The following is a 121,896-nucleotide window of genomic DNA, read 5'->3' on the forward strand; positions in this document are numbered from 1 at the left end:
AAGAGAACTGATTTCCAAATACAAAATGTCTTTCTTGAGAATTACTTACACTGAACCTGCAGAAAATGATGCTTCTGCCCCTACAATGCCTCTGGTGTAGGAATCTTCAGGCAGCTAATTGTAAAGCTAAAGACAAAGAACACATTCAAGCATAGAAACACCTATTAATTCTATATTAATATCTTTACAATCTGAATTAAACAACTCTTTACAATAACTTCTGTTTCTTTATGAAAATGATAAATGCAGATGTGAAACAAATAATAGTAACAGCATTTAAAAAGAAAGGTTTAATATTAAAAAGAGAGAAAGCCTCAAAGAACTAACATTTCAGAAGTTAGTGGATTTATTGCCCCAAAGACAAACAAGCAGCTTTACTTATCCAAGAACAGATTTGACAGAGATTCACATCCCGAATCAGCTTTAATTACTTTTACTTACCTGACAGAAGAGTTTAGCAGGCCAAATCTATGTTCTCAATATAATACTCACAGCTGCTCCAGATATAACAAAGCATTTTTCCTTTAGTTACAAAAAACCCACACAGATTATAAATGTTTCAGGTATTTTATCTAAATTGGAGGTCACTGCAAAAAGATGTTAAGATAATAAATCTACCGTATAAACATATTCTCCTGGCACTCAGCAGGGGCCCGCTTGGGATCATTTATCTCCAGTTCATTATCTTGTCTGCATTATTCCGCAGCCTAGTTTCTGCTCAATGGGCCTCAAACAATTTTTAACAACTGAAGTATTCTTTAGTTTTGTCTCACTCTCTTACTTTACAATAAAAGTTGAAAGTTGCTCAAATAGCTATGGAAAATTAATGTAATCAATGCCATAGTTCAGTTTTCCTTATTCTTATGGAATAGTAAGTATTCAGTTTGGAATTAGCTAACAAATATGGCAAGTTTCCACATAAGAAGCACTATGAATAACAGGTGTTATTTCAAAAGATATGTGATACGACTTCTAGGTATGTACATACATAGATCTAGGTATGTACATACTCCCAAAGCAATGCTTCCTGTTTACTTCCATGGAAAACACAGCAGACACAAAGAGCACAATAACACTAGTTGGTAGAGCAAATTTTCAGCTACAAAACACTGTTCATTAACAAAGTCACTACCATTAGCTGACTGATTGCAGATATCACAGAATCACAGAATCACAGAATTGTAGGGGTTGGAAGGGACCTCCAGAGATCATCGTGTCCAACCCCCCTGCCAAAGCAGGTTCCCTACAGCAGGTTCCCTACAGCAGATATATGCTGATTGAAACTCTTCATTCCATTATATGACACGTGCATTTCTATCCGAACATCGCTTGTCTTTCATGTTGCTGTCACCACTGCTGAAATGCACCACCCACGGCGTCACTGTACTCACATCCACTCTTTGGTCTCCATAAACATTCAGCAAGCATTGCTAAATGTCAATAGGTGTTATCTTTTCCTCATGGAGGAATTCAATTCCATTCCTTTGCTCCACATGCACTTCTAAGTCAGACTCCATTTTGTCAGGGCCTCTCTGCTGCCATCTCTCTAATGGCAACAAAATGTAAAGGAATATTGGCTGGAAGGGTCAACCTCTACTGTGTTATCGCCAACATAATAAAATAGGAGGCATTACTTTTAGAACAGCCATCTTCAATATCTTTGTGAAATTATTATTGTCTTAAAATCACAGAATTGCAGGATTTGGAAGTGATCTCAAGAGATCATCAAGTCCAATCCCTCCTGGTAAAGCAGGTACTCTACAATAGATCTCAAATGTAGGCATCCAGGTGGGTCTTGAATATCTCCACAGAAGACTTTGCAATCTCTCTATGCCAAAAAAAAAAAAAAGTCATTTATTTTACATAAAAAAGAGAACAAAAGATCAACATTTTATTGAAATAGAAATCTGAACAGGAGTAAATTTTTATTTGCATTTATTCATAACTCACTGGTATGTAAGTATTCATAATCAACAGAGGTTTGTATTAGATCATGACTTCCTGAAATATGACCAAGATGCATTTCAATCAAAGGGCATCAAAGGAATGTGTAATATTAATTTTCTCATTTCTGCAATTCCAAGCCATTGTCAATTGTGTGTTTCCATTGTCAGTATCATCTTTAATTTATGGAAAAGAAATAGGAAAGGAAAAAGAAAAAGAAAAATTCACTAACCCATGTTTCTTTTTAATTTACATATCTGTCACAGATACTTGGGCAAGATTTGTGTCAGATGATCGTGCCTTTCCACGCTTGTCGTGTCTGGCTGTTCTATTGCCAGAATGAGCTGTTATTTGGTTCTTGGTGAAATGCCATGAGAGGTACATTCCAATAGTTGAAACTACGTAAATTGTATCAGCCAAATAGCCATACTGAAATGTACATCACATTGAAGACTGCAATTCAAAGTAAAATCAAGATTCATTTTCTTTTTCCCCTCGCATGTGTACTGCATAGTAAAACAACTTGGAAAAATGAGGGAGCATTAAGTGTATTTACACCCATGTTAGATTTTATACAGGCTTATCATTTCAAACTAGTCTACAAGGTTTAACAGCTGCAGAAGAACACTTATGTCTTAAGTCATGCCACTTAATGCATGTCAGTAGCAATTTTTGCAAATTTGTTTAATCAGAATTTGTTTTTGAATACAAAACAAAACAAAGTTCTTACTCAAGAAACTGATCTTAGGAACTGCCAAGCACGCAAGGAAACAGAGAAAATGTCTGAAAACTGGGGGTGCTCAAAACAAAAGAGATTAGCCAAGAAATAGGTGCTTGCCTGATGAATTTTCCACTAGCATAACACGTCTCATGATGTAAATCAGTAGTTTGACTATCCTACAAAAATAATAGTTGACTCCCCCACATCTATTTCCAGTTTAAAAATACAAGATTTTGAACAAAACGATAAACTCAAATGTATTTTGTTTTGAAATACACAAGTTTATATGAGTCTCACATCTACCTGAGATTAATTACTGCGGTTAATAGGCTGTGCACTGGTAGTTTATTCACTCTGGATGAAGAAAGCCACAGTGAAGCTAGAGATGGCTTAACAGACTTATAAAGCAGAACTCTACTTGCTCTCTTGAACCCTGCTTGAGTATTCAGGATGTAGCTGAAGCAGGGTGTTCTTGAGTGAAGACATGCATTTGGGTATGCTAAGCCTAATTCTTTGCTGGATCGCTATGGAGCATTATTGAGATGTGGGCAGTTGAAATTTATTTAAAATGAAGAAGTACGTTACTAAAGAGATGGCAAAACTAAGCCCAGGTTTTAAAGCAGCTTTGGGCTGCAAACCTGAGATTTCCTCAAGCCAACGAAAAAGCACGTGAGTATTTATATATATACTCTAAACTCTACCTCCCTCCAGTGATAGATTCAGTATTGAGAAAATCTGGAAGTGTTTTAATACTAGCAGAAGTGACTTTCAGAATTCATAGTGCTTTGATGGAATATATAAAGATGTAAATCTTTTACAATATTTTATAGCAGCTCTCCTAGAGACAAAAAAACATTGTCAAAGTAACTGACATGCTTATCTGATAATAATAATTTCAAAAAATTCAAAAATATAGCTTTCTCAGGCTGTTAAAATTCTTAAAATAGTTTACTGGTTGTGTGGTTTGCTGCTTATATGTTTATATTATAATTATGTCCCTACTAGTTAAGCAGTTTAGCAAGAAATTTTGATTTTACAGCAGTCAATCAATGTCAAGAGTATCTACTTTCCTCTGCTTACAATGAAGCTGGAGTGAGATTAAGAAAAATATGCAAGAGACTACCAACAATAATGATAGACAAGATATACTAGGAAATAGAAGAAAAAGATAATGAAGCATTAGTAGAAATGAAAATTCACCACTCATATATTGAAGAAATGAATCCAAATGTTCTCATGCTTCAATGATTTGCATTTATTACATTATTTTTTTCTCATACAAGTAATATTTCTTCAAAATCAATTCAATTACTGCAAAGAGTCACTCATCCTCAGGATCAAATGCTACGACTCTTAAGTGTAGTTGTGCCAGCAATTGAATAATAAATGTTCTTCTGTCAATGGACAGTAAAGAGGGAGACCTTGTCAGCTGTAAATAGACAAATGTAATCACACAGTGTATTATCAGCTTTATGAACAGAGGGATCTTGACACTGCTTGACATTCATTCCCAATTACCAAGCTCAGGTTTCTCCTGTCGATTGAACAGCAGCACTACAAAGTATCTCAAATAAATGAGTGCATGTTGTATACCTATTATGGTACACAAATGCTTCACTTTTCAAAGAGGTTGAGTTAGACAATGAAGTACTAAATGCTAAATTTATATTTATCAGCATCCACAAACGATTGGAAATGGATGTCTTCTGTAGCAGATCTGAAAGTGAAATTAACAGTGTCAATTGCCCTGTTACCCTTTCTTCACTTATCATTTCTGGTAGACTTGGAAAATGAGGTACAATGTGTTTAAAAGTTCAAGAACAATATTTTCTCTAATCTGTGTATTTATTTGAGGTAATGACTTTGTTTTAAAATTAATACTACTATCTGTTCCTATTAATAGGAATCTAATAAGTTTCTTGTGGATTTCACCAAAGAAGCAGTCAGTTAAACAATTCAGATAGTTTAGCAGAAAAATTATGTAATTGCTTCTTGTCTAAATTCTGATTTCCACCTAACATGCTTCTGATTCAGAATGATGAATAGAATCTAGGTTCAAACTGAAAAAAGGTTTGAGATTTCCTAAATTAAATGTAATTTTAGAAAAACAATTCTATTCACTTTTCAGTAATATTCAGTGATCATTAGAAATCTAGGCAAAGCCATTAATTTTCTTTGCTGACCAATTTTATGATATTTAAGACATCTCAAAACTGCATTTTTGAAGTATTAATTCTGTATTTTATCTTGTCTCCTGTCTGTCTTGTCTAACATCTTACGAACTTTACTCCGATCAGTGCATCATTGCTCCTGCACCTCCACTTGCCTGTTAATTGCTCAAAGCTTAAACTGGGTTGCCATCTAGTTTGCGGAATTAGAAGCAGTGTGGTGCAATGAGGACAATCAGACCTCAGTGTTAGGTGTTCCCACTACGGTACTTCCATGGCAGTACCATACTTACTGGGAACTATCTTGCAATCAACATACAAGGTATCCCCTGTCCTCGTTAATACTTTCAATTACTGATAAAGTCTATTCAGAAATATAACCTAACTTCCAAATATGCTGCGGAAATCTTCAGAAATAGAAATGAGACAAGTAAAAAATAACAAACAAACAAACAAAACCTATAAGCATACCTAATTGTTAAATCCATGGTTTTGTATTATCAGGGAACATATTAGCCAAATCATTGCATTATTTATTTGGCATATGCACACTGACAACCCCTCAGAGCATTAGCCTTTTCAAATGGATTAATCTGTTTGAAATGGATTAGCCTCCTTACTTCCCCGTGTAATAACGGTACCGATGCAAATGTAAATCACTCTTTTCTGTTACACACCACATTCAAAGCGAACTCTTGCATTACAAAGGATATTGATTTACTCTGAAGGTGTGAAGTGGTTTGTAGTGACACAAAATTCTAGACAACACTTACTGCCATCTTCTGGTTTCATAAAAACTGACAAATGCGTTTTAAAAAAACCTTTTCTTCAAGCCAAAATATTCCTTTGGGACAGATACAAAATGAGCTACTACACTTCTTTAAAAATCTACTATTCAATGTTACAGAAGTATTTATGTTGCTATGTTTTGAGTATATTTTGAGTTTTGACAAAATGAAGTAAATAATTGGAACAAAAATGCAATATATTTGTCTCCTTACAATACATGTAGTTTTGTTTTATAGACAATAAGACTTGCTGAAGGTTTTCAGTGAAAGCTACAAGAAACCTATATTACAATGTAGTACAGTGTCTGTATGATACATAGATGAATTTGAATTGATGTATTGTGTGCTGAATTGTTATGCTGTGTAGAAATTTTATGCTTGCATAAGAACAAAGAACCCCCCTCCTCCCCCACAAAATTAGAAGTTTAAGGAAGTTTTGGACTTAAGTCCTGTTGATATGGGGAACACAATTTCTTTCTGAAAACTAAAAATCAAACTTAATGCAGTATTAGAAGTCAGAGGTGGAATCAGAGGAATTCTAAAACCAACTTCTGAGACACAAATCATCAGAAATTCAGTAAAGGTATGAAATTGGAGACAAGCTCCTAATTTCTGAGGTTTAAAACATCAAAAGACATATAAACTAATTCTGGAAGTGAGCAAGGACCAACATATCTAAAAAAACAGGTCAATTACAGATACACGATCATACTAATCCTTCAATAATCCCAAATGCATGCATGATGCCATACCACAGTTTATAAGAACGTAATTTCTTTAGCACAGTGGCAGAGGCAGATTTGCCCTGCTCAGTTTGTATCATTTTCACTAAATCATTTTTCCTGGTTTTGGTTGAGACAGATTAAGTTCTTTTCACTGTACTTCTATGTTGTTATGTTTTGGATTTTGGATGAAAATAAGGCTGACAGCACATCAATATTTTAGCTGTTACAGAGCTGTACTTATGTAATGTCATGGACTTGTCTGCTTTTTGTGCTGCCTTGTCAGCAAGGAGGCTAGGGTGCATAATGAGCTGAGAGGGGCTGGAACCAGGACAGCTGATTCAAATGTCCCAAAGGGATAACATATATCATAGGACATCATGGTAAGCAGTGAAAGTGGGGGATGTTGGCTAAAGGAAATGCTGCTTCTGGGGGACTGGCTTGGCATGAGTCTGCATCAGGGCTATGAGCAATTGCATTGTCCTTCTGTGACCTCCCCTTCCCTCCCCTCTCTACTTCTTAATTTTGTTTCAACTATCTCTAAAATATTACCTATAGAACTGATTTCATTATATAAAAAATATGATATTCAAGAGTATTTCATTACAACAACTGCTTTGAACTAAATGAAATTTTAACTGAAGGCTAAAATTTCCTTTTACCTTTAATAGACGGTAAAAGCAGAAACAAGTGAAAACCCTCAAAATGTTTTTGCATTTCTTTAGAATTCCTCTCCTTCAGAGATACAGTCTATGATGTAGCAAAGAAGCAAATAACAATTTTTAGAAAGTATCATATTTTAAAGAGACTGCACTTCATCACTATTCTGAGAGTCCTTAAATTATTTTACAGTAAGTATGTATGCTTTACATTTCAGCACACTTTGTGAACATGATGTTTAGTATATTTCAGCTTTCTTCTTATCACGGTGCTTTATCGTAGTAAAAATATACAACTAAATGATAGATACTTTCAGGATATCTGGAGGCATGCACAGGCCAAAACAGAGTTTTCCTTCAGAAAGTGTGTATTGGCAGGATAGTGTCCTGCCTTTGGAAACAGACTTCAGTAAAGAAACAAGTGCTAATAAAATTGAAGTTTCATTATTTTCATTATTTTCACTTGAACTGCAAATCTGATTTGAAACCTGTCTTTCTCTAAAATCTGTTTATTCATGTTCTGATTAGTAACAACTTGAAAATGAGTCAGCAGTGTATTTGGACAATCAAAAGGGCCAATCATATCCTGGGATGCATCAGGCCTAGAGTCTGAATGACATGGTGATGTGCCAGGGGAGTGTCAAGTGGGTCTTAGGTTCTTCAGCAGTGGGCAGTGGGTATGAAAAAGACTCTGCAGGGCAGTGTTCATAGCTTCAAACTAACAGAGTTCAAGGAGTGCTTGGACCATACTCTCAGACGTAGCATCTGATTTTTGATTGGTTCTGTGTGGAGCTAGGAGTTGAGCTTTATGATCCATGATGGCCCTCTTCCTATTTGGGTATATTCTATGAATCTGTGATACCATGACAATGATAAAAGTAACCATTCCATTAGAATACGCAATCTAGTTGTTTTAAAATGAATTGAACTCTAGTGTCACATGGTTTTTAACTACAGGTATCTGTCACTTCCTTGAACAGGAGTTCAACTGATTATATGACCTTTTACTATACAGAAGATCATATAGGGAGCTACTGTACTCTAAATTGCCATTTGAGCCATGGAGTCCAAGTATCTTCATTTACAACCGAAGAGTGAGTAACAATACAGAATGATCATGGAATGAGAATGGCAATGGAAGCTCTTGTCCTTCTCTGAATAGGACTGGGTCCAAACCCCAGCACAGCAGTGGTAGTCACTATCCACATCTGAACAATATTTTAAAGAATTGCTTTCCAGAACTTCTCCATGGAACCTCTCCAAAGATTACCATATCAATGGCTTTTTACAAGGGAGAAATACGTTGCATTAACTGTTTGGATTTCCGTAACTTATTATCAGTCTACGTTGGCTTCCTTACACTGTGGACAGAGACAAACATGGTAAGAATGTCTTATAGTTTGTCAACAAGGTCGATTTTTCCTTCTATAGTACCTGTGGACACTAGCAATATGAGGAGATCACACTGACTTGCTTTGCCTACTTTAAGAAAGAACTGATACGCATGCTATTAGAGGATTGCTGCACTGCCAAAGATGCCCTCCAAAGATCCATTCTGCCTGAAATAAAATTGCCTTTGTGTTGTAAGAATTTATATTTACCCTTTGAATTTCATTTAAAATACTCAAAATATCTTCAAATCATTAAAGTTAATTGTAATTATTTGTTTAATATACACTAGTGAAAGTGCATGCTCCCATAAATCCAAACCTAGAAAAATCTGCAAACATCCACCAGATGGTGCTATCACAGACATTTGACAAGGAAGGCAGCTGACCTGTTACTCTGCGTGTCGTTTGCTAGCTAAATCATTCATCCATTCCGATTTCTGCTGACCTTTGAGGTGTCAAGTTCAGAATTCAGAGGATTCATTATGGTTAAGGCTTCTTAATTGTTCCTGAGATTGTCACAATCTTTTTTTATCACACTCTTTATGAGAAGAAGTCATATTTTCCTTCTGGCTAACTGACACAAATGAAAGGCATCCATACAGGGACCTTCAGATCTGTCACCACACACTTCATTTCTCTCATCTCTCTTCCAACTTTCTCCCACACCAAAAACTTATGCAGACATGCATTTAGCAGACTAAACAGTCTTACAGGCTGAATCTGACTACTACCCCTACCCACCACTGCAGTGTGTCATACAGGTGCAGTAGCACAACTATTTTTTTTCAGCAAGATTCAATAGCACAACTGAAATGTGAATGCAACACAGAAAGTGCAGGCTTCATTGTAGACTATCCTTAGAGTTCAGTTAAAACACAGATATATTCAGTAATTACATAACAAGTATAAAGAGAAGCAAAATGCCACACATTGTAAACATGCATCATACTGGGTGTCCGCCTCTGCAACAGAGCAGGAATGCACACAGTTGCTAAATAAGTGGAGTTGTGCTTCACTTGCAGAAACTTGAAGTAAAGAAAGATATGAGGATGGCTAATAAGCTCTATGAAATGATTCCTGGAAATTAAGAAGAGTATCTAGCTATGTAGCTATGTATCTATCTCTAGTAGAGAACAGGCCTGGGTTATATAAAATAGCAGTTAGAATAAACTCCAGGCAGTTCAGCCAATAGGATCCATATCATATAACTAATTTTCATAGAATTGTAGAATCACAGAGTCTGTTGGGTTGGGTGGGACTCTGAAGGTCAACTAGTTCAATTACCCTGCAATGAACATGGATCTCCCTGCAGCTAGATCAGGCTGCTCAGAACCCTGCCCATCCTGCCCTGGAGTGCCTCATCATCCTTTCTGTAAAAGAAATTTCTCTTTATATCCAAACTAAACCTCCACTCTTTTAGTTCGAAATAATTTCCCCTTGTATTCCCACAACTGATCCTGCAAAATAGTCTGTCACCTTCTTTCTCATGGCCCATCTTTCGATATGAAAGGCTGCTATTGAGTTTCCTTGGAACCTTCTCTTCTACAGATTGAATAGCTCCAGCTCTCTCAGCCTGTCATCACAGGACAGGTGTTCCATCCCCTGTATTTTTTGTCCCTCCTTTGGACACAATCCAATAGTTTCATGTCTCTTCTGTGCTGAGGATTCCACATCTGGATGCAGTACTCCAGGGTGAGGTCTCTCCAGCTCAGAGCAGAGGGACAGGATCACCTCCCTTGACCTGCTGGACATGCTTCTTTCAATGCAGCTCAGGATATCGTTGGCTTTCTGGGTTGCAAAAGCACATTGCTGGCTCATGTCCAGCCTGCTATCACCAAGTCCTTTTGCTATGATTTTCCACATGTATTCATCAGACAGATATCTGTCATAACATGGAGGTCTGCCGGGGAGACCTCCAGTTTCTGTTCTGCAAGTTTCTGGTTCCTGGAGAATGTGATTCTCATAAAGTTTCAATACTTCTGGTGTGGTTTCCAGTTCCAGGATATAAAACAGCTCTCAGCCAAAAGAACTGTCTTTTTTCAGCCAGTCAGCCATGAATGCTGAGCAGTTTGGAGATTTTCATTCTCCTTGTTTGTTCATTTGATTTATTACTCCTAATTACTCTGCATTATCTCACACTCATTTACCATTTTAGCAAATTAGTTGTCTCTTTATCTCAATTGAACTGATGTTACTTTCTCCGCTGGTCTCTCTTTCCCCACAGTGGGGACAGCCAGAAGGAGTAGAAGGACCGCTGTCATGATGAAACAGTTTCAAAACTACAATACCTTTTCAACAGGCCTATGATCAATCCTTTTTTCCGCTCAGTTTGAACTGATAGTTGGGGTTGCCACAACCCAGGTGCAAGACTTTATGCCTGGATTTGTTGAAGCTCGTGAAGTTCTCCTGGGCCCACTACTTGAGTCTGTCTAGGACTCTCTACATGGCATCCCATACATCAGGCATATTGACTGCATTACACAGCTTGGTGTCTGTCTCGCTCCAATTAATAGGAGGGAGAGGAGGTTCTTTTATTATCTATATACCCAGCGTGAGATTAAGAAACAACGGTTCAAATGTTGGTCCGACCAGTTTATTACAAATCTTAATCAGGGAAATGGGGAAGGGGAGGGCGGACACTATTATGAATTAGGGTAATGGGGGAAGGGAAGGAGGGCGATAGAAAAGATAGAAAAGAAGAAGCAAGAGGTCTTTATAGGCAGCAAGAGGAAGATAGTCACCACCATGGATCCAGCGAGGTTCGTAGTTCAGTCTTTGATCTTCAGTAGCGGTGGGTCGTCAGGCAGAGTTGTCCTGTTGCCAATGACGACGAGGCACGACGACAACGACCATGGCAATGATGGCCCCTTTTCAATGGTTTCAAAGTGGTTGAATCAGCGGTCTTTGCAGTGACAGCTCAAAATCCAAAGTGGTTGAGTCAGCTCTCCTTTGAATGGCAGCTTCTGGCTCTGGGATCTCAGCAGAAAACTCCTTTGTTCTTATCTTCCTGGCCTTGCCAGCAGATAAGAGGGAGCAGGGAGGTGCCAACTTGTATCTTGCCTTCGCAGGATACAATGGCATTGTCCCTCAGTCTTCCATAGCAAACAGGAGTTATTTGGTAACAGGCTAGATCTTCTGCCAGTAAACAATCCTGAGCACTATCTTCCGAAGGCAAACAGTTCCAAAGATGTACAATTGTCCACACAGCGATGTTGATTGCCACACAACATCCATCACTTGCCTCCTCAACAAAATACCTAAGGAAGCAAACTTTGAGCCAAAAAAAGCAAAGAAGGATTCTCACAGTGTCATCTGCAAACTTGCTGAGGACGCACTCAGTCCCACTGGCAGTGTGATCATAGAGAGCACCAGTCCCAGTACTGACCTCTGAGGGACACCATTCACACTAATCTCCACCAGGATCCATTGACCATCTTCTCTGGCTAAGATCTTGCAACCAGTTTCTCACTCATCAAATCCATATATTTTCAATTTGGAGAGAAGGATGTTGTGGTGAACCATTTCCAAGGCCTTACTGAAGAGCGATGACATTAGTGGCTCTTCCTTTGTTCACTGTTGCTGTTACACTGTCACAGAAGGCCATTAAGTTGGTCAGGCAGAACTTGCCCTTGATGAAGCCATGCAGGTTGTCTCATATCATCTACCTATCTTCCATGTTCCTCAGCATAGTTTCCAGAAGGATCTGTTCCATTGTCTTCCCTGGCACAGTTGTGAGGCTGACAAGTTGGTATATCCCTGCGTCATCATTTCCACAACAGTTTTATTAGTGCTGATTTATTTTGTGTAAATTCATCACATCAAATGAATATAACCTATATTTCCAGTATTCAAAATTACCATACTGGTGTACTGATGACATTCCTGCTGGAATCAGTGGTAACATTCTCTATACTTCACTGCCAGGAGCATGAAAATGACACTAATGCTGTTCTCTGAAAATAGATAGCAAAAACAAATGCAAAACTTATCTGTTCAGGAGTGTGCCTCAGCATGTATGGGGTGGTCCATGAAGTGCCACTTTTAAGGTCAGTTTCTAAAGTTTGCCATTCTTTCTGTTGTTATTATTGTTGCTCTTTCTTCTTAATTGGAACTCTTCCTAGAGCAGATCTTTTCCTGCGTTTTATACACAGAAAAAGTAAAAGCCAGCAATGAGCTTCAAAATTCTCCAAGTTATAGTAGAAATACAGCATAGGTACGTTTGAAGTAGGTCTAACAACTCAAAGGATAAAAAGCTTAAATGTTTCAGATCACTTACAGCAAAGTCATGGTCATAGTACATGCTCATACTTTGTATTCCATGCATTCTTTTCCTTTCTTCTGACATCTCACTTTTTTTTTTTTTTTTTTTTTTTTTTTTTTTTTTTTTTTCCCTAACAAACTTTATCTCTAATCATGCATTTCCACAGAACTCTTATAAATGGTTGACAATTTTTCTGATCAGCCCCAGCAATAAAATTCTAGAAAAGTAATAGGGAAAGAATTAAAGGTAGAAAAATTTCCCCTCAACCAGTTAAAAACAAAGAAAGAATTATTTATCTGGCAGTCTTTGGGGTCAATGGTCTTCCATGATATACATTTTAAGTTGGAAATCTCATAAGTCTACTTGCTGGAAAGAACTGTTGCTATTATTAAAAGGCTTGAAATGCAATGAAAATGCAATCCATAGGTTTGGAACATTTTTTTGTTTGTTTGCTTTTTATTTTAAAAGATATGTGATTACAAGACTTCTCCATATCAGCTTACTGCCTTCTCAGATCTTTTCCTCTAAACTTGCTGTCGATCCAGGCACACTTGTAGTTCCTGAATTTACAAGAAATTCTATACAGATTCCTTAAATAAGAAAAATCTCTCTTTTTATCACCTCTGAAACCTGGTTATACGTCTGCTCTGAGAAGCACAGATATATTTTGAGTTAATTTACTTTTAGCTAGTAAGGTGCGCATTACAGTGAAACAAAAATACTTAAAGATCAAGTTCAAGCCACTTAAAGACAATAAAAAAATTATTGTTGAAAACTAAGATTAATTTTTTTCAACATAGTAGGCATTAGGAATCATATAAATGAAAGACATTTGAACGATATGCTGATTTTAAAAACAACATTGGATCCCATAGTGCAGAAACATAAGCAAGGGCTCATCAATTAGCTAAGGATATATCACAATTCTGAATCTAAGCTATATTTAGAGTTTATGTACTTTTCATCAATCCAAGTGACATCCTATGCACTTACCAAAAAGCCTGTAACTGTAGGAAATATATCTGGGCTTAATTCTAACATTTCTGAAATAAAACAAATCTTGGCCAGCTAGAAACAACAGTGATGTACTTTGCTTCTCAGTCTCAAAGGCAAGATGGTACTCTCTTACTGAAATTAAACATTCCCATCAATAGTAATTTATTGAATCAGTCCACTGGCTTTAACTGAAAACTGTGCTTTTTTTGTGATGCCTTGTATTGCCTGACAAGAACTTTCATGAGTCTAGAGCAAGACAAGAAAGCAAAACAAAATATGTTCAATGTGACATTATAAATTCTTCCTGCCAACAGTGCTACATTACAATTTCCAGCTGGTAAGACAAATTTGTACTATTTTGTAAATGCAAATATAGTATTTTCAATTCTATTTTTTCTTCCAAGTCATGTTGCTTTTCAGTGCTATGAGTGATTTAGTGATTTTTAAATGAAATGCAAACATTTGAAATCTGCTGTAAACTGCATTTATTTATATCAAAAGAGTAGTGGTGATTTTAAATATAGTACTTCATCAGTTCTTTTAATCAATTAGAAGATCTGTCAGTAAGCCAAATATATTAGAAAAATGTCTCTTGCCTATTGCTTTTTAGACTTCAATTTCACTTAGTGCATTTCCTGCTGACTATATGGTGTTTGTGCTGTCTGCTTCAAACACATATAGTAAAAATAAAAACAGTACTTATAACAGTATTTGTCACTGTTTTTCACACATTTCTAAACAGGTTTCTATCAACACTGATAATATTTCAGAAAATTATGCAGAATATTAAAATCAGTTAAGTCAGCACTACAATAAGCCCATCTAGTGACAACAAAAGAATTTCAACAGAATTAGAAATTCATAGGACAGGAGTTCTAAATTCCCAAGAGATGTCTTGAGTTCAGAAAAGGTTCACAGAATCTTTAATCTTCCTAAACTATCAAGACTAGTCAATATTTTAAGAATCTGGCCAGTATCTCTAACATCTATGGGAATGTCCTACATGAATTAAGATATCTTTGAAGAACGTTAAAAAGTCTTGCCTGCTGGTTATGAAACAAAAAGCATAATTATTATTAATAAGAAGAAAAGTAAAATATAGCAACAATAATTTAAAATTGCAATTAAATTATTACACTACCGAAATAAAACCAGGAAACCATCATCTTAAAGGTAAAAAGATGTATTCAATCACATGGATTAAGTACACAGCAAAACCCTCAGCATGGTATTTCTGAATTCCTGAGACATTTGCAAAGGAATCATTATTCCACACAGATTTGGCCTTAACAACACAAAAAGAAGAAATTTCAAAGTAAATGCATAAGAAGTCTTTTATAAACAATGATGTGCAGACATTTTCACTAAGTTCACATGAAACAGGTAAGAACTATGATACATTCTCACAAGAAAGTACTGCCCATTATGAAAAGAACATGTCACACTGTTCTGTTTGCAATGAACTGAGCTTCAAATTCAGCACTGATTAAATTTATTAGTCACAGTAACTCCTCAGTGATGTCCTAGATAACTTGGAAAAACAAATGTGTATCATCTCCAGAAAAATGCTGATCTACCATCAGCAGCTGTGAGCGTCTGATAAAATTTTGCTGTTTTCGGCTCCAGATTTCATCCAGTGTAAGAATACTCGAAAAGGAGAATGCTGTGCAGTTTGACAAGAAGCATTTTCCTGCTAGCTACTGCATTTAAAGCAGAAGACATTAATTTTATGCCTGTGTTCCCATTTCCCTGAAGTCCCAGGGAAATTCCAAAAGCAGTGAATTGCAGTTACTAAAAATAGGAAAAACTCTTATTTTTAATGAGCTTTTCTTTTTAATGACATCTAAAGATCTAAAGGTTTTGATACTTAAGGATCCTAATAAAGGAATTACAATGAAAACTGACACAATCTTTGGCAAAAACCTGTGCCTCTCTTGGAGTTAACTGATTGTTACAGTTTTAAGTGATCTATCCACTACAGATTTTTCCTCACAGCAAAATCACAGGACAAGGTTTGCAAATTAATTATTTTAGGGTAATGCTATTGGTTTGCGAGATTAAGGATGAGTAAGGAACATAAAAAGGACTTCAGACTTAACTATTTGAAAATGACATCTGAAATAGAAATAATTACATCCATGAATTATTACTTCAAGTACTATTTACCTTAGTCAGATTTAAGACTGTATTTTACGTTGTATGCAGTGCACCTCCAGATTATGTTGTGAAATACAGCAAGCATCAGCTAGAGAGGGCAGTTCTCATCTAACAGGGAGAGAGATGCAGTCCGCATTAGGGATCTGCTGAATTAAACCTGAAGATCAGAGTCACTCCCATTAAAATAATGTGCTCAGTAGCCTACAGGACTTTGAAGGTTTCTGTTTTTCCAAAGCACCAGAACATATTTATTTGATGATGGCAGGAAGAATGTATTTATTCTCTAGTTTGTTCACAGAACTGCAAGAACTAGGTTCAAAATTAAGCTAAAATGTGTTACTGCCAATCAGCCCTCAGAGATTTTATAGCATGCAGTGATCAGAAGGGAAATCCAGGAGTGGTTTTAACTCTGAGTTTCAAAAAACTTAAGCAATTTGCACACTTTCCTCAGTAATGTGGAGTTATAACATAAGATTACTACACTTCTCAGTATTTACTACATTGCTGCTTGCACAATTGAAATAGGTTAGGATATATATACATTTCACTTTGTCCTGAGGGAAATGGTTGTGCAACAGTCTGTTGTTGCACCATGATTCAGCTGATTCTGAAGAGATTAAAATCATAGAGCTCTGAGAGACTTAGAAAAAAGACTTCCCTGCAGTGAGTGGTTTCACTGCAGTTATGAGCGCGTTCTAAAATAATTCATTAATTTTGACATCCCTGTACAATTAATGGAATTCTGGTTTGGTAGATAAAGTGAGGTTCACAGCCCTTCCTGTTTTACTCACTGCTCTTCTTGCTTCTTTGAACCTAAGCCATTTTCAAAGTGCTGGCTGCAATGTGGAAGAGACAGTATTAAACATTTTGTATTCATGAAGATGAAAATAAATGGAATGATGTCAGAATGCCCAGTTACATGACTTCATTTGGTTCTGGAAGATAGATGTTTTTGATGACGACAAAAATAATCAGAAATATCTTTCACGTCTTTTCTGTTGGTAGATTTACTTGTGTGAACTTCAGGATGGGATTAAGAAGGCTGTCAGTAGTTGTTCTGTAGTGAAGCCAGCACTATATCCTGCAAGTGACTTGTCATCCTGGCAGGCCTGTGGGATGTTGAGTCATTTCTGTAGAACTTGAGTGGCATTAAAGCAGCACTCAAAAGAAAGCTATAGTCCTGTGATCCCCAGTCTGCACAAAGAAAGCTGCAGCTTCCAAGCACAACTTGAATCAGAAACCTGGCTGCTAAAACTCATCCAGTTTTGCTGTGGAAGAGTTACCATGGTATCAGCAACTTTAATTATAAATTTGGGGGAAAAAAAAAGAAAAGAGAAAAAAAGAAAAAAGATTGTTAATGGATTCCTATGGGGTCTCCAGGAACATAGATAACACTAGATCAAGTGGAACAATTGCTGTCCACTTGTTTGTGACTGTGTCATATATACAGACAGGGCTCTCAGATTTCATGGAAATCCCATGGAGAAATTTTGGTTAATTTGATCGGACAGGTACTTACTGGGTACTACTCTGTTTGATGTACTTCTTTCCCAAATCTTCAGCTACTGCCCAGCTGGGGTTGAAATCATGCACCTGTTGGTACTGTGAACTGTAGCTCATGAAGAAGGATGAGAGGAAAATAGATTGAATCTCCTTGCCTTGGCAAAGGTGCAATTGTTTCTGATTCTGGATTTAGTTAAAATAACTAGGTTAAATGATATTCTTATGCATGGTTTTCCACATTAGACTTACCCCTTCATCAACAGCAAGCAGTTTTTTCAGCAAAGCTTCAATGCTAGCTGCCTGCTGTCAAGATTCACAAATGTCTTGTACAGTAGAGTGCACAGAATACAAAAAAGAAAATGCTGCAGTAAAAAATGAAAATTTTACCTTGAGGTCCCTTCCAACTCAACCATGCTCTCACTCTGTGAGTCATGTTGGAATTCATATTGGAGTGCCTTGTAGAGATGTACTTCTCTCATGAACAGTGGATTGCAGTGGAGGGATAAGAATTATTTATTTATTTATTTATTTATTTTTAACACAGAATTTGGTGAGGCACAGGCTCTGGATGTCCCATCCCTGGAGGCATTCAAGGCCAGGTTGGATAGCATCCCAAGCATCCATGGCTGGTGGTTGGCAACGCTGCCCATTGCAGAGGGTTAGAACTAGGTGATCTGTAAGGTCCTCTCCAATCTAAACTGCTACATGATTCCATGAGTATGAATGCCATTCAACCTAGGACACCTCTGTTTTTCTAACTTAAGAATGCCCTCAGCAGAACATTTGAATAAGAAGGTGCTTTACCTATAATCTGTGTAGTTTCAGACTGATGAAGGGAAGATAATTTGGAAAACTGACTGCCGAAAGAATAGGATATGTGAAGATACGTGCCACCAAAGCCCAGCTTTGGAAGAGTAAACTGATAGGAGGAAAATGTAGATGATTTCAACAGTCAGCTCTCTCACAGCTGAACATGAAAACATACATGTAGATTAGTCACAAAGTAAGGAGTTCCTATGTTCATATTTTTCTCAAAAGACCTCTTACGATATTTATGTCTTTGTGTAAGATATCTACAGAAAGACTGTTGTACTGTGTTCTTACATGCATGTATTAGTGCACAGACAGTTACATTTGATGCACCCACCTTGCTCACCACATTATAGTTTTACTATTGAAATGTTTATTTTTGCTATTGTTGCTTCTCAAGAGAAGAAAGTGCTAAACCTAAGAATAGGAAATGCAGAGATTGCAATTTCTTCAAACAATACATAATGCACTTTGAAGGAATCTAAGCGCCAGTATGATAGCATAACTTTTTTTTTTTTTTTTTAAAGTTGCCTGTTTACTTCTTTCAGCCTCTCTCCCACTCCTTGTGTTGATAAACAAAGAACAGCAACAATACCCATGATAAAAATGTGCTTCCTTAAATGAAGCTGCTGCTTCATAAATAATTCTGCATGTTGGAGGGTTGACATATTACAAAGGCGGCAGGCTGAGGCTAAGTACCTAAACACATGCTACAGTAAAAGCAAGGGTCAAGAAACATGATACGTAGTATTCATGTATTAATATATAAAGGAATTAAAGTGTATCATTTCTGTCAGTCTTTTAGTATTTTAGATAAAGCATTTCAGCGAGACTATTGTCTCGCTCCAATTTATAAGAGGGAGATGAGGTTCTTTTAATATCTGTATACCCGGCGTGAGATTAAGAAACAGTGGCTCATATGTTGTTCCATCCAGTTTATTACCAAACCTAATCAGGGAGACGGGGAAGGGAAGGAGGGTGATAGAAAAGATGGGAAAGAAGCAAGAGTTGCAGTTAGCGAGGATAGTCACCAGCAGGATCCAGCAGCGTCCTGTTGCACGGCGTTTGAAGGTCCCAGGCAGACGCAGGAGGGGATAGCAAGCAGGTAGACGAGGAAGTAGAGGAGCCAATCCTTGAAGCAGCAGCAGTGCTCAGGCAGCAGGCACAGGAGAGTTTGACAACATGCAGGAGTTACCTCATGAGGAATCTGATCGTCAGGAACCCCTCTTCTTCTTCATGAGGAATCTGTTGCCAGAAACCTCAGTTCTTCTTCATGGGGAATCTGCTGCCAGAAACCTTCCTCATGGTTTTCAGTTCCTCTTTTGTCCTCCTTGTTCTCCTGCCTAAGTGACAAGGATGGGCCTCGAGCAAGAGTCACTGAGTACCCCCTGAGATGGCCATCATCCTGAAATAGGTGCACAAAGGAGCACTTCACAGCTATTTAGCTGCAGCTCATCTCGCTCTCGTTGCCCCTGGCCTTGTCCATCTGCATCCCCTCAGACAAAGGATCTCACAACCTTTGCCCAGGACTTGCCTGAACTTGTTCATCTGTGTCCTTCACACAAAGGATTTCACAATCCTTGCTCGGGACTTGAACAAGTCCATCTGTGTCCCCAGCGAGCTTTGAGACACAGGTGTTAACAGAATAATATCTTACAGAATAATATCTTACAACTATCAGTAGGGAACATATTTTCTTTCAAAGTAGCTATCTGAACACAGACAATATATAATACATAATATCTTCTTTATGTAATATAAAGTGGAAGTGCCCAAATATAGTGCAAGTATACTCTAAAACAGTTGTTTGATAATTGATCTTTAAGGAATAACAGTCTGCAACTAAATCGAGATACTAATTCATCCTAAGTTCTACTTAAATTTTTAGGCCTTGTTTAAAAGCTGCACATAATCTGAATTCCCATCAAGTTCCTATTCACTCTCTCTGAACTTATGATATTTATGGCCTCTGCCTACTGTTTTGGCATGACTCCTTGCTTTATTGCTTATGGATCAATCTTCTGTAAGTCTTTCTTTCTACAAATCTACCTACAGTTTTCATTAAATTAAAAAGTCTACCATATTCATTTTGTGGGTTTTTCTTCTCAAATTTTAAATATTTATCACCTCTTTCTTATCACAAAGGCTTTGTAGGCATAGAGAGAAATGAATCTTTAACTTAATGCTAATTTTTTGTACTGTGTAGAGGAGATCACAAAAAGGCTGGGGCTTGGAAGGGACTTTTCAGGTCACCTAGTTAAAATGAAGCAAAACATTCATCTTCAACTGAGCAATTCTATGATTCTCTGATTCTAACATGACAGAACTTCTGAAATATATTTTTATATATGTTGTATATATATCAAAATAAGCTTTTGAAAGTGTATAGTTATATTTAATTCACTTTTGGTAAGAGAAGAGAAAGAACAATGCTCTCTTTTCGCCCTGCGAGTGATGTGATAACTAGAAACCAGCAACTGCTGCCTAAAGATTTCAGCAAGAAAATAGCCCACACCGAACAAATGTGCCGCAGCTGACATCATTTCAGCACATTTTATCTTTCAAAAATATTTATAAGCATGTTTCATTGTTGCTTACATCGTTGCATTTCACTTTAATGAATAACTGACAAGTGTCATTAATGACAGGAGACAGAGAGACAAATGTTCCTGAATTTTCTTCTTTCCCCATGGTATTTGCAGTGAGCTGACCTTGGCTGCTTGTGAGATGCTCACCCTGCTACTCTTTCATCTCAACCAGATCATCTCAACTAGACAGATGGATAAGATGAGATGGAAGAGCTTCTGGGTTGAGTTAAAGACAGGGATATCACCCCTCAATTAGCCTCATATGCAAAACAGATTCAACTTGGAGAATCTTAATGAAATTTATTGCCAACTAAAAAATAAAGTAGGACATTGAGAAGCTAAGCTAAGACCTTTCCCCAGTCCTGCCTTCTTTCCAGCCTCAGTTGTCCGCCCTGCGCTTTTCTGCCTCCTCCATTGCCCTACCTAAGCACTGGAAGGCAGATGGGAACTGAAAGCCGTAGTCAGATCATATGTCATCTCTGCCACCCCTTCCTTGCACTCTTCCTCCACTCAAGCTCGTGGCTCTTTTATAAAATGGTCCAGCATGAGTCCTGTCCATATCATGATGGACTGCTCCAACAGGGATCCTGCAGCTCCACTGCAGGTTCTCCTGCAGGGCTCTGCATGGACTGTGTTTTCTTTTCGCTTCAGCCACTGCTGCCCTGCGGACTCCTTCACAACTGCATGTGGAGACGTGCTCTGTGCAGTGACTGCAGGCTACAGGGGAGAGTTTCTCCTCCACAGGCCTCTCCTGGGTTGCAGGAAGCTCTGCTTCAGGCCTACAGCTCCTTCTTCTGCAGTGACCTTGAAGGCTGGAGGGCTGCCCTCTCACATTTGCATACTTACCTTTCCCTTTTCTAAATGTATAACAGAGGCATCGCCAGTGCTGCCAATGGGCTCTACCTTGGCCAGCAGGAGGACAGCCTGCTGCCTGGGGCTAGCTTTGCCTCACTCAGGAGCCCCTGGTCCTTTTTCAGAGTCCCCATGCTGCCAAAACCCGATTAACCCAATATAACACACATAAAAACTCCAGGGTTTATCTTACTTGTAGATCTAGTTTTAAGCCTAATGATTGCAATTCCAGGATAAAGCCAGAAAATAATTATGTCCTCCCATTCAATAAATGCACAGAGGCAGCTTGGCACACCAGAACCTTTGCCGAGGGTGCCTGTGACCCAGTTCCCAAGCTCCATTCAGCAGATCCCAGCCCAGCAGGCTGCAGACGGCCAGCTTCTGGAGATGCATCTGAAATTCAACCAGGTTTAGTCACGCTGCTAATAATAGCCCAGCCACCGCAAAGGGTGAAGAGAAGCAGTAGCTTCAACCCCTGCCCAGCCTGAAGAAAAATGGAGTTCTTTAAAGAAATACATACATACTCGAGCGTTAAAAACCGCGACTACTACAACGTTTAAGCTCCGAGGACAAGGTACTCCATCCCTTAAAGTAGACCCCACGCCGGATGGCCGACGTGATAACTTCCCACTTCCGCCTGAAATCTCATCAACACTCTGAGAACTGAACGCTCCCCACAATCCCACCCCGAGCCCTGAAAGAAGCCCGCCGCCCCCGCCGCCCCCGCCCTCATCCCGCCCACGCCCAACCGCCTTACGCTACGCCTGCGCGCCCACGAGAGACCCTCAGCGCGCCTGCGCGCGGCTCGAGAGCGCGGAGGTGTCCAGGAAAGCGGACAGCAGGTGGGCGTGGCGAGAGGGACGCGCCTCTCGGGCGGCAGGGCGGGGAGCCGCAGTAAGGGGGGCGGGGGCAGGGCGGGGCCGCGACTGGGCCGCGCCGGGGCGGAGGCCGGAGGAGCGGCGGGGTCTCAGGATGGTGTTTGAATCGCTGGTGGTGGACGTCCTGAACCGCTTCCTCGGAGACTACGTGGTGAACCTAGACAGCTCCCAGCTGAAGTTGGGCATCTGGGGAGGTACGAGCCGCCGCACTCGGGAGAGAGTCGGGCGGCGTGCCCCGCTCGGGCCGTGCGGAGTCGCGCCGCGCCACACTCCGCCGTCCCCACGACCTGCTCGGGCATTAGCGCGCGGAACGATCGCCGAGGAGCCGGGGCGGTTCGGCAGGGACGCGGTTTGGCGGGGAGGCGCCGCGCGGGCGGCAGGGAGAGGCGCCCGCCGGGGAGCGGCCCCGGCTGTACGCGCCCGCGCCGCGGCCTCGTCTCTGCCCTGCCTGCGGGGAAGCCTCCCCGGCGGAAACTCGCCGCACGCTGGTTCCATCGATCTGCTCCCGTCCGGGAGTAAGAAACTAAAAGTAAACGGGGTCGGTTTCGGTAGCGTTTTCATATCGGCAGTGCGCTGGTGGAGGTGCCGGCGCAGGCAGCACTTCGCGATAGCTGCCGTGGTGCGGGAGTCCGGGGCAGCGGCCGCGCTCCATTGCTTGCGCCGAGGCGTCGGAACAGCGGCGTGTCCCGGGCGGTGCTCCGCCTGCAGTTTGCTGTGACAAGGCAGCGGTGGCAGCCTCTATGTGTTGTGAAAAATAAGCGTGAAAGAAGAAGACGCCCGCGCATAACAGGTGCGTGTGCAGGCACTCCTGAGTCAGCTGTGAATATGCATTCCGGGTGTCTGCAACACCAGCAAAAGCAAGTGGAGGTAAAGCTTTTTTAAAACGTTTGCTGGTATGAAGCACCCTAGTCTGTTCCTTGCCTATTAATTCCATTATTAGGCCTTCATATACGTAGGTCAGATTCTGGAGGCTTCTCCTGAAGCTCCTTCAGGCTTTCTCCTGAAGACGCAAAAAGTCTTGGACGTTTTTGTTTCGCTCTTCTGTTATCTGGAATGGTGTTTTTTTTAATTTGGTTTCCTCTCTGCAGTGATATGCTATCAGCTATTCAAGTCTTGATAGGATCTCCATGAACTTCAGACTCTATATGGAGCCTTAAAACTGCACCAGCACACAGAGAAAGTCAGTCTGTGGCATTAAGGATGAATGTTGTATGCTTGTTGATTGCGCTTTCTTTGAAAGAACTGAATTATTGCATGTTTTGGCAGAAGTGAGTCACACTGTCTGTGAAACAAAGTTATTCAGTTATCACAGTTTCTATTCATGGAAGGCAGCAAAAATATTCACTGTAAAATACAGGATATTCTGTACAAATTCTGGGCTATGCTTATGTGTCACAAACAAAACTTGTTTTTCCAGCCCCATATATGAGTGGTGGTTTGTCCTGACAGCTCATGCTTCTGTGGGGCAGCTCTTAGCAGATTAGGTGCATATTATACACAGTTTGTATACTAGCTGCGTGTAGGAATAGCTATGTGATTACCTCTTGTTCTGAGGTGCCTAGAGAACTGCTGTGTAACATCTTTGAATGGTCGTGTGAAGAATGTTATTTTTTTGTGTTCTATCAGGGATGAAGTCTGATGCACGTGCAACTTCCATTGTGCTTAGTGGTGTTTTGTTCTGCATTATCTTTTTCACTCCAGAGAGCTTGGAGGACCAAGAAAGTACATTCTTCCAACTAAAAGGCAGTAGCTATTAGTAGGGGTAGCAGAATTTTATTTTTTTTACTGTCCCTGTTCCTTATACATATATGTATATATATGTATAAGGAATATATGTATAAGGAATATATATATATATATATATATATATATATATGTATAAGTATATATATGTATATATATATGTATAAGTATATATATGTATATATATATGTATAAGTATATATATGTATATATATATAGTTCCTTATGAAGTTTACTGTTACTTTCACTGTGTTTCTTGTAACTGAAGTTGTGGAACTAGATTTTATTATTATTATTATTATTTTAATAGAAAAAAATAGCACTTTTTTTTTTTCTTTAAATTTTGTATTAGGTTAGTACGTTTGCAGATTTTTCTGCTTGCTGTGAAAGTGCTTTACTTCCCACTTGCTGTATGAACTGTGTACTGTCTGGATGCCATGGCACTGCATGTATTATTTTATTAAATCTTAAAAAGTCTGTATATTCTCAGGACTGTTGGATGAAATACCCGATCATAAATACCTTCCCCTTCAGATGTTGTGTTGAAGGAATTACGTCACTGTGTATTTTATAGCTAGCTTGTTAACATTAAGACTGGTAACATTGTGTTGGTAGGCTCTGAACATGTACAAACAGTTCCCTCCGTATTTTGGGAATTTGGGAGCTTTATTCATGACCTTTAGGAACGTGCTTATCATTCATTTTAAATTTGCATAATGAGAGAAGTCAGGATGTCATATGAAAGTCACTGAAGTTCAATTTGTATCAAAAAGTTGTATGATGACACTGCTTCTACCAGTGCACATGTACACAGTAATAAATAGAAATGCTTTAAAATGTTTTCTTTTGCTCATCAAAAAACTCATATTGAAGAGTAAAAATCCCAACTATCTTGAAACATAAGGTGAGATGTCCAGAAGCAGGCTCACAGCTGAAAGAGTTGCAAGACTTCAGTGACCTGAAATATAGAAGGAAATTCAGGAAGGAGGTTGAAGGACTGTATAAGTTAAAAAGGCTAATTGAATGTGTAAGGCCAACACTGGAATGGCTCAAAAAAAAAAAATATTATGAGAAAAGCCCTTTTATCCCTTGAGAAAAGATTTCCTTAAGAACAACTGAATAAAGTGTTGCTTACCATGCTTGGCAGCCACCAAGGAATGCTATTTAATGGATGGTTCTGGGAAAGCTGGCGATGTAAACCTTGTCTTGTCCTGGCCTTCATTTAGAAAGTGGCACTTAGGCAAGTTATTGCATGTTAATACAGTTTTCTTAGAAGAACAGGTTAGATATCTAGTTAGGTTTTTTTAAGTGGTTCACAGTTCATGAAGTTATACTTTATACCTGAAGGAATTAGTGAAGTCATTTGACGTGTTGCTTTTTGTCTTGAGGAAGGTTTTCACTTGAGAAAGTGAAAAACTGTTGAACTTTCCAACCACTATGAGAGACCAAACAGTTGTTACACTGAAGTCCATTGAGCTACTTGTTCTTTTGGTTGGGCCTAAGGAATCTTATTAAATGTTTTGATTGCATTTCAAAACTCCCTTTTGACTTGGGCACACCTACTTATTAGCTAATGTCTCAAGCATGTCTTACTTAACTTGTTATTTGAATACCTGGTGTTTCTGTCTGGGACAGATGCATCGGCCTTCTGATGGAGGCAGATATCTGACACAAGTTTAAATCTACATTTTCTGTCATGTGTATTAGTGTAATAAATATGTACTGCTTTCATATACCATGCAGCAGGTGTGGTTTCTGCATTGTAGTAAAGTCATTTGGACTGGATGGGGGATACATCAGTAGTTTCTTCTGCCTTTTGTGATCTGTTTTACAAGAGGTGTCAATATGGAAGGTATCTGGCAGACACTCAAACCCTCAAAGACTTCCAGCTTCTATCTGGAAGGTATGCTTAAGTACAACTAAGTAGCGGCACAAATACAAGTGGGAAATGACTGGCAAGGCAGCCGTTGGTAGGAAGTGATCAAAGGGTTTCATAAGCTATGATCCTATCAGTAATGGGATAGTCTTGGAAAAAGCAGAAATCCTATTAAAGTGTGGGGAGCACAGTTTGATACAGATCAGATATCAGCAGAGATATTTTAAGTTCCTGATGTCTGTCATGTTTGATATCTCTTCCCTTCGTCTGTCTCACGTCTGTCCCTTCTTATTTACAAGGACAGTATTGAAGTTAGAGTTCATAGGTTAAATGAGCAGGACTTTTATGAAGATCAGTTTCCTTCTCCTGCCTAGCTGTTGTTGAGATAGATAACAAAATTTCAGTTACGCCTCTTCGGTGAAATGCTTTACTAAATATTACGCTGATGTTTGAGTGTCTGAAATTAAAACGTAAACCTTCATAAAAATTAATTAAAGTATTTTAACAAATGTTTGATTCTGTTTAATCAGTTGCAATGTCCAGAGATCAGTGAAGCTAAGGATTTTCTTCTTTTATAGGCCCAGTAAATTGTAATCTATAGGTATTTGTGAATGTTTTAGCTTGCATTATTGTTTTGGTTGTAATCCTGTGCATTTAACCATAGGTATTTATACAACACTAACTTATCTGTATTTACAGTTTTACAGGTTGCTTAGTTAGCAAGTTTTTAACCGTTCTTTTTATCTGGATGTATTATTATGTTCAATGCAAAGAAACAGCCAACTGCTTCTCGTTGGGAAACAGATCAAATCCAAAACCACCCAAAGCAAGCCCTAAATCTTGACGTGTTTTGGAATCTTATCAATTAAAATCTGTTGGCTGTACCCCAGGACAGTGAAATTCAGTAACTATGTTATGTCCCACACCAAAGTTTTATTTTATCTTTCTTGGCTTATGTTTCTGAGAGTAGCTTTAAATATATATGTAATTGCAATGTCCGAATACCGTCCACTTGCATTCATGTTCTCTGCCAAGTGTAACAGCGGACTGCCATAGGGAATACCCGTATGATTAGTTACTATGTTTCAACTCATGAGTGCTGAAATTGGGAACCAGATCAGGTCTGGCACCTGGGAAATAGTTCAGGTTTACTTTGTATCTTCTTCACACTGTCAAGCGCAGAAGTAAATGTTGCCCGTATGTACAAAACAGGGTGCTTCAGTAGCCGTTTGCATGCTTCTGTAGTTAGCTTGGTCCGTTCACACCCTCAATCGATGCGTTTTTTTTTTTTTTTTTTAAAGTTGTGATATTTCAGTAAACGTTTAGTAAATTCACATTAAAATGAAATTATCACAGTTTTACTAATTTATCCTAATTACTTATACTAAAGCATTAGAACTTAAGAATCATACATACAGGGAAAAACAGTGAAGAAGAATAATTTACCTGGCTTCCCCATCCCAACTCTTTGCATGGAGCTGTTAAATTTTTTTTGAAGCAGTATTGATGCTGTTTTTATTCCCTGCCAGTATGATGGGCTCAGGGAAAATGATCCATAGCTTGCCTTGTGAAAAAGTATTCTTTAAGAGCTCAGGATGATAATCCTTGCAAGCTTTGCAATGGTTTGTATTCAGAAACATTAGGGCTTTTTGTTATTGCAGCTTACCGTAATGTGTCTCAGCTGAAAATGCACAATGCACCAAAGCGGTTCATAAAGACAATGTAATGCTTACTTTGCTCTGAGTGAAAGTGAAAGAAACAAAAGCCATTTAAACTATTTCATGTGTCATGTAGTCTTAGAGATGGCTGATAGACTTGCCTCAACTGGGAGGCAAAAATCTAAGCTGCAGTAATTAGATCACAAACACAAACCTGTACCAGTAGCATTACTTACCATGAATCAGCAAAGCCTTCATGGAGAAGAAATATGCATGTTTTGGTTTTGTTTTGTTTCCGCTTATGAAATTAAACTTCTGTTACTGAGTGTTAAAATGCTCTGTGCAGTATGAGTATTGATAGGAAATAGATTTAGTGTAGAACTGACCCTTCTAGTAAATAAAAGCGATTCCTTGTCATTTCCTGCAAAGACTAAAAAGCTGTCATAGCTACTAGATGGACTGTGGAGTACCATTGGAAATGCTTCCTTTCTTCTCCTTTTTTTTCCCCCTCCTCTTTTTAGATGCTCGGGCCACTATCTTTGTATTGTAAGGTATAAAAGTAGAGCCTGCAGCTCAAAACCATCTTTCTGCATAAAGTATCTCTTTTGATGGGCTGATAGTACCATGTATCAAATGTATAAAATTCTGCCAAAGAATGCTATGTATAGATTACTCTGATGACATTAATATATTAATGATGACATTAAATAATTAGAAACTTAGTATTTTGTAAGCACCATAGTATGCTTCAAGTTCACTTGAAAATCTCTACCACAGCAATTCAGTGACTGGAACCAACTCCAAGGAGTGCAATTCTGATATCGTTTCCCCAAATTGGTTCTACCCTGAGTAGTGTCCAAAGCCATCATCACCATCTAACTGCAAGAATACTTACTGTAGTTGGAGGCCCAGTCTCCTGATGTGTTTCGCCATTTTTAACTTGGGTGTCCAAAAGGAAAATATTACTGGGTCAATCAAATCTTACTTGCTATCTCAGGCTGTGTTCCCTTCTGGGTTTGTAATTTACTTCCTGTTTTCTGAATCTCATTCATGCCTCTGTTTGGTAATATCAAGTGTCTGTTCCATGTGCAAGTGTTAAGAATATACAACTAATTCAAAGATAGCAGTTGCAGATGTTCCCTCTTCTGAGAGAATTTGCAGATGTTTCTTCAAACTATGTGTGCTTTCAAAAGATGAATTTCGTGCATCTTTCTGATGTTCTTCTATGATGTCAAGTGTCTGACACTGAGCATGTTGTAAAAACATATTCTGCAATTAGAATTTTCTGTGTTTACAGGATACTGAAGTTATTCTTGTCTTATGACATTCAAAAATTGGATGTACTGCAGTGCTTCCTGTGAAGTGTCATAAAACTTAAAAGCAACTTGCAAATCTAAGATCTTCTCGGGGAGAAAAGATTCAGAGTAAAGCTAAAGCTGTAACATGGCTTTCCACAAGCCTGACAAGCAGATGGTTGAAGAAAAAGAAGCAAACTTTTAATTTCAGATATGTCCTTATGAAATTCAACCATCATAAAATCATTAAGGCTGAAAAAAAACCTCTAGGATCATCTCCATTGATTTACTTTGAGTAATCTTGGGTTCTTTTCCATGGAGGATCCACAAGCAAATCTCAGAGAAAGATTTCTTTGTAATGGAAATGGGCAATGTATTCTTAATAATCTTTTGTGAATATTTGAGATGTGGTTTATGGATGTCTTCATGGCTAACACTTGTTAAGTGTGCACTGTTAACTTTGCTTATTGTAGTTTTACTTATTGGCTTTTTTGATTTTTAGGAGCTGTAGCGCTGAAAAATCTTGAAATAAAAGAAAATGCACTGGTAAGACAATGAAAGCAAAGACACAAACTTGCAAAAAAATTATTATAGGACACTTTTTGGTTGATTTTTTTCCGGTTTGTATTATAGGATGTGCAGCAACTTATTTGAAAACTCACTTTTTTATTTATTTATTTATTTTTTTAGTACTTATCTAGTGAGTTTGAGATTAAGTTGAAGATGAACCTATATACTTACTGGCTTCAATTCAGATATTTTGCAAAGAGAAAACTCATGTAGGAATGTATTTAAATAAATAAATAAGAATACTGGAAGCTGTATTTTTTTCTGTAGCATATGGGGTAGAAATTTGCTGTGGGGAGTGTGCATGGCTTAACAGTCTAAATCAGAAGCTCATTGTTTGTGCATTCTGTTATATTTAGTACCTTGGCTTTATTTATTTATTTGGTGTGTGGTGTTTTTTTTTTTTTTTCCTCTTCAATGGTTAAGTGATGTATTTGTTGTTAAGTTTATCTTTGTCTCATAATCCTACTTGACAGGATTTCACAAGTTGCTGAAATATTCTAAAATACTTTGTTTCAGAGTCAACTGGATGTGCCATTTAAAGTTAAAGCAGGACATATTGGTAAGTTACATTTTGTAATGCATTCCTGCTGGAGTCACTAAACACTACTTTTCCTTGCAAGCGTCTTTAGACATTGCAAGCAAGTAGTTTTCTTGATTTTCATACTTTGAACATTCTGGGTTTGTTTTTTTGTTGTTGTTCTGAAAAACAAAAAAACTTAAAACCCCACAACCCTGTTTTATTAAAGACCTTGAAATGAGCTGAAATGTGAAGTTAAAATGTGTGGAGTCCTGTTTATTCATATCAACATTAATGAAAAAAGAACACAGTGTAGCAAATGAACAGTTGAGTAGAACTAGGTCTCATCTGTTGTTTCAGCAAGATTCATCTCTGATTTCGCCTCCTCCTTCCCTTTGTCTTTTCCCTTTTATGAAATATTTTCTCACCGCTAGTTGACTGCATTTTAAAAGTTAATCATTTTTTAAAGTGAACTAAGCTTAAAGCCATACTGTTTCCCATAGATTTCCTCTGGAAATTATTTTTCTGTGTGTGACTAGCTTCATACTTTATTAAAAATGACACATGCATGAAGAATGAGGGATGCTGTAATGTCAGGATCATCATGCTTACACACATGTATTCATACTTAAGGGTCTCTTCCATGGAAAAAGAAAAATATGTATGTTTTAAAATATCTGTTTTTGGCAATGTTTTGCTGACAGGTAATGTATGAGTTGTCTTCTTTTGTGCATGTGAGGGTGCTGTAGTGGATTTGGAAGAAGGGGCAGTCTGTTGTGAAGAATGAATATAATTCAGGGGAGTAAGGAGAGGGACTTCAGACATAAGTGTTTGGCTCATGCAGAAAACTTGCTGAATGTTCATCTGCGTGCTACTTAAGACAGACAATCCAAAGGAAATCCACCTCAGATACACTGTTTTTTATGTTCTATAAAGTAATTGTTTAGAGCTTTTGCAGTTGATGTCAGTTATCTTTATAATAATTTCTTTCTAGTCAGCTGTATATGACTGTATAGCTCATTTTTTTTCTTTTGTGTTTGTAGGTCAACTTAACCTACAGATTCCATGGCAAAACCTTTATACTCAACCTGTTGAGGCAGTTCTTGATGGAGTTTATTTGCTTATTGTGCCCACAGCCAGTAAGTTAATATAGAGAAGAAAATGTAAAAATGTGTGGATGGGATTTCAGAAGTCTCTGTAGTTGGTTGATATTGACTTCATAAGCTTTATTTCTGCTAGATACTCCTACCAAATCAAACTAGGTAAATGTCGGTGGAGCGTTCTTCGGTAGTTTAGATTCAGTCAAATAACTTTTTGTTGTGGTAGAGTTATTAACAAAATATGAGAAAAATTGCTTTTGTAAAAGTATCCAAAAACATGTTTTTTTGTATCTCACCTGTCAATATTGTGCATCTAGGCATAAAATATGATGCTGAAAAAGAGGCCAAGCAGCTCATGGAGGCAAGGCAAAGGGAATTGCAAAGGATAGAGGAAGCAAAGCAGAAAATAGCTGAGCAAGGTAAGAGTGAGAACACCTAATTAAAGTATAGCTATTTTTATTTTTTAATTAAAAAATATATTGAATTTCTCAATATTCTAGATATTTTGTTTTGTCCTGATATTTAAACTGCAGTTAGAGATCTTTATTTTCATATAGAGAGGTATGTGCCTGCAGGTTTGTCCTAGGTAGTATTTAACTTAGCTGTTAGCTGTTGGACATTTTGTTGAAATAGTGTTCATCTTTGGAAAACAGATACTGTCTTGAAATCTGAGTGTGTAGGTGGCATCAATACTGCAAAATTTTCATCTTGGAAATATGAGATGGTTGTCATCTCATACTTACATGCTTTTGAATCACCTGCATCATATCATATGCTGAAACTTTGTAGGCTGAGGAAATAAATGTTACAGGTCATATTGAGAGAGAATGTTATTAAGAAATGAGAGAACAGAGTAATAGAAAATTTAGGCATCTGTCAAATGACTCCTACGTTTTATTCTGGTTCAGGTCTAAACATTCTTAAATGTGAACAGAATATTAAATTCTTTTTTTTTTTTTTTAAACTTAGATCAAGTGAAAGAAGAGAAACAAGACACTTTTGTAGAAAAACTAGTCACTCAGGTCATCAAAAATCTTCAAGTGAAAATTTCCAACATCCACATTCGCTATGAGGATGATGTAAGTGATTTTGTCTATCATAAGATAAGGGGATGTGAAAAAGTGTATTAAATAAGGAACTTGCATGATTTTTTTCCCCGTTATTTTGTATGTTGGCAGAATGCTATTAAAGGTTTTAAAGTTTCATGCTCTTAAAGTAAAAAATGAAAACTGATAAAAAGCTTGTACCAAAGCATGAAGATATATGTGTGTATATTTACTGTTGTCTGTTTATTTCCAAGTCTAAATGTTAATTAAGCACAAGATAATCTTCTTTTGGTATTTCCCTCACTTTTTTAGATCACAAATCGAAGTAACCCCTTGTCATTTGGGATTTCACTTCAGAACCTTAGTTTGCAGGTAATTTTATTCTTCATCTGAAAACCACGTCACGCATACGTTAAGGTGACATATATGATATAGGTTATGTTGGTTTATAAGTTAAGTTTTTCTATCTGGTAACATATTGTCTAATGGAAGAATTCTTCTAATCATGGGCTAAGCACAATGGTACTTGTTTTTCAAAACTATTTGGTTTATCAAATCAAGCACAAATATTGGAGTGGGGATATTGCCATTAAAGATAAAATGCTGCCTTTTAAAAAGATCTCTGGGAGGAAATTTTTATTCTGTCTTTGCAATTTGTTGTTGCAAGGAACTAGTCTTTCATAAATACCTGCTATTCATAATCCATGAGTGTTTTATTGAAACTGACATGAGACCCATTTGCAAAGAAGGAAATGAAAAGAAAAAAAAAAAGTGATGTCTTGTTTCAAATCGTAGTTGAGTTTTTTAATCTACAAGCTTCAGTTTTTGGTATGGATATTAGTTATTTTGGACTGTATACATTCACTCTGGAAGTGCAGCTAGTAGAAGCAATATACTGAATAGCTCTGATTTTGTAGCTTTTGCTGTATAACTAATAATCATAAAGAAATGGTATTTAAGTACCATTCTACTTTCTTGAATTAATTAGTCTTTGATTCTTTTTTTTCTAGCAGATTCAAGAAACAGAAATAGCTCTTTTCTAACCTTTTCCCACAAACAATTTTGTATAATGAACCAAAACTGGTAATCTTACTACATCACTTTTGAAGTGCTTATCATGTCGGTCTTAAGAGTGAATACTAGCAGATAGAAATTCTGTTGGGCTTGAACTAAGCTGCTATTTCTGGAATAACAGAATAATTCCAGTCCCTTTTTTTCCTCCTTTGAAAATGCTTCCCTATAAATAATACTAAAGGAAAACTGCTTGCAAAACTGGAATCTTTAGGTTCCTGTGTACAGCGTGCCAATCACTGCATATATACATATATGTGTTTTCTCAGTAAGGAAGTCCGATGAAGTTTCTGATTAAGAAAGTCACGGCTTGATAGTCCAAAATCGGAAAATAGTGTCGCTCCAATTGCAGAGGGTTTAATTATGATGATCGTCCTGTTTGTTCTATTTGTTCCAGTGATGATAAAATGCTGGTATTGAGTAAAGAGCAGAAAAACTATCATTACTTTTCATTTCAGACCTCAGACAAGAATTGGAATCCATGTTTACATGATGAATCTGCCAAGTTGTTCTATAAGGTACAGTATAATCTGAATGCCAAAGAAAGAACTAGGTGCGGTACAAACTAGCTACGAATTTGAATTTCTTCTACAGTAAGAAGATACAACTGCGTAGACTTTGAAATACAAAAATGTGCAATGTGCACTGAATGGTCTGAATATTCTTGTTAATCCAGACTTTGTGAAATACAAATTACATTTAAAACTTTTAGATTTATTAATATTTATATTCTGTTGTTTTTTTCAGCTTGTACGACTGGATAACCTTTTTGCTTACTGGAATGTGAAATCTGAGATGTTCTATCATTATGGGTATAATGAATCACTGGTAAGTAAAGAATGAGCGTCTGCTACTGTAGTTCATACTGTGAAGAACTGAGCAGGTTTCCCTTTCTGTTCTGTTCTCATTTATGCCAATATCTTCAAGAAATGTCTTGATAGTAATTGAAGCATCAGGGAAAATACTAAGCTTTATGCTTTTTATGTGATGGAAATCCAACAGTCATCTGAGAAACTTTGGGGAAAAAAAAGTCCTTTGTTGATTAGAAAAATATTTACAATAGGGGGTATTTCACTGCTCAGTGATTTAGTAGCTAAAAACAATAGTCCTCTAATATATCAATTTAGTTATGTTTAAAAATGGATGCTTATTTCAAATTGAATTGTCTTTTGGAGGGATTATCTGAAACATATCAAACTGTCAATCGCTCTTATTTTTAAAAGTCTACAATGTAATAGAATTGTGACTTTTTAATTTTACTCCATTATAGGTTAGCTTGAAACAGGGAGTTGCCTGCCGCAATGTGATTCCAGTTGGTTATGATTTTGGTAAGTACTACGTGAAGTGTTACATACTACAGGTTGAAATAAAATAATATGCATAGTTGTTTTATTTTTAGCACTTCTCAGAGGTTGCTGCTTTTTTATTCCATGTGTTTGTTGTTCTTTTGTAGGAAGAACTGTGTCTTCATATTCTACCATATTTGTACCCTTAAAAAGATTTTGATTACAGTCAAGAGTTTTTCTAACCCAGTGACATTAATCCTCATTCACATCCATTGATAATTCTTTATTTTAAGAATCAATAATGTGTGCATCTTGTAAGTCATGTTAATCAGGGGTGGTTTGAATAATTTATGGTTTTGAGATTGCATTGTGATTTTGAGGTAACTTACCTTATGGGAAATGTACATTTTATTTTATTTTTTTAATTTTTCTTAGGGTGAAAACAGTACCTACATAATTCTGAAACACCAGTTGTTTTCTTTAGTGTTACCTTATCATAAGTTGCACTGCTTTCATTATTGTTTACTTTACAAACACCTCATTGGTTCCATTCAAACATGGTAGTTGTGTACTTTCCATATTCATTTTTATTTCTCATGTGCTTCTTTAATAAGTCTTCACAAAATAGAATGGCTTTTGAAATGGCCTTATATAGAGCAAGTAGTTTGCAATAAAGAGGATTAAAAAAGGCAGCATTATTTTATTTACAGATTTTTATTTGCCTGAAGGAGGAAGCTTTTTGGGTCTGTCACAATTCATCTGCTCCTCAGTACTATTTAGTTTATTCTGTTTTCTAATCTATGATTTTCAGTTGCTAGCTTGGACTCTCTTTACAAGAAAGCAAGTGTAAATATCATCTGTTATCTAATCCTTACACAGAAGTTCAAAAGGATTAAGTGGAAAATTCCAAGATTTGGGATTTACACTCTTAAAAGCCATCAGTACCCGCAGAAACACAGATATTTTAAGATTTATATCATGCCAATGTTAGGTGGCATGTGAAAATTCTGACTGTTGCTTAGCAGCTCTACGCTGAGACCTTGATAGGAAGGTAGTAAGTAAAAAGTTGTCTTTTGTATTTTGAACTGTAAACACAAGTGTAATACCAGCAGATAGAAAGGAGGGAAAAATAAATATATCAAACTGGATACAGGGAGAAAATAAGTACAAAATTTACCACAAAATATATAGAATAAAACTAAACTTCACAAAGAGTAATGAGCTTAAAGTGAAACCAAGTTTAATAGGTGTAAACATTGCTTTATCTTGCCAAGATATTTTCCACACTTATGAACTTATCAGTAGATCTAGAATATTTTTTATGTAGATGATGTATCAGTATTTCTAATAGTAAAGGAAACTTCATTTTATAGGGATGTGAACTACATGATTTCAAGTAATACTGTTGGATCATTTTCCTGAAACAGATGGAAAAACTGAATCAAGCAGAGCTTCTGAAGGCTCTAGTGAATGCTTGATATTGCCAAACTGAGGAATAACATCTATTTTCTGAGCTAATTTTAATGTATGATGTGCTTTGCTTTACTTAGCATCCACATTGATTTTTTTCTGTGGTTACTCAGGTTTTGATTTAGAAATGTAGAATATTTGTTTATTTATTTATTAGTGTGAGTGTAACTAATCAAAGAGTCTAATGTATCAGTAACATCACACACACACACACAAAAAACCAACAAAGAGTTGTCCTTACTGTTACCTTTTGGGCAAGTCTGTGTTGAAGTGTAGTCATTAAACCAAAATGATTTATGGCTCACATCATCAGAATAAAACTGGAAAACTGAGTATAGCTTATACTGCATTTTTTTGCTGCATTGATCAAGTTTTCATGTTCTGAATCAAGCATTTTCCAAAAAATGACCTACTGTAACTTGAGCTGATAGGTATTATGTATTATTTATGGGAATCTTAAAGAATTCATGTCGTTTTTATTTTTTTCCTTTTATCAACATCTGTGTTTCAGTATTCCGTCCAATTTCTGCTGAGGCCAAGCTTCTTATGAATCCTCGATCTGACATTGACTTCTCAACTCCAAAAATGGATCTAGATATAAATATAAAGGACATAGCTGTTGAATTCAATAAGCCACAGGTATATATCTATATCTATCTATCTATTTTTAATTACATACGGTAGTGAAAAGGTTAGTATGTAATTTTATAGTAAATATAAAGTGATGTTTTGCTTTTCTTTGCTAATTATTCTGTCATTACAGAAATATAAATGGTTTACATTGTTTGCAGAGAACCAGTTAACACTCAAGTTGGACTTTTTTTGTTTTTTGATCTTTTAGTACTTCAGTGTCATGGAACTTCTTGAATCTATTGATATGATGACTCGAAATTTGCCGTATAGGAAGTACAGGCCTGATGTTCCACTGCACAACAATGCCAAGATATGGTAGGCCTCCTCATGCTTGGAAAACAATGTGTTAGTTATTTACTCATTTGAAACATAAATCCAGATATAATCTCTTATTTAAGAATGTTGGAACTCACTTCCTCCTAAAACTAAGTCCTCTGTGTTTGTTGTTGTTGTTTGCTTTAATTTTTTTAAGATTATCATATTTAATCATTTGTTGAACCAAAGTGTAGTATTAAACAAGGGATTTCATGCTTTCACAACTAGTTATAAGTGGGTGTCTGCATAGCTTTAGTCATCTTTTCAGTAAGCCAATAGAAATGTAAGCTACGCTTCGTTTGTCCTTAGGTGGAAATATGTTATTTACGGCATCCTTGAAGTAAATGTTCAACGTAAGCTCCAAATGTGGTCATGGGAACATATTCGGCATCATAGGAATCAAGTGAAGAACTACAAGGAGTTGTATAGAACAAAGATAATATCAAAAAAACCTAATGAAGAAATCTTAAAATCTTTAGAGGTCAGCCATTTTCTGATAACAGCTTCATTTTAATTTTTTTTTTTTTTTTTTGAAGTAAACACGTTATGTGTTTGTAAGTACTGATTTCAAATATAACTTCAGCAACCTGACTTACAACTTCATCAATAATTTTCTTTGTGAGTAATATCAATAAACATATGAGTTCATTTTAAATTACTAATTGCACTGAAGAAAAACAAACTGATGTACCTTTTTTCCTCCAGGTTCATTTTGCTTTTTGAACTTGAGCAAATTACTTGAGCTCTCTGAAAAGAGTAGTTTGTTGTCACTTTCTCTAAGACCGTGAGCAATGAAATCTTACCAAATCAGACTGTCCAAAAATAATTACTTTCCTCTCTTTTAGGAATTTGAAAAGGTCCTGGATATTTTTAACATCACACTTGCAAGGCAACAAGCAGAAGTTGAGGTAAAATTTCATCATTTAATTGAGTTGGAGAACATCAACAACATAAGATTGTGTATATACATTAGGCAGATGCGTTTTAGTTCTGGTGTTTGAATTATGCTGTATACAGTCTTTTCTTCTACTTATGTTTCACATTTGTTATTATAATACATAGTTTCAGCCTCCAGTTAAGCAGAAATTAGTTTCATATATAGTTTCTCTAGAATAACTAATGAGGGGAAATTTATTCCCACAATTTTTACAGAAAATCTGTGAAATTTGGTCAAGTGATGAAAGTTTAAGGTAAACTGAAAGCGGTTATGTCCGTAGCTTGGAAATTTTTGGGCTTTTATTATTTTTTTTCACTCAAACAATCTAAACTTGATTAGTTTTATTCTTTTCCTTCCTAGTACCCTATGAATGTAGTCTTGACACCTATATACCTAGTATGTTCACATTTTGTTACTATTTTGAAAATGTTATTTTGAATATAGCTAATGCAGAATAAAACCTAAATAGATGGTTACAATGAAGTAAAATAATGTGATTTCAGAAGTAAGAAACTTGTGTAACTATGTTAATATGCTCCTTAGTTCTCAACATAGTGTCTGAACATTAATCCAGAATACTGAAGTGAAATCTGCAGTTTTTCTGAAATCTGCAAAAGGGTCTTCATTGATAATCATTGTGACTAGAAACAGAACATGAAGTTCAGAATGGTTGATAATTAAAATTCACTTATTGCAGTCATTTGTTATCACAGTAGATGAATGAGACATTTCAAATTTCGGTTTTGTAGTGTATTTAAAGTGCAGTGTGAATGCAATTGTAGAAGTAATGATGTACTGGTAGAACAAAACAGGAATCTATAAATGTTTCTTTTTCCTTACAATTGTTTATACATAAATCTATATTAAGGAGCATGTATAATAATTATTCAGACTTCAACAGGGGAGGACATGGTCATGTTCCTCCTCTTCAGTTGTTTGCCTGGAGTTCTTTTCCTTAGCAGTTTTTGTTTTATTTCTCATTTAATTTTTGTCTTTTTATTATTATTATTATTATTCTTTATTTATTTATTTTAATATTGTGCCATGGAGTTACTTTGGTTTTATTTCTTTCCTCCCGGCACTGGTGAGGTGAGGAAGACCCTGGAGAATTTCTAGTCTTTGTTCTTCCTTTTTCCCCTCTGACTTACAGTTGTGCTGGAGAACTGTATAACCAAGATGTTATAATCACAATATAATTGTGTATAATCAATAGATATCAAGATGTGATAATTGCAATATAATCAAGAGAGTAAGGCAAAGCAGACAACGATAACAGAGAATAAGTGGAAGAGCTTACCCTTCAGTTGAGCTCACCAGAAGACACCAAAAGAGGGAATCTCCAGAAGAGATCCTTCCCCTCTGGTAGCCAGCTCTTAAATAGGTCCAGGAGGGGTGGAGCCAGGCTCCACCCCTTCCGGCAGCACAGGTGAATTGCCTTCACCTGTGCTCCTCTGGCTGACTCATGGCTCACCTCAGGTGATCAATCAGAGGTTCAGGCCGTGACTCAGCAGTTCCCATACAAGAACATAAGTATGAAATTAATTCTTACAGAAGGTTATGTCATACTACACTCCTATAATGATCATGTTCCAGTCCTTAGTTTTAAGACAAGTTTCTGTAGTGCTTAGGTGAGAGTTGCAAGAAAATTTATTTTTATTTCTTTGTACCTTAAGCAATGCATTTGACAGTGTTGGAGAAGTATCTTGAAAGACAAAATAGAATAGTTCAGTTGGAAGGAATCTTCAGTGATTCTCTAGACCAACGCATAAGTAATTTTCTGGAGTAATTTCCAAGTACTAAATATCAGGTTACAATGATTCTAAGTTGTGTCCTACCTCTGTTGATCTGCTGGAAGCCTTTTGTAATTACTACCAGTTAATAATAATACCTCACAAAACAGTCCCAAAAAGGATATTGCAAGAACGTAGTCTATCACTAGATTTGTATTGTTGATGGGTAGCTTTAAGTCTACCAGGTACTTAAAGGAATATCCTTTAAGTGTAGGCTGAGTAAAGCTAAATAAAAAATCCTATTATTTGTTAAGCTTTCATGTTTCTTTTTTTTTCTTTCTTTTCCTCAACATACCTCAATTGAATTTCAAGGGCTTGCATTTTTTCAGGCTTTGAATTCAAGCTCCCAGGAGGCTACAATTATTGAACCATTTGATCCTCTTGGAACTTAGTAGCAATAACTTTCTATCCCATACCTTCACCTAGTTTTTAATCTTCATCACTGTGCCCTGCATAACAAAACTCAACTTCAATAAGTCAAGCATCAACTCCAATATCAGATAGCTTGAGAAACTTTTATCCCTTCAATCTGGAGAAAATTCATAAATGATTCCCTGAACTGAGAGTAGATGCTGATACTCTTTTTCTCTCCCTTTCTTTTAATGAGAAAATGTACCTTCTTTTAATCAGAAAATGTATCTTGCGAAGTAATCCTTCTGTAGACTGCATTGATTTCTAGACCTCTGCAAATGAAGCAAAGAAAAAGGGCAGCGGGATTTATTCAGAAAGAGTGAACTTTTTATCATGCAATCTTTTTTTTTTTTTTTTTTTTTTTTTGTATCTTTGCACAACTATGGTTTTCCTTGATTCTGCTTATAGCCTTTCTTACGTTGGTCTATGGTGCCAGCTGCAGCTTCAAACGTGCCAAGAATGGCAGTTGTCCTCCAACTCATAATTCTTAGTGTCTTACAAACCTCTTATCTTGGAGGTTTGACAGCTCTATTTTAAAGCTTTGTCCATTTTTTTTTTCATTAAACCACTTGCTTTCTACAACTGCTTGATAATTTGACATCCTTCATAAAAAGAACATTAGATGACTTTTCAAAGTTTTTTAGCATGTGTGTTCTTTAACTGACATTCTGCATAATTTGTCTCTTACTTTGGGTATCATATTCACTAAGTATCTTTAAAGTCAAGGCTTATCTTGGGTTTATGTCTGCTGCAGTTGTATCAGTTATGAAAATACTTGGCTTATGTGGTCTGCTACAGGTTTGAGAACTCCTCTGTTGTTTATGTTGCTTGATGTGCATTTACCATCACTTACGCCAAACTTTATGTAGTCAAATCTGGATATAGGTTTCACTTTCTCTGAGAACACAGTGTTGAAGTCATGATTGGCATCTCATGGTACGTGTCCTAGCTGTTGAAATGATGCAACTAGAAGAAAGGAAGATCTACTGTTGTAGCTCTACATATCAGATCTGGGAATGATTTCCTATTTTTCTCAAAATAATTATCTTATTACTCAAATAACATTGGATTTTTTTTTTTTTAATCTCTCTGTTGAAATTTAAAAAAAAAAAAAAAAAAAAAAAGAATTAAAATGTGGCCTGTGCTGGTTACTTCATAGCTAATGTGTGTATTTTTAATGACTCTTTTAATTGTTTCTATGCAGAGCAGAACATAAAGTTGTGGAGTGGTTCTTTGTGGCTTTTTTTATTTTTTATTTTTTTTTCTTTTAGAGGAGGGAGTGAGGAGATGAGGAGTGAGAGTTAGCTGGAAAATCTACATTAAAATCCTTTATTGTCTTAAAATTGGTTAAGTTTTGCTTATTCTGTTTGTTAATAAAAGCAGCTAATTGTTATCCAAGTGAGAAGAAAGAAACATGAAGATAATATGTATTTGTTCATTTCAGGCCACTAAATCTGGATGCAAAATATACAAACCAGGAACAAAACAAGATGATGAAAATTCTGGTGGCTGGTTTAGTTGGATATGGGGCTGGTCACGGGAAGATAAGGATGAACAGAAACAAGAAGTAAAGGCTTCAAGTATGTTCATTTATTGGTGTTTTTTCCTATTGTAGAGACTTAGTTATTAAAATAAGAGGCGCTTAAAAATGAAATTTCAGATTTTTTTTTAATGTTTGGCATTTACATTTTCCCTTAGACTTTTTTATTTTTTTTTTCTGATGTGATTGTTAAATACATGTTCTAGGGTATCTTACAATTCTTTCTGTAGGACTTTCTGAAGTTTATTTCTGCTTTCTTCTTTCCCAGTTCTAGCAGTTGTCTGCACAGTGTAGTGTGTATGGGGATTTGAAGAAAGTGCTAGGAAAACAGTGTCAGTTAATGGAATGTAAGCAATTTTACTTCCATTATTTTTGTAATCTTGCTTTTTCATGCAGTGCTTTAGAGTATGACTGACTAAAATATGAAGGCATCTAGTAAATATTCTAGAACACAGAAATTATGCCAAAAAAACATGTTTTCATTGTTAGCAAGCTAGGAAATAAAGTAGTTGAGAATAAATGTATAAAATTATTTAAAAGCTCAATGTTTTTCAAATTTAAGACTTTGCTTTGACCCTTTTTCTTTTAATGTTTTTTACTCAAAAGTGTATCTTAGAACGGCCTAGGTGGATAGGGACCTTAAAAATCATCCTGCCATGGACTGGGTACCACACAATAGTATCTGCATTTAAAGATACTTATACTGTGCTTAACCTATTACAATGCAACAGGTCTTGAAGGTCTTATGACGAGTGAAGAGAAAGCTAAACTATATGCAGCAATTGGATATAGTGAAACGGCTGTGGACCCAACACTTCCAAAATCAGTAAGTCGCAAATTATGTCATAAAACAATTAGTAATTTTATACTAGAAGCCAAAATCTGAAAGTGGTAAAGAATTGCTTTTAAAATTACATTTATTCGAAGTATTTGAGTAATGTCATGTTGCTTTTAAATTTTATTACTGTTACTCTGCATAGAACACAACACCCTTAATTTGAAGAGAGTGATTGAAGAGCTTACTTAGAATATTCTGAAAAAGTTCCAAATGAAATACTGTCTAATTAAAGTAGAATTAACTCACATAAGTAGCACAATGTTCAAATTACAAAATATTTGGTATGTTATCTTAAAATATTCAGAAATTTTTAAGGAAAGTGGATTAACTGCTTCAGTGGACTCTTAAAATTAGTGAATGTAGATGGAATAGATGGGTAGATAATGTATGAGATGATGGAAGAAACATAGTAGAGAAGAACAACTTTAAATCATTCAAAGTAATCTTAAGCCATCTTCATGTTAGATACCTTGCACAATACAGTGCTTTCGAGCTTCATCAAAAGCCCTTTTTCTCAAAATGTATTACAGGCATCTGCATTGAAGTCATAGATTTGCAAGCATAGTCTACATTTATTCTACCCTTGCATTTTCATAGTGGCTGTTTGGGAATTACTTTTGTACTGTAGTGGTGCAGGATGTTTATAGCACTGGAAAAGTAGTTTAGAATTTTATTTTGGGTGTTCGGCTCTTCATAAACTGTACTGAAATTTATATGTGTATTTTATAATTCACTGTTACAATTTATTGCTTTTCCACTCCTCTAGTATGAAGCCATGAAGTTGTCTGTAAATTTAAAAAGCATGTCAGCATCAATAAGAGAAAACAACCAAACTCCTGAGTTGGTAAAATTTTCTTTAAATGAATTCAGTACAGTATTTACGCAACGACCTGGTGCACAAGCAATAAGGTAAGCTTTCTCTATCAAGCTGGTTTTACTTCTTGTGCAGTGCTGATGATGGCTAGCAGGCATTTTAAGACTCTATAACTATTTTTATTTCTCTTTTTCATTTTTACTTGTGCAGTTTGGGACCAGCATCATCCTGCAAACAGTGGACAAAGTGAATAGTTTTTCAAAATTAACTTCTGTATTTTCAAAAGTTGTGCCAATACAGATTTTCATCCTTATTTTCCAGTCCATTGTTGTTATATACAAGCAGTCCTATTACTTTTTCTTTCTTTGATAAATATCTCACTTGCTCCTTTTGAAACTTAATCTGAACAAAGTTAGAGTTGATTATATGGAGGAATACTACCTTGCTATTTTTATCTTCTCTAGGGTCACCTACTTGGTGGATGAAGGAAGGCAGTGGATGTATTCTTTCTGAATTTCAGTTAGGCCTTTGATATTGTCCCTCACAGCATTCTTCTTGACAGATTATCCAATTGTAAGATAAACATTCACACTTAGCTGTGTGATTAACTGCATTATGGTAGAGCTTAGAGTTGTAGTAAATGGGGCTACATCTGGCTGGTTTGTGGTAACCAGTGGTGTTCCATAGTGCTCAATTCTAGGGTCAGTCTTATTCAATGCTTTTAACAGTGATCAGAATGGAGTGGAGTGCGTCCTTGGCAAATCTGCTGATGATACTGATCTGAGAGTTGCTCTTGACCTCCTGAAGGGATGACAGGTCTTGCAGAAGGAGCTGGATAGGCTGGAACACTTAGCAGTCAGCAATGGCATGAAGTTCAACTCAGAAAGATGCCGGGTGACGTACCTGGGATGAAGTAATGCCACAGACGGAGATTGGAAGATGAGAGACTGGAGAACAGCCTTGTAGAGAGGGGTCTGGAAATGGTGTTGAGAGCAGGCTCAGTGCTCCCTGGCAGCTAGCAGGGCAAATTGTATTTTAGGATGCATTACACACATCATAGCCAACCAGTCAGAAAAGGCGATTCTCCTGCTACGTTTAGTGTTGGTGCAGACTCACCTTGAGTATTGTATACTGGTTTCTGTAATACCATCATGTAAAAGGATGTTAAGGTCCTTGAATGTTTCCAGAGGAGGGCAGCAAAGCTGGTCTGGAATACATGTTTTACAAAAAGAGGCTGAAGACAGTTGAATTACCTAGTCTAGGGGAAAGGAGGCTGAGATGTGACTTCTTTTCTCCCTACAATTGCTCATGGAGTCCAGATGGGAAAGGGAGGTGCAAATTTTTGCTCCTGACGATAAAGCATACAAAACTACTCAAGGGGAACATCCAACTGGATGTTAGGAAACATTTAATTATTGCGAGGATGGTCAAACACTGGAACAGGTTCCCTAGCGGAGTGGTTGATGCCCATGACTATCAGTGTTGAGGAGGTTTTTAGACAATGCCTTCCATAACAAGCCTTAACTTTTGCTTATCCCTGAAATGTCCAGGTAGTTGGACTTGATAATCTTTGTATGTCCCTTCCAATTGGACTATTCTGTTTTAGCAGGCACAAGAGTTCTTGGATTTTTAATTAATGTTTTCCATAAGAATGTTATTATCTTGAAAAAAGGGAGAGACTATTACAATGTTAGAGGGAAACATTTTTCTTTGAGTGTTTGAAAAATCATCTTCATCGAAGAGCTATAAGAGAGGTGGACAGAATGACTGGAAAAAAAAAAAATCCCAAATATGAAAGTACTTCCTTTGAGATGATCCATGAGTAATGAAGCCTTTAATCTTGTTGGTTTTCTTTTTATTTTTCTATGCTAAAACCCTTCCCTCCTTCATCTACATCTGTTTCTTAAGTTTAAATATGTGCCATCTAATTTTTAATTCTATTTGAATTTCCATTTGCATCTCTCTTCCCTGCCCTGACACTCCTCTTCATGAAAAGTATTTGAGATGTATTTTTGGATCTCACTTCTTATTTACTCGCAGGTGTTTAATCAATGCAAAAGATAGTGAAATGAGAAACAGATATCAGATTGGTTATGTATGCTGTATCCTTAGACTACACTATTTATATCTGAGGTTAAGTAAAGGTGGTTTATTTATTGTTCCTTTTGTTCTGGTCTCTCTTTTTTTTTTTTTTCTCTTCCTTTTGGCTCATTCATTCAACTTTTATCTAACTGAACCTACCTTTTTTTTTTCTTTTTTTTTTTTTTTTCTTTCCAGATTTGAAACCAAAATAACTTCACTTGAAGTTACAGGTGTGTGCCAAGAAAACTGTACACCCTGTCTTCTGTCTTCTCGAACAGTCTATTCAGACAATAGTACCTCGCTCTTAAGCATAATGTTTGAGACTAATCCTTTGGATGAGGGGGCAGATCAGAGGCTTAGAATAGAATCACAGCCACTGGAAATTATATACGATGCAGTAAGTAAATACTTAAATAAGCTATTGATCTTGAAAAATCTTTTCTAACAGACAGTTTTCAATGTATTGTTGTATTATTTTAACAGAGAACAATAAACAGCTTGGTGGATTTCTTCAGGCCCCCAAAAGATGTACATTTAGAGCAACTGACATCTGCAACTCTGATGAAGCTTGAAGAGTTTCGTGAAAAAACATCAACAGGCAAGTACTGCATTCTGTTCTGATTTGATGTTGACAAATATTAGATTTTTAAAGTGTAAATATATATATCTTCCCATATGAAGGTGCCTTCACCAACATCATAGATTTCCAACAAAACACGTGAATAGATGGAAATCTTTGATATCATTGCAAAGAATTTGCTTTAGGAATTGAAGAATTTTATGTATATAACTTCTACAACTTTCTTTGTAAAATATACCCCACACTCTGAGGTTATATTTAACATTTTTATCACTGAACCCATGCAGAAGTTGAAAAAAGTTTGTAACTTCTAGCTTTTCTGTTTTCTCCATCTGAGTGGGTAAAGACCCTTAATAGTGTCATACTCCTAGAAAGCCAATATAGAGGTACTGGTCCTCTAAAGAAACACTGAAGTTCTTTTCAGAGTTTTTGCTTTTCTACATGCTTTCTTCATTCTCAGATGAATGTTGATTACAATCTGGATTAATTCAAATCAAGACAAGTAAACTGTATTAATCTGTCTTTTAGTTACTCAGGATTAAAGGCCTTCCCATAGTTTCAGTTTCATCTTAACTTTAGATTTCTGAAGATCTTATTCACTGTTCTCATCTCCATGTTGAAATATGCTTTTGAATGAGATATATGGAGTAAACTTCTTTGAGTAGAAGTATCTTAAACTCTTTAGATTAAAGGCATGTACAACTCGATGTCCATCTTTTTCTGTGGTTGGGAGAGGATGCATAGGGAAGTTTTCACATAAAAATTCATTTTAATGGAAAAAAATGCATGAATTTGTATCTTTTAAATGTGTGATATATTCCTATTTAAATCATATCCTTTTAAAATACGAATATTGAGTAATAAAGAAACTGTAAAAAAAAAAAAAACCAAAACTCAAACAAGCACAGTGTATATAACATGAGTCATTTTTATGTATCTAGTGTTAGGAATGACATTAAGCATCAATTCTATCTCTATTCATTATTTCTTTTTTGACTGAATATTGTGTGACAGCAGTTCTTAATTAACCAACTTACGGTTGGGTGGATCATCATACTTGTCTTTTGTAAGAGAGACTTCTCCAGTAGTACTGAATATATTGATGTCACAGGCCATTTCTGAGATTATTTTGATAGAAATTTGCTTAGATGCAATATGCTTGGCTACTCGTTACCACTGAACTCTCTGATCCTTCTATGCTTCTGTTATAATAGGCATAGCATAACTTCAGAGATGTATCCCCATTAAAGACTCTTTACAAGAATATTCCATTGCTTATGGTAGTCCAAAAGGTTGTTCTACTCTAAAACGAAAATCTTAATTTCTAAGAACATATTGTGCATAGCTTGTAAAATCTAGACTGAGATTCAGAAAACTGCAGTGGAAGAAGATTAATCTGCAGAATACTGTGCTGTAAGGAACTGTGCTAATCTCACAGGTAGATCACTGGTTCCTCTTCAGATGAGAAAACAGAATTTTATCATAGATATTCTGACAATTGCATCATTTTTGAACAGACTTCTTGCAAGACCTTTTACTTGCTGTTCTTCAGGATGTGGTTATGCTTGTCAGCAGAATCACTGTAAACTTCAGTATTTTAGTAGTAATAATGCTGGCAGTTTGGCCAGTTTGATACTCTCATTTAGACCTTCTGGAATGATTTCATTTCTCAATATACAGAGCACAATGGGTTATCTCAGCAGCTGCTGAGTTGCAGTATGCTTTACAGCTCTTGTTTCATTTATGCTCATTATGAGGTTTCATCAGAATTGCATACATCATGTTGCAGCTTCTGCTTGTGCGTTAGCATTTTTTATCATCACCATGTCAGATACTTGGTACATCTTAGAAAGTTGCTTATAATTGTTGGCCCTGAAAAAATTTGAAGAGCTTCAATATCTGTAATTAAACTTGTCAATTAGATGGCTGTAGCAGTATGGTAGATGAAAGGAAACAAAAATTTTTCTTCATGCAGAAATAAGTGGTTTGCTGAAAGGGATGACAAACTATTTGTATAGAGAGTACAGGTAGGGAGAAAATACATGCACACTTTGCTTGCAGATGGTAGATTTACACTAGTTCAGCAATTTCAGCTACAGGCACCAGTGGTCTTACTGGAAAAAAAGAAAAAAAAAGTGTGGTTTTCCCAGCTCAATCAAAGTGAAGCTTGAGTTTCTTTCACAGCTTCTTCTAGTTCCATGGCTTTTGGATCAATTAGTTTGTTTGTATTAACTAACTATTATTTTTTAGGGTTGTTGTATGTTATTGAGACCCAGAAAGTTCTTGATCTCAAAATTAACCTCATGGCTTCATACATCATTGTTCCACAAAAGGGATTCTATGACTGTACTTCTAATCTACTTCTTTTGGATCTTGGTAGTCTTAAGGTATGAAGTAATTTACAAAAGATGTTTGATTTTTCTGTAACTTCTGTTTCTGGAATTTGTATTTTATTGTACTAAGTAAACGTTCCTCTTATGTATGTGATTTTTGTTATGTATATGAAATTTATTTACAACTGTTTTCTAGTCAAGACAAATTATTGAACTCCTGGGAATAGATTTTTTCAATCCACAATAACTGCTAAAAATCTTCCGGGCTGCCTCCTTTTGGTGGCTCTACTTGAACAGAAGGGTTGGAAATATCACCTCCGAAAGTCCTTTCCAACCTCATCAATTCTGTGAAAATACTCCTCCCCTGGAATGAAACTGTTTATGCTTTTGAACTACTATGTAGAAAAAGTCTAGCATTTTTAAAATCTTATACTATGAAGTAGTAAACATTTTACTTACATGATTAAATGTTTTATTATTAATGTAACTATCATTTCTATTACCAATTGTCTTTTTGTAGTTGAGTTTTCCTTTTGAAATAAATGCAAACATACTAGCAATTTCTAAACTAACTTGATTAAAATTGGAGATGAAATATATTTGAGATGCTTTATGCAAGAGAAATATGCAAGAGAAAGTATTCAAAATGATACTTTAATACTTTAAAATCAAGGAAGACACTGCTCCTATATGTTATTCTTAGTCTTCTTACTCAGTGATTGAATAGTGTTCTTCCAGGACAGAATTCTTTTGCATGTAATATAGGTAATTTTATTTGTTTTTCATTCTAGTCTGGATAAGTATGGTTCTGCTACTTAATATTTCTTAATATTTATTTAGATTGCTATGTGTCTTTTTTTTTTTTTTTTTTTTTTTTTAATGATTTTGTTCCAGAGCTTCAAATCTTCCTAAAGTGAAGTAAACTTCTTTGTCTTTGCAACAGAATGACTTTGTGAACATGGTGATTTCTGTTAGATTACTTAAGATGTTTTAGAAATTGGAATTAGTGGAAAGAAGTGCTTTGTAGATATTAAAAATAGCTCATGTTTGCAACCAGTTAACTTATTTCAGTAAGTGGTGATTTTACCAAGTGGTATGGAAGCCCTTCTGGATGCTGGTCATTAATAGATGCTTTATGGCATTCACTAATTGATGTATATATGAATTGGGTGCTCGAGACACCCTATTAGACTAAATAGTGTGTGGAGTTTAATAGAACAGCCCATCTTTCTCCGCTCCAACTATAGGAAACTATTCTCACAGTGATAGCTGGAAAGTTATGTTTCAAAATGAGACTGTAGTAAACATGTCTGAATGTTTTCTAAAAAGGATGGCAGACAGAAAACACAGTGAAAACTCTGTTTAAAATAAGGTACTGTGTTAGGGTTAATAATCCTCTATTCACTTGAGAGATAAATGCTTAATTAAGATGTAGAATGTATGTTGGATGGGTATACTTAATACGAGTCTGGTAGTTTTCTTCCCTCAGTTTTGCAGTCAAGGCCTGTCAGGCAAAATATCTCATGGAGCTAAAACTGTGCCTCAGTGCATTGATGTACCCAGACTTAAACAAGATTACTAGGGCAAAATTAATGTGATAATTCTGAATGTTCAATCCACAACTTTAACTGTAAACGTAGTCATAGTTCAGTAGCACTGAAAATGAAAAAGCTTTCTTAGACACTGATGTTTAAATGAATTTCACTCTTACAAACCAACCTTACCTTGAGCACTATGCAGATCTCACAAAGAGATATCAATGCAAAAGTTATTCCACATTTTAAGGATGATGACAGGCACATGTCATTGAAGATAGTGTCAGAAAGGGCACATACAAACGTAAGATACCGGGGAGGTATAGCCATCCCAAAGTGGTGTCAAAGGGATATTTTCTGACATTAAAGTTAGGACACTAAACATTTTATATCGATGGCTTAAAGCCTCTTTTCTGTTTTACCTTGAATTTAACTCATATTTAACAGGATGAAGCCATGATTAAACTGAATAGGATTTTAAAGCAGATTGTTTATCTCTGATAATTAATAATATTCTACATACAGAAAAGTGAATATTTATTCTACTAATTATAAAGTGTTTGACACCTAATGCTCTGGGAAACAATTTATGTATTAAAGGAAATTAAATTCCTTCCATAAAAAATATGATATGGAACTTCATGAGGTTAATTTTCTTTCTTTCCTTGATGAGGAAACGATGTTAATATTTTTCTTTCTTTTATTTCCTGTGATATTTTTAAGACTCTGTGCTGATATAATAAGAATTTAAATTTTATCTTTTATTGTGGTAGGATCAAGTATTTCTAGAACTGTAGCTTTGAATATTTTGGTAATGATTTCTTCTTTCTGTGGCTATTTTTAAGATGAAAAGCAAAAGTCGTTCCGATATATCAGGACTTAAGGTGGGACAAAGCAGTATTGAAGATATAATGTCAAGAGCTTATGACAGTTTTGATATCCAACTCACCAGTATACAACTACTCTACAGCAAACATGGTAAGTATTCATAAAGGTAAATCTTCCTTGATAGTAGTTGATGTGCCTTTTTGTATTTTTAATTACAGCAATGAAGAATCTTTGGGATGTGCTTCTTTTAAACTTCGAACTTTTAAACTCATGTTCTGAGAAAGTATTATGACTTCTAGGTCTTAGATTTTAACCTAAGAACATGAATGAACCTAAGAGCATTAATAAACTTATACTAACCCCCCCTATTTTTTAAATACTCCAGGGTTTCTTATTTGTTTTTGTGCATAATATGTACTTTTGCTCCTATTCCAACAGTTTAATTCATTTGTGGTATTTTTCTTCAGAGCCTTTTCCTTGTTTCCCTCTAAATTAAAAGAGGAAACCATGAGTAGCTATAGGTTTGATCATTGTGTGAGGGTAAAAAATGGATCAGAGTCCTTTACTGACGGAGCCTTCTATTAGTAGTTTGGGAACTAACAATGTAGAGTGAGTCAGAACCAGAGAAATCAAAAGCATTTAATTCTTAGCCCTCTGGGTCCAGAGAGGAATCTAAAGCCTGAGCTTTGAGTACAATGAATGTTAAGAATTTAGCCCTTCGAAGCACCATTGTTTGGGTAGGTGTCTTGATGTGAATAATGGATGGCATTAAGTACTCCTGAGTGTCCTCATCCTTTGTAATATACATATGTTGAAGAGATGTAAAAGAGGCTATATGACATGAATGTTTAACAATATATATTAACATTAGATCGTTAAATCTGTAAAAATTGTAGTGAGAAGAAATACATTGGAATGTTTAAATCACAAGATTTCTCTACTCTTCTAGATGAGAACTGGCAGGAGGCTCGCAAGCTGAAATACTCATCTCAACATATCTTGCAGCCTCTGGATGTGAAAGTGGAATTTGCTAGGGCTATGGTTGTCACTGATGCAAGAATGCCCAAGTAAGTCTTTTTCCTATTTTCAGATTTTACAGTAATTTAAATTTTTTAGGAGGGACTAAAAGAAAATCAAGTTTGCCTTTATTGAGAAAAGTAGAGAATAGATCTACAAAGTTGCCAGATATAGATGAGGAAGGATGTTATATAATTATACAACAAATATTTTATTAAATATACTAATGCTTGTTCTAATTCAGTCTGTCCTTCTGATAGCCACATTTCAGTCTTAATGGGAAATACTCAATTCTTAACATACAACTATGTTATAAACATCACAAAATAGTTTGAAAAGTAAAATGCTGTCTTATTCGTTTTCTTTCATTTAGATTATCTGTTAAGTTTGTTTATTTGTTGGAGATCACTTCTCTAGAAAACTTTTCTTAATGTATTGACTGTGTACATAGGCTTTTGTAGGAGAAAAAAAAAAAAAAAAAAAAAAAAAAAAAAGTAGCTCCTTAAGTTACCTCAGAAGGTGCAGGTTAAAAACTGGATATCTAAGACCACTGAGTCAAAGGGGCAAAGATTAAATTTTCATTTTGGAAGAAGTATCTTCACTAATGCTGAAAATCATTTTTGACAGACTCATGAACCAACACAGTGAATTCAAGATGATTTTGGTTTTTTTAGTCATTAATGAGAATCACTACCTTCTGCTACATCAAACTAGTTTATGCTTACTTCATTCTCATGTCTGTTAGAAATTCAGTTGTAGTTAGGCATTAAATGGCATGGAAATAGTCATAGACTGTTGTAGTTTTTAATTTTTTTAAACAAAGTGAAGAGGCAAACAATGAAGTAAGAGGAATCTGAAGAATTTAGGATTTGTTTACTCAGAAAAAAAAAGTCAAAAATTGTCTACATTGAAAGTGCTGTGTATTGTGAACAGAGCATTGATTTTTATGGTAGTATGGTGCCATCTCCTGGAAAGCTGTGAGTCTAGTTTCTAAAATTTGATGCTTGAAATGATAAAATAACGTATTATTTCCCTCTACACCTTTTCTCTGCTTGATGGAGAAGGTGCAATAAGGGAAACAAAAAGGATGGGAAGCAAGCTTGAGTTGTCATTTCTGTGGTCATGTAAGAAACTGTTGTTTTAATGTAGTTTTATAATTGGATTGTAATGGTATGAAGTAGATTACAAAGCATCTGCTTTTAGTGAGTGTCATATTGTATTACCATCTATCTGTCATGACTAGCAGATAAGTCTTTTGGTTGTTTGTCTCTTTTTCTTTCAAAAAAATTTTTCCGTAATGAATATTATTTCTGTATTTCGTATTCTCATATGATCATTTACATGACAGCATGTGGTTTCTTCCCATGTCTAGAAATTTGAAAATTTTGCTTCTGCTGTTGAAGTGGTGTATTTTAGAAATCAGTTAGTGCTTCTTTCTGAGTGACTATTTTGTGTGCAAATGTTTGGCTGCAATAAGATATACCACAGTGAGCTACTGATCATAACTACTTTCTTAACCATAAACAAAAACAAAAAATCAGTCTAGCGTATCAATACGTATCAAAGGAGTTCATAAAGACTGATTTTTAAAATTTTTTAAATTTTCATTTTGTGCTTAATTCTGTCTCCAGATGGATTCTGTAGATTACGTTACAATAGTCTAAGGTAACCTACCAGTCCTGGAATGACTAGGACAGCAGCTTTTTACCTAGTTGTGGAAGTTTTCTCTTCTTTAAGAGCTTCACTGCTTCTGCTTCTTTCCTGAAGCTCTAGAAAAGCTTCATTAAAAAAAAAAAAAGTGAACTCAGATTACCATCTGTACAAGTATATCCTATTATGGTTGCATGATAAGCTTTTACATATTAGTTATATATTTTACAGTCATTTGAAACTACGAATGTTTTATTTTTGGTTAATTTTTAACTCTCACAATTCAAACATATTAGTACTATGTTGATTGCTCTACATATAACACTTCCTATTTCTTTCCATGGAAACTACAACAGATACAATGAACGCAATAATACTATTAGATAGAGCAGATTCTCAGCTATGTAACTCTATTTTTCAACTTGACTATGCTTTTTCACAGTCTATAAACAACAGCTTGCATAATACTGCTCTCATAAATATCTGCATCAGTGGAAGTGACCCACTGTTTCACAGCTTCTATGAGAGCATCGTTGCTCAGAAAACATTGCCCATGTCATCCAACTTTCTCTGTGCTCACATCCACTCTTCAGTCTCCATTAATATTCAGCAAGTGTTGATGAATGTTAGTGGGTGCCATTTTTTCCACATGGAAAACTTCAAATGCACACTTTTGTTTCATATGCACTTCCGTGTCAGATGCCGTTTTGTCAGGCTGCCCTCTGCTGCCATCTGTTACATGGCAACAAAATGTCTCAATATTGGCAGGAAGGTTCAGCCTCTACTACTGTACCACCAAGTACCAGTGACAGGATGGGTAATGGCCTCAAGTTGTGTCATGGGAGGTACAGATTACATACTAGGAAAAATTTCTTCTCAGAGTGGTAATGCATTGGAATAGGCTGGCTAAGGAAGTCATGCAGTATATTTCAGAAGAAAATGAATATGAAATGTCAATGAAATGTTTTTCAATTTTCAACAGGTTCAAGCTGTCTGGACAGTTGCCTTTACTTTCTGTCCAAATATCAGACCAAAAGCTGAAAAGCATCTTGGAGCTAGTTGATAGCATTCCTAAAGCAGAAAGTACTCCTGCTACCAGCTCTCCACCAAAAATAACTGAGGTAAGGTTTTTAAAAATTATTTCGTTGATGTTAATTGGAAAAATAAATTTCTACATTTATCAAATGAGCAGAACGAAGTGGAGATCAAGTATTTGTTTTGCACCTCTTGAAAGGTCATAACCAATTCTATGAAGTCATAGAAATTTTTCTTATTATCTCGTATGTGTTTGTTATGATCTTTAGTTAATAGTTATTGAATAGCTGTCAAGTTGCTGTTTTGTTTTAAAAAATGTACAACTAATTAGTTCTTTTACTACTCTGGGAATTACTTTGTAATTCTGATTGGTCTTGAGTGTATGTGCTTACTTTAGTTGAATGTTAGTTCAATTTTACCTTCAAACTTATAAATGTTCTTTAGTATTACAGACTTTGGGTTCAGCTGTTTTGTTTTGAGAAAGAAATAGCTAAAACTTTGCAATTTTTAGAAGTCTGCAAATTTATATGAATGAGCAGCAGTTCAATTTAAAAAAAAAAAAAAGTAACACCTAACTGTGGGTAATGTTGACTGAACAGTATTTGCTTAATGAAGATCTTATCTCTTAATCCTTTAATTTAGCCGACTTCACTGCCCCTCATAGCTTTCCTTTATTCAGTTAACACTCTTGTATTAGGGTCAGTTCTGTCTTGTTTTTTTGTAAGGGTTAGAAATGTGGAGTGAATTCTGCCCCTAATTCCTAACTTCCTTCCTTTAGTGAAAACATTTGGAATCAGTGTTTTATGTTTGTTTGTTTGTTTGAGTCAAAAGACTGCCAAGAGTGTATTTTTAACTTTTGATATTCTTTAAGAATATTAGAAAATGAACTCAAAATTGCTAATTTTTATCATCACTCTAATCTGCACGATCTGGCTTTGTATATATTGTTATGGCAGTCCTATTATTATCAATATCAAAGACAAAACCGGGCTATCTATGATCATGTGATTTTTAAATACTACTTGCTATTACTGTTGTATCTTCTGTGTACTTGATTCTGAATGAATAATGGTTTACTTCGAGGGATATTTTTTTGGAGGTTATTTCAAAATTATCTTTCCATCTTTATTTATTATATAAATTATTCTACTTTTTTTTTTCTGATGGCCACTGCTGTGACATCTGGTGTTGTTTCTCTGGCTTATATATTAGCATAACATTCAATAGCAGTACATACACATGACTAGCCGTGCATACCTATTGAAAATGTATGCAGAGTGAGCTTTGTAATTCCTGCAGTCTTTTAAGTGGTAACATGAATATTCTAGCTAGATCTGACCTACTGTTTTATTCTTCATGTGCTATTGGTATCCTCAGTTAAAAGCTATGATAATCTCTGCTGTTTTGTACAACTAATCACTGAAAAAAAATTTCAAGAATAAGGGGTGTGAAACTTGAAATAGTAGAGGAATTGTTATTGCAGTGCGAAAAGAGGTGACACTTCTGAACAAATCTTTCTACAGTTTTGCGCTTTTGAAGTTCTTCTGCTTTGGTGTGAAAGGCTTTTTCTATTATTTTGATACCGTGGAGTTAAGTCTTACAACCTATTCTCTCTTTACAAAGTCAGAGTCTTACAGATGAGACAATTGTCAGACTCAATGCATGTATCATTCACAATACACTGAGTAAGGCTAAATTATGTAGGTTGAGGACTGGGAGGAAAGACTGGAAAGACTGTTAAAATGTGAAGAGTAAGATGAAAAATGGGGCATTGCTAATCTGTTGAAAACAGTGTTCCTTCAAAGATATGAATTTATTTGGCACAGCACTTCATTTCCGTAAGATACTGAGAGCTACTAAATGTACTAAAAAGTATGACTGGTCTTATGTATCAGAACTACTGTCCTCTGTACTATCAAGAGCCCAACGTAATCAAGTGTGAGTGTACAAGCAGTGAACATGTCTTCCTTATTTTAATAGTCAGTGCAAGGTCCATCTATGCTAAGCATGTGGAACATGCAGAGGAGTGCTTTTTTAATGAACTCAAAACAGTGGTTCTACTTTCTAAGGCTCTATGTGAAATCTTGAGCAAACTGCTTGATTACCTTTTCTAACATTATTTTTTTTTTCCTTTTCAGAAATAGAGAGAAGGTTCTTGTTTCTGTTTGTCCATGTAGAGGCAAAACAGTGACAGTTCACATATTTTCAGTTACTTCTCTAGGTTGTAGGCAACTGTATCTAACAATTTCATACCGATAGAATTTGCTTCTCCAGATACACAAAGAAACTTGGCAACAAGTTCTGTCTGGTGTCCTGTTTTCTCTAACTTTTTTTTCTTATTAATACCACTAGTATTATGTGATTTTTATGAAGAGCAGCTAGTCTTTGGAGTTTCATTCTCTAATCTTGTGAGGTACTAGGTGTTATATTTCCTGACTTACTGTGTGGTGTCTTCTTTTTGTTTATTTTATGATCTGTGAGACGTGATGTTTGAATCTCTTCTCTTTGTTTTCAGATATATTCTTTCTGCAGCAATTTAATATGTAAAACCCACTGATTCTACCTTTAGTTCTTATTCTTTCCCATCCTTTTAATTATTAATAACATGTTCTATTGCACTGTAAGACTGCATTGTAAAGTAAGACTAATTTCTATGTAAGTTTTCTACACAGTAGCATATGTGCATGTATAGCATACATAAAGAATTCATGCAGAAAATGTTATGGTGTGTCTCATTTCAGGCTGCAATATCGCCTGTGCTTTCTGCACCACATTTATCACAGCTTCCTGTTCTGGATCTTCATTCATTTGCAGAGTCAGGTAATACGGTCTATTTTAAAGTACAATTTAGTGAACAGTTCAAATTAAGTTTTTAAGTTCATATGTGATTCTGTGTCAGATGTGATTCTGTCAGGCTTCGTTGCACAGCAACAAAACGTAGCAGGATACTGGCAGCAAAGTTTTACTGATGTACCACCAGCATCCACCTCTGACATCATGGTCCAATAAAGTAGAATAGGAGGCACTACTTTTGAAGTTGCCCTTATAGTTTGCAAACACTAGTAAAATTATCAACTAAGCAAATTGTTTCTGCTGCTATGTAATTACTTTATGTTCAGTGTCTGTACAGTGTGTGTACACATATGAAACTTCTACACATTTCTTGTACGAGTTTTTTTTAAACGCCCAAATACAAAGTGTCTCACTTCTTTAAATTAGAATGTGATGAGAGTGGATACTGCAACAGTTAATTTGATAAAGTAGTAACCAGTTTGAGTGAATCAGCTTCGTTTTGTATATTATACTAGGCATGCATCTGCGTGATCATTTTAAATGAGTTGTATTTTTCTACCATCTCCCAGACTACAGGAGATTTTTAAAGTGTAAAAGTTGTCACCCCATGTTCTCTATTCTATTTTTTTTTTTTTTTTAAAGAAAGATACTTGTTCCATGGGTGTCTTAAATTTCAATAATTATGGTTTCTAGGTGAAAGGAAAAATGCTTATAAGTCCATCACTGTAATTTGTCATTGTAATACTTCCCTAATAAAGTCAAACCGATTAAAGATTTAGTAGTTCTTATTTCACTCAAACTGCATGAAACCAGTACTCAATTCAGGAGAAGGCATATTAAGCTTTTAGTGCACACTGAAGACACTGTGGGACACTGTGCTTTTTCTGCATATCCAGTACTGATAGAATGCAGGCAAAGGAGTTGATGAGAACTTGTTGGTGATATATGATTATATAGTGGGAGCTGTACATGTAAAAAGTTGTGGAGGCAGGAACAGAGATAATTATAGAAACAGACTTAGCTGGTTGCCAAGTGACAGGCAGGTGGTCTTCCCATACTTAAACATCTAAATATTTATAGATGCAAACATAAGAATCCTAGGTCATGGTGGTTATCTAAAATACTTATGTAACTTTGTTGTCAATTAATCTTTAGAATCAGAAGAAGAATTTTATGATGCTCTAAGCAGTCCTGTGGAAGATGTGCCATTTTTTGAAAGTCCAGCTGGATCCCTCAAACGAGCTAGCAGCACAAGACGAAAAAAACTAAATAAACAAGAATCTTTGAAAAATATGACTGAACTCCAGCTGAGGTTTGAAGTAGCAGAGGTAAAATTATAATTTTCTCCAAAGCACACCTGAACTGTAGCTCTTCCTCTGTTGCTGCATTCATGAATTCCTGTTTGAAGGAGTATTGACTCCCTGTTTCTATTCTGGAGCACTCACAGTTTTGTTTTCTTCATCTTTGTCTGCGCTTTCTTGACTTGGACTTTGACTTGGCAGAACCAGGGGAAATCATTTTAAGTTGAGGGAGGAAAGATTTAGATTGGATGTCAGGGGGAAGTTCTTTACAGAGAGAGCGGTGAGGTGCTGGAACAGGCTGCCCAGTCAGGTTGTGGATGCCCCATCCCTGGAGGTGTTCAAGGCCAGATTGAATGGGTGCTGAGCAGCCTAGTCTAGTATTAAATGGGGAGGTTGGTGGCCCTGCATGTGGCAGGGGGGTTGGAGCTTCATGATTCTCGAGGTCTCTTCCAACCCTGGCCATTCTGTGACTTAACTGCTTTAGTTTCCAATTCATTTTGTCATTGAACTTCCTTTTCCTAACTATCAATGGAAGGTGTGGGGGGAAGTAGTGTTGTACTCTGTCCGGTTTTCTGGAGGTGCTTTGACATCTCTTGACATCTTTTTTTCTCCATATGTTGCTGAGGTCAGTAGGAAAGACTCATTAAAGTTTTCTCTCATACAAGCACCCTATTTTTACCCTAATTTTTCTCAGTTTCTGTTGAACTCAAACATAAATTCACTGTTTTCTTTTATGTATTATTCTCACATGTCCAGACTTGAAAAAGGAGTATTCTACCTAAAAGTAAGATATTTGTCTGCAAGACAACTGACTAAAGCAATTGGTCTAATAAAGAGTTGTGGTCTTATGACAAACATTGCTTCTTTAGACCATCTTGGCTATGGCAATATTATTGCTGCTGTACAAGAAAACTATAAAAAATCAGTTAATTTTACAAATTCTATTTTAGTGTAAGGTTTACAGAAAGGCTTTAACGTAACTAGCATGTTGTCTTAGGCACTACATTTATAAATATATATATAAAAAATTGAAGATTAGTATATTTTACATGACAATAAGATTTTGTTTAAGAGCTAGTCTAAGATGCTGTACTTCACATTCTTCTCTTCTAGAAACATTTCTAGCATTTCATAATTTCTGAGAAAGTGATACCAACATGAATCTGTTAAGAATCGCCTCTCTCTCCATTTGTTGGCTTTTTTTGTTTAAAACTGTCAGATTTGGTTCCAGTTTTTCTTATTTGCAGAGAATGTTATATGGAAAGGAAGATTGCATGTCTTTATATTACACATATGCACATTTGAAGATTTTCTTAAAATAGCAGAAAACTGTATTCTATCAGTTCTCCTTGTTGAACTCTTTTTTAAGATCATTTTCTACGTAAAGTTTAATGATCAACATGCCTATCAGTAAAATGTATGTAAATAGGTGATAATAAATGGATAATTCCTTAAATTTGTTAATGTATTTTTTCATAGGTCTTAATAAAATTATGCCGTCTTACTGACAATACTGAGACTCCAGTGCTGCAGCTTGAGGTTGTAGGGTTAGGCACTGAACTTAAATTAAGAACATTTGACATGACTGCAAGTGCTTTCCTGCATGAAATTTGCCTACTGTGTCCAGAGTATATGGGTAAGTGTTTATGTACTAATAAAAAAAAAAAAAAAGATTCGTAAATAACCAACACTGAGAAAGTGTCTTTAGAAAGCCTAGAGGACATGGTTTTGTCAGCTGAGGAAAATTCATTGGCTGATTAAAGGTAAGAGGGGAAAGAAATGAAAAGAATAATTCCACTAATAGTTTGGTAATTTGAGTGGTTAAAAGATTTCTAGATAACTTATAAATCTCTTTAGGAAAAAAGTAATGCATGTTTTTCTCTTTTTTAAGATGATAATGAGAAACCAGTTTACTTAGTTACTACTTTGGATAATGTAGAAGATGATCTTCTCACTCTGGAGTACACAAAGGTGGGAAAACAGCAGACTACTTTCTTGAATCATAAATAAATCGCAAACTACAGTATTTCTGAGAATTTTTTTTTCCTTACCTACTCATTTCTTAATATATTGAGTGTTGTATACATAAATCGTTCTAGTCCCTAAACAGATTAACTTAAATATCACAAGTTGTAAATTGAAATTTGAAAATCTCTCCTGCTTATTTCACCTGTTCATCTGTATGTTTGGTGAAATAGGCTGATATTAATGGACCAGAATTGAAGACTGCCTATCAGAACGTTCTACAGAAAATAAAGGTATGATATCCTTTTTAAAATGTAATAAAATGTTCCTAAAACAGGAGTACATTGGATAAACATAATTTATTCTTTCAGGTAAACTTTTCATCTCTTGATGTTCATTTGCATACTGAGACTCTCTTGAATGCTGTGAACTATCTGAATAGTCTTCTACCCAAACAAGAAACTAAAGTTGCAGAAGAGCCGGTCCACGAAAAAACAGAGGATAAAAAGGATGTTCTTAAAAAATTAAGTACGTTTCTTTATTCTTTCTTGGGTCTTTTTGCTCCTTTCTCTTCCTTCATTTAAGCAAGGGAAAAAAAAAAACAAACATATTTTCTGTCTTTCTAAACTTGTTAGAAACTTTTGACATGAGAAATTTTGTTTTAAGTTATTCTTACTTATCCACAGCTTTTTCTAATTTTGTTGGTGATAACAGGTCAGCAGTGTTACAGACTAGCAATACTATACTGTTATTCCTTGGCTGGAAGAGTGTAGTGGAGGAAAAAAATATTTAATTAATTAAAGAAGATAGATGCTTTAGCCGTTTACACTTTCTGAGAAGGAAGAAGTACTAAGCATATTTCTTAAATTTCTTAATTTCACTTAGTTCTGAGAATCTGTATTGAATAGCTAATTGATAATTATTGCATTTCCAATGGTGTTCTGACATATGATATGTATTTTTGCATTGCAATGCGTACACATAAAAGATTCTTTCAAAAAGCAGGTAAGTAAAGAATTGGTTGAGTTAGAAAAACATAGCATGAACATAAAAACTTTTGCTCATGAGTGTATTCTAGGCAACGTTGTACTTCCTCAGTAGTTTAACTTCATGACTTTTCACACCATCTTTTTTTCCCATTATAAAAATATTTAGGCTTACTGGGAGATTTAAAATTTTTGCTATGAGTTGCTCTTAATACAATTCACTTATATCAGTTGATGAGATTGCGATGGTAAATATTAGACAAAGAAAAGGCAATCTTTTGGGTGCACATCATTTCATGGAGTTTGCATAATTATTTCCCATATGCCGTCAAATGAAATTAGCTTTGTTAATGGTTTAAGCATTATTAAAGGGGAGGTAATAATGATCTCTGGCAAAACAAGATATTAACATAACAAAAGGAGAATAAGCTTTGTAATATTTATTTTTTGAGGGAAGCAGGCAAAGAAGAGAATACTTGCCTTAGGAGAGATGAGAGTTCAGTTGGAGTGGAATGTGAGGAAAAGCAGTAATAAAGTCATACGGTATCTGTCAGCTGATGGTTTAGTGATTGTTTCACCAACCAACTACTTGAAATGTCTATTTTCTCAGCTAATTCCTTGAAGGTGTTTTGTAGGACTCTATTGAACAACAAAATAGATAGAAAAGGTGTAAAAACAAACAAAAAAATTCTTCCATTTAACTGTATTTTTTGTTATTTCTGTGTAAGATTGTTTTAATTTGTGATGGTTTTTAATTTCAGTTATGCCAAGACATGCTTGGATACAAGGTACATTTGTGTACACAAGGTGTTCTGCAAACTTAAAAGTTCCGTTCTGTGACTTACTAAGCTCTGAACAGAAGATACAGCACTCCTCTATCTTCGACCATTTTGCAATGCAAGCAAATACTGAATTGCTTGTAGTTTTATAAAACTATTGCAGGCAAGATTAAATCATTATCATCCATATAAAAATCTTTCTATAGAGATCCTGTAGTTCAACTGCTTGGTCACTCCAGAACTGAACTAAAGTTAACACGTATTTCTGAGGGCATTGTCCAAATGTCTCTTGAACCGACATGGGGCATCAGTCACCTCTCTAGGAAGTCCATTCCAGCGTTTGCCCTTACTCATGTTAAAAATGTTAGTAGGCATAGCTAAAATCTGAAAAGACTTGTAAGGGACAGCAGCAAAGTAGTTTTTCTTAGCCCATTCTCCTCCTGTCCTTGCTACTGTGGGTGCTGTATGTTTTCCCAGCACTGTAGACCTACTAGCATTTTGAAAATGGGTATTAAATTTTACATCTTTTCCTCCTCCTTCAAGAAATGCTTTTTTTTTTTTTTTTTTTTTTTTTTTTTAAATTTCCTACAGCATCAAAAAAATCAAAGTACGAAGATGTTATCGACCTCAATATCTGGGCGGATTTATCCTGTTTGCGTGTCTTTATTAGAGAGAAAAAACACAGAATAGCTGAAATTCACATCGAAGGTAGGAACAAAACTTAAATCACAGAGGTATAAAACTGTATTTGTGGAGGAGCCTGTACATTTTGTGTTCTTTATTATTATTTTTTTTTTTACAGGTCTGGATAGCCAAGTGATCATGAAAAAAACGGCAACAGAAATAACTGCAAAACTAAAGAACATTGTTATTGTGGATTCTGATGAGATGGCACTGTATAACAAGGTATACATTTCCACGAATCACTGATTTCTGACTGATTTATAAATGCAAAATTGAAATTTGTGAAATTTTTGTTTGGGAATTTCTGTTTTTGAAACATCCCTGCAGCCTGTATCTGCAATGGAAATGAACATTATTGTTAAAAATTCCCAATAAAGGTAAAAAATAGTTTTGCTCGCTATAAGGAAATTTATTTGTCTCTCTAGCCAGTAAGAGCTACACCAAAATTGATTTTGTGGAACCTTGATTTCTGATTACTCAGTAAATTCAATCAATATAATTATTAATGATGAGATTCTAAATCAATATTTTTAGCTATTTCAGAATTGTTTTTTTTTGTTCCATTTATTGTTAAGATATATAAATTAAAAATGTCTTCAAAGTGTGAGTTGCTAGCTTTTACACTAGAATTTGTATTCTCTAGCATAAGTTTTTACATTGAAGATGCTCTATTTTTTCTTCCTCAGCCTCTTTATATCACAGGAAAGGAAGTCTTTAACTTCAAAATGATATCTTACGTAAATGCTACAGATGGTATTGCATACACAAATATGGATGTTGTTGACAATCGTGTTTACTTAACTGTTGGTTGTATTCAAGTAGTTTTTGTCAACAAATTCTTTTCTTCTATTTTGGTGAGTTTAATTTTCCATTTGCAATTTTTTAACATGGAAATGCCATTGCCAAGGCTACAGAATGATAAAGCATCCAACATGGGATAGCGTCCATTTGTGTAAGAATTCTTACATAATCTTGTAAAACCTTTGCTGGAACTGTCTTTGGGTTATCAACTTCACTCTAGTTTTGTGGAGTGGATGCCTAAGCAACAATATCTGCTAGTATTGTTAGGCTTCTATTTCTTTAAGTGATGTAGCAACTTGGAGATATACATACTGTTCAGGGTTGTTTAGTTTTGGAAAATAAGTATTAAGGCATGAAAATAAATGCCTCTTCCATAAACTCTGTCAACTAAATCTATCCTTTGTACTCCAAAAGTGTAAATAAAACATCATACAAGTCTAGTTGTAGGGTAATGTCTGTTGCCATCTGATTTACGAAATATTTAATATTGATATGTATTTTTATATAGACATACTGTGTATTGTATTTTTGAAAGATAATTTCAAAGTTATCCTGGGAAGGAATTCAGAAAAACTGTAGCAAAAATCTATCTTAACATGATTTGCTATTTAAAATAGAGTGTTTTTATATTTTTATGTAAAATTCTAAGATAAAAATACTATGATAAACCTCACAATTTCTGTTTTGTTTTTTTTTTTCTAGGCTTTTATAAATAATTTTCAAGCTGCCAAGGAAGCTCTTACTGAGGCAACAGTTCAAGCAGCAGAGAAAGCAGCTACAGGTGTGAAAGAGCTAGCAGAGCATAGTTCTCGTTTGGCACTAGATATCAATATTAAAGCACCTGTTGTGATAATTCCACAATCAGCAGTTTCTGCAAATGTCCTGGTGGCTGATCTTGGTCTAATCACTGTAAAGAACCGATTCTTTATTGCTAAAACAAAGACTCGATATAATCTCCCACCTGTTGTTGACTCTATGACGGTGAAATTGAGTGAACTGAAGTTATACAGGTAACGTAGCATACACATTTATCAAATTCATGTAGTTTTTGTGGGACATTTTAGTAGAAGAGCTTTGAGAATTAGTTATTAAAATAATTAACGATGGGCTGTTGCTGAATGCACAATTATCTTGAAATACAGCGCCAAATAGTAAAGATTTTGTAAAAAAACAAAAAAAAAACCAAAGAACAAAAACAAAAAAAACCCAACCAACCAAACAAAAAAACCCAGAAATTATGATTTGGGAGAAATAGCAATCTACACATTGCATAATAGACTTATGAATTATTCATGGCATTGAGAAGGTTAAGCCTGTTTACAAATGGCTATTTTGATGATGCTGGGTTTCTTTAAAAGCTGTACTAAGCAGGAAAGAAGTTAAACCAGATGGATGCAATAAATAAATAAATAGAAAATGAGACTTAACACAGGGAATAAAGAGCAGAAGAGAAAGAGGAAGGAGATTTTCAAACAAAGTTTTAAGAGAGAATGGTTTGCTCTTCAGTGAAGACCTGTGAGGAGATCATAACATGCAAGGAGTTAGTATGCTACATGCCTGGACATATGCCTGAAAACTCCTCCCTGCCAAGAAAGCATGTTTAATTGATGGAATAAAGCCTTACTTAGAAATTTGAAGTGTAGTGCACTCAATTATTTTTAGACTGGCTTACAGTACTCCTAAATAAGATGAGGAAAATGAGTGTTTGTATGAATATGTAAATATAACGTGTTAAGATGACAAAATTTCGTTTCTCTTTGCAGGTCATGCTATGAGCAGAATTCTTTGCAAACTGAAGTAGAGCTGCTGCAACCTCTCAATCTGGAAGTAGCTGTTGAACGAAATTTATCTGCTGCATGGTATAATGAGGTTCCTGATATTGAAATATCTGGACGACTCAAGCCTATGAATGTAAGCAGTTAGTTTTGAAAACAGCTGCTGAAATGCCTATGCAAGATAGATATTGTCCTGTCCATAAAAGCCTATAATCCCTAGGTTATTATTTGGTCTAAGGACACATAGGTAGAATTGGATTTTGTCATTTCATATGGAGATAGGAAAGTTCTGTTCTGTTCTGATCTAAGAACTGTAATCTGTGACGCTGCAGACAGATTTTCTGCTATTGCTATTGTCAGATAAAAATGACTATGCTTTTATAGCCTTGTTTTATGTGTTTCCATCTTTGTAGGATGAAAAAACATGAATTTATTAGTCTATTAATCTCATGGTCATCTTCAGAATTCACACCTACAACAAGCTTCAATCTGAGTTAAGAACGTGCTCATTTAAATTAAGAATCATAAGATGTAAAGCATGTCAGCTGAAGGAAGAAACCAATTTGCTAAATTTAAAAAAAAAAAAAGTAGTAACTTGTAGTAACAAGTACCTTGTGACTACATACATTTAACAGTTTTGAGCAACTTTATGTCAAACTGAATGTCTTCTAACATTTAATTTTTAAATTGCAGAAAAAAAAATAGTGGGAAGAAACAAAATAATATATGAATAACTTTTGATTTCTAGAATTTACATTAAGGAATTATGTGGATTTGAGAAATATTTTACTTGGTTCTTAAATTTGGTTTATTTATATCTTTTAAAAACTTGGATTTCAGTTATCAAAAGTTTACTGGACAGAGATGTTCTGAGTTCAATAACAATATCTTTTTTTTAAGCTAATACTGAGTCAGGAGGACATTACAACAATACTGAGGACACTTAATGAAAATATTGGTGAAAGCTCAGGTGCATCACCACCTTCACAAGAACTGAAAGATACGACCAGTCGCAGTGATATCCGCAGTACTTCAGAGCACTCTGCAGGTAATATTTTGTATAATTGAGTGCTGATTAGCATTTTTTAAATGTTTCTTTCAACTTTGGCTTTCTATCAGATTTACCTTTATAAAAAGGTAAGATTGAGTTGTTTGTAACAGAAAGCCTTTATTAACTGGACGCTGTGTTTTGAAATATACCCAGCCAGTAGGAGCACCGGACTACTGTAGTAAGTCTTGTACAATATAGTACTTTTATGTAAGGACTGTCTTGTTTTTCTGGCAGTAATGCAGTGAGCACATAAAATTTGGTGTTGGTAGAATCCCACTTTGGGAAACTTGTTCAATTAGTCTTTTTTTCTGTGTAACCTGATTCTGTTGCCAGTAGTATTTTTAAACTGTATGTCTTTTCATGATTGTAGAACAGAACAAAAATAGTCCAGTTGGAGGGGACCTATAAAGACTGTCTAGTCAGACTGCCTAGCTACTTCATGGATAACCAGAAGTTAAAGCATATTATGCAGCGTATTGTCCAAAAGCCTCTTGAACACTGAGAGCCATGAGGCATCTACCACCTCACTAGGAAACTTATTTCAGTGTTTAACTACATGCACAACAAAGAAAAGTTCCCTGAAGTTCACTCTGAACTTCCTCTAGTGATTCAGCTTTTTGCCTCTTGCGTGTCTGCTCATTGGTGACATGGAGGAAGAGATTGATAACTCCCTCTCCACTTCTCCTCCTCTTTGTAGAGTGCAGTAAGGTCGTCTCTCAGACTCTCTTTCTGTCCTCCTTTTCTTGAACAATCTGAGTGCCCACAGCCTCTTCTCACAGTATGTGCCTTCCAGTCATGTTGCCTTTCTCTGGACGCCTTTGAATAACTTAACATCCTTCTTATATTGTGGGGCCAAAACCCACACACAGTCTGCACCAATGCTAAATTTAGCAGAAGAATTGCCTCTTTTAGCTAGGTGGATATATTGTGCGAAATGCATCCCAGAATGCTGTTTACCCTCCAGGCTGCCATGGCACTCTGATGATCTATGTCAACCCTAATTATGACATTGCTACAGTTGTCCCTATTGAGTAGGCATAACTGACCATAAATTGCTCAGCACATACTCAAGAACAAAGCAAATAGGGTTCAGAAATTGTATTCTGTGAAATTGTTATGTGCACAACAGAGTATACCATTAAGGGATGTTTTACATCTTTCTCTTAAAATAATCAAGATTGCACATGCAAATCACAAAAAGAGTGTTTTCTCGAACGTATGTGACTTTGCCAACAAGAATTGGATTGGATTTAATTGAAATGTGGAAGAATAGGGAAGCTGTAATCTCTTCTAGTCATTTGTGAGAATATATTTTTTTTCTTATTTGCTTTCAGCAAATAAGTTCTTAAATATTGAAGTATTCTTCTGATTTCTGAAAGGTGTAACTGTTGTGACATCAGCTGTGGTGGAATTGCATTCACCTGTGAAAATAAAAACAACACTAAAACTGGATTTCAGATTCGACTCTTTGACTTTAGTGTTATATAATTCAAATTCCAAACAGGTAAGTATAATTTTGACTGCGTGGAACAAAAAATATGTGTAGAGTCTTTTAAATTAATAACATAGTATTTTAATTTATTTGCAGAGAGATTGATTTCCAGCAGTAGTAACAAACAAAATATAAATATTATTTTAATTAATTTTATTAATTATTTTAATTACCTGTCAAGATAGAGAATAAAAAAATTGTAGTATATCATATCTAGAAGCTTCTCTATCTTAAAACTTAACAAAAGCTCATCTTGATAGAAAGAATTTATGGGGAGGAAAAAAAAGAGGGATATCCAGGCTTTCTTCTATTTATACATTCATGTGTGAACATATTAGTCAACTTGTAGAGAGAGACATTTAGAATTTGTACCTTAATATGAACACCTGTGGCTTCTTCTTGGTTTAAATTTATAAAATTTGTCAGCAAATGTCTGGCTAGAAGTTTGTTAGTAATTTATTGTAATAAGCTTGTAGTGTGTTATACTGGAGCTTGAAGACTTCTCCTGTATCTGGCTATACAGTGTGTTTTTGCATAGGACAAACTTAATTTCTCACATTTGACATTTTTACGTCTACTTTGTATTTTTTAACCTAAAATGGCAAACTATCTGAAATTGTGTATGACAGTTCTACTTTCTCTTAAACATCTCCCCTTCATTAATGTAATCTTGCTCTAGCAATCCAGTAGAAAAGTAAAGCTTTGTTTATATGGAGCTTTCTCAGTATATTATTGTGTGTTTTTTTTTCTCTTTCGATTTACTAGTGAGTTTATTTAAATTGTTAGAATTCTTATCGAATAAATAAAGCAGTGTGTGTAACTTCCATTTCCTGTAAGCAGACATACAAATGTATTTTCATTTCATTTAAACAGGGTACAAATTTGGATCAGAGAGATGACCTTTTGAAGCTTGCAGAGTTTAAGTTGCTGTTGATGTCAGCTGCTGTGAAAATGTTGTCAGATGGCTCAATGAATGCTTCAGTCAAGTTAGCAAACTGTACATTAGATGATGAAAGACAGGCAATCCACAAGGCTACACCGAGGTATGTGTTTCAATATGAAATACTATTTAACTGGAGTTTTCCAGAGAGCTGCAAATATCTGTGATCTGTATCTAGTGTTCTGCTAAATAAGCAGTTTTTTTATAAGGATAGTTCTTTATGTATGCACTACAGTTTCTGTGCACATGAACAAGACCTGTGTCCTTTTGGCCATTTGTTCCCCACGGTGTTTGTGAGGCACCAATATAAGTGCTATAAATGAAATTTAGATATGAAGTAGCTCAGTGCAGGTGGAAACAACTTCTACTTTCGTATTTAATAAAGCAGTGGGGAAATAATACTAAGATTTACTTGATGAAGAGTGATAAACTTAAGTAAACTGTAACACTTGCATATGTTGGCAAGTAATTGTGATGGTTTGTTTTCATTTTGGTCTGTTAAAGTTATAAACTTCTTTAATCACCAGTATATAGGAGCCCTGTCATTTTTGAAGTTTTATAGAATTTATGTTGATATTGATTGGATTATTCTTTAAAGCGTTGATTACGCTATGAAGTTTTCAGTATTACTTTTTAAATTCAGTCCTTTTGCAGCTGGAGTGAGAACCTAGAGGATCTTTCAGTTATTTGTGGATGTTTTCTTATTGTCTTACTGAATGCTGCCTTAATGGACTTTCAGGATGATGGAAATGAAGCACGGATTTGAAAAGAAAGTTATGATGGATATAAGCTATAAGCAGGGGAGAGATGGCACAGTTCTTGATGTGATTGTTCAAGAGATATATCTTTGTGCAAGCATGGAATTTCTACTTACAGTTGCAGATATATTCCTAAAAGCTAATGCAGAAAGTGCTGCTGCACAGAGGAATCTCAGGCAGTCCTTACCTTTAAAAGAGCAAGGTATGTGCTGGAAATAGTGTAAAAAAATTATATTTAAATATCCAGTTACTTTCAGTATTTATGACGCTCTTAAAATTATTATACTCTTTTCATGTTATTTCCATTACGTATATGCTTTTTTTTTAAACCATTAATGTTTTCTTCTTTGCAATAAAGAAATTGTCTCATGTCTCTCAGCCTTTACTTATAAATGAAGTTCTGCCTTCCCAAAAATAGGAACAACTAAAAATATGTTGCTACAATAAAGTGAAAATGACAGTTAGATTTGATAGCCCCTAAATTTGTTTGTCTTAGCATTCTCAATGAATGGTTGAATTCTGCCCAATAGCTACCCAGAAATGTTGTCATTTCATTTGTCCATTAATTTGCTCTTCTCTATACATCAGAGGAAAAATTTTTAGCTTGAGTAAACAATTTAGAGTCCAACACTATAAAGAGTATTTCTGACATTAGAAATAATCATTAGAGAACCAGAGCTGGTAATGGGATTTTTATGCTTCTGTGCCTCAGAAAATTCACATCAAATCTACAAAGCTAGTCATCGTTGATTTTATTTTCCTGTACCATAAACATCTGAGTCCACCTCAGCTAGGACTGCTGTGATTACTTAGTAGATGATCAAAATCTAAACAAATCAGGAAGTCTTGCCTGAAAGTATACTGGCATCACAAATCATATACTGAGTTTACTTAACTCTGCATTACTGTGCAATATAAGAACGTGTATCTTGCTTCTGCGCAGAGTAGAAAATGTCTAGCATTTTTGTAAGTTCATATAGTAGCTGGCGGATATGAGTATTTAGTAAAGCTGTTGCATTTGCCAGTTTCATAGTCTAAATCAGAGGTGATTCCTTTGGTCTTTTTGGAGTCTTTTGTTCTGTCTGAAAGTAGTTATAGCTTTAGAGGACTTATGTCTATATAAATGAATCTAGGAACAAATCAAAAGCAGGAAATCTACATGCTTTCTGATGCCAACCTTAGCAGATCTTGCCAGTAAATCTTTAAAACAGTTCTAATGTTATAAATAAAAAAGAGATGTATGTAACAACTGTTTAAGCTTTGAACAATTGACCTAACTGAATTTCTGTTTTTGAAGCACCTCTGCAGCCTGTTTCTATGATGGAAATGAACATTATTGTTAAAAATCCAGAAATTGTGTTTGTGGCTGATTTAACAAGAAGTGATGCTCCTGCTTTGGTAGTTACAGCACAGTGTGAGGTCTTCATTAAAAATAGCCCTGAAAGGTATAGCATGACAGCTGCTGTTAAAGAGATACAAGTGAAAGCGTGCCCATTTCTTCCAGAAAAAAGGAAAGGGAATGTAACTACGGTGAGTTTAAAAACATCCAGTTTGTATTTAAAAGGCACTGTGTAACTTATGCTACTAGAATATAAGTTATTTCTGAAGTTTTATATTATGTATACATGAATAAAATTCTGTGTTTGGGTTATATTGTTGCTTTTGTTCTGTTTTGTGTGATCGGACAAAAAAAAAATCTTATCTTAACATGTAGCTTTGAGATTTCTTTCAATGACAAGGTCAAAATTAAGATCCAAGAGGAGAAAAAATGTTATTTATTTCTTACATCCTGTGTAAGCCAAATGACTAGCGGTTTGCAAGAATACTGTGTTTTAAATGCTACATAGCCAGTTTGGAATTTCAGTCTGAAACTTTCCATTAAATTACTATGTGAGTGTATACCAAGGAGTCGCAGACAGAATGGAAAGTTTCTGATTGTGATTCTGATAATTTTATGAATAGCTTACTGTAGATGATTCATAAAATTATCAGAGAACTAGAAATTCAAATGACGTTCCACTGTCTTTAGTCAAGAAAGGGAACATCTGACGTGATGTCTTATGAAGATCACAAAGTTCAGGAGATTTGTAGTAACGTGAAGTTTTTATAATTCCTAAACTCTGGGGACACATGTGTTAGATTTTTTTCTTCTTATAAATAGATTTTATCACATGAGATGTGAAAACTAACCTCTGCTTTAAGAGTAGTGCAGTGTAATGAGGTTCTTTTCCTGCATTTCTCACATGTGCTTTAGAATATAATATTTTCATTTCTTGTTGTACCACAAAAAATAAAGTGATGAATTTGAGCAACAATAGATAAAATAATAATGCAAACAGAAAGTGTTAAATCAAACTCAACTGGTAAAACTAATTCAGGGTATTTCTGTGTTAGCAGCATCTGATTTAGATATGGATAGAGATGTTGGGAAATATCATAAAAGTAGCATTCCTGGAAATTTATATTTTTCAGTCACTTATTGTCTCAGGTAATTGATTTGGGAGCAAATTTTGCTGTGAATACAATATTAGCAGAATCTAACTACATCTGCTTATTTATTAATCACACAGAGCTGTGAGTTTTGTTAATATTGATAAATGGGAATATGCAAGTGCTGATTATAAAGTCAAGCTGGAACTGAATATGATTGAAAAAGTCATTTACTTATTTGATGTGTTGTTACTTTGTGTCAAGTCTGATTCTCCTCAAAATTTACAAACATGATATGCATGGAGTATTTGAAGACATCTGCAGACTTTACCTAAATAAAGACATTGCTGCAGTGTGACACATTTTGCTGTAACTGATATTTGGTATTTTACTGAGGTTATATTTCTGATGCTTGTTTTTCTTTACACTGGAACACGTTTCACATATTGTTCAGATTACTTTTAATTTTGAAGAACAGGCAATATATTTTCACTGTTCTTGATGTGTGGTATTTAAAATTATATGGTTTTTAATTTTTTTTCTCAACATGTATTTTTTACTCTTTTTTACTCTGTAGGTATTACAGCCTTGTGACTTCTTCTTTGAAATGAAACAGACTGGTAATAATCCACAGTCAGCTGATCTAATGATTAAATCCCTGACAGTAAAAGTAAGTAGAATTTTATTTTATTTTTAATTCTACTCCTTCCTGCTCAGATGGCTTCAAAGTTACATATGAGATATGTCTCTTTAAAAACGTAAAAACTAAAAATCAGGAATGAGTGAAGTGGTAAATTGTTTCTGTTTTTCATCAGATCACTTTGCTGCTTTAGCATGTAAAAACAAATAAAACTGATGAACAACCAGTAAGTTGTAGTGTCCAAGTTTTGCAAGAATGTGTGATGTGCTGACTTTGCATCTGAAGCATTCACATATGGCACTGGATAATGTAGTTTTGAAAGATCTTGTCTGGCAAAAAGGTGGGGTTGAAAATATGAACAGATCAAAATATAGCTTGTGGAAAGAAATGTGTTTTGAAATGTGAGGAAAGAGATCTGTAGAAAACATAACTATTTTGTTAAGGTAATTGATTGATTGTTTTGTCTGAAAGTTGCTGACTTTTCTTCCTGTGCTAGCTTCTGATTTCCAATTATTCCAACTTCTTATTTGTAGGTTTCACCAATAATCATAAATACGGTAATAACGATTACCTCCGCCCTTTATCGAACTGCAGAAACAACAGAAGAAGAGATTAGTGAAATTCCTCCGGGCTTGTGGAATATGAAAGACTTAAAAGATCTAAAATTGTGGTTTCTTGAAGAGTCAAATGAAAGTGAAGACACAAATCCAATCACTGAACTGGTTCCCACAGGGCAGTTGCTGAAAATGAGTATAGAATCTGTTGTTCTTACACTTGAAGCTGGTGTTGGGCACCGAACTGTACCAATGCTCTTAGCCAAGTCCTCATTTCTAGGAGAAGTCAAAAACTGGAGTACCCTCATCAACCTACATTCTCAGCTTGAGCTAGAGGTGAGAAATTCTAGATAAGGAAAGAATTTTCTTAATATATTACCTCATCAAATTATTTAGAAAATAAAAGAAAAATGATCTGTATATTTGATGATTGAACTCTCGAAGACACCCAGTGTAGGAGCAGGAGAGGAATAAGTGTTTAAATAGTGTTTAATTTCCTAACTGACATTTGCATTTCCCATAGGTGCACTATTTTAATGAGATGTTTGGAGTTTGGGAACCTTTACTTGAGCCACTAGAAATAGAGAAGACTGACTTATTTAAACCATGGATTCTTGAAATCAAGGTATGTTTTCCAAAGCTTAACTCTGGGAAAATCTTTCATTTAAATTATTTTTTGGGGAAAATAAACTAAGCAATAAACAAGCAATCATAACTCTTCACCTGTTAGCAATGAGTCTATGTCAATTCTGGTCTCAAAGTAGATAAGTATATTACTAAGGAAAAGGGATGAAAAATGATCTATTTAGTACTGTTACTGGAATTTCATTCACATCTGAGATCTGTTCTTTGCCTATTGCCTTCTTTTCTTCTTTATTCCTTCTCTCTTCTTGTTTTAACTTGAAAGTAGAAATATGAATGAAATAGGAATATCAGTACAGAGCATAGAAGTGGGAAGAGGAGAGGAAATAAAAAGTCATGAGATGAAACTTCCTCTGTAGAAAAAATGATCAGATAAGAATTCTTAAAAATATATATCTTCTTTCAGATGAAGAAGAAACCTAAAAAAGCATTAGTTGAGTCCGATGCAGAAGAAGAAAACTATAAAGTTCCAGAATATAAAACAGTAATAAGCGTTTCCTCAAAAGACCAGCTGAATATTACATTATCCAAATGTGGACTGCAAATGTTGAGTAACTTGGGAACGGTAAGAAAGATAACTTTACTGTACAGCGTCAGATTTCTGTTAAGTGAATATTTGCACAAATTCACTTGTTGAAGCCTTACTCCGTATATTTATGATTTGTATCTTTACTTTCCAGGCATTTGCTGAAGCAGCTAGTCAAACTTCAGATATCTTCAAAAAAGACCGAGCGCCATTTGTACTAATTAATTCTTTGGGACTTGCCATCACTGTCTTGCCTAGTGATTCTTTCAGTGTCCTCAATGTTGAATTTGGAGCAAAAATATTTGATTTAAAAGATGGAGATACTTTAAATATGGAATATGTCAGAACTAAAAGTGAGAGTGAACAGTTCACAGCAATGACAACCCTGAGTAGCAAAAGGTTTTATATTCAGATCTGTAAGTTCCAAAATTCATGAACCATCATTTTTTGTAAATACTTTGTGATACACCTTGTATTTGTCACGTGGTCATCCAGTGTTTATTGACATGAAAGCATTGTTTCTTTGGATTGTAGATGCATGCTAGTGTTTGAAATGCTTATATGGCCTTCTTAGCTAAAAGTCATGCATATCTTGTTAATTTCTGTAGCATAAACTTGCCATTATAATAATTTATTAGATTACTAATTGTTATTTCATAATTTTATTGCAATTACTTTTTTTGTTTATATTCATATGTTAATATATAATGAAGCTGTCTATACAACATTTTAGTTTATAACAGTACTGAGGGTTGTATATATGCATGTTTCCTTAAGGGAAAAGTCAAGAAAAACTGTTTTAAATATTTTCAATATAGTTGTAGCTAAAATTAACTGGTTTTGATGGTTTGAGTTAGCCATATATGTTGGTTTCTTATACCAATTGACAGTTTTTCAAGACTGATCTCTCAAACCAGTTGTGACAGATTATTTGTTTATAGTTGAATTATTTTTTCCAATATATATGTGCAATACCTTGTTAATAAGCCATAATATTTTTGCGAACATTTATTTGTAGGCACTGATACTACTAGCAGAGGCAAACCTGCAGTGTATTTAAGTTACATGTTCATTTACTCCTTTTCCTGTGTGGAGAAAAAAGGAATCTTTCCTGTTTGGTCCCACCACAAGATTGTCAGTTAGACCAGAAGGGACAGTTGTACTTTTCAATCTGCTTTAATTTTATTTATTTATTTATTTATTTATTTATTTATTTATTTATTTATTTATTTATTTATTTTACGGATTGAATGCTTTAGAAAATACTCTTGAACACTTCTTTCTCTTTTTTAAATGTATGATAATTCTCTTTTTGAATGTTTTGTTTCTGGCTTTGCAAATTCTAGGTCCACATAATCATTCTACTGTCGAGAAGATTCCGCTGACCAAAGTGGGTCGGTGTATTTACAGAGTAAGACATGAGGAGTCAGGTGTTGAAAGGTCCATTGTCTGCCAAATTGATACTGTTGAAGGAAGCAAGATGATAACTATTCGTTCTCCTATCCAGGTATATAACCAGGATCCTTCTCTGCATTGTAGTTTCGTTTACATTTTAAATATTTTTTTTTTAATGAATGTAGATAACCTTATAGTCTTTAAAAAATCATTTCAAAAAGCAGTTTACAAACTGATCTCAACAATTCATGTAACTTTGCTAGTATAATGCTTTGCATTATAAAATAGATTACAAGAGATTTTCAAAAATAAAAAGCTTTTTCAAAGCTACTAAAACGTTGGATGTGAGGGAGCTGGAGTTCAGATTGCAAAACATTGTTCAATTAGATTTTCTGTTATTAGAGAAACCTTTTGAAATGCTTGACTTTGAATGGGAAATGGGTAAGATAAATAGTGAGAAAGTACTTCTGTGCTCTGTTCGACTCAACAGTTTGTCTAACGAATATTTCCTTGTGTATATTGCTGGATTTTTATTTTGTTTAGATAAGGAATCATTTTTCAATCCCTTTCACAATTTTTGATGAAGGAAGATGTCTAGGGACTGCATCACCAGAGAATGAATTCAACATACCATTGTCCTCATACAGGTAGTTTATTAGATTATTCTGCTATCCAATAATATGCTAATATGTTGCTGATTGTTGTATGCAAGTAACTGCGTTAAAAAATAAAAGTCCATTTCCCATTTGCTACCTAATATTCACACAAAAGACCTTTTTTTGATGGAATGATGTCTAGTTACAGTTACAGCTGCTTTTTCTTTTTTCTCTTTTTTTTTTCCTATTTTTTTAGAGAGAGGGATACTGGAATGTAACATTGAATGTAATACACTTAAACTACACCACTGATGTAGAATAGGGCTTGTCAATTTTTGAAAGACTTGTCTTACAGTATATCTATGCTATTAACACCTGCAAACTAATACCCAATTGAAATTGCAGTGTGTGTGTGTGCTGTTTATCTAATCTGTTACTAACATGTAGACAGATGTTTGTTTTGACAGTTTTTGAGGCTTCTTCCTTCTGTTCTCACCTAAACATCCATCCTTTTTTTTTTTTTTCTTTTTGATGATGATAAGCACGTACTGGTATTAGCATATATAACTTTCTATGTGCTGAAGTTTGCAAAGCAGTCATAAAAGTTATAGAATGCTTCCATGTTAGTCACACGGCATTGACAGCAGTCCTTCTGTTTCAATTTCATTTTTAGTTGAATAAGTTATAGTGCACTGAAAGTGCTCTTATTTTCATGAATGTCTCTAACTATCTGTATCTTATTAAATAAGACTATTTAATAAGATTATTTACTAAGAAGGTTTTGCAACTTTCTGATTCCTTGCACAGAAACATTGGTGAGTTTCTTTGTACAGGCATGCAACATTAACTGACAAATCTTAGTCAAGAAGCATCTTGACTGGGTCAAAGCAGTTGCCTTAAAAAAGCCAAGACTACAAAAAATCCATAAATCTAGTGCCTAATGTGACTAGAAAGAAAGGCACTTCCTGCAGATCCGTAAGAGTTGGATTGCTTAGTCTGATGTTTTCCTTGGAAAAGGAATATAGCAGCTCTTGTAAATGAATTCAGTAGCACCTCCTTAACAACCTCCATCAGCCTTTTTTTTTTTTTTTTTTAATAAAGTGTGTGGCAATGTGAGGCAGAAAACTGCAACTGGCATGATGCTCCAGGAACCTGTGTGACCTAATCTACCTTTAGCTTCCCTACTCAAATGAGACAAAGGCAGGCAATAAGTTACTGCCAGAAATTTTCAAAAATCCAAATACCAGAGTGTTAATACATCCTACTTTTTTGTAATCAAAATATTCAATCTCATACTGAGTGTTTAAAAATGCTTTCGTTTACAGATCAAAACTGAGTTTGCTACCCATAGCAAATGAAAATGGAGTGGATGGAGAATATGATATGTGTGAAGGAATTACTTTTGACGAAATTATGAAAAATGTTGACAGCTTATTACAAAGGAAATGCCAGTCTGTGAGGTCGACTAATCACTCATTTATCATCAATATTGTTGCTGTAAAAGACACATTGACATCTTCATTATGTTCAGATGATGAGTGGGATTTTCCATATGTCGTACATTTATGGCCTTCTGTTCTTCTCCACAATCTTCTTCCTTATCACATAACTTACTCTGTAGAGGTAATTCTTCAGTGTTCCAGTTTTTGTGACGTTGCCTGTTTTTGTTATGAAAGCTGATTAGCTAATTGAAATCCGTATTTAATTGAAATCTGTATTTAAATAAACTGCTTCTTTTACTGTTCTTATGAAGCAGGCTTTAAAGATACTGCAGGGAAGTCTGTATCTACAGAAATGTAGTGACATCAGAATGGGGGAAAATGGTGTTTTTAATAGTCAGTACTAACTCATACTTCAGATACAAAGGCAAAGAGAAATTTATGCTGTGTAAACTTACCCCTGTAAGAGAGCTGCTTTCTCTTTTCCATGTGTATCTTGGTCCTAACTAAACACTAGTTTTTCCTAGAGATTATGACTGCCTCAAGCATTATAATTAGGTCATCCTACATGATGTTTTATGTGCTTTCACAGACTGTCATTAACTTCTAGCAGTACCATGCTAAGGAATTACCCCACTGCTGCCTTTTTGCTAAGTTTTTCCTTGAATTACAGCATAACTGAATATTAATTCCAGGTGAAATTAAGTGCCCTTTGACTGCTAGTGGGCCTTTGAAAGCTGAGCACCAGCAGCTCTCATTTAAAACTCCTAAGACATGTACAATATCATCACTAGTTCCTTAGTACGAAATGTCCTAGTCTGTGCATATGTCTAGATTATGTCCTACTACTTAATGATACAGTTATAGAATACACTGAAATGCTTTTTTTCTCAGATGATCTTAGTGACTAGTATTTGAAGTAGAATAGTAGAATAATCTCATCATAGCATTTTATCATAAATGCACGATTACTGGAGCTAGGGACTATGATTTCTGCCACATGCTTGAAAGGAACAGTTTATTTTCTGTATCTCTCTTATGAATCTTGTGAAATAAATTCTGAGTTGAGGAAGTCTGTTATTATGTTGATTTAAACCTGATGACAGATTTGTTGTCTTAAACACTAATGACAATATGTTGTTGTTATTTTTTTTTTATAAAATGTGGTATTAAGATAGACTTTAAAGAATGTAACACAGTTAAATAGTGTAACATTTTATTGTTTTTCTCAAATAACTTTCATGTTGATTTTTAAAAATAGAAATATATAGAAATATATTAGAAATATATAATATCAATATTGATACGGGTTTTAACTGTGACTTCTTTTTTTTTAAGGGAAATGGGAACAAATATGACACTCTGCAAGATGGATGTTCAGCCCAGATTCATAATGCAGTCTTGGATCAAACAAAACTAGAGTTAGAGCTGCTTAATTATCTTGATCAAAACTGGAAAAGCGAGTACCATATAAAGAGTAACTTACCAGATATCAGCTTCACAACATTTTACTGCATCACAGAGTTGGATAAGACTGAGCTGGACATTGCTGTCCATGTGACGTACACAACTGGGCAAATGGTTATAGCAATTCACAGCCCATACTGGATGGTAAATAAAACTGGTCGAATGTTGCAGTACAAAGCTGATGGCATTCACCGCAAGCATCCTCCAGATTGCAAAAAGCCACTGCTGTTTTCTTTCCAGCCCAAAAACTTCCTCCAAAATAACAAGGTATTACAGTTAGTAAAATCTGACCCCCTCTATCTTTTTTACTTTGAAAGCTATCTACACTTTCATGTTCTGTAAAAATCATGAAACTTGATGCACTTCTGTCTAAAGACAACCTTAAAGTATATTGTCAGATATACTTGAGGAAATTTATCAAAGATATTCTAAGAAAGAGATGCTCATCTTTTATCAGGAAGGAAAACCACTGAGAAGTGTTCTCTGAAAAAGAAACAATCCTTTATCTCATTTAAGCTACACCAATAAAGTCCTTGTTCTAAGTAATGCTTAGAAGTTGTTTAAGAATGTGAAGCTGTGGTACTTGGAAGTTGAATACTTGCATTTGTGGTTATTAGATGCTGTCTGAGATGTTAGTGAGTTGTGGTTTAATTGTAATTTACCATTTGACTTTGCTAAGAGACTGTTAATGGTGCTTACTACTAATTGAGGAATGAATCAATACTGGCAATTGTGTCTTATGCATAAAAATATTGGTGTTTTCAGTACGTGCTTAAGTTTGTATGTATACATGTGTACTCTGTATGTGACTCCAGAGGTCAGAGTCTGTAAAGTGAAAATTGATACAAGCTGTTTCTTTATAGGTTCAACTTATGGTAACGGACAGTGAGCTGTCTGATCAGTTTTCACTGGACACTGTTGGAAGTCATGGTTCAGTGAAATGCAAGAGTCATAAAAAAGATTATCAAGTAAGTGAAGTTTATCTTTTGAACTCAATACTTTCAGGAAATATAAATGAAGTCAGAGCAGAACTGCATCTAACTATTTTTTTTCTATTCATAGGTCGGTGTCACTATAAACAACAGCAGTTTCAATATTACTAGAATTGTAACTTTCACTCCATTTTTTATGATCTCAAATAGAAGCAAATACACTTTGGAAGTAGCTGAAGAAGGCAAGGAAAAGTGGATACCAATTGTTTTGCAACAGGTAAGCTTACGAAGGAAACTCTTTCAGGTGTAAATTAGTTAAAACATTTAAAAGACATGCACAGTATTCTGTGACTATGTCTGAATACACTGCTTTTTTAGTAAGTTTCCTGTGTTGTGTTATCTTTTCTCAGTGTAACTTTTGGAAATACACATGTAAACCAGGTTTACAATAAGTGGAATATTTTCTCTTTTACTTGCATAATAAATAGTAGTATGAGGGTTGTTACTCTATTATGTTTCTCCATATGGCACTGAAACTTCTGTTCCATTTATTTCAGTGGTTTGACTGACCTGGTGCTTGCATCTAGGACAAGTGGTGCAGAAATGGCAGCTTTTGTGCTGACAAAGTCTGCTCTGTGGTAGACTAGGCATGCAGCTTTACTTCTGGCACTGCAATATCTCGTGTGTCTGATACAATTTTTTTCTGTATGTGCCTTGAATTCTGTGTGTATGTTTTGAGTTCAGTACATCTAAATTTTCACATTGTGAACTTTCTTCAGAACACTTAGGAGAAGGAAAGTATTTGAGGGTAATGTTGGGTTTAATATGGAATAATGTAAATGCTGAAAGCATGCTGCTTTTTAGGAAGAATGATCTTTCAATTTCCTTCTCCAATGGGTCTTGAAGAGAGAATATCTAGAATAGAGACAAGCTTACTAATGTGTTAAGCTCATATCTCAGCTTAGCTCACTTCCCCACAGTGCTCCCCTTTTTTCTTCATTCACTTTTGTCCACTTAAGTTAAGCAGAGCTCTTCCTTCTGCTTCTCAGTTTATCCGAACTTTCTTAATGATAGGCTGTCTTCTCAGGGAAAAAGCAGTGCTTGAGTATAGCCCCTCTAGTCTTGGGCATGTGTCCTGTCAGGAAAGGAGTTGATCTGTTAAACTTTGATTTCTATTTTTAAGAGAAATTAATTGCTCTTCATGTCTTGCAATAGGAAGGAGTTGGTAGATTTTGAGTGGCATGAAATGGCTTAACAAGGGCAAACAGTTCTTTAAATTATATTTATTCCAAGGGAGCTGCCCAGCATGCATCCTTAGAGAAAGAAAATGTTGACCGTATCTGTGCTTGAGATTGCTGCTAAGTGTGGAATCGTAGAATAATTTGAGTGGGAAGGAACCCTTAAAAGTCATCAAATCTAAATCCTCTGCAATGAACAGGGACATCTAAAAGATTGATTAGGTTGCTCAGAGTTCTTTCAGTCTGACTTTGAATGTCTCCAAGTATGCGACATCTACATCTCTGGGCAATCTGTGACAGCCCTTATTGTAAAGCACTTCTTTCTTGCATCCAATCTAAATCTCTCTCTTTGAGTTTGAAACCATTTCCTCTTGTCCTTTCACAACAGACCCTTCAAAAAAGCCTGTTCCTTTCTTATATCCCACATTTAGATTCTGAAAGGCTGCTATGAGGTCTTTCTGGAGACTTCTCTTCTTCAGGTTGAACAGCCTCAGCTCCTTCAGTGTGTTGTCTCAGAGAAGGCGTTCTGTATCTGGGATTCTTTTAGAGACCCTCCTCTGGACATGCTCCAACAGGTCCCTGTCTCTCCTGTACCCCACATCTGGACGCAGTACTCCAGGAGATGTCTCAAGAGAGAGAAGAGGGTTGGGATCACCTTCCTCAACCTGCTGAGCACTCTTTCTTGAATATGGTTGGCTTTCTGGGCTGCAAGGGTACATTACGGGTTTATGTCCAGCTTACCATCCATCAGTACCCTGAAATCCTTTTCAAGAGACCTGTGTTCAATCCTTACATCCTCCAGCTTGTATTGATAGTGAGGGTTGCCACAGCCCACTTGCAAGGCCTTGCACTTGGCTTTGTTGAACGTCATGAGGTTCATCTGTGTCAACTGCTTGAGCCTGTCTAGGTCTCTCTGAGTGGCATCCTGTCCATCAGTTCTGTCAATCACGCCATACAGTTTCGTGTCATGTGCAAACTTGCAGAGGGTGTATTTGATCCTGCTGTTGATTCCAGAGTGCTGATCCAAGTACTGATCCACTCATCACTGATTTCCATCCAGACATTGAGCCATTGAACACTATGGGAACAATCTGGGTACAATCTCATGATTAATTCCTTGTCCATCAAACAGTCTGCCTATCAAATACATATCCTTCCACTTTGGAGAGAAAGATGTTATGAGGAACCATGTCTAAAGTCTGGATAGATGACGTCAGTGGTGCTTCCCTTGTCCACTGACACAGTTATGCTAGAATAGAAAGTCAAATTAGTGTTCAAAGTACAGAGGTACAAGTATGATGTCTGATGAAGCACTTAAAATGGAATATTCCCAGGTGGAAGGGACACACAGCAATCATCAAGGCCAAATTACAGCTCCACACAATACTACTTAAAAATCAAATCATGTGTCTGAGGGTGTTATCTGAGCACATTCTGATCTGCAGTGGCTTAGTGCTCTGACCACTGCCCTGGGAAACCTGTTCCAGTATCCTACCACCTGTTGGTGAAGAATATTTTCTTAATACCCAATCTAACAAATCGTGTAGCAAAACATTTGGAAATAGTACCACTTTGTGCCTAAAACACTGAAGAATTTTGCAGGAAGGTAATGCATTTCAATTCTCTGTGGTTACTTTTGTGACTTATTTCTTAACTAAGCCTTTTTACTTGTTTTAGTTTTTCTTTAAAACTTTCATTTATTGTTGACTGATTCTCTTTGAATTTCCTCTGAGATTTCCTATGTTGAGACTTACTTGCTATACTTTATGCTAGTATATTACAAAATTTATGTTTCCTTTGGTGTTGGAGTAGATAATATCTTCAATCTTGCTGTTTAACTATATTTTTTCCTTTGTTTTCCTGCTTCCTGTGGTGTGAGAAACAATGGGAAAGGGAACTTAGTGGCATGGTAAGTTGGTGAACTAGTCTTTCACCACTGATGATTCAACTCTAGGATTCAAATGTAATTGAACAAAAACATCTGGTATTTCAATCTGCATTGGAAAGAGATGAATTTGCAGTTTTGAATGCTACAGGTGAATGGTTTGGCAGATAGGAAGGATGGTGCATCTTGACACTGACTTATTCTGGTCATTTCATTCTGGGCACCAGAGCCACCATAAACTTTATATGAATACTGTGAGTGCTTTCCAACATGTTTGAGATTATGAATAATTAATAAATTCTTCTTTTTGCAGGAATCTTTTAATCAGCTGCAGACTTTTCATTAGTTAGTATTAAAGCTTTTTTTTCTTTCATTTCTCTGTTTTATCTACCTAGAATGTAAACTTAAAATATTGTTCATTATTGATTTTTAAATCCAGAGGGGATTATTTCAATTGTGGATGAAAAAAGCAGAATGTACACTTTGGTTTGATTGCCTAAGGCTCATATTTTATTTCTGTTTTATATACACATGTTTATATGTGAGTGTGTATGTGTACTATATATTACAAAAGTTTAGCTAGTGTGCCAATACTCTGCTTACTCAAGTTACGTAGCAGTATATTTACGTGAATATATTTTGTCATTGATTGTCATTATGAAATTGCCTTGTAATTAATTTATACTTATTTAACAAAAAATCTTTTAATGAAAAAAATGTTTGTGCATTTTTATTTTTTTATTTTTTTATTTTTACAACAAGCAAGGCCACTAGTGTTTTAGCTCTGCTCTACTTTATACTTGGGATTTCAAAAATGTTATCCATTTTGTGTCTGAATTTTATTTTATCCATTTTATTTATGAATCAGCTCATTGTGTTCAGGTAAGTAATTAATTTCAGGTGTTGTAACAGTTTCTGATCAAATTCAACTACAATTTTGGGTGAAATTTTAGGAAAGAACATTGGGCTGAAGTGGAATGCCTTCTAATACCTAGTTTGTCTTCTCATTTACTTCAAAATATTTGTTTTTTTTGTTTGTTTGTTTAGTGTATTCCCTTTTGGCCTGAAAATGATGCCAACAAACTGCTTGTTAGAGTTGAAAATTCAAATCTCCCACCAAAGAAGATAAATTTTGATAAGCAAGAAAACTGTCTTTTATTGCATTTAGACAACAAGGTAAATGGTTACCTTTGAAAACTACATAAAGGCATGTCCCACTTCCATTCTGCAATGTTTTCTACTCTATAAAGTATTACGAAGTTTAGCTGGGGAAAAATTGTATGTATACGTGTGTGTGTGTATGTAACATGAAGATATACGTAGGTGTTTCATTGTAAGTTTTCCTCTGAGAAATGAACTACCGAAGCTAAAAGGTTTTGTCAGCATTCCCTAGCTAAGACTGAGAAGTGTTTACATTAGTTGTAAAATGAAACTGCTACTTTGAAAAGTAACTTTCATGTGACTAAATTTACATTTAGCCTCATCTAGCACCAATTTAAAATATTTGATATTTATTAGTGGAATATTTTGAGGAATATTATTTCATATGAGTGGTTCAAGGAAGATTGTGCTACCAGTAGCCTATATTTTGGGATTATAGAAATTCTCTATAGTTTTAGTTACTGAATGCATTGCTTGTTTTCTAATAATGCTATGGTTAGGAAAATATATAATAGTCATGTTAAAACATACTGTTTGTTTTATCGTGTGATGGTTTCATCTTATACAAGTTTTTAGAAATATTTAAATTATATTTGCTTTTAGGAGAGAATTCTGCTGTTATTTACTATGTAATTTTTTACATCTGATAGCTTGGAGGGATTACAGTGGATGTCAACTTGACTGAACATTCGACAGTGATTACCTTTTCTGATTACCATGATGGTGCAGCACCATTTCTGTTAATAAACCATACTGAAGAAGAAATTATTGAGTATGGACAAAGGTGTGTAAGAGTTTTTTTTTTTACTGTGCATGTCTACAAGCAGTTATGCCACTTATTATTTAATGTATTATAACCATGTCTGCTTACTGGTAAATAAGCAACAGTAACTATTGTTGCAGTTTGATTTTTGTGGTGATGATAGTTCAGGCTAGCTTCATAGAATTGTAGAATCACAAGGTTGGAAAGGACCTATAAGATCATCTACTCCAACCATCCTCCCATCACCATTCCTACCACTAAACCATATCTCATAGCTCCTCATCCAGACACCTCTTGAACACAGTGAGGGACAGTGACACCACCACCTCCCTGGGCAGCCATTCCAGTGCCTGATCACTGTCTGAGTGACAAAGTTTTTCCTCATGTCTAACTTAAACCTCTTCTGGTACAACTTGCAGCCATTTCCCCGGATTCTGTTTGTTACCTGGGAGAAGAGGCCAAATCCCTCTTCACCACGACCTCCTTTCAGGAAGTTGTAGAGTGCAATGAGGTCTCCAGTGAGCCTCCTCTTCTCCAGATAGCTTGTTATTACGCATGTGTATGTTATATACGTATGGAACTGCACTAAAGTGTTGCACTTTAAGCTTTTAGCCTTCCATTACAAGCTTTTAGGGCAGTTGTGTACATTTACTAAATTACATGCAGAATTAAAATAGACACATCAACATTCTTTGCTTAATAATGGAGAAAATAAATGAGTGCCATGCAGAGAAGCATTCATCTGATGGATTATAAAGCACTTCCATCTTCCTACACAAGAATGTGCTTTTTTAGTTGTATAAGCAATCTATGAAGGTCTAGATGGACTTCTGTATCTAGAATTCTCTTTTCATTTCAACTACCTAAGCTGAAATAATGGAGAAGAAAGCCTATTTCTTAGAAATTGAATATCTGTTTTTGTTAGAGTACCTAAGATTTTTTGCTTTATAAATTGAACATAAATATCAATAATCATGTTACATAGCACAAAGCACCTGGTTCTGGAAGTAATTAAGTTGTTTTCTGAGCTAAAGAGGCAATGGTCCCACTTCTTAAGAATTTTATGTCCTTGACACTTGCATTTCCTCTCTAATAGCAAAGGATTTATTTAGCTGTTCTGGAACCATGCATGAACCTACGTCAGAGAATAACTAATAGTTGACCTGGAAATGTAGTTAGATTTCAAAGTTGTCCTCTGCTGCCAAGTTTTGTGAAGATTTAGCAAAATTTGTGAGCTAAAATGTTACAGAAAAGCAGAGACTAATAGACTAACAGGTAGTTGTGTAGGAATTATTAAGCTAGATTGAATATCTGCAGTCACTGGAAATTTGTCTTGATTTCACTTAAACTCTTGCTGTAATGTTGTTTGGAGTTAAGGAATGGTTTTTATCTGTAAAAATCAGTCATCTTATTGGTGGGATTTTAGGCCTCCCCAGTGTGATTTAATACATATATATGTAACTTCTGTTACATACATGACAATGGACAGGCTCCTGAAATTTCGAGACCAGAAAGCTATGGAAAAAGAGTCTGCCTGTTTCAACTGTGTGTGAGGGTAATAGAATTTAAAATTGGCTTGCCTGAAAATACTCGTTGTATCCAAGAACTATTTTCGCTCTAGCAAATCATATAAAGGAGAACTTTCCTAAACAAAAGATTATGAACAATTTTGTTAGACAGCACAAGTCCTGAATTTTCTTTTCAATCTCTAAGTACCACTGTCTACTTTTTCTATACTTAATTGTTTTCATTCTAAAGTGGGAAAGAAATTGATTTTTAAAAATCTAGTGTGCATGCTTTAGTAAGTATTAATATGTATTTTTGAAGTTTAGTGAATTTATTATAGTGCTGAGTATATTTTTGGTATGTTGTTTTTTGTTTTTTTTCTACCTGCTTGTTGTTGTTTCCAGCTTTCACCTTCATTACTTGAAAAGGTAAATATTCTTGCTTTTTTTAATTTGTTCCAGTTCCCTCAGAGAATTAGAAGGCTGTCTTCAGCCAAACAAGGCAGTGTTGTATACTTGGGCAGACCCAGCTGGCTCTAGAAAATTGACATGGAAATGTGGAAAAAGAACTGAGGAAATTACACCAAAAGAAGTATGTAGATCTACTTTTAATGCTGTTTATTCTTCTCTGTACGATCTTTTTTTTCTTTTTTTTTTCTTTTTCTCCTACATCATTAACAAATCTAGGCATTATTCTGACACAAGTGCTGTGCAGAGGAGATTCAAATCACAGTAAAGATGAATGTTCCATAGCTCCATATTCAAGAGCCAGGAATATTCATTTTCATAGCGATGCTTCTGTTGGTTGTACCTGTATGCATGTTTTTGTTATTCACACATAGAACTTCCTGGAAAAGGAGGAACTGTGACTTCCTTGAGGTTTTTATATTCAAGATTAGAATAATAGCTGAGTTTGGATAATGATGTATTTGCCAGCCTTTGCAGCACTGATAAGATTTTCACCTTCAGAACCAGAATTTAGTCTTGTAGTAGACTTAATTAAATTCTGGGATAGTTGATGTGGGAGTAATCTCATTTCTTTGAATCAAGACTTGTTTTGCCTATCACATCACGTCACATTGCATTTCCTACTGCATTTTAGTCTACTAGGAAAAGCTCAATAAATTAAAAAAAAAAAAAAGAGTTGCTTTAGATGTGTATGTGAAATGTACTGACTTGTACAACTATGACTAACTGATCTTAGAATCACTAACTACTGAAGCTAATACAGTTCCGCTATAACTGCTAAATAATGATATTCCTTGGTGCTATCTTACTTCAAAAGGGAACTTGAAGATATTTTTTTCATGTTCATCACTTTCTTAGTAAGATTTTAACTCTTTAACTAAAGCAAAAGTAAGTAAAGTGTTTTAGATGTTTTGGGGTTTTCTCCTGTGAGTACATAGTTACAGAATCACGTATGTTCAAAGGGACCTTACTCACACACTTAGCCCTGACATTCAATAGGTCATCCGATCTTGCATGGGGCTGCCACCAAAGGGCAGCACCCATCACTTGGTCTTGTTGAAGCTCATACAGTTGGCCTGAGCCTATTGATCTACCCTGTCCAGATCCTCATATAGGGCTCAAGTCCAGATAGACTATACTCACAGCCTTTCCCTCATCTACTAGACAGGTTGTCTGGTCATAGAATTTGATGAGATTGGTTGAGCAGGACCTGCCTTTCATGAATCCATGCTGACTAGGCCTGATCCCTTGTTTGTTCCATACATACTGTGAGATTGCACTCGAGATCATCTTATCTGTCCCATAAACTTGCACAATACTGAGGTTAGGATGACAGGCCTGTAGTTGCCTATATCCTCCTTGCAACCCTTCTTGTAGCTCAGTGTACCTCCAGTTGTCTAGGTCCTTTCTAGTACCTCTGAACCTCCCAGAAGTGCTGATAAATAACAGAAAGTGGCTTGCTGAATACTTCCACCAGCTCCAGTAGTACCCTCAGGTGGATCCCATCTGATCCCATGGACTTGTGACAGTCCAAGTGATTTAGCAGGTCACTAATTGATTCCTTCTGAATTGTTGGGTATTTATTCTGCTCCCCATGCTGGTTTTCCAGCTCAGTTTCTGATGTTCCTTCAGGATAATTGGTTTGACTATTAAAGATGGAAATAAAGACGGGATTGAGAGTCTCCATCTTTTTCTCATCCTCAGTGGTAATGTTCCCTGCATCATCCAATAAAGCATTCATATTCTCCTTGACCTACTTCTTGCTGTTCATATATTTGTAAAAACACTTTTTGTTTTTAACAGCAGGCCAGATGAAATTTTCAGTGGGCTTTTTTTTTTCTCATTTTCACTCTGTATCCTAGCAACATTCTTATAGTCTTCCCAAGTTGCCAGTCCTTTCTTCCAAAATTCATAAACTCTGTTTTCTTGGGAGTCTCAGCAAAAGTTCCCTCCTCAGCCAGGCTGCTCTTTCTTCCCAGTGACTCATCTTATAGCACTGGGGACACCACGTGCATTTAAAATTTCCTTTCTGATGAATGTCCAGCCTTCCTGGACACCTTTGTCCTTCAAAACTCAGTCCCAAGAGATTTTCTGAACAAAAACCTGCCCTCTGAATGTCCAAGGTAGCAGTTCTGCTGACCTCCCTTCCTTGCTTCACCAGGAGCAGAGAAGTCAATCATTTTATGGTTACTTTGCCCACCAGCACAGCTCCTCCATCCAACCTGTGTCTCCCCTCTCCTAGTTCAGAGCCACTTCCCCTTGTCCTATCAATATCAGACAATGTAAAAAGTTAGTTTCCTGCCTGCTCATAAGCTCCCATTCACTACTAGAAAAAAGCAATGAGACCTCCCTGAAGTCTTCCCTTCAGGATGAACAAGCTCATCTCTCTCAGCCTTTCTTTGTAGAGGAAGTGCTCTTGATCATCATTGTGACCCTCTTCTGGATCTATACCAATAGCTCTATGTCTTTCTTGTGTTGGGAACCATCGATCTGGATGTAACACTAAAAGTGGGGACTCATCTGGGCAAACTGGGGGGGAAAATCACCTTATTTACTTTGTTGTCCACCCCTCTTTTGACACAACCCAGAATGAAGTTGGCCTTCTGGGCTGCAAGCATGCACTGTTGGCTCATGTTGAGTTTTTTTTGTCTACCAGAATCCCCAAGTCCTTCTCCAGAGAGCTGCTCTATTTTCTAAATCTTTTCTGCAATAAAGAACTAAGTTAACTTTTTTTGGCTGTTTGTGAAGGACCTGGTGGACGCCTGGAGGTGTCTGATATCTGGCTGAGAGAAGAATTTCCCTTTGTGATGACTTTTTCTTAGTAAAAACTGAGACAATGTATGTTGAAGATGTTTTTTATTATATCTGTGAATAAAGTACAGAACACATTTATGTAGTTTCAGAAGTAGAGAAGTATTTTAAAATGGTTGCAGTTATTGCCATAAAAATGTAATTCCTCAATGTCTAGGTAAATACTGTGTGTATATATATGTATACTAGAGGCACATCAAATAAAGTTGAGGTGTTTTTCAGGTCCTGCTTTTATAACATTAGTGGATTTCGGTGGATAAGACAATGCTAGGTATTTTTGCCATTTAGTTAGCTTCTGTTGGGGAAAGAACAAGAACTGTTGTTTTGTCTGTAATTGGTATTAGCATAAATAAAAATTCTTTATGTAATAAGTAAGAATTTCAAAGACAAGGTTCAAACAGAACAGTAACAACTGTGTTTGCCAGATTGCATGTGAGAAAGAGACTACAATATAACTTTCTATTTAAAAACCTTATTTTCCTGTACCTTTTAAAATGGTCTCCCGTGTTTGTATTCTTCTTGTTAAGGCTTGCATTTGCTTATTCATGAATAGATTTGTAAAAACCTTTCTTCTCTTGTTTGCAGGACAAAATAGAAGTACTCAGCCTGGACTGTAGAAAGGTGGTCTATTTAGTGTCATTTTTTGAAGGTCTGCAGCGTATTGTCCTAATCACTGAAGACAAGAATGTATTTAAATTGGCTTATGAAAGTGTACGGGCAGAACTAGCAGAACAAGAAATTATTCTGTCTTTACAAGATGTTGGAATTTCGTTGGTTAATAATTATACAAGGCAGGAGGTGTCATACATAGGAATTACAAGGTAATGTACAAAAAACATAACTAACTTTTCTAACTTTGTTACAGAAACATGCTGCTGATTCTTTTTTCCTTTCCTTTTTTTTTTCTCTCTTAATTCTTTGTACTGTGCTGCAAAACAAGCAGAAAGTTGAAGTATCTGTATACCTCACATAACCTCCTTTGCCATTCCTGAGAGTGATGAGTAGAATTTTCTTCACTTGAGAAGCTGAGCTCAGAAGATTATCTAGACAGTGCAAATAACTATTTTAAAAGTGACAGCTAAATGTCCAAATTCAAAGTAGATATTTCAGTGAATCATTGTTTTTAGGAACAGGTCATTTGTACTCAGGAATCTAGCACTGCTACAGATTGGTACTATTTTGTTGTTGCTATCAAACTTCTGAAAGCAGTTCCCAAGAAAAAAGATAAATCCTTGGAGAAAAATACACACAAAGACGGTTACTTGGAAATTTACCATTCATAAGCGTCTTGCAAAAATACTGCGGTAGACAGTGTATCTAATTTGCAGAAACATTTGGAAAAAGGGGAAAACAAACTTAAGAACAACAAAAATAAAACAACCCTTATGAACAAATCAGCTATTGTGGTAATTTTGCCCTCTTCTTTAAGATCACCTTTACTTTACGATCATTCTGTTACTGATGGGTGTGAACACAAATGCAGCTAAAACAAACTGGATTATAGGGAGCTGCATCTGATCAGCTGTGTATATATGAACTGTAATAACTTGTGTAAAGAAAAAATATCTCCCACTTGGCTGATAGTTCTCACTTTGTGTCCTATATCATGTATTGCATTGGACTGTAAGATGATATCATATGTAAGCTTCTCGTAGAAGGAGTATAACTAAGCAGAAAAGCAGAAAATACTCTGGCACCATTTAAAGATGATAAATGATGTTGTTTCATTAATAATAAAAATAAGAAAGGATAAAAGAAAAACTCCTGATTTTGTATACCATTAAAAGAAAAGCATACACACACACATAAACAACAATAACGAGAACTGAAAGCCCTAAGGGATCAAATGAAGTACAGTAAATGTACAAACTGAAATGTACTCTACTGATTTAGTGAATAGAATGTCAAAAATAAGTGGCACTTCATCAGACACTTCCTGTAGACTTGAAAAACTCTCAAATTCTAGTAAATTCAGCTGTGCCACAAGGTACAGTGGAGTATGTGTGGAATCCTGCATTGAGTTTGTATGATTTTGGATGTCAGCGCTATTGAAACTCGGTCTTCTTGACAAAGGTTTCTTACATGCAAAACCTCACTAAAAATAACTTTCTGTTAACTTTTCTTCAGTTGCATTAGAAACAGTAACTTCCACTTCCTATCAAGAATGCAGTGGGTGATTTATTTTTATTTACCACACTAGTGCTTTATGGCTTTATTCCTCATTATGTAGTAATTACCTATTAAACACCGTAATCAGATACATAATACTTGTGTTGAACTAGCTAACTATTTTCTCTTGGTCTTTTGTTTGTTTTTCAAAGTTCTGATGTGGTCTGGGAGACGAAACCCAAAAAGAAGTCTAGATGGAAACCGTTGAGTGTTAAGCAAACAGATAAGCTAGAACAAGAATTCAAAGAATACAGTGAGCTAACTCCATCAGAAAATAAGACTGTCGAACTGGAACCAAATGTTTTGGTAATACTAAGCATCCTATAGATTTATTTCTTATGGGTGTATACAGGAATGTATGGGTGTATACAGAATCATTTATTATTTTGTAGTCTCTGAAGAACAGTGAAAATTAGGAGATGATTAGTTTACACAATCCATTTAAAATTTCATTTCTGTATTTGTGCCTAGAAAAAAAAATCATTGCTGTCTAGAAAAAAATATATAATCCACAAATATTTGAAAGCTTGCTGAAGGCCTGATTTTGTTTGCCTCTGATTTTGAAATTGAATTATAATGTTTTTACAGATCATGGGACTAAATATGCATAAAGCTACAATATGTTATGTCATATCAAGAGAGAAGAAGGAGAAGAAGGATGTTAGTTTGAGACTGGGAGATTGTTTTGACGCAAAGTCTTGTGTTTTATCTGACTGTGATATCTCGTAGTCACACAAAATTCAGCAGTGCCATTCAACCACATAAATATTAAAAAAAATACATATTCCTGAAATAATTATGAGAAGTAAAAGCATTTTGTGCTCTGCATGCTGCTTTTCTTGTCTATAGATTAATTCCACATACTTATTAGAACAGTGTAGTAGTTAAATGAATGTAGTTCGTTCAGTTTCTATCTTGGTCATAGACCTCTGGAAAGCCATGTTCAAAAAAGCTAAACATACTCTTGATAACGAAATGTACAGATTCCTTATGTTGTTTTGCTTGTGTTGAAATTTAACAATTAGACAAAGATTTTATCCTTAAGCTTTCATTTAAATGTTAGCGGAAATTGTTAATTTGAAGTCTATTATAAAAAGCCCTCTTTTATATCATGTAGAATAACAACTTTTTCTTAATATTGTGATAGGTGTGTTTAACTCCTACTGGAAATGACATGAAGATTCAACAACCCAATGAGATTCCTATCAGAAGGAATTACTTGCCAGCTTTGAAAGTGGAATACAGCTCATCAGCACATCAGAAATCTTTCAGAATTCAAATTTACAGGATACAAGTAAGTTTTTTATGTAAAGTTAGATATATTTTTGGAACTGTCTGGATTTTTCACGTTCTTGAGTGCTTCTCAGCCTTTGAAATGAAGTTCTTCATTTCAAAGGAAAAAAAAAAGTCACCCATGACTTGAGGAGAAGCAGTTGCTGTTCATCTTCTGTGCTTTTTTTTTGTGTGTGTGTCTTTTATTTACAGTCAACTCAAAATTAGGTATAATTGACTATTTTCAGCAAGGTATATGTTCAATTTTTTATAAGCAACATTTGCAACATTTTTGGGGGGCTGCTTATGAACACCAACTAGGAGAACCTTTTCCACCTTTTCTAGATTATTTGGCTTGGATAGTTTCATTTGGACAGTAGAAATATTTTGAACTATTGTGGTGGCTTCTTCTCCTGCTTTTGAATTGGTGGTTCATAATTCTCGTGTTTGTCCTACTTGTGAAATATTTCACTACTGAAAAGCTAATGTGCTGCACCTTGTCCTGTCCTTACCCCTATTAGATTCAAAACCAGATTCCTGGAGCCATATTTCCCTTTGTGTTCTATCCTATTAAACCTCCAAAGTCCATCACCTTGGATTCAGGTTTGTAGTTCTAGTTTAAAATAATCTTTACTTATGCTAACTTACTTTTAACAAAGTGAACCCTGCCACTTTTATCATCTGAAGACTGTGTATGATTACTGACTATAAAGAATCCAAGTACTAATGTTACAGATCAGAAAGCAATTTTCTGTGCAAAGAGAGTACAGATAAAGCCATCTAAAGTTAAAAATCACAATAATAACATGAACTTATTTCACCCATTAATATAATACCTTTTAAAAGTACCTGCTTCTGAGACACTAATACAGTGTTCTTGGAGATTATAAGGTGTAAGTTAAATCTGTGTTGAGCTTTCAGAAATTGTGTTGAGACCAAATCTAAAGCTAAGTACTTATCTCTTTTACCTCTTGAAAGAAGAAAACTTCAAACAGTTGCTAGTCCTCATGATAGTCAATCTATTACACTCTTTCTGTATTACTCACATTTGGATTTTTTTAGGGGACAGTGAGTTTTCATAAGACTCACTTTTCATCTTAATTAGCCCAGTTTTTTTCTGTGGCCCAAAATAAATTGTTCATAGTAATCAAACTTTTTAAAGAGCTTATTTTTTTTATTTGCTGGTATGCAGTATTTGAGCCAGTGGCCTAGTTGACTTATCAAAAATAATGAGAAAAAAACATAAATCAGTGCTAGACTAAACACAAATTCACCAAGTGAAGCACCGTATTATATACCAGCTCCTTAAGAAATTGTGCTTTCTGTATTTAATTTGTAGCATTCCATTTTCTCCATGGTATGGAGTACAGACCTCCAACTCTGTATACTATGTGCTGAGCTATAATCTTCCATTCACTCAGGTCAAACTCATCTGGAACATCAGAGTAATGACAGGAGAGATTCTGAGTTGATACAACAATGACTGTCTGCAAATTTGTTCACAAAGCTAATGAAATATCAGTTATTTATCCTAAATAAAGTCAAATTTGAGCTAGAGTTCAAAAATATGAGGACTTTTTTAATTTATATTTTTGTATCATTGTTTGAAAATTTTATTCCATGGCTAGGGAATTTATTCCCTAAAAAAAATTAATTCCATGGCTAGCATTTATTTGCTTTTAAGTGGAAATGATACATTTTTGGAGATAAGTGAAATAGAATTTTGATATTCCATTTCATCCTTCTCTTCCTATGACTTTCTGTTCCTGACCTTTTCCATGATTTTGTTTCCCAGTCGCATCCATTATATAATCCTACTCCACAGGATTGAAAAAATCTGGAACATATATGACATTTTCATGTTAAAAGTGCAAGCTATGTCTATCACATAAAGATCTGTGCTTATCTCTTTTTATTTTACAACTTCATAGCACCAAAACCATTTACTGATGTCAGTATTGTTATGAGAACTGCAGGACATTCACAAATATCTCATATTAAGTAAGTATTTTTACATGTTCCATCTCTGTGCCACTTATCATGTTTACTCAAGCTTTAAAAGTTAAAATCAACATGCAGTCAGGGTAATTTTACCCCAGCTAATTTATCCAGATAAGAGTGCTTAGGACAGTTGAAAACTGTGCCCTTCTTATTTACTTACTTTAATACAGAATAAACAAAGAATTTTCTTAATTCTTTTAAAGTAGATTTTTTGTCTTTTTAGCAATTTGGGGAAAAAACTGTCTATACTGTTAAATGTCACTACTTTATTAAAATAATTCTGATTACTGAAAATGTATTTGTCTTGCCCATCACAAGAAACATTTTATGACTGATAATGAACTTGTCAAATAAAAAAAGTGTCTTAATAAGTTATATAAGTAGATGTTTAAGTTTTATTGTTCACCTTACTTGAAAAATACTTTAAAAAAAAAAACAACACAATTTAATAATAGTTTTTTGTTTCATGTGTAGATACTTTAAGGTCCTGATTCAAGAGATGGATCTCAGATTAGACCTTGGCTTTCTGAATGCGCTGGTTGAATTTTTTACACAGACTGATGTACCGAATGTCCAACAGGTAGAATCCTTCTGTTGTTTGCAGATGAGTAGATATAAAATTTCTAGTCATTCAACTTGCTTTTAAAAACAGAACCAAAACAAGAAGAAAAACAACAGAACAACAACAAGAAACTCTAAAAAAAGTAATGTTATGTGTTTATGGTAATGGTCAAGTCTTGCTCCTGAAACTAACATAAAGCTTTTTTCCTGAGGCATAGAGTAAAATTTCCTTTATCTTCATATTGCATAAGGTACAAGAAAGGTTTCTTATACTTTCTGAAAAGCCATGAGCAGTGGAAGGTAGTTGAATCATTATACAGGGAGAATGCAAAGATTTTATATATAGGAAGAACAGAAATAAGATTTAATTGTATGAAGCTTAAGGTGGTTTGCTTGGGTAGTAATAAAAAAACTTGAGATAAATACAGTGGAGTCATGATAGATTATGTTATTGTGTTTTACACTCTACATTTTAAAGTAATGTTACTTTTGAAAATGCATTCATAGCTGGAACTTTTCAAAAAGGATGTAGAATCTCTTCAGGAAGAACTGATGAGTGTGTCATCCATGGATACCTCACAAATCAGCTTGTATGAATACTTCCATATCTCTCCAATTAAGGTAAAACTTTTCATATTATTATCTGTGCTTATGCTCCAATTAAAGGATTTTTTGTCTCCTGTAGAATATACATTCTGTAAAGTGAGAAAATGTTGAGGCAATCAGAAACAACATAAAAATGTTCTGGAATAATGATTTTACTGTTAACACTGATGTATTTGTGGTATATGCATATGAAACTCTTCATAAATATTAAAATATTCATTATTTCCTTTCTGTCCACAAATTTCTTCATGTGCACTAATTCTTTTGTATTACTTATTTTTGCAAAATGCTATGTTTCTCATGTGCAGGCAGTGTGCTGTGGATTGAGAAACAGCACCATTTCTGGAGAAAAAAAAAAAGAAGTGTGCAAAGCTAGATCAATATATATTTGAAATGAGCTATAGTTAAGCTTTGTTATGCCAAATTGGATATTGTATTCTTTTCAGAGAATCCAGAGCGGGTGTATAACCTTCTTTTGTCTAATTGTGAAAGCTGCAGAGGGCCCCATCTAGCCCTTTCAGCAAATTTCCTGTATGTCTTTTCTGTTTTAAGAATGTTGCTTTGATTTCCGTGAAACAAATATTTTGGTTAGTTCAGGTCTGCACTGCTTTTTGCTGTACACGTTTCAGTTCTTATGAGTAATTATTTGTATTCCCGCTTGGGCATCATGCTATGTTATCATTCTCTGTCCAATTCAGTGTTGTGTATTAGTTGTGAAAACAAAACAGTTTGGGAAATAGCCAATAAATTATAGCTAAAAGATTGCAGAGACCTCATCTGAAAACATGGTTAAGCAGTTTTGAGTTCTTGTTTTCTTAAAGGCAGTTCCAGCTATTGAGGCTGGATTTAAATTTCATTGTTTTTTTTAATTGTCCTAAAGGGTATATGCATGTTCGTGTTATGAAGTCTGAATTCAGTCACAATTAGAAGTGTCATATGGTACTTCTAATAAACACTCATGTTAATTTCTAAACTTTCTTTTTATTGTTTAGTTACACTTAAGCTTTTCACTCAGTACTGGCGGTGAAGATAGTAACAAAGAAGAAAGGAAGAGAGAACTGATACCACTTCAGTCCTTGAATCTCCTTCTGAAGAGCATAGGTGCCTCCCTCACAGATGTGCAAGATGTTGTCTTTAAGTAGGTTCAAAATATTATTGTAATAACTACTTCTAAGAACAGTTCAACATTATAAATCAATGTTATATTGTATTATGGTCTGAATAACATGGATTTTCTAAAAATCTTTCTTAATAGGTTGGCATTCTTTGAACTCAGTTATCACTTCTGTACTACGCAGCAGCTCCAATCAGCAGTGACAAAGCATTACTCAAAACAGGTTGGAATTAAGTAAATTTTAACATTCCAGTAAATTTATATTTTGGAAGTGTTACTGTGTGCTTTGGTTCTATGAAAATCAATAACTAATTGCAGTCTTGTATGTTTGTAGATTGGTTAAATACATAAGAAACATAAAAAATTATTAGTTAGATTCTCTTGCCTTTACTAAGGCAACTAAGTTACGTTACTAAACTGTGATTATGTTTGACTAAATTATAACTTACGATAAGAAAAGTAGTGTGCATAACAAAGCAACTCAGAAATCAGCAGTGGAAGCAAGCACAATGCAGCTCTGGTACACCTCACTGTTCTGCAGTCATTGTGAACAAAATTCTCTTAGACTATGCATACAACCAAATTTTGTCCTGTAGCTGCACAGTATGAGTGAAGTCTGGGTAATATGCTTGCTTTGGAAAATCTCAAAATCTCAATTATTTGTGAAATACTTGCAAGCAGTAGAATTATTTGACTGATTTTAGTATGTTTTTCTCACCATACAGTCATTTTTAAAACATCTGTACCTACTTTTCCAAATGTTGAGTTCTTCATATTAAATTCATCTTCTGCGTTTTTGAATAAGCAGCAATACCTTAATGCTTTTAGTATACTTTCTGAAATATTTTTACTGAATGTCCATTTTTGTTTTAGGCTATTAAGCAGATGTATGTTCTTATTCTTGGTCTTGATGTCTTGGGCAATCCATTTGGATTCATAAGAGGCTTATCCGAAGGAGTAGAAGCATTTTTCTATGAACCTTATCAGGTAACAATCTCTTCAGGCTTTTTGTGAAATGTTGCAAAAACTGCTAGTTATAAATTCTATTGAAAATTTGGGTATACAAATAATGTTTGTGATTTTAAGGTGAGATTTAGAGTTGAAAAAATCAAAGTGGAAGTATTAGGGAAAGTTACTGAAAAGCTCAAGTGACATAAAAACAAATTATTTCCTTTAATTCACAATTGACTTTTCCTTGCAGTACTTACTGTAAATTAATGCTGCATGAATGAACTTAATGCTGCATGAATGAACTTAATAGAGATCTAATTTACTCTCTGTTAAATATATATAAATTAAAATAGAAACATAGGAGTTTAAGTATATATACCATCTGCAACTTATATAAATACCATAAATGCTCTCTTTTGTTTTTTCCCTCCTCAGGGAGCCATCCAGGGTCCTGAAGAATTTATAGAAGGAATGGCACTAGGACTTAAAGCACTAGTAGGGGGAGCTGTTGGTAGGTTTTAACATTATCACAGCAGCATGCTCAGTAGCAAGCAACGTAGGTATTTCTAAGCTGCAGTGGCATTTTACTTACATTGTTGTTGTTTTTTTTTTTCTCATAGGTGGATTAGCAGGTGCTGCTTCGAGAATCACTGGTGCTATGGCAAAAGGTGTTGCTGCAATAACTATGGATGAGGATTACCAGCAAAAAAGGAGAGAAGCCATGAATAAACAGCCCACTGGTCTGAGAGAGGGTATCACTCGTGGAGGAAAAGGATTAGTTTCCGTAAGAATAAAAAATGATAAAAAGTTTAATGAATTTTATAGAGGTAAAAATAGCAAATGTAGAGGTTTCTGTAGAGCTGTTCCACTTAATTCTGGTTTGCCAATACATGGCCACAACTGAATGATGGTTTTGAAGAAAAATATATGCGGATTGACAAGATGATAAGAATGGCGAAGAAGGTGCTTCTAATTCTGATAATTGGAGTGGATTTTAGAATACTACAAAATACACACTTTCTGACTATTCATTGAAGAAGTAATAAGTAAAATGTTAGAAGAATAAAAAGTACAATGTGGAAACATTTGTCACAACTCTTTCATTTCTTTTTGGTAGGGTTTTGTCAGTGGCATAACCGGAATAGTTACAAAACCAATAAGAGGTAAGTTTAGGTCTTCATATGATTCAAAATCTCAATATTTGATGAGATTTTGCATTTATCAAGACTTTGTTCTCACTGACTTCTAATTTAAATGTGGGAGTGACTGTAGTTGCGTATCAAATAAGAACAAATGTAATTACAAATAATATTGTAAAATGGTCTTTTTTTCATAACAATTTGCTAAACTTGATCCTTCTAGGAGCTCAGAAAGAAGGAGCAGCTGGTTTTTTCAAAGGTGTTGGAAAAGGATTGGTGGGAGCAGTAGCTAGGCCTACTGGAGGAATCATAGACATGGCAAGCAGCACATTTCAGGGTATCAAAAAGTAAGTAAAATTAATATGAAGAATGGCATATGGCATGAATCAAAATGTGGGGTATGTTGATTATTTGTATGACCGCTATGTTAGTGTTTCTTTAAAATCTTGAATATTAATGCAGATGAAAAATCTATGCTATCCATGGATAAAGGGTATCAACAGCTTCTCTGGGCAACCTGTTCCCATGCATCACCACCTTCATTCCTTACTTAATATCTTCTCAACTGCAGTTTAAGGCTGTAGTACTGAAAAGCCAGTCTCACCAGAGCCTCCTCATCTCCCAGCTGAACGAGCACAGCTTCCTCAGACTCTTTTTGTAGGTAGGACATGTGCTCCAGCCCTCTGATCACCTTCATTGCTTCTTCTGGACCTTTTCCAATGGCTCCATGTGTTTATTCTTATGGGAGCACCAGACCTGAACGTAGTACTGAAGATGGGGCCTTACAAGGGCAGACTAAAGGGGTACAGTCACATTCTTCAACCTGCTGGCCACCCCTTTTTTGATGCAGTCCAGGATACAGTTGAGAACCCTGACAGAATTGCATGCTGAATAATGTGATAATCTCATTCCCTTACAATTAGCCTTAATCATAGAATCAGAGAATGGCTTGGTTTGGAAGAGACCTCAAGGATCATCAAGTTTCAACACCCCTGCCAGAGAGAGGGTTGCCTGCTACTAGATCAAGTATTAGATCAGATTGCCTGGGGCCCCATCCAACCTGGCCTTAAACACCTCTAGGGGTGGGGAATCCACAACACCTCTGAGCAACCTGTTCCAGAACCTCACGAACCGCTCAGTAAAAAAAAAAAATGACATCTAATGTAAATCTCCCTTTCTTTAGTTTAAAACTATTTGCCCTTGTCCTGTCACTTTCAGCCCATATAAACATTTGATTTCTCTCATGTCTATAAACTCCCTTTAAGTACTGGAAGGCCACAATGAGGTCTCACCACAGCATTATCTTTTCCAAATTGAACAAGCCCAATTCCTTAAGCCTTCATAGGAGTGGTGTTCCAAGCTCTGGATCACATCTGTGGCCCTCCTCTGATCCCTCTGCAAAAGGTCTACATCTTTTCTGTGATGGAAGCCCCAGACTTGGTCTCACTACACCAGCTGGGGTCTGGGGTCTCACAACAGCAGAGTAGAGGGGGATAATCACTTCCTTCACCCTCGTGGTCACCCCTCTTCTGATGGAACCCAGGATGAGTTTGTCATCTGCCAGAACTCATAAGTCCTTCTCAGCAGGGCTACTCACAAGGACTTCTCCTAGTTTGTCAACATATCTGGGATTACTTCAACCCAAGTGAAAAACTATGCACTTTTTGTTGGACGGTACTAGGTTTCCAAGGGCCCACCTTTCAACTTTATTGTAAATGGGCTTATGATAACATATTTACAATTTGTAAGTAAGTTGGAGAATGTGTTTTGAGAGGGCTTTTCATAAATCCTGCTGATAACAGTTGTTAATTTTTGCTACCATAAATTTGTCTGTATCTTGTGTATTTTACCCTTTGACTTTCTTTGTAGAGAAATGCAAAGAAAACACAAGAAGCTTGGTTGTCTTTAATCATCAAGTTTTTAAATAGAATACTCAGACATTAATTAAGTAATTATATTGTTAATCTGTCAGGCAAAATGACAGAAGTCTACAGAGATGAAAAAGTTGCTCCTGATATTACTTGCACACAAGAAAAGGAAGTATATAGTGGGTGGAAGCAAAAACACGTAAATCGTGTATAAAGGAGTACAGACGCCTTGTCCAAGCATCCAGGATGAAATCTAGGGAAAACTAAAGCCCAAATGGTGTTGAATCTGGGTATTTAAAAAAAAAAAAAAAAAAGACTTCTATAAATATGTATGCAGCAAAAGGAAGATGAGGGAAAAAGTGGACAAAATGTTGAATGAAGAAAGAGACCTGATTATAAGACAGTGAAAAACTGATGAACAAAACACCTTCTTTGTCTCAGTTTTTAGCAGCAAGAGTGGCCTTCAGGAATTCCACTTTGCACAGACCAGGGCAAATACTGGAGCAAGAAAGAATCTCAGTGGAAGAGGAACATATCAGGGAATACTTAAAACAAACAGAACATATATGAGCCTATGGGCCCTGGTGGGATGCACCCACAAGTGCTAAGGGAGCTGGCAGATACTGTCATAGGCATTTCTAGATAATCTTTCATCTATTTTGATGATTAAGACAAGTCTGAAGAATGGAGGAAAACAAATATCACTCCTGTTTTCAAAAAAGGTGTGAAGAAGTACCAGGCGAACTGTGGTGAGGTCAGTCAATCTTACCTCATCTCCTACGAAGGTGATGGAGTCATACTGGAAACAATTTCCAGACTTATGAGAGATAAGCAAATTTCCAAAAATAATCTGTGTGGGTTCATGAAGAGAAAATCATACATAACCAAACTGATTATCTTCTGTGATGAAAGCACTAGGCTAATCAATGAGAGCAGAGCATTATCTTCCTTGACTTAACTAAGGCCTTTGGCACCACTGCCCACCAAGAAGCTTTTGCATTATGGGTTGGATACTCAGGCATTAAGGTGGGAAGAAACTATGCTGAATGACCCAGATGGTAGTGGTGAGTGATACAGTCTAGTTGGAGGCCAGCAATGAATAAAGGTACCCTGGGGGTCATACAGGGTGCAATCACATTTCATGTCTTCATTAATGATCTGCATGGTGAGACTGAGTGCACTCGGTACATTTGGATAACACAAAATCGAGATGTGTGTCTGATTGATCAGAGAGTCGTGCTACCATCCAGAGGGCCCTCGGTAGGCTGGAGAAGTTGGCTGATAGGAACCTCCTGAAGTTCAGGAAGTGGAAACTCTTGCAACTTGAGCGGAAGAGTCTCAGGCACCAGTACATGCTAGACCACTCAGATGGGAAGCAGCTTTGCAGTAAATGCCCAATGGAGTCCAAGTGGATACCAAACTGAATGCGAGCCATCAAGGTGCCCTTGCAGCAAAATAGGCTAACGGCATACTGAGCTGCATTAAGAAGAGTATTTGCCAGCAGGTCAAAGGACGTGATTTTCCCTCAACTGAGAAGACCATACCTGAAGTGCTGTGTCATCTTCGCTACTTGCTATAAGTGACTCACGGAGAAAATCCAGCGAAGGACCACAGAGATGATGAAGGAACTGCAGAATTTCTCCTCTGAGGAAAGACTGATGGAGCTAGGATTGTTCAGCCTGAAGAACAGAAGGACTAGTGGGATGATCTTATCAATATCTGTAAATACCTGAAGGGAGAGTACCAAGAAGACAGAACCTAGCTCTGTTCAGTGGTGTCCAGTGACAGGACCAAAGGCAATGGGCACAAACTAGAAAACAATTTTGTCTGACATCAGGAGATACTTCTTTGTGTGGGAGATGAAGTATTGGCATAGATTGATCAGAGATGTTGTGGAGTCTCCATTCTTCGTGATCTCCAAAGGCTTGCCTGGCTGTGGTCCTGGGCATCCTGCTCTGTGTGTCCCTTCTTGAGAAGGGGAGTGGGCTACATAACTTCCACAGTTCCCTTCCAACCTCAACTGTTCTCTTCTTCTATGAATTATTCCAGTTGTGTTCTGCTTTGAGTTATCTCATGTTCTAGAAGTCATTCTCTGAAGTAGATTGTATTAATTAGAAACCTTTTAATTATTTCACAGAGTGGTTATTTTCTGTTTATGCGTCAAATGTCTATACAGACAACAACAGCTGTTGTACATGAATTTACAATATTTTGAATATAAAATAGACGCTTTGGTTAAATATTATAGCTAAGTACCTATACTGATATGTAACTTAAATTTGCTGATTTATTGTCAGAGTTGCAGATTCATCAGAAGATGTGGTAAGCCTACGCCCACCTCGCTTCTTTGGTGAAGATGGTGTTATTAGACCTTACAGATTAAGAGATGGAACCGGAAGTCAAATGTTACAGGTGAAGAAATGGCATAAAATTTAACTGTTAATATGTTAAACTAAGTGGTTTTTAGAAGCAGCCTTAGGAAAAAAAAAAAAAAAATCCTGTCACCCTCTTTCCCAATAATTCGGTAGTTAAGGAAGTTCCATATAATTTCATAGATTTATGACTATTGTGGTGACTTAATTTCCATGATGTAAGTTTTGAAAAAGACATCATAACTTATGCCACTGTATCTGTAGAGGTTTGTGAAAGACATGGAATACTTTAAAAGAAGAAAATATTTTGTACGTATAACTAAATAAGCTGTCCTAAACTTTTATTTTTGATAAATAGCGGGGATAAAATATATTTTTCTGTCACTTTGTTATACAAATTCTAAATGGTGACTTTTTCATCACAGTTTTATATAAAATAACATATTAAATATACTTAATAAATGTACTTGAAATAGCTGCATTTATGTCACTTTACAGCCATTAAAAGAATGTAAACACTTTTGAAGTGGAATACTATTTGCATGAAGAACATGCTGAGCAATGGTTTAAGAAGTTATTCTTTCATTCAGATACCACTGAAGCAAATTTGACCTAGATGTAAAAGTGAAAATAATTTCCATTATTATGCAGCATACAAAGTTTATGTTTTTTTCCTCTGTTATAAATAAAATCGCATTGTAAAAATACTTGCATGTAAGTGATAAGGAAGTATTCAGAAACTGCACTAATGGAAACTGGAGATGTAAGCATCTCCAGTTTATATTTATTTTTAATAATATAATTTATATCTAATATATAAATAGATTTTTTCAATACATTTATTTTTAAATAACTGAAGGATTCTCACTGTGCAAATTTTGGTGCAGTCGTACAAGAATAATCTCTAGGGAGATTTAGATAAGAATTGAGTTGACTTCAGGGCTTTTTAGATTTTGAGAAGTAACTGAAAGCAGCGTGTAAAAGCAATACCTTAAGTATAGTGTAGCTGGAAGCTACCACTAATGAACAGTGTAAGGTTGTTAATGTTCCTCTTCTTTCTGTCAAGAGAAGGGACTTCAAAAAACATCTGATTTTCTGTTTAAAAGTTTATCATTAAAACAAATGCTAACAGGCTAACAGATTCAGCTCTAACACAGAAATATTTGTAAAGACATCTCATTATTTTTACTTTTTCTTAATCTTTTTTACATGTTAGCATTTGGTTTTTCCTTTTTTAAGGAACTTTCAAGAAATTCTGCAATGTCATATGTAATGCCAGTTTTTCTCTGTTGTATTCTCGAGTACCTTAGTACTACCTTTATTACCCATCTTATAAGTGCTTAACTAATAAGCTCATCAAATTTTGTGATGGCAGCCACCATTGAAATTAACTAAAATTTAAAAATTTCAGTGTTTCATGTTATAATTTACTACTGACGATTTTGTGGCATAGAATATGTATTCAATCCTTTATCCTATTTCTCTTCAACCAGGATTTTTGATTCTTAACATTTTTTTATTCGAGAGATGTGCCTCTTTCCTGCATGAGACCGTGTTACAAACCACCCTGTATGCAACATTTTCGATAGCATAATATCTTGTTATGAGGAAAAAAGAGTAGTAACCCCATCCCTTTTATTTATTTTTTGCATATAGATCTGCATTGGTAGTGCACTTAATGTGCAGTACTTTTTCAACATAATATCATGTTAGATCCGAATAAAACTCCTTTTAGTGATTGTAAATGCTGACCGAAATGAATAGAATATATGAGGCAATTCAACATGCTTGTACTTTGCCATTTACTGTCACTTCAGAATTACTGTCTTATTATTTTGCTTAAATTAAAAAAAAATTCCAGCCAAACAAATCAATCTAAACTAATACTGCTTTCTTCTTCTCTTGTCATGCTTTCAGAAAAGACAGGCCTACAGGGAATGGACTAAGACTCACAATAGCAGTGATGATGATGATGACAGTTAGGATAATATGTACTGTAATAGATACAAGTGGCCTTTGTCTTATTCTTTTGATCATTCAGTATTAAATGTTGTTGCTACAATTCCCACTGAGCAATCAGGGTTGACTGATACTAACTTCCTTCTAAAACTGTGAGGGGGAAAGAAAAAAAGTGGGGGGACAGGAGGAAACTTAAATAAAGTGTATGATGATGAGTGCTACGCAAATTGCATATATAAATATATATTAAAAAATCTATGTCTAGAAATTTTTATTGTTATATATAACCAGATATTAGGTGAAAATCATGCTGAAAGTTATAATTATGTGGTAATATCACTACTTAGCTTTTATTTCCACGTGTTTCTACAATATGTATTTAATATTTTTGTGTTCTTATTTACAACTTGGTAGAGGATCATAAATATGCTTAGTAATACTTCATTGAGTTGTACAGTCAGTATTGTATAGTCAGTATTATAATACTGTTTGGTTAAAATTCTATTTATTTCATATTTCAAAACTATTTTGTCTGCTTTCCTTCTGAACAATAAACACATCTAAACTATTCTAAAACGGATTCATCTGCTCTGTTCCAGCATCACAGTTTATGTTTCCGGAAACTAGATTATGACTAAACAGTAGCCACAAAAGTATTTAAAAACAAAATGCATCTACTTTGAAAGTGACATTTAACTTATGCTTTTATACTTCTATTCATCATCTGTTTTACCATAACTCTTAAGTGCTTAAGTTATGTGTCATGTGGAATCCTGAGATGTATGAAATATAAAGGTTTGATTAGTTGTTTTAAACTGTAACCTTAAGTGATTTGGTTATAAATTTAATGTCTATGTTCCTTTCATAGCAACACTAATAAAAAGTGAAAACCCCTATGTAAAATCAGTGATAGCTTCAGAAAATGCCTGTATTTTATAAGGCTTTGTGCATAAAAGCATAAATAAGAAGAAAGTAGATGCTTTTGAATATTATTTAGCTAGATAGAAGAGCACTAAATAAGAACACCGAACAACTTTGCATTGTAAAATTTAAAGAACAGCATTACTTGTTTCTCTAGAATTGTTTTATTTTGAATTCACTGGAAGGCTTGTCCTTTGTTTTGGTTTTTTTTTTTCTTTTTTTTTGTATGTGATTTGTTCATTTGTTCAAAATTATATTTTTGTGTTGAATTTTAAAGGTGCCTTGCAAAAGATATTTCTGTAACTGTAATTACCATAACAAGAAAGAACTCTTCAGCTAAATCTGAAGAATTAAAACTGCTCTCAAGCAAAAGAACTTCTATGATGATTTCAAATTTATTCAATGTTGTCTTGTGTTTCACTGTCGTCTTTCAGTTGTCAAAATTCTGAGGAAAGAATTATTAAAACCTTTTAAGTGTGTTTATTCTGTCTCTGTGCCTTTAAAGGCTGCTGATTCTTGTGCAGTGGGCCAAGAAACACATTTACCTGTAATCTCCTTGATCCAAGGAGGCAAAACTCTACTTGAGAGCTTTTTTTATTTTAAGCTACTGATGCTTAAGATCACTATTTATATTGTATATCTATTTGGTTGTAATAGTAGCATCACAAAGTTATGAAGAAATAGATTAAAGACTGTGTTACTGACTGAAACACTGTCGGAAAGTTTGGGAATTTTTTAGGTATCAGTGGATATCAGAAATATAAATGCTTGAAGAATGTTGGAAATTATCTTCAGTCTTGAAAAAAACCATGTCATGGCAAAAAGTTGAGGACATTTCTAGGCTCAAATTTCTGGAATGGTTACTGATGCCTTTTAGTAACTTTACTGGAGTTCAGTAACTTAAATACATTATCTAAAGTTTCCTTCTTCCTTCTCAGATTTTTAGAGCTCTTTCTTCTTATATCCTGTAAAATTATGTCTTCATTAGTGATCTGTCTAACAAAATAGCACATGTCAGTTTTATAACAAAACATTTTTCTGCATTTCAGAACACCATAAAATTAACATTTCTGACAGAAGAAACATCCCTCCCAAAAAAGAACTTGGTTTTTAGAGATTATGCACTTCCCATCTCAAGTTGACCATTTTAGCTTTTCTAAATACAGACTACTACAAATAAATCATTACAGAATGTGAAAATTAAACTTAGTGTGAATTGCAAAATTTAGAATGCTACTCAAAAAACAAACAAACAAACAAAAAAAACTAGTAAATCATGATTATATACTTTTAATTATTTTGTTTCCTTCATAGAGTTTAGTTGTATTTTTGAAATAACTACAAAAACTTTATTTAAATGAAAGCAAGTGTTTTGTGGAAGTTTTTTTCTGTCTTAAGCAATGTGTGTATACACATACATATATATATATATTATATACATATATATATATAGGGAAAATACATAACACAGCAAACGGTATCACTTATTATATTAGAATTACATTTCCCTCTGTTCTGAACTCATGTCCTTGGGTGGGGGTGGAGTATTTGCACATTTCTCCTTTCTTGGAGATTTCCAAGAGCCACCTGGCCCTGTTTGAGCAGGAGGATTTGGACCGACCACAGCCAGTTTGTAATTCTGTGAATCTGAATTCCAGTACTGTTATTGAAGACTCCAAACACATCTTAGCATTCAAAGCCCAATCTGCCAAAAAAGAACAGTCAAGGGGTAGAAGAAAGCGTCATACTCCTTTATTCTCTTTCCGTCATGTCCATTGGCCTTAAGTTTGCATCAAATAAAAATTTCCATTTCCTCTAGTAGATTGGTACCCTAAAACTGAGATTTTATTTCTTAAACTTATAGGCAGAAATACTTCCCGAGGTTGAAAATAACTTATTTTTTCCCTGCATTGTCCTGAACCTTCCCAGGCATCTGCCATCATGCAATCCCATAGTTGAGTAAGACCTGTCATTTACTTCCTTTCTAGGAAAACCTTTTAATCTAAAGAGAAACTTTACCCACCTGTGCATACAAAGCTTAAATATAATCATGTAATCATTACCCATCCCTAGTCAGATGAGTTATACTTAAATATAAGTATATACTTACAAGCTGCTTGAGACTGAAGCTAATACTAGTTCTTTACAAATAACATGGAAGCTTGTGTGGCTTATGCTTCAATCACAAGCTAAAATAAAACTATGTGTACGCTTCATATACATATATATATATATATATATATGCATATATATATATATGCAGTACATACGGCGGAAATTGAAGTGTCCTAAGCGAAGTATATACAACCTTGTTGGCTGTCAGAAAACGCAGAGAACTGCAGTCCTTTTCCCTGATTACCAGGTGAACCATTCAAGTGCTTCAGATGCTACATACTGAAGGACTTGGGTTGTGTTGGCAGAAAGCATGAAAAACATTTGGATGCAGTCATCAAAGTGAACTCATAGATTGGTATGGTTTCTCTGCTCAGTGCATGAAAAGAAATCTCCTGGTCACTTTTTGATTAGAATGCTAAGATATTCTGTTTACACAGACAAATTAAATTTCTGTTGTGAAGGAAACATTCCTAAAAGAAAGATACTGTCCTGATTTGTTGTATCCTGCCTTAGGGGAAAATGTTAACCTTGACCAAAGATTTCTTGTAAGAGAAGCACACTGAGCTCTGGGTTAATGCTCAGCATGCCTCAGTGGAATCTTAAAGTTCACAGGTAATAGATCTTGTACAGAAGCCTCAGCTTTGTTGCTTGTTTTTCAGTAGAGAGGCATTGTAGACAGCAGACAGCTGGAATGAGAAGATAATAGATTAATTTTAATTCTCATTAATAAAGGATGTGGAGAGAATTCTGCACACAGAGAAATGAATGCTTTTATTCTGTGTTGTCTCGGTTAACAACTTTTCTCCTTTCTTCAGACAATTAAGCTAAATCTAACAAATAACCTAAGTGCTGCTTAGAACTAATGTATCTATGGGGAATATTGGATATATAGTCATATCAAGGTAGCATTCTGAAAATGGTAATTCTGCAACTTCTGAAGAAGCCAGTTTATGACGAGCTGAAAGATGAAGTTGACATTGAAGTCTCTAGCAAAAATACAACCAAGCTTTTTTCTCTACTCAAGTGTTTTGTGTAGAATTATTTGTATCTTTATATTCTTGTGTAGTTCACAAGATGCTATGTTTTGGATTTGTGATCAAAAGTGTTGATGTTTTAGTTCTTCCTGACCTGTACTTGCAGTGTCAAAGAAAGTCTTTGACAAAGTCTTATCGATTTCTCATGTTGTCCCACCATGAAATACACAAGAGGCTGTGAGGGAATGCAGCCAAGACAGCTGACCCAAACTGATCAAAAAGAGACTGCACAACATCATACACTGTGCTCAGGAATGAAAGCTGGGAGAAAAAAGGGAAAGGGAATGGGGTATTAAGGCAACTGCCCTCCCTCTCCCTGGGATTCCTGTTGCCTTCTCTGGAATTGTGGCTGGACTCGGTACAGTGAGGGACTGGCAATCTAAAAACCTAGTAAAAAATAAAGTTGATCTGAACATCAGTAGGATTGGGTAACATATGCATAACTACTTTTTAAGTAGAAAGGCTTTACAAACTTTTTACAAACTTTGTTCAGTTGAGCAGTTCAAAAATGATGTCAGACATTGCAACTTTTTTTCTCACATACTGCTACTACGTTTTGCAGAGCTATAATAGAAGTGTCATAGATTTTAAATCTTGTTCCCCTGCTTACTTTTTTCTTTTTTCTTCTCATTTCTAACATAATTGAAGGCCTCTGTGCTTCTTTTCCAGTGAATTAAAGGCATGTACTGTGGTTTAGAGTCTTTCTGAACTCAGAGATGCCACTTGTAGACACTGGGCATATTTGCATTCCCCTGCACAGATGATCAAATTTACTACTTACTAGTTTATTGCAGAGATATCTAATTATCTGAATTGCAGGTAAGAATAATTTTCTAAAGAGTGCATTTATGCTTTTATTGCTGTGCATTTTACAGCTGTTCGAGTGCCTTTTTTCAACTGTTTCATTTAATTTCAAAGTGGACTCATGAATCAGAACATTCATAGTATTCAGTATTTCTTAAACTGAAGCATGGAAGTTTTGTTTTAAAAATCAGGTTTTGATTCTTATAGTAGTGCAACTGATATTGAACAGGGATTAACCAATGTTTTGTAGTTTTGCATCATCAAACAGTTGGTACGAGATAATTAATAGCTAGGTACAGTGAAATTAAAATTCATTTATACATTTTTAGAGAGATAAATTTTATACCCTTGTATGCTTCAGTTCTATCAGCTATTTGGCAGGCAGAGCATAGTACTGCTTTTTCTGTGAGAATTATCAGCAGTAGATTGGTCTATCCTTCTATAGTATATTTCATGATGGATGGGTGCACATCTAATATGAAAAGAGATCTGCAAAAAAAGAAAAAAGGTAGAAAATGAACTACCCTAAGTAACCAACCATGGGCATTGGTATAGATGCATATTTTGTAGTTGCACAACACTTGTCCTGTGTTAATTTCCCAGTTAACATCTCCTGTCTACAAAACTATGGAACATAGATATTGTGAATTTATGGTCTTTGACTTACAGCTAACAATAAGTAGTAGTTTAATCTCAGTTCAGCTATCTAAATAGCTTTGTGCACCACATGCTAACAATATTTCAGCGCTGAGAGTCACTGCTTTGTGAATTTTAGTAGTTTCTATGGAATTTTTGGGACGTATGTATAATGACCTTGTAGGATTTCAACCTCTGTGATGCTTAAGAACTGCATTTACATAAATCGTAATTCTCAGTACATTATCAGTAAACTGAATGAGTTACAGTGGAGCAACATGACTTGTCAAAAATTGCCTAGCAAGGTAGTGAGAAGTCAAAAAGAGGTAACTTGGTTCTCATTAGTCCAAGTCAGGACTTATTCCAATGCTACATGAAAATTAAGGAAGTCCTGTTTTGATGCGAGAGAAAGACTGGAGATCCTCTTCATCATGATGAGACTAAATTTCTAAATGCTTCTCCTCTGTAACTGCTGTTAGTAGAAGAGAGATACTGATCAAGAGACCAGCAAGAGAACTTGCTGGCCAACATTCAGAATACGTGCTGCGACTGTTACAAGTTTAAATGCCACTGCCTCAGTTCAATTATCCTTTCTCTTTCTGCATTGCTGGAATAACATAGGAACTGCCTTGTGAGACAATTTTTTAATTACTTAGTGGTCCAAGCTTCTACATCATATAAGATGCAGGAAAAAACTTGAATCCTTTGGTGACAAAACTAGGCATACATAGCCTCACTAAAGAGTTTTCAAACATCTTTCTAGAAGAGAAAAAATAAAATATAAATTTCGCATTTACTAAGCTCTTAATTCTACATTTATTATGCCATTCATTTTTATGTATTTTCCCTGACCTTGATGCTAACACTAATGAACTTGCGCAGTGACTAAAAAAGGGAGGCACAAAATCATGATCAATAGTCATGATTTTGCAGCCCAGCATGCATGGGGATAGGAAAATAATCTCAATTTTGATTCGCTGTTCATGTTCATTCTGGAAAGATCTATTTTGGGAACCTGTTATTCAAATGTTCTTGTATTTCAGTAATGAAAGATTCGGCATCTTTGAGGGAAGGCATCATTTTTAGAAAACTAGGCAAGTGGAGTTATCTGTGTTGTCAGATTTCCAGTCTTAGTGTAGCCTTAGTTAAGTGCCTTTAATATTTGTCATTGGTAAAGAATAATCGTTAAGTGTTCTGGCATTTTAACTATTGTGACAGCTAACCTATGTTTTCAGCGTGCTTACAGTTGGCTGTTTATTAAATTATACTTGTTTATACTGATCTATTTTTACATCCAATATAACATATGGAAAGCAGACGAGCAGTTGAGGATGTTCTTTCTCTCAGACAAGATGCACTGATCTTAATGTGATCAATAACCTGATCAGTACTTGCCTGGAAAGTCAGAACTCTTTTGTTTGCCAAGTTCTGTTAAAATGGCAGTCTCTGTTTAAAAAAACAAAACCCAAGCCACTAATCTGCTGTCACTGTGTTGTAAATTTGTTGCCTAGTAAGGAATATTCAGCTACAATATTCACAGCCATTGTGGGGTTATTTTGTTCATTTATTTGTTTTTTAAATTAAGCAAGTTCAGGGGGAAATGAAAGAATAGATGGAAGTGATAAGTGTTACCTCAAATGCATATTTGGGTTTCATTGTATGTGTGGCAAGTAGGATTTTGTAGAGTCAAGTATGGATTGAGCCCAGGGTTAATGACTCCAATGTTTTGGAGTTCAGTCCTCACAAAAATCAAAAAATGAGTCTCCTTAGGTATATCTTAACTATACCTACCTTCCTCTTGCGTTGTCTTTGAATTGTATGAGCGATAGTTTGGAGTGCTAACAATATGTAACAATAACACTGTTCCTTGCCACTTCTTGCTAGGATTGATTTCTGTTTGCATATTTGCATTTCTAAGGACCAAATAATTCTGCATAGTGTAATTCTTAGCTGTCACAGATCCGTGAGCCATATTCCGAGTAATAAATGAAGCCTTTTACTTAAAAGTATGTGGTAATGCTGTTACAGCTTATTCTTCTGGGACATAATACATTTTAAAAATAATAAACACATCAGTTTATACTTGCATACTCACGCTATAAAATTTTGTCTCTTAGAAAATTGAAAATGGAAGATTTGCAAAACTCAGATATATTGCACATGCTATGGTCAACAGTACAGATCTGTTAATGGTGACAAAGAGGTAAGCAGTTTTGACTGTGAGTAAGAAGTAAACCTCTATCATCAAAAATGTGCATGTCCTAATAATTCTTAATCAGTAACATTGCTTTGACATGGGTCATTACGTATATGGATAGAGTACTGGGGAAGGCATGCTTAGTGTGCTTTTTGTTAATCACTTTCACAGCAGCACTGGTCAGCATGAGAGTATGTTATTTGAGTGTCATGATAACCTTCCTATTTAAGGAGACTAAAAGACTGTTGGTTTTGTGATTTCTGTAGCTCAGCAAGATTGATAATAAATCTGATAAGGCTGTGGTCAGTGGAATTAATCTAAGAGATTCTCTTAGATGTTGGCATAATGAAGGAAAATCTAGGAACAGAGGGTCAGCAATGTATGTTTAATGGTTAAGCATCAAGTATCCTTCATAAATTAAGTCTGTAACTTTTTGCAGAAATACAGCTAGAAATATTGTTTTGCTTTTGCTGTGAAACTCATTTAAGAGAGAGCATTCAAAATTCAGACTTTCAGAAACAATCCTGCGTAGTTGTCACATCTGATTAGACATGACATGTTTCAGAACAAATATAGGATGCCTCTAGATTTAGAGTTAACTTGATAACTCCAGATATTTTTCATGTTCATTTTTAATGAATGAGTTTCTTTTTTTTTTTTTTTCCCTAGTGGCGTCTTATTTGTGACAAAAGGGACATTTGGACAGTTGACATGTGAGTGGCAATACACTTATGATGAATTTACAAAAGAACCATTCATTGTTGATGGCAGGAGATTACGCATTGAAGCAAAGGTATGTTAACCTGATTGCGTTTTGTTTCCTTTTAGTGCTTATTTGTAAAACTGAATTCCTGATCTCTCGCCAAGTTGAGGTGTACTTAGACAAAGGTGTCTCAACGTGGTGTTGGCAACCCTTACATTACGATTTTCAGGCTATTTTTAAGCAAAATGCTGACTTGGTGTTTGCAGCTGAAATTGTTCCTTGAGTCTCAGGTGTATTCTAGATAACATATGCCAGTCTGTCTAACATTTCCAAATTTCATACTTTTCTTTGAAACAAGCAAAACCCTTATTTCCCTGGTAAACCTTTGGTGGCTCCATGACATAGAGAAGTTTGTTACCTCTGGACAGTTCCTATCTACTATGTCTTTATGCAGAAAATTAAATTTTTAGGGTGTGTGCATAAGATGTGACACACTCAGATTCGTATAAGAGGCACATGGTACTGTCTGAACCATATCTGCCTTAGTGTTAAATAACTGGTGAGGAGTTCTTACCTATTTTCATTGAATCACACAATTGCTTAATTGGAAGGGACCTCAAAAATGATCCAGCCTCCCAATTAGATCAGACTGCCCAGGGCTGCGTCCAGCCTGGTCTTGAACACCTCAGGAGGTGAGGCATGCAGCAATTCTCAGGTCATCTTGTTCCAGCACCTCATTGCCTTCTATGTGAAAACCTTCCCGCTGACTTGTAATCTATTTTCTCTCTTTTAATTTAAAACCATTCTTTCTTGTCCTACTGATTTTGAAGAAAACAATTGATCATTCCTTTTTTTTTTTTTTCTTTTTAAAGGAACGAGTAAAGTCTGTGTTCCATGCCAAAGAATTTGGAAAAATTATTAACTTTAGAAGCCCAGAAGATGCTAAGGTAAAATCAAAATATGGTCACAGTCATCCCTTATTACATTTGGCTTAGAAAGTGCAAGGACTGTTCTCTAACTTGAGTGTTGACAAGAAAAGAACGTGTTCCTTGTTACACTGACAAAATCATTTGTAAAATACGAATAATCTCCCTGTTATCTCTGATGAACATGAGTTCAATTACTTGATTGTTTGCTTGGTAGATGCAGAAACAAAGTCTCTGGGAATGGAGGTAAGAGGTATGCGATTGCTTCTTTTTGCTTGCGAGTGAACCAAAGTTTTTCAGTACAAACAAGAGTGCTCCAGAATGCGCAGGGAATTCTTTAGTCTACTCAACACAAATTACACGAAATGGCTTTCTGTTTCCACACAGCTTGTACAGATTAGCCGTATGCAATAGCCTATTCAGTACTGAATATCAGAAATACTTGATCCAAACACTAAAGTTTTCTATACTGAAATCTTAGGAATTACTACTGTCTACCAGGCAGCTGATTTAACAGTATTGCCAACAAAAGTAAACAATCAAGAATATGAACTAAAACAATAAGTTTTGATAGAGTATTATTGGCGAACTCCCCCAAGACTAATGAGCAAGAATCCTTGTTGAAAATAAAGGAGTTTACTTGATACATCATGTTATTAATGGACACGTTCTACAAGATCTCTTCATTTTGTGATTGTTAACTTTCCCTGCAGAAGAGTGGTTCAGGTCTGCTACCAGACCTCCATAGTAGCAGGTTTGCTCAAGTTCTCTTATTTCTGTCAGAGTGAATTGTTATTTTCACAAGCAATAAATTAATTTTGCATCTGTATACACCAGTGGGATATGGATATGAAGCATATTGTGAAAGTTCCATCTTCTCAACAAGTTGAAGTTGCCTTTGTTTTCACAATGGTAGCTTACAACCACATTTGAGTCATATCATTTGGCCCCTTCCTCAAAAAGCATCCCAAATACTGTCAAGATCCCAGAGGAGCCCACACTGAACTGAGACCAGGAATCTGTGTGGGAGGGGAGTCCCAACTGTGCCTCAGCTATGCCAGGAAGAATACCAAAAAGTTAAACTTGTGCATCATGTGTATTGTAAGTCTTAAGCAAGGAGCTTAAGGAACAAGAAGCTGAAAAAGCTGAGCGTACTTTAAAAAAAAAAAAGGCTTGCCCTTTTTAGGAATGCCCATGTACTTCATGAAAGCAACAGGACTGCAAGTATGACTTGGTATGAATAGTGGTTCTATCATAGTGAAGGAATGCTTAACAGATTCATCAAAAATTATTGCAGTATTGCGGGATAACTTACAGAAAGAAAAAAAGGTCTTTGAGAGTTGTTTCTGTGCCATTGAGCCTATAGTCACTTCTACAAATGCTACACTTATGCTTGATAAATAGAGAAGAAATTGAGGCAAGCCTTTTAGTAATGGTAAAAATGAAACTGGTGTCTTTTTCAGTAATGGGTATGAGATCGAGTGCACCCTCAGTAAATTCGCAGATGACACCAAATTGGCTGGAAGTGTGGATCTGCCTGGGGGTAGCGAGGCCCTACAGAGGGATCTGGACAGGCTGGAGAGCTGGGCTGGAGCCAATGGGATGAGGTTCAACAAGGCCAAATGCCGGGTCCTGCACTTTGGCCACAACAACCCCAGGCGACGCTACAGGCTTGGGGCGGTGTGGCTGGAGGACTGCGTAGAGGAAATGGACCTGGGGGTATTGATTGATGCTCGGCTGAATATGAGCCGACAGTGTGCCCAGGTGGCCAAGAAGGCCAATGGCATCCTGGCTTGCATCAGAAACAGTGTTGCAAGCAGGAGCAGAGAGGTGATTGTTCCCCTATATTCAGCACTGGTGAGGCCGCACCTTGAGTACTGTGTCCAGTTTTGGGCCCCTCACTGCAAGAAAGATATTGAGGCCCTGGAACGTGTTCAAAGGAGGGCAACGAAGCTGGTGAGGGGTCTGGAACACAGGCCATATGAGGAGAGGCTGAAGGAGCTGGGATTGTTCAGCCTGGAGAAGAGGAGGCTCAGGGGGGACCTCATTGCTCTCTGTAACTTCCTGAAGGGAGGTTGTAGTGAGCTGGGGGTCGGCCTCTTCTCTCGTGTCATTAGTGATAGGACCAGGGGGAACGGCTTCAAGCTACGGCAGGGGAGATTCAGGCTGGACATGAGGAAGTATTACTTTTCAGAAAGGGTGGTCAGGCACTGGAATGGACTGCCCAGGGAGGTGGTGGAGTCACCGAGCCTGGGGGTGTTCAAGGAAAGGCTGGGTGTTGTGTTGAGGGACATGGTTTAGTAGGAGCTATTGGGAATAGGTGAACGGTTGGACTGGGTGATCTTTTAGGTCTTTTCCCACCTTGGTGATTCTATGATTCTATGATCACTTCAGTGACACTGCTTCAGTGCCACCATGCCAACGTTATCTTTTTCATGTGCTAAAATCAGGATTTAGCATCTGCAACGGAAAAACGTTAAAACTCAGGAAGAGAACAGATAGTAGAGATAATAGATAGTATATACCAGGTAATAGAGGGTCTGTCATCCTAATCACATTTTCAACTGCTCCGTACGGCTTTTACCAAGGATACATTTTCATTTTTTTTTCTTTTCCTCCACACAGTGGATCCTTGCTAAATTGGAAGAAGTGAGAGAGAATCGGCCAAAATCATAATGAATGGAGAAGCACCGGACATGAAGAGAACTGAGCAGCTACCTTCTAACTCCTCTTGAACAAGAAGAACTAGTTGCATATCAGCAATATTTTGCAAATAACATGAAAAAGGACAGGGAGGTGATTGATGAAATTAATTGTCACACCAATCTACGGATATATCATAAAAAGAAAGCTACTATTAAGTTTTAAAAACCCTCAAACCTCAAGTGATGAAAAATTTTTGCCAAGTTTCAGCTTTCTTTTTTTTTTACCCCAAAAATTCCAGACTTTTTTTTTTTTTTTTCCCAAAATAAAATTTATATGAATTTGTTTTACCATGACTTTTGGCACTGAAACTGAAATCTGGACTAATTCTTATGACTCTGTTCAGAACAAATAATTTGCATTTGATTGTGAAAATCAATATTGAGTTTCTTTCTATGTTTTCTTATAACTTGAGCCTGTGCTGAAATTCAAACTTCTTTCAAAGGAAGTATTGACTTAATTATCACTGTTTTAAAGCTCAAGCCCTATGGAATCTGTTCACCAGAACTCAGTTAATCACAGGAGGGGCTACTTAGTTACCAAATACTATTTTCTTTTGTAAATGAATAGACCGGGTCACAATGAATTTTCATTACAGTATCACTTTTAGTGTAAACTTTTTTGTATCCTACTCAAGGAAATGTCGCACCTTTATCGTTATTAAGAGAAAATATAACGGTTTACAGAAACTTATAATGGGGATAATTAATATGTGTCTGCACTAGAAATATGAATTTAAGCTTGTTACTCTAAATAAAAGTCATAGCAGATCTGCAACTGAAGAAGGAAGATTTCAGGTGATAAGAGTGCTGTTGCATACCAAAAATGTTTGCTGTGGATATTGTGTGCTAAGCAAGGGACTAATAAAGTCAGATTTATATTAAATAACAAATACAGTATCTCACAGTTGCTTTTTTCAATTCTTCTTGTCCACTGGAACTTCTATTTCTTACCTAGGCAGCAGAAGTTTAATAGGTAGAGCCAGAATGTGTGCCATGCTGCTTACTTTTCAGATGTATTAGTCATAGTATTGCTGAATGAATGGTCACTGCAGTTTGTAAGAAAATACAGGGAGCAACACAGTGTTACATGAAGGCTTCCATAAGTTCCCATTTTCAAAGTCATCAAAATTAATGGCATATACAATATGTACTTCCAAAATATCCTTTCCTAACAAGTGTTTGGAATGTCTATCTGTGTGAGATTTTCTACTTCCTACACCGCTGGTGGTGCTGGAGAGATCCAGGTTGTTGCGTTATTGTAAAATCTAAAATGATGAGCATGCTGACCTGCAATTGCAGCCTTTTAGTTTACTCTGCGTCTTGACTTAGACGTTGCATAACCATGTCGTTGGTTACAAAACACATATTTTATTGTACTTTTTCCCATAATTTGTAAAGTGAATTCTGTACTATGACAATGATTGTCTTACTCCACTTGTTTGTACAAAAAAACACATACCAAGACCATTAACTCAGGTTATAATCATGCCAAAATAATAATTTGCCTTAGATAAATTTTGTCACTAGTTGACAAAACACTGTTTGGTTTTTTTTTTTTTTTTTTTTTTTTTTTGTTTGTTTGTTTTAATATGTGTTAATTGTAGGTGTGATATTTCAATTGACAGCCACATTACGATCTTTGTTCTTTGGTACTTATAGTTGCCTCTTCCTCTCATATATCCCTTATGCTTCTTTTGTATGTGACCTTTCACTTCTGATGCCTCTTGCAAGCAAGCATTTGGTACGTTCCCATCTGTTTATTCTTTAATTTACTCTAATATCTCTTCACAGAGGCTCTGTTTCAATGTTTCATCTTGTTAGCAAGGTTGTCTTTATTTTGTTCACAAACTCCTGTTGCTAAAATTGCAGCTGGTTCTTCAGGGGTATTTGAACAATTTAGTCATTAAAGTTGAAGGAGTTATCCTAGATGTGCGTGTCTGTGGTTAAGATCACGCTTCGGAAAATATAACATGTCCCCCACATTTTCAACTTTACCATAAGGTATAAATTATTTTGAGTTCTTGTGCTAACAGAAAGCTTTAAGAAGAGAATTAGAAGCCTCAAAGAGTGCTGGTACAATCAGCATCCGGAATGTATAAAATTCAATGCAGAAGCCTTCCACACCTCCCTCCTTCTCTCAGCACGTTATGATAATTTGGTTTTCTACAGCACAATTTTTCTACTCTGTTAATTTTATCTCTTTCCTTTGTTTTTTTCCTTATGCTTTCTCCATACAGTCAGGAGTGAATTTTGCCATTTTTTAGTAGACTTCAATTTCTCTTTGTAAACCAATTTGGGAAGTGGAGAAAGGTACTCAGTTATGTTACTGTGTAGTTTACTGGGTTGCTTTTTGCAGATTATTTGAGATGACTCTGGTGTGTCTCATACATATTACAAAATGTCCTTTTTTCCAGTAAGAATGTAGTACAGATGTATTAATTTTTAATGAACACTTATGTGCAAACATACACGAGAATCTCAACAAAAATAAAAATATAGGCGTTTAAGTTTGTCCACTGTAGTGCATAAAAGAATCCCATGGCCTTTAATGAAGAGTCATTTCTATTCCACATAAATGTTACTCAAACTTAGTTCCTTTCAAAATGTCATTTAGATTGTCAGAAGTATTTTGTTACTGGTTAAATTGCCTATCTGGAAGGAGTGACCAAATTGAGAATCAAAGATGGTGACAAACAGTGCAGGTGACTGGGTTATGCAGTATTCTAAAATCAACAGTTTAATAAATGCTTGCATCTCCTTTGTTCAGCTGCATGCATTTTCCAGAGCATGACTTCTTTTTGGTTTCTGCCCTCTGTCCTGCCTTCCTGCTGCCCCGACCCCGTCTCTTCTCCACCTTCAATAAAGCAAACTGAATTTTGAGTGGAATGTGATTATTGCATTTCTTTTATTCCTTATACAACGCAGTAATACTTTTGTGGTTTTGGGGGGTTGGTTGGTTGTTTGTTTCTTACAAGTGATGCTGTTACTCAGAATCTGGTGAGTAGAAATTGACAAGTCAAATTCCACCTCTGACAAGACAGCAGAATGAACTTCTGTTGTAGCAATCTCAACGAAAGCAGAATAGAGATGATAGTCTTCACCTTTGGTAGGATGGGTTTAAGTATTACATTAATATTACTTTTAATTATTTTAATAAATCCATGCAAAATGGCCTGTGCAGCTCAGCGGTGGGAAAATGCAATGTTGGAAAAGCAGATAGTGCAAGTTACTTTGTTGATTTGAAGGCATGTAAGGACTGGATTATCCCAAGGCAGTCGTGTGGGTGATCCACCAGTCTCTACAGCAGTGAACGTTCACAACGTTTATTACATACCTTACTGTTGAAACCCTTCTTCCCTTAACAAGATGGGAAATTCCATTGGGTAACTAACTCCGAGACACAAATCTGTCAGTCTTTAACAACGAATGGTACGCTACTACAATTATTAGACAACTCAACAGAAATGCAAGGCTATGTAAAAATCAGAATAAATAATCTTCTGTAATGCTTCTTAGAACATGCTGTGGGTTTTGGCATTATTAAAAACACCAAGATACGCTCCCAAAAAGTGCAGTAGGTTTACCCTTACTCTACTCTTTCAACCACATTGCTTAGAACAGCAATTTTAAAATATCTTGCTCCTTAAAATAATACTGA

The 121,896-nt window shown here is 35.5% G+C and overlaps 1 protein-coding gene across 4 annotated transcripts; it reads left to right on the forward strand.

Moving 5' to 3' along the window:
• Positions 1–22,487: 22,487 nt before the first annotated feature.
• On the forward strand, positions 22,488–121,098 carry VPS13A (vacuolar protein sorting 13 homolog A). Of its 4 annotated transcripts, XM_048931077.1 has the most exons (73): positions 22,488–22,632; positions 29,513–29,556; positions 30,097–30,139; positions 31,141–31,236; positions 31,515–31,616; positions 32,167–32,276; positions 32,556–32,615; positions 33,773–33,832; positions 34,062–34,142; positions 34,585–34,642; positions 36,582–36,709; positions 36,912–37,018; positions 37,328–37,499; positions 37,864–37,926; positions 41,601–41,736; positions 42,428–42,522; positions 43,301–43,443; positions 45,626–45,827; positions 45,914–46,028; positions 48,261–48,397; positions 50,724–50,856; positions 51,656–51,773; positions 54,356–54,494; positions 57,150–57,228; positions 58,357–58,529; positions 59,982–60,138; positions 60,394–60,473; positions 60,701–60,760; positions 60,839–60,995; positions 62,824–62,940; positions 63,035–63,138; positions 63,603–63,770; positions 64,420–64,727; positions 65,481–65,628; positions 66,393–66,540; positions 67,923–68,047; positions 68,909–69,078; positions 69,715–69,935; positions 71,031–71,263; positions 72,741–72,833; positions 73,337–73,693; positions 73,881–73,982; positions 74,406–74,564; positions 74,680–74,941; positions 75,872–76,032; positions 76,464–76,567; positions 77,842–78,139; positions 79,294–79,689; positions 80,286–80,390; positions 80,485–80,630; positions 83,462–83,501; positions 84,525–84,653; positions 85,289–85,422; positions 87,369–87,498; positions 90,771–91,006; positions 92,507–92,660; positions 93,502–93,648; positions 94,148–94,229; positions 95,558–95,627; positions 96,102–96,207; positions 96,696–96,809; positions 97,787–97,932; positions 98,050–98,131; positions 98,782–98,895; positions 99,295–99,370; positions 99,480–99,643; positions 99,977–100,022; positions 100,222–100,345; positions 104,164–104,278; positions 113,825–113,910; positions 114,574–114,697; positions 115,480–115,554; positions 118,159–121,098. In XM_048931077.1, exons 1-73 carry the CDS (start codon positions 22,533–22,535, stop codon positions 118,207–118,209), a joined length of 9,618 nt encoding a protein of 3,205 aa, XP_048787034.1. In that variant the 5' UTR covers positions 22,488–22,532; the 3' UTR covers positions 118,210–121,098. The 4 variants fall into 4 exon arrangements, with proteins under 4 accessions (XP_048787034.1, XP_048787035.1, XP_048787036.1 ...); XM_048931078.1 differs by lacking the exon at positions 83,462–83,501 and having other exon boundaries at positions 80,485–80,631; XM_048931079.1 differs by lacking the exons at positions 113,825–113,910; positions 114,574–114,697; positions 115,480–115,554; positions 118,159–121,098 and adding an exon at positions 106,156–113,818.
• Positions 121,099–121,896: the final 798 nt, after the last annotated feature.

The sequence above is a fragment of the Lagopus muta genome, chromosome Z (assembly GCF_023343835.1).
Source record: "Lagopus muta isolate bLagMut1 chromosome Z, bLagMut1 primary, whole genome shotgun sequence".
NCBI lineage: Eukaryota > Metazoa > Chordata > Aves > Galliformes > Phasianidae > Lagopus > Lagopus muta.

Coding starts and splice junctions, on each gene's coding strand:
- VPS13A (XM_048931077.1), top strand. CDS start 22,533: ATGGTGTTTGAATCGCTGGTGGTGGACGTCCTGAACCGCTTCCTCGGA. Junction 60,474..60,700: donor TCACTCTGGAGTACACAAAG/GTGGGAAAACAG, acceptor TTGGTGAAATAG/GCTGATATTAATGGACCAGA. Junction 74,942..75,871: donor AAGGTTTTATATTCAGATCT/GTAAGTTCCAAA, acceptor TGCAAATTCTAG/GTCCACATAATCATTCTACT.